A 130,326-nucleotide genomic window follows, 5' to 3' on the forward strand; every position below is an offset into this window, starting at 1 on the left:
CTTTCACATACATGATCTAATTTGGTTACTGAAATTAGAAAGGTAGACTTTCAAGGAAAAAACATCGATTTCCACCAGTAGTGAAAGCTGCTGCATCAGACCTGTCACTCAACAACGCTCCTTGAGGCCTAGCCCCTGAGATCCCTCTGGCAAGCCCTCGCAGCTCCACATCCTTGGGACGGCACGCTCCCACGGGACTGGAGCAAAGGTTTCAGAGACTCGGGATACAGCCAGATCTCTTTGGTGAGGAGACTCGGTCTTACTCGAGTGTACGTGATTTTTAAAAAAGACATTGAAGCAACTACGGAAGCAGAGGCACAGGCAGCAAGGCTTTGGGTTTGCGACTGGGAATCCGTGCGGCCTCCCTGCGGTGAAGACCTGACCCCGTGGTGGGGGTGAACAGGGTCTCCTTGACCCCTTCCCAGGGTTCCCTTCAGGACAGATGGATTTCACTAGCGGAAGCGCGATGCCGGTAGCCTCCACTCTCAGGCTGGGCAGGGTAGGCTCCCAGGGAGGCAGCTCCCAGCGCAGCCTCTTCCATCACTCTGGCTGGAGCTAGAAGGAGAGAAGCGAGGTGAGGCTCTAGAAGGTGCTGCACTCCGGCCTTTCTTTTTCCCAAGGGTGCTCTTGACATCCGGAGTGCAGTCAGCAGGCCTTTCTGAGTGGGCTGGCTGCCTCGGATGCCTCAGCCCGTTGCTGGGGATGCTTCGGTGGGGCCTCCTCACTGTGGGCCTTCTCTTGGGTCAGTGTGATCCTCGTGTCCCTTTCCCGTGCCAGCGACACTCATGGGCTTCACGTGGCCAGCCCCTGCTCCCAGGGCTCTTGAGATGCTGCCTCTGACTGCAGCTCCTGCCACACTGGCACCCACGTGGCCGCTGCTCCCCTCTGCACCTGGGAATAGCTGCCCAGAGACTTCCTATTTTGAACCTTTTGCCTTGCTCAGGCAGCCAGCAAGGGCCCTGGCACTCACAACAACAGAAGGGCCCTGCAGTGCTGCGGCTCTGCTGGCGGGCCAGGACAAGCTGTGGGGCGCAGACACACTGGGCACACTCCAGACAGGCACAGGGCCTCTGGGTAGTGACAGTTGGCAAGTGTTTCGTGGTCCTGGGTCATGCACAGGCTTCTTGGCAGCCGGGAGAGGCTGCCTCTGCGTTTAGTGTACACACCTGAAAGAGCAGCCCCTCTCCCACTAGGCAGTGTCCTCCCACATCCCCAGGAGAGTCTTCCTGTGCCATCTGAGGTCCACTTAGTGGAAAGCCTTTGCCACACCAGGACACTTTCAGGACCACTCCCCCACGTGGCTGTGCTCACGGGTGGCCAGGGCCGTATGGCTCTTGAAGCTCTCCACACACTTAGCACAGATGGATGGCTTTTCCAGTGGAATCGAAAGGACTCAGGCATTCTCAGAGGCCAGTCTGGCCTTGGGGTTTTTCAGCTTCCCAGAAGCCTGCAGAATCGTTCTGGGGGGGTTCCCAGTTGCCTCCAGAATCATCTTCAGTCTCATTTCTGACTTTGTTACCAAATTCTGTGGAAGAGAACTCAGATGTTAGCCTAGTGATGGGGACACATTGCTTTTGTTCAGTGTGACCTGCTCAGCCTCCAGCCCCCAGCCCCAGCGAGACGACGGATAAGGCAGTGTCCAGTGGATGCCAGAGCTGGGGCCAAGTGTGGGTCAGCATCCCAGCTCAGAGGAGCGGCCCAGTTGGTCTGAGAACACTGAAGTCCCAGAGCCCTGGGGAGGGGCTTCTGACCAGCACTCTTCCTGCTCTCATTCCAACACACACAAAGGGAATGTCCTGGTCCAAGGAGCCAGGGCTCTCTTGCTGCCATGTGAATAATTCCCTGCAGCAGCCACTGCTAGACAGCAAGCTTGGGAAGCCTTCTTATGCAGAAATCAAAGTCATTTTTATAAAAAGTGTCACAGGGTCCCTTATGAAGACAGCTGGACAGAGCAGGAGCCAACCCTTCCCTGACTGCCCGGTTGAGTGGGCCTCTGGTTAAATATCTGCCGTCAGCAGCCTGCCATGAGGTGCAGTGAGGACCTTCTACTTAATCCCTCCAAGCTGAGTTGTATCATAAAATGCATACTTTATTTTCCTTCTGCCTGTAGAGAATCAGAAAGCACATGATGGAGGTTTCAGAAAAGGGCTTGTGAGATCGAGCATGTCAGAGCTGAAGATCTGTCTGTGAGACACGTCCTCCTGAAAGAGCACACATGAGCTGACATAGCCACGGTGCCGGATTGCCCTCACCCTGATTGTCCCCTCAGTGTAGCTTGTCTCAAGAGGTTTACACTGTGGCTGTGTTTCTCACAGGTTACCCAAACTCCTATCCTAAAGGCAGGAAACAGAAGTACAAAACCTGGATCCAAACCACAGAAGTGCTGTGGAGATACTGATTCGTGGGTTGATCAGAGCCCAGGAGGCACTAAAGGCTCAATGAACATGGTGATCTTTGTGGAAGAGATGTTCCATCAAGGCTTACCTGGCTGAGTGGTAGCTTTTTGGCCTCTGTTGGGGCCTGGGAATCCTTCACCCAAAGCTCATGTTCCCTTTCAAGTCTACAAGTGATCTCTGGTTTGGCAGCAGCATGCACCGCAGGGAGAAAGACAGCCGAGTGCCCCTTAACCCACACTGAGTGCACATAGACCCGTGTCAGTCCTGAAGCCTGACTTGCATCACCCATTTAATGCACTAGGCTCATCCTATCAATTTGGGACAGTGGGGTAGGTTGTAAACCTAAGAGAGCTCCACAAACAGGCAGGGCCTGGCATACAGGTAGGGATGTTTATTTCAGGGCAACTTCAGGAGTGCCAACGGCTGATAAAACAGTGCAATTGTCATATGTTTTCCCGCTGCCAGAGGCCCTTGAAGGAAAAACAGGCTCAACCAGTCACAGAGACACCCATGCTCTGGGTCTAGTTCTCCCTGACCCCACAGGCCAGGAGTGCCCCTATTAGATGGCAAGCAAGCAAGGGGCCAAGGTCCTCACCCAGCAAGACTCCCAGCTCCTTATTCCTTCTTATCACATCCTGGTACAATTCCTTCTACTCATGGCCACCAGAACAATGGGTAGAAGGTAGGTGGTCACATCATTAAATGTCACAGGCCTTATTTGCAAAGACAGAGACATCTGGAGCTGTTGTCCTCACCTCCGACACATGCCCTGTCTGCAGAGAGCATTAGGATGCGTCTGTGGCTCTGAGGTGTGATTTCCCAGGGCCTTCAAGCGTCCTGGGGCTCCTGTTCGTTCGCACTGGGGGAGATTCAGGGAAGTTTTAAAGAGCCTCTTTCAGTGGCTTCTTCTGCTTCTACCCTTTCTAGGAATTCATCAGCCCCAAATTTATGAAAAGATGAATAATATAGATGTCACCAACATCAGGACCCCACTCCCTGGGAGATGTCATGGAAACTTGTCAGTCATACCCGAAGCACTCACTGAGGAGCCGTGGCAGAGCAGTCAGTGGTGCCAATGCCAACCAGAAGCTACCAGGGCAGAGGGGAACCGTGAAGCCGGCGGAATGCACAGCTCCACCTCAGGGGACTGGGGTAGGCGGGGCTGTGTCTGGTAACATGCCCTTTGCCTCACATTAGTGCCTCTGAAAATAGTGTCCTCAGCCTGGGCACAAACCCTAGGGGTGAGCTGGGAGTGTGGAGGAGACACTGGATTAGGAAGGAGAAGCCTCGGCCATGTGTTCTGGCTCTTTTACTGATGAGCTGTGTGGGCCTAGGCAAGTTACTTCACTTCTCTGGGCCTCAGTTTTATCACCTGTAAAGTGATAGGATTGCCTTAGCCTCTAAGATCCCTTTCAGCTAAAAACAAAGTTCTAGAAAATAAATATGTGGTACTGTGGAACTCTGGGGAGCTGTTTGATCACGTGAACAGTTTACCCATGGAAATGGGGCTCCAGCACAAAGCTGCTCACATCTTCCAGTCACGCTCCAGGGAACAGCCAGGGCTTGTGGGCCCAGATGAGGCTTTAGTGGTTGGAAAAGGAGCCAGTTCCTGGTTTTAATCCCTTCTTGGACCTCAGACTATCACAAAGCTGCCAAACAAATGACACAGGCAATCACATGCAAATTAGGACAGAAATGAAACATCAAAGACATTAAAGGAAAAGAGTAAGAGCCGCAGGCTGCTAATATGAGTGGCTGCTCAGACTCAGCAATGTTTTTGGTTCTGGCCAAAGCCAAGACAAAGGAGCAGAGGCAAAGAAGGAAATACATTTCACTTTACAGCTGTCATTTTCTACAGAGGATTTGTTTTTCCAGAACAAAATTCAAAAAGTCCATCTTTTTTGAGCTACAGAACTTTTGTGGTGATTTTTTTTTTTTTTTTTTTGTTTTGAGACGGAGTCTCACTCTGTCCCCCAGGCTGGAGTGCAGTGGCACGATCTTGGCTCACTGCAAGTGCAAGCTCCGCCTCCCGGGTTCACGCCATTCTCCTTTCAGCCTCCAGAGTAGCTGGGACTACAGGTGCCGGCCACCATGCCCAGCTAATTTTTTTGTATTTTTAGTAGAGACGGGGTTTCACCGTGTTAGCCAGGATGGTCTCCATCTCCTGACCTCGTGATCCGCCCACCTCGGCCTCCCAAAGTGCTGGGATTACAGGCGTGAGCCACCGCGCTCGGCCCTCGTGGTGATTTTTTGAAGGCCTGTATGGACATCCTCTTAACTCTATCTCCTGGATGCCAAGTGCACCCTTATCCTAGGCCAGTGTTCTCAACAATGTACACACTCTGGATGAGAAAAATAACCATTGTTTACAATCCAGCTAAAATCTCACCTCCTCCAGGGAGTCTTCCTGGATTTCTCCACCCTCTGAATTCTCATAATGGGCATTTGGCTACTTTGATCACAGGGCTCTTAGAACTGTGCTGTCCAGCATTATGATTTTACCAGAATATATCACTCCTCAACTTACTGTAGAAACCCCTCGAAGGCTAGAGTGGTATTTTATACCTAACAGTTTGGTGTCATCCCACGCCCACCTCCAACTTACATGAATGTTGAAAGGATGGATAGGGAGGTTTCAACTAGGGAACGGAGAAGGGCGGATGTAACTGGTTCTTGATTTCGGAAAACAGCCAGGAGCACACATGGCTGACGGGGTCAGTGCAAGCACAGGCACATTTCCCTTCCGCATCACGTGGGGACTGCCCCTCCCTATGTCGTGAAGCCAGGGAATATGTGTGGCCGGCTGCTTGGGGTAGCACTTGTTGCTAGAGATACCGCCTGGAGGCCACTGATCTGTAAAAGGGATCTCTACAGAAGATGGGGATTTTTGATCGCCAGAGAAGAAGGGATATGTGAGCTCCAAACGCCCAAGGAGGAAAGCAGGCTCCGTGGTCTCTTCCAGCCCTGATGGAAGAAACTACCGAGCCTTATTATGCTAGGTGCTTTCCACATGCCTATTCATTTAATCCTCCAGCAACCTTGTAAGAAGGGCCATCCCATTTTATATTTAAACAAACCTTAGCTACTGACGCAAGGAGTCAGGGATCTAATCCCGAAGCCTCTGCCTGGTTCGCTGCAGATGGATGTCCGCGAGGACGCCAGCCCTCCGCCTCCCGCCGGGCCCCTGAACGCCGGCCCGGCCGGTCCAACCTCATTCCGCTTCCCGCCACCGAGACGCGAAGCCCCCGCGTTCCCCCAAACGTCTCAGCGCCGCTAGCGCCTTTCTGGCTGCGCCGCCTCCGACCCCAAGCCCCGGTCCGCGCCCGCCGCTCGGCTCGTCCTGGGAGTGAGAAGAACGCGTGCTGAGCACCCGGCCAGAGGGACGGCGGGGACCGGCCTCTCACTGCGTCTCTGAAAGCGAGGCCGTTCCTCCCGCGTCTGACCCCCGCGGGGCCGTCAGGTTCTGGGCGGCCCAGGCTGCGGGTCCGCAGGGCGCTTCGGGCCGAGCCGGCGCGGCGCGTGACGGGCACAGGACGCCCCGAAAGATCGCTGGGGTGGGACCCCAAGCTCCAGAGGTCTTTGGAAATAAGAATGCGGCGTGACGTTGGCTGTACGGACGCGGGGCGGACGCGGACCCTATAACCCATCGCCGAACCCGGGCAGCCGCGCCCCTCAACCTCGGCATTTCTCTCTGTTCGCGGCCCGCTCAGCCAATCAGCGAGTGGGCTCCTAGGCAGGACCTGAGTGACAGCGCGGCGGGCTGGGTCAGGAGGTGCGCGTGCGCGGCCCGGCCCCGCTGATCGCTTCGGGCGCTCGACTCCTGTTGCGCATGCTCAGCGCGCTGCCCGGCCGGGGACCCGCGCATCTGCAGCGCCCGCTGCTCGGCCCTGCATCCCGCCTGGGCATCCTGCACCCGGCCATGACGGCGCACTCATTCGCCCTCCCGGTCATCATCTTCACCACGTTCTGGGGCCTCATCGGCATCGCCGGGCCCTGGTTCGTGCCGAAGGGACCCAACCGCGGGTAAGGAAGGCGCGCAGGCCCAGCAGACCTCTCCACCCCGGCCCCCTGGCCCGGCTCGCCCCTCCGCCCCGGGGCGGCGGCTTCCTGCTCTGCAGCGAGCGTCCGCAGGAGGGACGCCAGGACCCCGGACGCCACCTCTGAGGTCTCTCTGCCCTGGGTCTCTGACAGCCGGGAACAGGCAGGAGGCGGGGCGAGAGGGCATATCCAGAAGGTTAAGAGGAGAGTGACATTGGAGATGTCTGTCACCCCTCCTGCAGCCAGTAAAGGGCACAGGTGGGCACTGACGCAGTTTCTCCACTCCTTGCTAGCTGCGTGACCTAGAGCCAATATCAAGTCTCAGTTTCTTCGTGGGTAAAATGGAGATAATGTCGACTCCTGCCTTAAAAGGCTGCTGTGAGGATGACCTGCGATAAAGCATTTAAAATACCTACCAGTGCGTGGCACTTTGTAGGTATGGGATAAGTTTAGCTGGCGTTATTTTTCGAAGGTCCTCTAGCAGATTGCTGCGCCATTCATCAGTTTCTGCTTCATATTATCTTCAGTTACAAAGCACCCTTCCCTTGACTGCATGTTCCCAGAGGCTGGAGTTTGTCCAGTTCACCGTTGTCTACTCAGTGCCCAGCCAGGACTGGCACAACCTGCTTAGCAATGTTGAAAAAGGGATCGAGTGCTCCTGTCTCCAGCACCAGCTTGCACTGCTTTAGATCAAAGATCAAGGGCCTCGTTTGGATTAGAGTTAGCTTTGCCCAAAGGCCTTTTGGACATGTGAGTGCTGCCTTTGTTCTTAAAGACAGGCAGGGTTTAGGATCCCACAGCTTCACTTCGTAAACCATTTTCGTGTCTTGCGTCTCCTGCTAATCTTGGTGACTTCTTGCTTCAGTTTGACTGAAATTTCTCTTGCTGCACTTGAAGCTTCTGTCTCTGGTCTTCTTTGAGTACACACACAGAGTCCCTGTTCTCTTTGTAACAACTCACTGGGCCTCAGAACTGGCTCACAGTCTGCCTGCTTCTTGCCCTGTCTTCTAGCCTATTGTTTTCCTTCCCCTTGCTCCATGAATTTTGAATTCCACAGACCACTGCCTGGTGGGTTGCCACAAACGCAGCTCTGTGCAGTGTCTTTCCGCAACATCTCTGCATTAAGATGGAGAAATATTGGGTGGTAGAGAAGGGAGATGAAGGGAAGGATTCTTAAGGCAACTTGGATGTGGTCAAGGTTGGCCTCTCTGTGAGGTGACACTTTCAGTTTTTATTTTCTGCCTTGCTATTCTTACCCTGAGTAGAACTCAGCCTCCTGTGTCCAGGAGGCATCAGGAAGGCCAATGGAAAAGAGCTTACACCAGGAGCTCTTCTTGCTCTGGTCCTGGCCAGGCTTTGTGAGGTGCTGGCTGCATTTGTCCTGACTCGTGTCCTCTTCTGCTGCAGAGTGATCATCACCATGCTGGTCGCCACTGCCGTCTGCTGTTACCTCTTGTAAGTACTACTCTCCCCAGCTCAAAATCAGCCAGTTCCTTTGTCCTCCCTCCTTTCCTCGTCATCCTAGTCTGCTCTTCCTTCTGTCCTGGTAGTAAATGCCTCTTGAAAGGCTGAACCTATAAAACAACAGGAGTGGAGGTGGTGTGGAATGGGAAAGAGAGCAGTGGGCCAGAAGTCATGAACCCTGGGCTCTGGATCTGGCTCTGCCCCCAGTGTTCTGGCCCACATGGGCTGTAGTTTTCTGACCTGGGCAAGGAAGGAGGCAGGCCACCTCAGTGCTGTCTGTGCCTGACTGGGTCACCTGGAGTGATTGTTCAAACACAGTTTTCAGGCTGCACCCTACACCCATGAAATTACAACTCTTGAGATCTGCACTTGGGAATTCCTGTTGTTCATGAATGCCCCCAGGTGACTGGAATGCAGCCATCTTAGAACCACTAGGTGAGAGGCCAGACGTGGCGGCTCACGCCTGTAATCCCAGCACTTTGGGAGGCTGAGGCGGGCGGATCACGAGGTCAGGAGTTCGAGACCAGCCTGGCCAACATAGTGAAACTCCGTCTCTACTAAAAATACAAAAATTAGCCAGGCCTAGTGGCACGTGCCTGTAGTCCCAGCTACTCAGGAGGCTGAGGCAGGAGAATCGCTTGAACCCGGAAGACGGAGGTTGCAGTGAGCCAAGATCACACCACTGCACTCCAGCCTGGGCGACAGAGTGAGACTCCAACTCTAAAAAAACAACCACTAGGTGAGAGTACGTCATCAAACTTGGGATAGGTACCCTGGGGACATAGAAGAACATTCCAAGGGACTCGAGTACCTGGACAGTGTGAGGAAATCAGTTTCCAGATCCTCAGTGTCTATTGTTTAGTCTCTTGCTAAAACTGTCATTCACAATAGCCAATCCCTCTTTATTAAAAAATTTTTTTAAAAGGAAAAAGAAAAAGACCCTGCCCCCACATCCATCCCAATCCTGCTGTTACATTGCTCCATGTTTAGATGATCCTGGCTGCCAACGAAGAGATTAAGTTCAAGTTCTAGTTTGCGGGGAGGCCTGTCTCATGGTTAATCAAGCTGCATTAAGGCTGTTGGGTTTCCCATCTTCCTATGTCTTGTACATTATTTTTATGGGTTAAGCTTGGCATCATTGGGTGTTCTTAATTCAGAATAATCAAAACAGGACAGGTAAAGTGATGAGATGCTCATTCTTTAAGAGGTAACAGATTCTTTTGAAAGCAACTGGAATATTTTCCAGGGTTGCCAAATTTTTCAAAATACATAGGACAAAACCCACTTTCAAAAAATTTACTTCATTGATTTCAGATTTGATGTTATCATAGTTAAAATTGTTTTATCTGATTAGGTCATGGATTCTTTATTCCTATTAACCAATTCTCTTAATTCACCTTATGTTTTATTGATTGATTGATTGATTGAAATGGGGTCTTGAGACCAGGCCAGTATGGTCTCAAACTCCTAGGCTCAAATGATCCTTCTGCCTCAGCCTCCCCAAGGAGCTGACATGACAGGTGCACACCACTGCACCCGGCTGTTAACTAATTAGTTAATTGACAGGGTCTTACTCTGTTGCCCAGGCTAGAGTGCAGTGGTGGGATCATAGCTCACTGCAGCCTCAACCTTCTGGGCTCAAGCCATCCTCCCACCTCAGCCTAGCTTTGACCACAGGCGTGTGCCACCACGCCTGGCTGATTTTTAAATTTTCTGTAGGGACAGGGTCTTGCCATGTTGCTAAGGCTGTGCTTGAACTCCTTGGCTTAAGTGATCCTTCCACCTCAGCCTCCTGAGTAGCTAGGATTACAGGTACACACCACTGCACCCAGAAATGTATAAGCCCTCCTACTGTCAAAAACTAAACTTGTTAGAAATAATGATGACTATTAACACATGGTTTAACTTAAACCCACTTTTTTTTTTCCAAAATTCTTCCTGGACAGAGCATCTCTGAGGCCCTTTCTCTAATGCTATTTCTAGGTCCTTCAGGGCTTGACAAAAGATCCTCATCTGCCCATGGCAGGGCCTCAGAGGGGCTTGGGTTTGGTGGCTGGGAGGGTGGGGGAGACGGGGTCTACACAAGATGTGGGGTAATCCCAAATACCAACCGAATCAACATACGGGAAACAGAAAACACACTGCAAATTGGATGCATACAGGTAGAAAGGTGGGGCCATTCTAAGAAAATGTTATGCCTAGAAATTATATTTACAAAACATAAACTCAGAGAGAACGCTGATGTAAAGGAGGTAACAATTTCTGATGGCTTCCTGGGCATTAGGTCCTCCTACCTACTATGAGGGATTCAAAGAGGGAAAATACTGATCCTTCCTGCAGAAACAGACAAAGCAGTGTGGATGTGGTCGTGGGGGGCCCTTCCAGGTCAGGCACTGGCAGAGCGTGGGGACCTACTAACTACTGTGGCAAATGAAGTTGGGAGCTTTGTCATGAATGATGGGGCCAGACAGCCACCCAGACGCCCAGCAGTGATAACAGGTGGGGCCAGGTCCCTGAGGGTTTTCTGCCTGAAGAACAGAGGTGGCCTGGCAGCAGCCTGAGCAGGAGGCCCCTGACCCGTCAGCTCCTCACGTCTTGGGGTAGTTCCTTCTCTCTCCTAAGAGGAGGTGATTCTGACGTGCTGCCCGCCAGGCCCGCCCTGTTCGCTCCCTGGTGCATGGAGCCTGGGGGAGCCTGGACAGAGGTGTCTGAGGGCACAGCTGGGAATCACTCCCAAAGCACCCCTGAGGCTGCCTCCCCTCTTCCCTAACCCCAGGGTCAGCCCCAACTCGGGGATCCTACAGATCTACCGAACATCAAATGAAACCAAAACCAAACCCAGAAGTGCCATACCAACCCCATGCACCTGCCGAAGTGTGGATGGCTCCCTGGGCCCTTCTTCACCCTGGGAACACAGGCCCTGCCATCTGCTGGGTTGGCCGCATCCAAAATAATTGACTGAGGCCTCCCCTGGGTGTGGGAGGACCCTTCTGTGCCAGGCTCACCATGCTTTGCTGTCCCTGGCAGCTGGCTCATCGCCATCCTGGCGCAGCTGAACCCCCTCTTCGGGCCCCAGCTGAAGAATGAGACCATCTGGTACGTGCGCTTCCTGTGGGAGTGACCCGCCGCCCCCGACCCAGGTACTGTGTGGACGAGGGGTGGGGCAGGTACCTTGTGGGCGAGGGGTATGGGTGGGGAAGAGGGGAAAGACAAGGCTGTGGTTAGAGTTCTTGTTGGGATTCAGGAATCTATTTACTTCATGGAAAAAAAGGTGGGGAGGGGACTGAACATCGACTCCCTTCTTGCCTGGCCTGTGTTGGCCGCCAGGGATGAAATGGGAACCACGCTCCCAGCACCCCCCTCCCCCATCCTCACAGCGCTTCACCCCAAGGCAAGACCCTAACCTGGGCCCTAACCTGGACGGAGGGAGGGAGAAGGTAAGCTGAGGACCATCTGGGCAGGGCTGAGGGGGATTTCCAAGGAGAGTTGGGGGCAGCGGAGTCTCCACTGCAAGGCCGGGACCCTTCCACGTGATGTGCTTTTCAGGTGCCCAGCTCTCGGAATGACGTGGCTCCACTGTCCCTGACAACCCCTTTGTCCGGACCCTCCCCCACACAACTGTGTCTGGTCACCAGCTCCCTCCTGCTGATACCCAGAGACCCGGACCCGCAGGACCTGCCTGGTTCCTGGAAGTCTTCCCAGTCTTCTTAGCCAGCCCGGGCCCTGGGGAGCCCTGGGCACAGCAGGGCCGAGGGGATGTCCTGCTGCAATACCCGCACTACTCTGGAGTTTGTCCTCTTTCCCAAGGAGATGCTGCTGGGGAGCTGGTATGGGTGGGGTCTTTCCCTTTACAGACGAGGCAGATGCCAGGACTCAGCCCATCCTGAGGAGGACACGTGTCCTCATGGAGAGGGTACTCCGGCCCAGGCTGGAGAGTCGGTGCCCAGTCAGCAGCTCTGCCACCACCCTGCTGGGAACTGGGGGGCCTCTATTGGGTTGTAGGCAAGGCCTTTTCTCTGGCATGGAATTGTTAATTTTCTGATACATCTAGATGTGAAATTTCTGAAAATGTTGAAGTAGAGAAACATTCACACACAAAAAGCAACATAGTCATGTGGGTCCAGATGGCCTCAGTCCTAGATGTTGGCGCCCTTTGCTGTGTCTCCTCCGAATATCCTATTCCACCTCCTCCCACTTGGACCTCCCTCAGTAGATGTCTTCCCTGCCCCGACCGCAGCCTGTCGGTCTGAGCACAGTGCAGGTTTGGCTCTGACTTGGGGCTTGGGCTGCAGTGGGGGTGGATTTCACAGCCTCTCATGGCAGCATCTAAGTGACCAGAGTTAGGATGAGAGAGGGGAAGGGGCAGTGTGAGTGGCGCTATGGGACGGGCCAGCCCTGCTTCTGAGCCAGCCCTGCCCTCTGCCCCCGGCCCTGGGCCCTGTGCTAGGGATGGTGAAGAATGGGGGCGTGCCAGCCTGGCAGGAGTGGGAAGCAACACGCAGGGGTCCCGGGCCTCTCCAGCCTTGCCCTCACGCTTACCCTAACTCCCGGTGTGGTTAGCACAGAGCTCACCAACCTTGCCTGGCTCCCAACTGGGGCCTGTCCTCACTGGTGCTCCAGGGGAAGAAACGCCAGCCTCACTTCTGTATGGACTGCTGATGTGGCCTGCCGTCCTGTTCAGCGGGCATTGTCTTTGGAGCAGCAGGAGAATAGGATGCCTCTCACTCACATGCCAGTTCCTGGCTAGCCAGCTGCTCAGGGCTCAGGCTGGGGCCTCCCTTTGACATCCTCCTCCTACACTCCCTCTCTGAGCCTCCGTCGCCCCTCCTGTTGGGCAAGGGTGTTGAGTGTGACTTGTGCTGAAAACCCGGTTCATGTATAATAAATAATGGTGATGAAAAGATTACTGTTTGGTGACAAAGCCCTGGCCTCTGCCTGTGTGCAGGTCCCCTGCCCCGCCCATCTGATTCTTGTTTCTCCAGTGGGTGGGTCTGGGGAGGGGAGCAGGGAAGGACTCTGGGAGCTGCAGTTATGAACACAGACATCCAGGACTACTCTCCTGAGATCTGGAGGAAAATCCGGCCCCCTGCTGACTGCCCGGATTCGGCGGAGAACCAGGCCTGGCAGGAAGACTGAGGACTTGTTCAAGTGCAGCGTTGAGCACCACTCGTCTGGGCCCCAGAGGACAGAGTGCAGGACTCCTGGGGCTGTGCAGTGAAGCAGGTCGCCAGCGGCTCCAAGGCCTGCCTCATGAAACAGCCTAGGGCTGGGATCTGCGTCTCCCTGCAGGGCCAGTGGGGAAGTGGGCAGAGGGAGCCCAGCCCTCCAGCCCAGCCTGTAGTTCAGGGCAGAGCTGAAAGAACTTCCCTGGAGGGTCGGGAGGGTGGGGCGGGACTGGAAGACGCACAGTGGAGGCACCAGAGCACTGAGGGTGGAAAGCCAGCTGAGAAGCTTGGATGGATCCCAAGGGCCATGGGAACCGTGAAAGGGATTTAAAGCAGGGCCATGACGTGGCCAAGTGGATTTCTAGCATTATCTCTACAAGCTGCACAGTGGATGGCAGGCTGGTTCGACATCTTTATTAGGGCCCCTGGTGGAAGTGGTGAGGACAGAGAAGTGAGGGGGGAGCTGCATGGCTGTGACCCATAGAGACTGAGGCTGCCTGTGGTGGGGAGTGCAGTAGGGGCAGGTCTGAGAGTGGCTGTGGGAGCTGAGGTGTTCCTTTGCTTCCTGCTGAGTCGTGCGTGTCCAGGGCACCCCGTGGAAGTGCTGGTAGTGGCTGGATGGGTGGGGTGGATGGTCAGGAGGAAGATGAGGCTGCAGGATGCAGAGTTGGAGCCATCAGCATCAATAACCGGTGATCCCTGAGGGGTGCAGGTTGCTCAGGGGGTTCAGAGTGAGAAAAACCCAGAAGAGAACCCCAAGGAGTGTGAGGTCATGGGGTGGGTGGGGGAACGTGGCCTGTGGAGAATGCCGGGAGGTTGCAGGCAGCCGGAAGACAACCAGATGAGTGTCACTCAGGAGGCTGTGAGGCTCAACAGGAGAGAGTGGTTGAGGTAACACAGACCCCCATTGTCCTCTATCCCCAAGAAGTCAAGGTCAGCTGGCATCTTTGGTGGTGGGCAGTAAAGTCAGACTGCAGTGGCCTGGGAGTGAGTGAGCAGGTGGGGGGTGAGAAACACAGTGACCTCAGGACGGGGACCCCGTGGACCCAGTGAAGCTGGACCTGGAAAGACGAAAGGAGCTAAACAAGGAGGGACCTACTGGGCCCATTTTCCCATGTTGCTGTGGGTCAGCCCTGGGCCTGGGGGAACCACTCCGCCAGTTCCTGCTGCTACATCTCTGAAGCCACACCCAGCCCGCCACAGGCCCACCATGGGGGCTTCAGGTTCAGGATGCTGAAGATCTGCTTTGGCCCAGGATTGGGATGGGGGACATGTATCCGAAATGGCTGCTTCCCCGTCTCGGCTTCTGCTCTTTGGGTTCTTGCCTTCCGTGATGTTGGATTGGTGGCATCTTTAGACACTCTCCCGGGATGTGTGTGGCTGTGGCTGAATTCTCACTGAGCCCCCTGGGTGGCATCCTCTGGGCCTGGGAGGTGGAGTCCTGGAGAGCTGCTCCCTGCTCTCTGGGCAGCCTCTGGACTGCTGAGGGCTGGCAGCTCCTTCCCAGGCAGGGTGGCCTTTCTCACGTCTTCCATTCTTCCTTCCTGTGCAGCCATTCCGGGAGAGAGGAGAGGGGCCCAGAGCTCATGTCCACTCCACTCCCTGGCACAATCTGGTCTCCCACCCTTTGGTGAGGACCGTGTTCCTCCCAGAGGCTTTCCCTCCAGGCCCGAGGCGGGAACCTGCAGGGTAAGTGGGTCTGTCAAAGATGAACTAAGCTGGACCTTAGTTAAAGCTATGAAAACAGATCTTATTCATTAACCACTGACAGGGGAGAAGCTGAGCTCCATTCAGATCTGTGCAGGGGGACTGGACGGTTTAATGGGAGAATGTAGGAGTCAAGAAAGGGCATTCTGGGGCTCAGGAATCATGGGAGTGAAAAATTACAAAGGGCTGTCTGTGTTATTGTGGCCGGGCCAGCTGTGTGTGCCAGCTGGCAGTGATGGAAGTTAGGTTCTGTCCTCCCCCAGAGCCTGGGAGACAGGCCCCATCCTTCCTGATGATGCTATTTCAAAGGACTGGCTCTCAGCCTCTTGAGAAAGACACTTCTGGACAGACATGCATGTACATCTCAAAGGGACAAGGGAAGGAGGTACGACTCTAAGTGTTTTTAACGTAAATGCTCTAAGAAAGTGAAGGGGTGGTCAGAGGCCTGTTGTCAGGTGTTGGTAGGAACAAACACTAAATGATTTTGACAGCATTGAGCTTTTTCAGACAGGAACTCAAAGGGTGGCCAGGTGGTCCCAGGGATGCCGCTTTGGGCTGCCAGAAGCCATGCTAGGGTTGGTCCAGTCTCTTGGTGCAGGGGTTTGGACGCAGTCACTGCGTACCCAACTTCTGTTAGAGTTCTCAGTTTCAAACCCCACCCACGCCCCCAACACCATCTCCAATGTGGGAGGCACATCAGTAAATATCAGCCTCTGACACAGATGCTCACGAACCTACACGATGCAAAAGAGCTCTAAAAATGGGCTGTGACTGAGAGCAGGGCAGCCCTGAACCATACCAAATGGAAGAGCGGGAAGTGGCCTTGGAGGCCAGGCTGAGACGGAGGACAAAGCCACTGAGAAAAAAAAAGCAAAAGTAACCAAGAAAAGTTAAGCTGCACACAAAGAGTATGGCCAACAGAGGGCAGCACCTGCGTGCAGGATGAAGTCTCCAGCGAGACCTTGTCCAGTCTGCGCATCGATGGGGGTGGATGGTGCTGAGGTCAGAGATGGTGGCCCTAGAGTCATAGGCTTGAGCAGGGAGTCACGACAATTCTCCAGACAATACCACAGCCTGGAGGAAACGCCCTTCAGGAATATTTCATAGTGGCAATGAATGACGAGCATTGAGCCATTATGAGGTGCCAGGCACTGCTTGGGAAACCAAAGGACCATGCTGAAGAGCTCTGTCGTTCTCCACTCTGATCCCAGGCTTCCCGAACCATCTTCTGGTTCCATCTTCCCGAGCTGTTTCGTACCTCAACATCCCTGAGAGATCTAGCACATTCCATTCTGTAACACGGATGCCACAGATTCTTAGTGGAGGGAGGGAGGTGCTGCTCCTGCTGGCCATAGGGTCCACGTTCCCTGCCGAAGCCGTCAAAGAGCAGCCCTCAGTTAATTCTGGCAGCTTTGAACAGAAATAGGATAGTTGATAATTCTGGAAAAGTGAGGAGCTGGAGGTGAAGTGAGAGGCGTGGCTAATCTCCTTATCTGTGTGCTGGAAGTGACCTGCTGATAAAGCTTTGGGCTTCCGGGAATGAAATCAGCCGGCAGGCACCACAGTTTTGCTTGACTTGTAGCACTGGAAGATGAGCGCAGATGACCAGAGTCCTGTGTGGAATTAGGCCACATACTGGGTTAGCAAATCTAAATACGACTCTCTCATTGGGGAAATATTGGTCAAAAGATAGAGAATTTCAGTTAGACTAGAGGAATAAGTCCAAGAGACCTAGTGTGCAGCCCATGGTGACAAAGTGCTCAACAGTGTGGTGTATGCTGGAAATTGATGAGAGTAGATTTCACAAAATGAAAAGTGAGGTAATGCATTTGTTATTAGCTCAATTTAGCCATTTCACAATGTATACACATTTCCAAATATGGTATATACCTACATGTATGCAATTTTTGTCAACTTAAAAAAAAAAAAATCACTCAAGCCAAACAAAACAACCCGTGGAATTCTGGGATGGAAGCCATGTCTATTACAAGAGAACCTCCAGGGATGAAGGAGGCTGGGGCTTTAGCCAGCTCTCCAGCTGCCTCTGCCACAGGCAGACCCACACAGGGCCAGAGTTCGGGAATCATGCGCCGGGTGCAGCCTGCAGTGCTACTTGTCAATGTGGAGTATGGTCTACCTGTAATAGAATAATCTGGAATGCTTGAACGTACAGGTTCCTGGGTCCCACACTGCACCCTATGGGTTTAGAGGATTCTAGACTTCACATTTTAAACCAGCTCCCAAGGGTTTCGATGCTAACTGAAGCCCTTGATGACAGGATGTCCAAGGCCTGACACTGTTGACAATTTGGGCTAGATAATTCTTTGGGTTTTTTTGTGGGGAAGGGGGAGCAAGGGAGGGCACTGTTCTTTGCATCCCATGATGCTTAGCAGCACCCCCTCTCTTTACCCACCAGATGCTAGCAGAACCCCTCTCCCTGCTCCTGGCCATGACAACTAGAAGTGTCTCCAGCCATTTTGAAATGTTCCCTAGGGAAGCACCCCTACCATTGAAACCACTTCTCTAGAACCTCAACCCCTCAAGGGATTTCCAAACTTAGGAAATCCTTGGGAAAGGAGCCTGGGAGGCCCTGAGGGGAGCCGAGTGCCTTCAGCTGGCTTCCCCAGCAGGACTGGACCTTCTGACCAGGAGACCACACCCCAGCAAGAAGGAAGCCCCCAAGCTGCCAGGGACTACCAGGTATCAGAGCAGGCACTGATCCCAGCATGAGCTGGTCCCTCTGCGAGCTGGTGCTTCCCAGGAGGCCGGGGGCAGGGAGCTCCGGCACTGCCCCGAGCCCAGTGGAACTTTGTGTTCTCCCTGCAGGCGGTTCCCTGCGCAGGGTGGGCGGACATGGTAGGGATGGATATTCTCAGACCCCTACAGGACCCGCACCTTGGCTCCCTAACCTTAGGATTAAGGGCCATGATAGCAGCAAGGGTCTTCCTCCCTCCTGAAATGTCAGCATTTCGTCCTCTGACAAAGACCCTGGGAAACACTGGGGTGGTGACTTCATCTTCCCATTCTGTGTCCCACGCAGCAGGAGCCCCAGGCTCTGAATTCCTGCAGATTCTGCAGCTTCAGTCAGCTGTGATGCCAGGTGCAAAGGCCTGGCCCTTGGCCGGCAGCAATTGATTCAGCAAACATATTTCTCTTTTTTCTCTCTACCCAGACTCCCAGAAGCAGTTTAACTTCACTGAGCAGCTCAGCTCAGCTTGGAGGTTGAGAGTGCAGAGCCTACACAACTGGATCAAATTCCAGCTCTACTGATGATTAGTTGAGTGAAAGTGACTTAATCTTTCTGAGCTTTGTTTTTATTGATGAATCAGGATAATATTAGTAGCACCTGCCTCATAGAAGTTGTGAATATGAACTGAGATAATGGACTAAAGTGCTTATCTGGTCGATAAATGCTATTAATTTCATTATATTTACATATTACTATTTAATTCCATGCCATATTTTATTCTGCCAGGATCTCAGCTTCCTTCCCCTTTTCTTTTCCTGTCATGGTCACCACACTGGTACACTTTGTGGAAGAGAAGGTGGCAAGTGCCCTGCGTGCTTTTATATGTGAGACAGGACCTGACGAATAAGTACTATGAAAAATACCTGGGGCCTGCTTATGTATCTGTATTTTTGTGTTTCCTGTCAAATGTCTTTAATGTATAAATGTACATCTTCTCAGTAAAAACACAAATGCTTTTGGAGGATGGGGGGAGGAAGCAGATACTAGAATTGGCATGCTGTTTCTAAAGCCCTCTGGGAAAAACAAACACGTAAGAAATAACCAAGATATTCCTGGAAAAGCAGAGCATTGAGAGGGACACTGGCACTCCAGATACTAAAAAGTCTAAGATAAAGATACCATTTGCAAGGCTACAGAAATGCAAACAGTGGGGCTGGCACATGAACATACAGACCACTCAAGGGGAGAAAATAACAGTCCAGAAATAAATTTACAATCAGGAATTAAGAATATGATAAACAGCAGACACAGTGTCTCACACCTGTAATCCCAGCACTTTGGGAGGCCAAGGCGGGTGGATCCCTCGAGTCCAGGAGTTCGAGACCAGGCTGGGCGTCATAGTGAAACCCTGTCTCCACTAAAAATACAAAAATTAGCCGGGTGTGTGTAGAGGTGTGAGCCCATAGTCCCAGCTACTCAGGAAGGCGAGGTAAGGGAAATACTTGAGCCCAGGAGGTTGAGGCTACAGTGAGTAGAGATTGTGCTCCTGCATTCTGGCCTGGGCGACAGAGTGAGACTGACTCAAAAAAAAAAAAAAAAAAAAAAAGACTATGATAAACATAGCAAACCAAATACATAAGGAAGAGATGAGTAGGGCAATGAACAGTGTCCAGAGTCCCAGCAGCAAAACAAATACAAAATGGAAAGAAACTATAAATGTACTAGAAAAAAAACTGGAGAATTTTTAAAATTATCATGTAATAGGGAAGGTCTATCTCAGGGGAAGAAAGAAAGAAATCCAGAGGCTATGAAGATAAAACTTCATACATTTAACTAAGTTAAAATTTACATTTTCTTCAAGGCAAAAACCATACAAGTAGATAAATGAGCAAATGACACAAAAGAATTCACAGAAGAAGACATATAAAAGACTTTTGAGCATGAAGAGATGTTAAACATAATTTAGTCAAGGAAAGCAAATTAAAACAGCAATGTAACCGCCTTATTACCTTATTAACCTCCTTATTACAGAGAGCGAGACTGTGATAACAGACTGTAGGTCTGTGCTGGCTGCTGCAGTGCATCTCCCCATGCTCTTGGTGCTCCCATACACGCCAGGCGCCTTCCAGGTGCCAGCACTGGCTTCTTTCCTTGGCAGCAGGCTGGACGTACCATCAGGAGTTGGTATATAAACTGGCTCCCAGAGCTGCCTGTAGTGTCGCTGACTTGCACATGTCCTGGATGGCCTACTGGGCCCAGAAAAGGTGAAATGTGAGGAGCACACTAATCACAAAATGACCTGAGCCAAGTCGAGCCAATCCTGGGCTAGATTGGCCAAACCCCATGATATGGTTTGGCTGTGCCCCCACCCAAATCTCAACTTGAATTGTATCTCCCAGAATTCCCCTGTGTTGTGGGAGGGACCGGGGGAGGTAATTGAATCATGGGGGCCAGTCTTTCTCATGCTATTCTCATGATAGTGAATACGTCTCAAGAGATCTGATGGATTTATCAGGGGTTTCTGCTTTTGCTTCTTCATTTTTATCTTGCCGCTGCCATGTAAGAAGTGCCTTTTGCCTCCTGCCATGATTCTGAGGCCTCCTTAACCTTGTGGAACTGTAAGACCAATTAAATCTCTTTTTTCCCCAGTTTCAGGTGTGTCTTTATCACCAGTGTGAAAACAGACTAATACAGCCCAGCTGATGCAGACACTAACCAAAATTAAATGCCTGTTGTTATAAGTCAGTTTTAGGGTGTTTTGTCATGCAGCATTATTGCAGCACACCTGACTGATACAATACTGTTACATATAGATCTAGTTCATTAGTGATATACACTTTCTTTTTCCACCCGCCTATTGATGACCCCTGTGTTACTTCCAGATTAACAAATAGTAAGCATCTTTTATATGTCTTTGTGCACATTTGCTGTAACTTCTCTAGGATATATATCTAGGAGTCAAAGAGCTTTTAATATTACAAGAGATTGCCAAATTTCTCTCCAAAATGATTGTTTCAATTTACACTCAACCAACCTTGTGTGAGTTTCTGGACTTCATTTGCTATTCATCTTCTTAAATGTTTTCAGTCAGAAGTGTGTGAAATGATAGTTTATTTATTTTGAGCCAGAGTCTTGCTCTGTCACCAGGCTGGAGTGCAGTGGCACAATCTCAGCTCACTGCAACCTCTGCCTCCTGGGTTCAAGCGATTCTCCTGCCTCAGCCTCCCGAGTAGCTGGGACTACAGGTGCCCGCCACCACGCCCAGCTAATGTTTTTGTATTTTTAGTAGAGATGGGGTTTCACCGTGTTAGCCAGGATGGTCTTGATCTCCTGACCTCTTGATCCACCCGCCTCGGCCTCCCAAAGTGATGGGATTCCAGGCGTGAGCCACCACGCCTGGCTGGTAGTTTGTTTTAACTTGCATTTCCGTAATAGCCGCTAAGCTTCACTCTTCACCTGTTTATTGGACATTTCGGTTTCCATTTCTCTAACTTGCCTACTCAAATCATTGGCTTGCTTTTCTATTACTTTTTTTGGTCTTTTCCCTATTGATTTATAGAAGTTCTTTATATATTTTTGGCCACAAGTTCCCCTAATCCTAGTGAATCTAGTACCAGGAAAAGGGAAGGAAGAAGGAAGTGGGGAGAGAGGGCAAGATCAGACAGCCTCATTTCTCCTTCTGCTCTTCAAAACCATTGTTGCTGAGCGTGGTGGCTCACGCCTGTAATCCCAGCACTTTGGGAGGCCAAGGTGGGTGGATCACCTGAGGTCAGGAGTTCGAGACCAGCCTGGCCAACGTGGTGAAACCCCGTCTCTAATACAAAAAGTAGCCGGGCGTGGTGGCGGGCGCCTGTAATCCCAGCTACTCGGGAGGCTGAGACAAGATAATTGCTTGAACCTGGAAGGCGGAGGTTGCAGTGAGCTGAGATCACGCCACTGCACTCCAGCCTGGGCGACAAGAGCGAAACTCCATCTAAAAATAAAAATAAAAATAAATAAAAATAAATAAAAAACATTGTTAAAAAAATGAAAAGCAAACCACAAACTGGAAGAAACTATTTGTAATGCATATATCTGTCAAAAGACTTGTATCTTGAATATATAAAGAACTCATACTTAAACAACATGACAAACCTAAGTTTTAAAAGTGGGCAAATTTGAACCCTTTACTTCATGAAAGAAGAACTGCAGCCCTACCTTAGATCATGCACAGAAATAAATTTCAGGAAGGTCAAAGACCTAACCCCAAAGAGCAAAATGTCGAAGTGTTTAAAGTAAATCATAAGAAAGTGACTTCCTGACATCAGAAAAGGGAATAATTTTCTAAATAAGGCTGGGAAAAGATCGTTGTGGTACATATTTATGAAAGATTGGCATCCAGATTATATAAACAACACTGACAAATTAATCTGAAAAATACAATTGAAAAACTGGCATGTATATTCCCAGCAACTCACAAGGAGGGAAACTTGAGTGGCCAGTCAGTAGGTGAAAAATATACTTAGCCCCATTAGTAATCAGGGAAATGAACATTAAAGTCGCAATGAGACATTTCACACTCATCAGATGGGCAAGTTATGTCTGCCAGCACAAAAGGCTGGGGAGGATGGGGGAAATGTAAGTAGGGGTGCAAATGGAGGCAACCAGTTTGGAGAAACAATTTAGCAATACCTCGCCAAGGTGAACACCTCAGACCCAAAGACAAGCAGCTTCACTTCTAGGTGTCTATCCTAGAAAACTTCTTGTACATATGTGTGACGAGACATAGACAATGATATTTGTGTAGCAAAAAAAAAAAAATGAAAACAATTTAATGGGTCCTTCATAGGGAGATGGATAACAAACAGTGGTTTATTCGTACAAGGGAGTATTATACTATAAGATAATTAAAATGATGAACTGGAACTACATATGCCAACAGTGAAAACTAAAAAGTATAATGCTTAGCTTTTTTAAAAAGCAGTTATAAAATGATATATAGATTATGGTTTCATATATTTGTATTTCTAACCCTTATTACTGTCACTGGAGAGTCAAACTCTGTAAAACATTTGAAAAGATTTATTCTGAGCCAAGTATGAGTGACCATGGCCCATGACACAGTCATCAGGAGACCCTGAGATCATGTGGATGGGGCACAGCCTAGTTTTATACATTTTAGGGAGACACGAAATATCAATCAAATACACGTTAAGATGTACATTGATTTGGTTCATGTCAGGCCTCTGAGCCGAAGCTCACCCATTGTAAACTCTGTGACCTGCACACATACATCCAGATGGCCTGCAGGAGCCAAGAAGTCTGGTGCAGCCAAAAAACCACAAAAGAAGTAAAACAGCCAGTTCCTGCCTTAACTGATTAACCAACATTACATTCCACCATTGTGAGTTGTCCCTGCCCTACCTTAACTAATCAATCGACCTTGTGAAATTCTTCTGGACAATAAGACTTATGATCTCCCCACCATGTACCTTGTGAGCCCCTCCTCTGCTAACAATAAATAACCACCTTTTACTGTAATTTTCCATTACCTACTCAACTCCTATAAAGCAACCCCTTCCCCATCTCCCTTCGACTCCTTTTTTAGATTCAGTCCACCTGCACCCAGGTGATTAAAAAGCTTTATTGCTCACACAAAGCCTGTTAGGTGGTCTCTTCACACGGAGGTGCTTGACATTTGGTGCCATGACTCAGATCGGGGGACCTCCCTCCAGAGATCAATCGCCTGTCCTCCTGCTCTTTGCTCCATGAGAAAATCCACTTACAACCTCAGGTCCTCAGACCGGCCCAAACAAAACACCTCACCAATTTTAAATCGGGTAAGTGGCTTCTTTTTATTCTCTTCTCCAACCTCTCTCGCTATCCCTCAACCTCTTTCTCCTTTCAATTTCCACATCACCCTTCAATCTCTCCCTTCCCTTCATTTCCTTTCCCTTTCTGGTAGAGACAGAGAAGACACGTTTTATCTGTGGACTCCAAACTCCGGTGCTGGTCACGGACTCGGGAAGACAGTCTTCCCTTGGTGTCTAATCACTGCGGGGACGCCTGCCTGATTATTCACCTGCATTCCAGAGGTGTTTAATCACTGTGGGGACACCTGCTTTGATCCTCCACTTTGGTGGCAAGTACAACCTCCCCTGGGTGGCAAGTACCACACCCCTCTCTCCGTGTCTCTACCCCCTCTTTTCTCTGAACTTACCTTTTTCCTATGGGCAACCTTCCACCCTCCATTCCTCCTTCTTCCCCCTTAGTCTGTGTTCTTAAAAACTTAAAACCTCTTAAACTCTCACCTTACCTAAAACCTAAGAACCTTATTTTCTTCTGCAACTCCGCTTGGCCCCAATACAAACTCGACAATGGTTCCAAGTGGCCAGAAAACGGCACTTTCGATTTCTCCATCCTACAAGACCTAGATAAATTTTGTGGAAAAATGGGCAAATGGTCTGAGGTGCCTTACGTCCAGGCATTTTTTACACTTCATTCCCTCCCTAGCTGCTGCTCCCAATGCAACTCATCCCAAATCTTTCTTCTTTCTCTCCTGTCCGTTTCTTCAGTCTCTACCCCAACCTCAGAGTCTTCTGAATCCTCCTTTTCTGCAGACCCCTCTGACCTCTCTCCCCCTCCCCAGGCCACTCCTTGACAGGCTGAATCAAGTCCCAATTCTTCCTCAGCCTCCGCTCCCCCACCTTATAATTCTTCTATCACCTCCCCTCCTCACCCTCAGTCTGGCTGTTTCATTCCATGACTAGCTCTCCCCCACCTGCCCAACAGTTTCCTCTTAGAGAGGTGGCTGGAGCTGAGGGCATAGTAAGGGTTCATGTACCTTTTTCTCTCTCAGACCTTTCCCAAATCAGTCAGCATCTGGGCTCTCTCTCATCAGACCCCACTAAATATATACAGGAATTCCAATATTTGACTCAGTCCTACAATTTAACCTGGAGTGATTTAAATGCCATCCTGACCTCTCCCCTCTCCCCAGATGAGCGGGAACGAGTTTATACCCTAGCCCATGCTCACACGGACACCTGCCGGCATCATGGGCCAGACCTCCAAGAAGGCATCAGGGTAGTTCCCCGAGATGATCCCTGAAGGGAATACCAGACAGGCTTCCCAGGTATAGCTAGGTGAGATTACATGGTCTCTTGCCTAGTTGCAGGGCTAAAAAAGGCAGCATACAAAGCTGTTAGTTGTGACAAGCTTAAAGAAGCCATTCAAGGTAAAGATGAAAACCCAACCCAGTTCTTGGCCCACTTGGCGGCTACCCTTAGATGCTTTACAGCCCTAGACCCTCAAGGGCCAGAAGGCCATCTTATTCTCAATATGCGTTTTATCACCAGTCAGCTCCTGACATTAGAAAAAAGCTTCAAAAATTGGAATCTGGCCCTCAAACCCCACAACAGGAATTAATCAACCTCGCCTTCAAGGTGTTCAACAATAAAGAGGCAGCCAAGCGGCAACGCATTTCAGAGCTGCAACTGCTTGCCTCCGCTGTAAGACAAACCCCAGCCATGCCTTCAGCACACAAAAACTTCAGAACAACCAAACCACAGCCTCCAGCTACTCCTTTAAATCCTCCTCATGGACCTTGCTTCAAGTGCCGCAAAACTGGCCACTGGACCAAGAAATGCCCGCAGCCCAGGATTCTTCCTAAGCCGTGTCCCACCTGTGTGGGACCCCACTGGAAATCGGACTGTCCAACTAATATCACAGCCACTTCTAGGGCCCCTGGAGCTCTGGATCAAAGCTCTCTGGCTGACTGCTTCTCAGATCTTGGCTTAGCGGCTGAAGACTGATGCTGCCCGATCACCTGGGAAAGCCCCCTGGAGCATCATGGACACCGAGCTTCGGGTAACTTTTACAGTGGAGGGTAAGTCTGTCCCCTTTTAAATTGATATGGGGGCTACCCACTCCACATTACCTTCTTTTCAAGGGCCTGTTTCCCTTGCCCCCATAGCTGTTGTGGGTATTGACGGCCAAGCTTCTAAACCTCTTAAAACTCCCCCACTCTGGTGCCAACCCAGACAACATTCTTTTATGCACTATTTTAGTTATCCCCACCTGCCCAGTTTCCTTATTAGGCTGAGACATTTTAACCAAATTATCTGCTTCCCTGATTATTCCTAGGCTACTGCCACACCTCATTGCTATCCTTTTGCCCAATTCAAGGCCTCTTTCACATCCTCCCTTTGTGTCTCCCCACCTTAATCCACAAGTGTGGGATACCTCTACTCCTTCTCTGGGAACCGACCATGCACCCCTTACCATTCCATTAAAACCTAATCACCGTTACCCTGCTCAACGCCAGTATCCCATCCCACAGCAGGATTTAAAGGGATGAAGCCTATTATCACTTGCCTGTTAACAGCATGGCCTTTTAAAGCCTACAAATTCTCCTTACAACTCCCCTATCCTACCTGTCCAGAAGCCGGCTAGTTCAAGACCTTCGCCTTTTAAAGCCTACAAATTCTCCTTACAACTCCCCTATCCTACCCACCCAGAAACCGTGCAAGTCCTACAGGTTAGTTCAAGACCTTTGCCTCATAAATCAAATTGTCCTTCCCATCCATCCTGTTGTGCCAAACCCCTATACTCTCCTCTCCTCAGTACCCCCTTCCACAACTCATTATTCTGTTATCGACCTCAAAGATGCCTTCTTTACCATCCCCTTGCATCCCTCCTCCCAACCTCTTTTCACCTTTACCTGAACTGACCCCGACACCCACCAGTCCCAGCAACTCACCTGGACTGTCCTACCCCAAGGTTTCAGGGACAGCCCACACTACTTTGGTCAGGCCCTCTCTCATGACTGACTTTCTTTCTGCTCATCTGCCTCCCACCTTATTCAATATGTTGATGACCTTCTTCTTTGCAGCCCCTCTTACCAGTCTTCCCAGCAGAACACTATCCTACTTCTTCAACACCTCTACTCAAAAGGGTACTGAGTATCCCCTTCAAGGCTCAAATGTCTTCCCCTAGTGTTACATATCTCGGCATAGTTCTCCATCAACATACACACACTCTTCCTGCAGACCGTGTTCAGTTAATCTCCCAGACCCCTATCCCGACCACCAAACAACAACTCCTTTCCTTCTTAGGCATTGTTGGATACTTGCAACTCTGGGTACCAAGCTTTGCCATTCTAACCAAACCGCTTTACAAGCTCACTGAAGGTGATTTAACTGATCCCGTAGACCCTAAGTCCTTTCCCCATTCTTCCTTTCATTCTCTCAAAAAGGCCCTAGAAACAGCTCCCACACTGGCACTGCCTGACTCGTCTCAACCTTTTTCCTTTCACACAGCTGAAATACAACGCTGTGCTGCTGGAGTCCTCACACAGGAGCCAGGCCCACGATCTATAGCCTTTCTATCCAAACAACTTGACCTCACAGTTCTAAGCTGGCCCTCATGTCTACTTGCGGTGGCAGCTGCTGCTTTAATACGTCTAGAAGCCCTCACAATCACAAGCTATGTTCCACTTACCCTCTACAGTTCTCACAACCTTCAAGCATTAATATCCTCCTCACACTTTTCACACTTACTATCTGCCCCTCGACATCTCCAGTTCTATTCACTCTTTATTAAAACCCCAACAGTAACTATTGCCCATGGGCCCGATTTCAACCCAGCTTCTCACTTAGCACCCATCACAAGCCCTGAGCCACACGACTGTATCTCCCTAATACACATAGCATCTTCCCCCTTTCCTCATATTTCTATTTTTCCAATCCCAAACCCAGACCACACTTAGTTTATTGATGGCAGTTCCTCTAAACCCAGCCAAATCTCGCCAGCTAAATCTGGTTATGCTGTTGTGTCCCATAGCTCTATTGTCAAGGCTCCTGCTCTTCCTCCCTCCACTACTTCCCAACAAGCTGAACTGATTGCTTTAAACCATGCACTCTCTCTTGCCAAAGGAATGCACATTAACATTTACACTGACTCCAAATATGCTTTCCACGTCCTCCATGACCATGCTGCCACTTGGACTGAAAGAGGTTTTCTCACCACACAGGGCTCTTCCATCATCAATGCCTCTCTAATAAAGGCCCTCCTTAAGGCTGCTCTCTTGCGGGCCAAGGCTGGGGTCATTCACTGTAAAGACACCAGAAACCAACTGATCTTATTGCTAAAGGAAATGCCTATGCTGACAAAACAGCCAAGGAAATAACCAATGCCTCCACACCCGCTAGTATTCCAGCCCCCACTCCAGAAGGCCAGTATTTCTCTTTCTCCTCTATGACCCCCACGTACTCTTCTTCTAAAAACCCGCTTTCCCAGTCTTTTCCAACTCGGGGCAAGTGGTTCTTAGATCATGGAAAATTCATTCTTCCTTAGCTTAATCCAGGAGACAAAGATTATTTTACTTATTATGTCTCCTGCGTAGGCTCTACAATCAAAACTATTGAACTTCTCCATTCAGACAACCACTCACACCTATGGGAAAAGGGTAATATAATAGATCATTGGCTTAACAACAGGGAATCCCATTCATATGACAGAAAATGGGGACAAAAAGCTTTGGTATGTAAAACATTATTCCTTCCCCGGCCTAAAAACTCATCGCCATCTACATTAAAGCTAATATGCCTGATTACTGTTTTTAGAGAACTTACTAGGGCAATTCCAAGCTCAAAAATATGCTAACTGGCACCTTGTTAGCTATGTAGAAATGCACCCTAGACCCGAAACTTACTAGACTAACTCATTATAAAATTTTCTTTAAGGTGTCCATGCAGTCCCTGGTCATACTTGAAGCAGTCCTGAGAAACATCGCCCCTACCCCCATAATCCCCAGAAAAAACTGATATTTTCTTTATCTTTTCTTATAACTTTATATTTTATAAATAAAAAGACAGGAATGTCAAGCCTCTGAGCTGAAGCTCAGCCATTGTAACCCCTGTGACCTGCACATATATGTCCAGATGGCCTGCAGGAGCCAAGAAGTCTGGAGTAGCTGAAAAACGACAAAAGAAGTGAAACAGCTAGCTCCTGCCTTAACTGACTGACCAACCTTATGACATTCCACATTATGACTTGTTCTGGCCCTGCCCCAACTGATTAATTGACCTTGTGACATTCTTCTTTTGGATAATGAGTCTTATGGTCTCCCCACCATGCACCCTGTAACCCCCTCCTCTGCTAACAATAGATAACCTCCTTTAACTGTAACTTTCCACTGCCTACCCAAGTCCTATAAAGCTGCCTCTCTCCTGCCTCCCTTCGCTGACTCTTTTCAGACTCAGCCCACTTGCACCCAAGTGAATAAACAGCCTTATTGCTCACACAAAACCTGTTTAGGTGGTCTTCTCTACGGACACACGTGACAGTTCAGAAAGGTGGGACAACTTGAAATGGGGTGGGTGGAGGTGTTCCAGGTCATAGGTAGATTTTAAAGTTTCTCATTGGCAATCGGTTGAAAGAGTCAAGTTATTCTCCAAAGACCTGGAATCAATAGAAAGAAATGTCTGGGTTATGATGACAAGGGATTGTGGAGACCAAGGTTTTATCATGCAGATAAAGCCTCCAGGTACCAGGCTTCACAGAATAGATTGTAAATGTTTCTTATCAGACTTAAGGTCTGTGTTGATGTTAATTCTGGTTAGCTCTTCCTGAAATCAAAAAGGGAGGAGGGTACAGTGAGGCATATCCAACCCTCCCTTCCCATCATGGCCTGAACCAGTTTTTTTCACGTTAACTTTGGAATGCCCTGGCCAAGAGGAGGTGTGCATTCAGATGGTTGGAGGTTAGAATTTAATTTTGGTTTACATTAGCTAGAAAGAGAGAGAGAGAGTGTGTGTGTGTTATGGATACACACAGACTGGATTCTTTGACACTGAAAGGGCTCACTGAGCCTTCTTGGCAGCTCCCTGGGGACCTGCTTGGAGCCTGGAAAGCTAAAAACAACATTTCCCAGAAAGCTTTGGAGCCAGTTTTTGCAAGGGACTTGGGGACTGTGAAGAAGATGCACCTGGGTAAGTGTTAGTGGCAGAAATGAACAACTCGAGGCAGAGGCCATGCACAGGATGGAGCTCTTCTGGCAAACACGGTACTAGACCCATATGATCCCCCCAGGGCGAGTGAGGTTCTGCATCTAGTCTAGTCCACAGGTCACTCATGCTAAGCTGTGGTGGTAGGGGTGATGGCAGCTTGCTCATGTGGCACTGGGACTGTATGCGTGTCTCCTAGGGTCAGTGGCAGCAGTGTTAGCTCCATCACTGTGGCAGGAGCCAAAGGGATCTGGGGTCAGTGACTTTATGTGACCAGTTTTGTGGAACAATTGTCAGCCTTGTTACCTGGATTTAACCCAGAAGCTCTTCTTCTAGCCCTGCCAAGGATTCTTGAACTATTTAATACACCTTAGAAAATGCATTTTTCCTTAAACTATTAATAGGTAGAGTTTATGTCTATTGTTTGCACCAAAGAACCCTGGCTTATAGAAGACAGTGATCAGCCTCTACCTCAGGGTACTGATTGGCTCAGAAGAAGGAAATAGGGAGAGAAAATAGGGTGAGGGTGATGGAGCTTTGTGTATGTCACTATTTATTTCTTTGAAAAAGACAGGGAGATGTGTGAGGCAAATATGGCAAACATATAGTTACTCTTTGAGTGTTTTTTTGTGGGTATCTGAAGCAATATTTTTGTGCTTTTCTAGATGTTTAAAATATTTTATTATTCAAAAGTAACGTTTAAGGCTGAGCTTGGTGGCTCATGCCTGTAATCCCAGTACTTGGGAAGGCTGAGGTGGGTGGATCCCTTGAACCCAAGACCAGCCTGAGCAACATGGCAAAATCCCAAAACTTAGTCAGGCACAGTGGCACACACCTGTAGTCCCAGCTACTCGCAAGGCGGAGGCGAGCGGCTCCGTGTATACTGGGGCCAGGCAGGGGGGACACTCACCAGCAGAAGCATCCCAGAGGGGCAGTGGCAGCCAGGGTGGCAGGTCTGGTTAGTCCCTCTTGGGGCGCTGAGCTCTGCACAGGAGGCAGGGCCCTGGGCACAGTCCAGCCACTGCTTGCCCCTGGGACACATGCCAGGCACTGGCCCTGGGGACACAGAAATTGACAGCCCAGCCCCAGAGCACTCAGCTCTCCCCTGAGCTCCCAACCTGGGAGAGGCACCAGCTCTGGGTATGGGTGGGGTGCTCATGGGGACTGCACAAGGGCTGAGGGACAGGGCTGTGCTGGGGTGGCAGTCAGGGGGTTGACAGTGCCCTGGGTTGGTAAGAAGGAGAACTGGAGGGTCCCCAGGGCAGGCCTCACCTGCGCAGGGCTGCAGGCCACAGGTGGAGAACTCCATGAGGCTGCGCAGGCCGCTGCCTCGGGTGCGGTTCCTGTAACCACCACCACAGGGCACAGAGCACGGAGACCAAGGGCCCCACTCCCCACCAGGACCTGGGGGTGGTACCCAGGTCACCACAGGCCCTGCCTCCCATACCCACCCCACCTTCTCCTCCTCTCACCCAGACACCCCTGGGGACCCTCCACCACTTCACCTGCAGCGCCATAGCCCACTTAAGGTGCCTCACACCTGCTTGGGGGGGCTCCAGGATTCAGCCTAGAACTGGGCTGGTCTCTAGGGAGAAGCTGGGGCTATTCTGAGGAGGGGCCCTGTTAGGGAATGCACCCTCAAGGAGTCTCTGGGGACCACCTCTTAGCGGCATCTCTTAACGAAGTCTCTCGCACTTCTCTGGAGGTTCAGGGTGGGGGGTGATGGGCGTCTTCTTGGCTTCTCTCTGGAAGGTTCTTTAAGGAGGTCTCAGGACCTCAGTCCTAGCTCTCACCTCGACATGGCCGCAGGCTGCAGAATTCAGCCTCCATGGTGGGGCCTTGGCACTCAGCACCCCCAAAGGCAGCTGGGGGTGCAGTGCCTGCCCGGAAGCGGCGCCAAATGCCCACGTTGCAGCTGCGGCTACAGAGACTCCACGGGGTCCAGGGACTCCAGCCACAGGCCACTGCCAGGGCGTGTTGGGGGCGGGGGGCAGAGGGCAGTGTGTGTGAAACCAGGTCAGTCTTCTCATACCCTAACTTCCCTGGGCACCACCGAGCTCCCAGGAGTTTATCTCAGGTGGGGCCTAAGTCCCCTATGGTCCCTGAGGACCCACCACTGCCCAATTCCCGTGTGCCCCAAGCATGGGGGTACCTGGGCAGCGCTCCGAGGTGCATGCCATCTCACCGGAGACGCAGGTGCTGCAGAGAGAGGAGGCAGTGAGGCTCTACCTGGCCATCACGGCCACAGTCAGCCCTTACCCCCGGGGAAGCAGCTGAGACCACTGCAGAAGACAAACCCGAGGGTCTGGGGTGTGAAGCTTGCTGCCCATGTCCCCTGTGAAGTTCGCGAGTGCCCTCAGTGAGCCCCACAATGCCCAGGCGCTGCGCTGTCCTTTGTCCCAAGGTCTCATCCATTTGTATTTATTGGGAAACGACCTCGAGGGCCAGGGCCAGGTAGGAGGGGTTTAGAGAGAGCTGGAGTTCTCCTAGGAGGGAGAACTGGGTACTTCTCCACACTTGCTGTTCTCTCCAATACATGTTTTAAAGCCTATTTATTAAATACTGGAGGTCCCAGAAAAAGATCGGAGAGACGAACAGTGAGAAAGAAAGCGCAGGAGGGAGGAAGAATAAAGGAGGAGGAAATCGAAGGAGGGGAAGGGTATATAAAGCAAAAAGCAAGAGGGAAACGAAGAATGGCCCGGGCGCAGTGGCTCACGCCTGTAATCCCAGCAATTTGGGAGGCTGAGGCAGGTGGATCACTTGAAGTCAGGAGTTGGAGACCAGCCTGGCCAAATGGTGAAACCCCGTCTCTACTAAAAATACAAAAATTAGCCTGGCATGGTGGTAGGTGCCTGTTATCCCAGCTACTAGGGAGGCTGAGGCAGGAGAATTGCTTGAACCCGGGAAGTGGAGGTTGCAGTGAGCTGAGAGGCGGAGGTTGCAGTGAGCTGAGATCGCACCACTGCACTCCAGCCTGGGCGACAGAGCGAGACTCCATCTCAAAACAAACAAACAAACAAACAAAGAATGAAGGAAATGAAGAAAAAGAAAAAAGAGGGAAATCGCTTGGAGCACCCTCTGCTGGCAGGTCCTGATGTCAGCTTTGGGTACTGGGCACTTGAATGTTTCTGAACAGAAATCAAGTGGATCCCAGGTATGAAATTATATTCAGGAAAGAGAACCAGAGAAAGCTGTGATGAGAGGTTAGACCCTCTCCCATCTCTAGTTCTATCATAAATCACTCCATCGATCTGAGACCCAATCTTCCCATAAGTCAAATGCGGATGACCACTCACTCTAGTATTCCCAGGACCCTGCCTGGCACCCGTGGCTGCTGTGTTGTGTTTGGGGAACGGAGCACCCCACCACGGGGTGTGCTTGTGAGAGGGAGCCCACGCCTGCCCACCTGTAGATCCCTGGCCCCTCTCCCACATTGCCCCCACGCTGTGACCCACCAGTTGTTGCAGGAGTCCAGGCGAGCCATTGCTCCTGATGCATAGAGCTGCCCATGCAGCTGGCAGGGGCACTGGCTGCGGGGCAGGCAGCTAGCATTGTGCAGGAACAGACCAGGGGGGCAGGTGCAGCCGGGGGTGCAGAAGCCCGTACACTCTATCCCGGGGCCCTGTGTCAGGCACAGCCGAGGGCAAGGGCCCCCCTCCTGGTGACACTGCTCTGCTGAGCGGAACACCATGTCCTCTGGGCACTGGGCTGGATAGGAAGACAAAGCAGGTCTCAGCAGGGGCAGGAGGGACGGGAAGGGATGGGAAGGGAAGGGAGGCAGAGGGGCGGAAGGGAACCTGCAAGCAGGGCATGGGGCGGCAGCCTGCCGGGCAGGACTGTGCCAGAGAAGCCACCCCTCCTGCCCCTACCCTCACAGTTGTGCTCCAGTGTCTGGGATGGCACAAGGACACAGTCACGGCTTTGTTCTACTTTAATACAAATATTCTTGAGAACAGACCACGAGGACTCCAGTCATCTGGGATAGGAGGAACGCTCAGAGGACAAGGGAGAGTAAGGAAGGGGCCAGGGGCTTCAAAGTGCGAGCTCTGCTCCCCCACGATTCTGGCCCTGAGTGTGTTCTGCCCTAAGGAAGGCCAGTCTGACTCCCTCGGGGAGCCCGTTCTCTGGGGAAGGAGGCCTGCCTCCACCAAAGAAGAGCAAAGGGCTGAGGGGCCACAGCTGCTGGGACCTGGTCCCCAGTGGCAGGTGGGAGAGGCAGGGAGCTAGAGGAGACACAGGAAATCCCAGGCTCCCTTAGCTCCAGGCATTACCTGGCATGGAGTCAGAGGGCAGTGATGGGCGAAGGTGAGGGTGGGGGAAAGGTCAAAATCCCCAGGAGCTGGGCCAGGGAGCCCCGCTGGAAAATAGGCAGGGAGCCTGGTACCTGTGCAGGGCTGCGTGTTGCAGTCCCTTGTCTGACTGTGGGGTCCTGGGCACGTGGTGTCCCCTGGAGCCAAGCTGGAGCAGCTGCGCCCGCGTGTCTGGATGCCTCCATCACAGGGGGCTGAGCAAGTGGACCAGGGAGCCCACAGACCCCAGACGCTTGGCACTGCCAGGAAGAGCCCAATCCAGAGTCACAGACACCGGCACGGCAAAGACAGTCCAGGATAGGGCATCGTGGGGCTGGAGCTGCATAGCTTGCAGGGTCTTAACTGCAGCCCCCAGCCCCCACCTACATCTACCACTCAGGCTGGCTTCCTGCGAGATGGCTGGGGTGGGAGAGGCTTAAGGACAATAGCCAGGTTTGCTCCAACCCTTGGCCCCTCCCAGGTGTCTAGAACTGAATCAAGGGCATTCTTCTTTGCTCCTCATCCTACCCCAGTGTCCGAGCCACCCCTGGGCCCAAGGGGGATACCTGGGCATACAGGGGGGCTGCAGGGCTCCTCCTGGGTGGCCTCTCCTTGGCAGAATGAATCCCCAGGGCTGAGGCAGAGTCGGGAACGACTGCGCCAGCCGGGGCCCCCTCCAGGGGCAAGGCAGCTCTGGGAGCAGGAGGACCAGGAAGTCCAGGGCGTCCAGCCCAGCACCTCTGTGGAGGGGGGAACAGGACACGCCATTTGTGCAAAGGCCTTTTCTGGCAGGGCTGGGGAGGGTCGGGGAGCCTGGGTTACGTCTGAGAAACTAGGTGGGCAGAAGAGGGCTCACAAGGAGGAGGGAGGCTGCTCTGGGCTCAGGGTGCAGCCTCTGCCCCTTCTCAGCTCACTTGCTGGGACCCCCACTTTCCAGCCCCACCTTTTTTCTGCTTTTTTGGGGGGTTGAGGACAGGATCTGTCAGCTGGAGTGCAGTGGCATGCTTATAGCTTGCCGCAGTCTCTACCTCCTAAGCTCACGTGATCTCCCATCTCAGCCTCCCGAGGAGCTGGGACCACAGGCATGCGCCACCACGACCAGCTACATTTTTAATTTTTTTTTTTTTAAGAGATGGGGTCTCTCTATGTTGCCCAGGCTGGTCTTGAACTCCTGGCCTCAAGCAATCCTCCCACCTTGGCCTCCCAATGTGCTGGAATGATCGGCGTGGGCCACTGCACCCGGCCTCCAGCCCCACTTCTCCCCCTCAGGAGCCAGACACGGAGCCTCCTGTGAACCTGGGCTCAACTACATTCCCACATCTCTCTCCTGGACTCAGACAGCACCTCAGCAGGACCACCACCAATCCTCATGTTTCCCCCAGATCAACGCTTCCTGATCCTTCTATGCCAGAAACTGATTAAGAGTCCCTGTGGACACTGTCAATGTCCCACCAGCCACTCTCCACTGGCCCCTCTTTCCCTCCTACTGCAAGAGCCTGGCCCAGACCCCCTGGATGCACCCTGCCTCTCCCCCCTCCCCTCCCCCACTCCTCTTTCTTCCCCATTGCCCACCTCGTCCCATTGCCCACCTCGTCCCATTGCCCACCTCGTCCCATTGCCCTGCACACCAGTGAGGCTGCGCCTGCTCTGCAGAGACCTCCACTGGCACAGGCACTGTCTGAGAAGCACCCGGTGGGTGGAAAGAGGGAAACCGTCTGGCACCTTCATCTGGCCTCTAAATGTTGCTGCTGGCCTCCCTCAACCCACCAGCCTCACCTCTCCCGCCCGGCTCTGCAGTTGCCTGCTCCACGCAGGCCAGCCTGCTCCTGGCGCCCGGGCAGTCTGGGCGGGAGTCTCTGCCTCTCCCCATCAAAGCGCCTCCACCAAGGCCCGTTCAAGGGCTGCCTCTCAGACTGCAGAGGTGTTACCAATCCCCCACGTAGAGTGGTCAGTGGGTCCCATCCCGTGTGTTCTCAGGGTACAGAACTGGGAGGAGGAAGGGGGAGCTCCTGCACCCAGGCTCCCGGCGATACCTGTCCCACACTCTGCGTGGCAGCCCTGCAGTTCCTGCCGGTCACCTTCACACGGGGCACCCCCTCCCAGGCTGCCGCAGGGTTGGAGAGAGACCTGGGGAGAGAGGCAGCCCTGAGCACCCGCTCTGCTCTCTCCCTGCCTTCACTCCCACCTTCTTCATCCTTCATCCCCTGTCCGCCATCTTCCCACTATCGCCCCCTCAGGGCTGACCTGGCTCCTCGCCTCCCTGGGCCCCACCACTCCTTCTCACACCTCCGACCACCCCTGTCGCACACCTGAACCTAGCCCTCACTCCGGAGCCACAGGAGCGGTCGCAGGGAGCCCAGGAAGACCAGGCTGACCAGCCGCAGGGCAGGGGGCAGCCCCCTGGTTGGCACAGCAACTCCCCCTTCTCACACATGCTGCAGGGGAGGGAGAGGCTGAGGAACCGGTCAGGGCTGGGGAGACCCCGGGACAGTGCCCTCCCTGGTGCGGCCGCCCTCACCATTGGCTGCAGTTGCCCAGGAAGAAGGACACCCCTGGCCACTTCAGCTCTTCGCCCACCAGGCAGGGGCACTCAGAGAGAGGCAGGCAGCGAGTGTCATGCAGAAGGAGCCCCGGGGGACAGCGGCATCCTGGGAGTATGTGGAAGAGGGCACTCAGCCCCAAGGGGCACAGCAGGGAGGAGAGGCTGGAGACTGGGGGCTGGTGGGCCTGTGTGGGCACCCCACAGTCCCTCTGCAGGCCAGGTCTGCCTCACCTTCCACACAATGCCCACTGCAGCTTCTGTTGGCCTTGGGATCCAGGCAGGAGGGTGGGCACGGGGGCACCAGACCCTTCTGGCACAGATCGGCACTCACATACACACGGCCCAGCTCGCAGTCTGGTGGGAGATGGGCACCAGGTGAGCCTAGGTGTTGGGAGGCCCAACCGCCCCATGACCACAGTGCTCCCTCCCTGTCCCCAGCCCAGCTCCCCCTTACCTGTGCCACCTGAGCAGGGCTGCAAGCCACAGGGTGCCCTCTCTTGGGAGGCCCCGGGGCAGGGGGCACCGCCGTTCTTGGGTGGGGGTCCACACAGCTTCTCCGGCGACTCTGATGGCCACCCCCGCAGGAGACGCTGCAGGCTCCCCAGGCCTCCCACGGGACCCACGCCCCAGCCACTGTTGGGGAAGGCAGCATGTGGCTCCACCAGGAGGGTCCAGGAGACACAGGCTATGAGAGAGTGGCCACGGCCATGGCTCCCCTCCTCCCCCAGCCTGGGCAGCGGCCAGCGAGGCAGCCAAGGGCCCTGCCCTGGGCGTTCCACAGCTCCTCTTCTGTCCCAGGAAACCTCCCCTAGGTGGCAGGTGCCTGGAGAAAGGGCTCTAGGTGCCTCCCAGGACAAAAGCTCTGCTCCCTGGGAAGGGGCCGGGACTGCGGGGATGGATTGATGGACAGATTTGTGAGTAGGCAGATGGATGATGGGTGGCTGATGAATACATGGATAGAGGGGTGGGGGGTGGGGAGTGAGGGGGTGGGGGGGTGGGTGGATGGATGGGTGGGTGAGTGGGTGGGTTAGTGGATGTGAGGGTGAGTAGACAGATGGATGGGTGGCTGATGAATACATGGATAGAGGGGTGGGAGGTGGGTGGGTGTGTGGGTGGGTGGATGGATGGATGGATGGGTGGGTGAGTGGGTGGGTTAGTGGATGGGAGGGTGGGTAGATGGATGGATGGGTGGCTGATGGATGGATGGATGGATAGAGGGGTAGGTAGACTGTTGGATGGGTGAGTGAGTAGATGAGTCTCTTCAAAGGTCAAACAGGTTTTATAAAATAGGCTGAGACCCAAGGCCTATCCTATTCCCGGTCTTGACCACCCCCAAAGACACACACACTCCTGTTTTTACCCATTTTCTCCATTCCCTGCTGCCCAAGCCTCTCCCAGATCCTTTCCAATATGAGCTACAAATGAGGACACTTTCCTACACTGAAGGATAAGTGCCACCCCCTACCCATAGGACAGCAGGCCCTCCAGCAGCTCACCACAGTGCCTCTCGTCAGAGCCGTCGAGGCAATCCTCCCTGCCATCACACACCTGCACCTGTTCCACGCAGCCCAGCACCTCACAGGGCGTCTGGCCGGTGCCACACTGCACAGGTGGGAAGGGCCCTGGGGCGACGCTCTGGCCTGTGGGCACCACCACAGCCAGCTGACCGGTCACTTGGCCTGTCCTGTCCTTTCTCCTTTGTCACCTCCCTGAAGCCCCCAACCTCCCTCCTCTTGGCATCTGCTATGCCTCACTCTGCCTATCTTGGGATAATAGAAAAAGGGTAAAGTGGGCTAGGAAACTCGGGTCCTCCCCAAAATGACCTTGAGCTGTGTGACCTTGAACAAAGGGCCTCTGTCCCCCTCACAAGGAAGGTGGGCTTACAGAGCCTTTGCACACAGGTAGAAAGGCTTGGCGTCTTACCAGCAGGGGTCGCTGGAGTCACAGGGTGTGGGGGCAGCACCATCACAGCTGCCATACCTGGTGGCAGGGTCCTGGCCTCCATCTGGGATATGGGGGTGGTGGTCACCATCTGCAGATTCCCCATGGTGAGGCACCCCGGAGGCTGGGCCAGGACTCACGGGCCTTGTCTCTGTGGGTGTAGGTGGAGGGAGGTGAGGCTTGCCCAGCTGCCCTTCCCAGGAAAGGAAGGTGGGGGCCCTCAAGAGGGTATCCCAGGCTTCTTGGTGGTGCAGAGTAATCACAGGTGCCGCGGACCAGGCTTGGGGCAGCAGGGGCTGGAGAGGAAGGAGGGTGAGGGCGCCAGGGCTGCTCTTTGATTCTGGCTCATCCTCCCCTGGGCCTCACCGTGCCACCTGCCTGGGCCTCAGCTTTTCCCCATCTGTGACACTGGGAGGCCTTATAGACAACTGTGGCCCCTCCCTATGAGTTCTGATGGAAGTCATTCAGAAGCTGGCTGGGCTGTTTCTGTATCTTTTGTGAAAAGCAGACAAAGCATTTGATGCCTTCTGAGAGGCCTCGGATCAAAAACATCCAAGGAGCACAAGGACTTTGGCTGAAAGTAGAAGACTTGTTTTGATCTGAGATTTTTATTCTATTCCCAAGAAGAAACACATGGCAACTTCCAAGTTCAAACTCACCATAAAGTAAGATATTTAGGGAGACAAAGAACTGAGGTCATTTTAACACAGCAGCAGAGGGAGTAAACACTACCAGAGACCCAGAGTGAGTTCATTGTTTCTGTTGTAAACAAACAACAACAACAACAACAAACTGATTTTGGGCTTCCTGGCAGCTACAGTGAAAAGGGTTAAGAGTTTCATTTTCTGGCAAGAAATGCATTCAAAGACAGCCTTTTTTTTTTTTTTTTTTTTTTTAATAGAATCAGACTGAGAATGAAATTAGAATGTATCCCATGGGTCCGCATGTTATGGATCTGAGGGGTGGCATCAATTGCTTTGTCTGCTTTTCACAAAAGACACAGAAACAGTCTGGCCAGGTTCTGAATAACTTCCATCAGAACTCACAGGGAGGGGTCACAGTTGTCTATAAGGCCTCCTAGTGTCACAGATGGGGAAAAGCTGAGGCCCAGGGGAGGATGAGCCAGAATGAAAGAGCAGACCTGGCACCCTCGCCCTCCTTCCTCTCCAGCCCCTGCTGCCCCAAGCCTCACCCAGGTCCTGCCCATACGGGCTAGATATGAGGACAGGAACTCACCCACACCAAAAGCCCTCTTACCATCCCCCATCCCCGCAGGACAGCAGGCCCTCCAGGAGGCAGCTCTCTGCTGGCTAGCAGGCAGGTGAATAATCAGGTAGCTCCAGGGAGGCCAGTTCACAACCAGGCAGAGCCCCTTCCTTTCTTATATAGAAGCGTGCCAACTTGGTGACCACATCCAACCCCCGTGCCCACTTAAGAGACATTTGATGCCAGCAAACGCTTCAGAAAGGGGGGCCTGGCTCCATGGATGGTTAGCAGAGCGAGTGCAGGCTGGAGCCAAGTGGCCTCCCACCCCCATGGGGGAGACCTGTCCTGACCAGGCATCTGGGGAGGCAGCCACATTACAGGGCACAGGCTCAGTCCTGGGAGCTGGCCTGGAGCTACCCGCCCCGCCAACCTACAGCCACATACCTTGGAATCCCAGGGGGTGGGCAGAGGCAGGACCTGGCCATGTCCAAAGTGACCAGTGTCTCCTCCCTGAGCCAACCCCATGACTCTCTCGGTTGTGGGGAAGTCAGGGGTCAGGAGATTTGAACCCCTGAGATGTAACTGCCCCTGGCTCTGGAAGAACAGGTGGGACAAGGGTTTGGGGAGGAGGCCTGGAGTCTGTGCACACACCTGTCGGGGACGTGGGGGATTCCTGCCCGGGAGGCCAGTGCTCAGTCTCTGCCAGGCCCTGCAGAGGGAGAGGGCTCAGCACCCTGCACAGCCCCAGGCCCTGAGGGCAGCTCCCATCCCCTGAGGATACAGCCCGGGCGCTCACAGTCCCAGCACTGCTTCCTGTCCATCTTCCTCCCCCGCAGCCCGGGACAGAGCTGAGGATGCAACTGCGCTTCCAGACACCAGCCCACTGCCCTCAAGGAGCCGGGGGACCTCATTCTCAGCAGCCCACCAGGGTGATCCATTTCAGCTCTTGCCCCTCAAACTCCCCTTCCCCCACCCAATGCACGTGTCCCCCCCTACCCCCTACCCCACCCACACACTCTGGGTTGCTGACCAGGCTATTCCAGGTGGGAAGGTGCTCCGCGCCTTCTCCACACTATAGACACCCCTCTCCAGCCCTCAAGTCTTGTCCGGGAGGCCCCTGGGGACCGGGGCACAGGGCTCTTTTCGGCTCTGAGCACCAGATGCCCTGGTGCCTGCCCCGTGGGCATAAGCTCCCTATCAGGGGTGCAGGCTTCTCTTGTCCCCAAACCCCTCTGGGCCCTCGCTCTGCCTGCACGTCTCTGCATCTCTGTGTTGCCCCAGCCCCCAGCCCTCTGCCAGGCACCGGCAAGGCTCCTGAGAGCAGTACCAGGGAACACACAGGAGGAAATGCTGCGGAGAGGGGAGATGCCACCAGCTGGTGCAGGAGCAGGGCTGGTGAGGCCGTGAGGCGAGGTCCCTGTCCCCCCACTCCACCCTCTGGGCCCAAGGCTCCACACTCACCTCCCTGGGCCAGTGCGGCAGCTGCCCCGGCTGGGCGGAGGAGAGGGCCAGGGTCTTGGCTGTGGAATGGAATCTGGGGAGAAAAATAGCCAAAAGGGCTCCAGGGGCCCTCCCAGCACCAGTGCCCCCCTTCCAGGCAGGGGCGTCAGTGTGCTTTTGCCGGGCCTGGGGTCTTTGCTGGGGTGGGCTTTCAGGAAGGACTCTGCCCACTGAGGCTGGACAAAGGCGATGTTCCCAACTGTAGCTCCCAACTTGACCATGGGTTAGAATCACCTGAGGGGCTTGTAAGACACACATTGCTGCGCCCCACCCCTGCAGGTCTGGGCGGGCCCGAGAACCTGCCCTTCTAACAAGCTCCAGGTGCTGCCGATGCTGCTGGTTCAGGGCCCACACCTGGAGAACCCCTGAATCAACTATGAGAAAGGCAGGGAATCCTAGAATCCAGGTGGGAAAGGGCCTTGAAGGCACCCGGCTGCAGCTCCTCAGCATGCAGGGTCTGGGCACCTTGGGGGTGAAGGCAGGGCCGGGCCCTCCCACATGGCTGTCCCCTCGAAGGCCAGGCCAAGGGCGTGAGCTGCACAGCCGGCCACAGTATACCTGCCAGTGCCCTCAGGCAGCAACACACAGCCCCCCTCATCCGAGCCATCCTCGCAGTCCAGAACACCGTCGCACGGGCCCCCTCTCAGGACACACTCACCACTGGCACAGCGGAGTCCAACCCCTGGGCACAGAGGTGCCGGTGGGGACCCTGTGTGGAGGACGTATGGCTCAGGGCTCTTCCCACGGCCCCTCTCTCTCCTGCCCTGCCCACCCCTGTACAACCTGTACCTGGCTCGCAGCCCAGCAGCTCCACCTGCAGGGGGACATCGCTGTGGTGGACATCGGGGGGCCACACCCTGACAAACCTCGCCTGCACCATGCGGCCGAAAGTCCATACGGCAGAGTCCAGGTCGTCCCAGTCTCTGGGGAAAAGCTGCCGGGAGAGGATGCTGATGACAGCTTCACCTCTTTCTCAGGCTGACCTCATGACTTTGAGTGACCCCACTTTTTCCCCAGTTTTCACGGCCCCTCCCAGAGCCATGCCCCCCACCCTGGCAGTAGGCATTTGGGCTCTCAAGCCTGGAGGGGGCTGGTCCTGGACTGAGCTCCTCCCGCTAAGCTGGAGGTGCCCCTAGGGCAAAGGCCAGGTCCTGTTCACTGCTGCGTCCCCAGGGCCTGGCTCGGCACCTGGCACAGAGCAGGTGCTCCTGAAACAGTTGAGACTTAACACACAGCATGGACTGATTCCTACTGCTTCGTGCGGTTTGTCTCCTGAGTGGGAGGCTGTGCCCAGGCTGCTCTCCACGAAGACCTGCGTGGGTCTGGGTTCCCGGAGGCCCTCAGTGAACTCGGTGTCTCCCCACGCTCTCTCCCTTGCAGGCTTCACACACCTGCTGAGTCTGAGCCACTTGGATGGTTTCCAGCATCCATGTGACAGTGGCACCCAAGCCTCAGCTCCACAGAGCACAGTCCCTGCTACTCACCAGGTATTCAACAAGCATCGAATGCAGGCCATGCCCCTTGGGGAGACTGGAAGGCCCTTGGGGACAAAGACTATGGAACCCACAAAAGGGCATGGTGGGCCGCTGGCCCCATCGGCCTTGGGCGGGTGGTACCTTGGGCAGGGACAAGATGCCAGGCAGGATGTCATGATAGTCATGCCAGTGTAGACCATTGCTGCTGAACTGGAGTGAGAAGCTGGTGGCATATGCGTTGGAGGAGCCAGTCTCCGGCACTGTGATGCCTGGGGAGGGAGGGGCCAGGCCAAGAGCAGAGGTCAGAGCTGAAGGAGCTACACCTGCCGCCCACCCATCATCACTGCCTCCCCCTCAAGCACTGCCCTCCTCACTGACCAGTGAGGTTCCGGGGCTGAAGCAGGTCCAGCTGCAGGTAATGGGGCCGAGTGTGCCACCTGGCATAAGCATCCCCTCCAGCCTGCCATCCCTGAGGGCCGGGCCCCTGGGTGGGAGTCCCCAGAAAGGCAGCCCGGGTGGGGTGTTCCAGCTGCTGGGACGATGCATGCAGACTCCCCTCAGCCAGTCCGGCCAGCCCCAGGGGAGAATAGCAGGGGTCTGGGTGCAGAAGAGAGAGACAGGCTGGAGTGGGGGAGGACACAGGGCGGCAGGAGCCTGCAGGGACACGGTTAGGAAGTCGCACGGGGAGCTAGGGGATGTGAAAGGCCCACATGGGTGACTTTAGCCCAGGGAGGGAAGAGTCAAGAGGGGCAACTTAAGATAGGATGACTCCCAGATCCTTAGGATGACCATCCACAGTGTGCAGGGCAAGGAGGATGTCCCCGAGGGCCTGTTTCCCCTCCCAGGTTGTACAACCCCTGGGCAGCATGGCCCCTCTCAGCACTGCACTCCACAGCATATGGCCCTTACCTCCTGGCGGAGGCAGAATGTAAGTGGCTAAAGGGAATCTGATCTGGGGACTGGGAGCCGGAGCTGCGGCAGGAGTGGCCGTGGGCTGGACTGTCTGGTTCTCTCCTGTGGGAGGAGACTTCAGGGTCAGGAGACAGAGACTGAGAGGCTCACAGTTCCTGGCCGAGCATTCAGGCCTCTCCCCACTTCCTAGAGCACTTTCTCCCTGCTGACTTCCCAGGAACAACCCCCTAGCTGGGAAAAGTCCCTCCTCCTTCCCTTGGTGTGAATCGGGGGCTTTCACGTCCACTGAATATTTAGAGAACATAGAGTAAAACTGCCAGCCTGAAACTACTTTCAGCCCAGGACCCAGCGACTGCAGTTCCTAATCCAGGGGTGCTGACACCAAAAAGGCACCTTCATGGGCATTAGAAAGGGGCTGCCTCTGGATGAAAGCAGCTCTGTGGGCTGGAGTCTGGGTCCCAATCACCAGCTAACTTGTACAGTGAACAACCTGTGCAGCTGAGTATGCTGGCTCTGCTTTAACCTCAGCAACCCGTGGATGCACTTTTAGGATAAGAAAGCTGCAGCCTGACCAATGTGGCAAAACTCTGTCTCTACTAAAAATACAAAAATTAGCTGGGCATGGTGGTGCATGTCTAACCCCAGCTACTCGGGAGGCTGAAGCATGAGAATCACTTGAAGCCAGGAGGCAGAGGTTGCAGTGAGCCGAGATCACACCACTGCACTCCAGCCTGGGCGTCAGAGTGAGACCCTGTCAGAAAGAAGAGAAGGGGAGGGGAGGGGAGGGGAGGGGAGGGGAGGGAAGGGGAGGGAAGGGGAGGGGAGGGGAGGGGAGGGGAGGGGAGGGGAGGGGAGAGGACCTGGACCCATAAATGCATCCATTTCAAGCCTTTGTATTTTCCTGTTTCATTTATAACTCATTTCCAGGAAAAGATACTTTTGAAAAGTCCAACTTAACTCTGTCTTGCCTGTTCTAAGAAGAAAAGAAAAGCAACCAGAGGAAGCAGATCTGAGCAGAACGAGAGGAAAGAGAGCACCTCAAAGGTGGCACCATGGGGGAGGCAGAAAGCCCCCAAAGCACAGGAAGGCAGGGCGGACGGAGACGGAGGACAGAAAGAAGCCTTCCCACCCCGAGGTCCCCTCCTTCCCTTGACATGCAGAACTCAGGCTTCCCGCCACCCTGAGGCTGGGGTATCCAGCCACCCCCGCTCAGTGCCCCTGGTTCCCTCTCAAAGACCCCGCCGATTGTCCTCCCCCCGGGACTTCCCTGTCATTCCCCAGGCACACTCACCAGGTAGGGCACAGTGGCAGCATGATTCTCCCGTCCCCTCCACCAAGACCCAGCCCTGCAGAGGCACAGAGGTCAGGCCGCCTGCCTATCTCCAACCCATTCCACCAGCCTCCACACCCCCTCCAGCTCTGCCCACCACACACTCCAGTGCCCTCACCTGGGGGCAGCTGCCAAGCGGGCAGTAGGGTGAGCAGCGTGCGGTGAGGTTGTGCAGACACTGGCACACCCTGCAGGGGCCCCCACGCCAGCGTTCCCCGACACGGTGGACCTGGCCCTGATGCTCACACCCCTCACAGGGCTCCGTCTGGCACCTGAGAAGGGAGGATGTCCCTGGCCTGGTGACGGGGCTCGCTTGGGGTAAACAACTCTCCTGGTTCGCCTGGATTGAGGACATTCCCAGGACTCGGGACTTTCTGTGATAAAACTGAGGAAGTCCTGGGCAAACTGAGACATCTGGTCACCCTCTAAGCCCACTCTGCCCCTGCACCTGAGACATTGCAACTGGCCCAGAAGAAAGCCAGGGAAGCAATTTGTGCCAGCGCTGCAGCCAGCGCCGTGGGTCCCAGAGGGGGCTGGGGAGGCAGCTATGGCAAGAGCCCCCTGCAAGCCTTAGCCCAGGAATTCAAGCTGAGTTTGTGAAGCTGCATCTGCGGGCTCCGTCTACCTCTACCCACCTTCAAGACCTAGAGGGCATAAAACCAGAGAAGGGGAAGGCCAGGGGTCCCCAAAGAGGTTCTGGGACTCCTAGGGTTTAGACGGGTAGGGGCACAGGGCAGGGGTTCCGAATTGGGGATGTGTGGTGGATGGGGGAGGGGCACACAGAAAGCTTCCTAAGTGGGAGGTGGGGTGCGGGTCAAGGTCCCCGCAGGTCCCCTGGTGGGTGGGGAACAGAGCACCTGCGTGCCTTGCGGTGGATGCCACGGCACTGGCGACCTCGGCCGGAGGGGCGGGGGTTGTTGGGGCTCCGGAAGGACTACTGGATGCTCTGGCTTCCACAGGGGCCCAGGCACTCAGCCCAGGGTGACCAGGAGGACCAGCCACAGTCCACTAAGGGAGGGCCAACAGTCAGAGCCTGAAGGAGGTGGTGGATGCGCAGCTGGGCGGTCCAGGGAGAGGACTAGGGACCCTGAGGGAAGGGCCTCACCAGCACAGTCCGGGTTGAGTCGGCAGCGTCGGGGCCGTCCGTCTCGGCAGATGCAGAGCCGACAGTCGGCCTTGATGCGTTGCCCGGGCCAGTAGCGGGTGCCGTCCACCAGGCAGGGGCACTGCCAAGGCCACACACACCACCCCTCGCTGCCCAACACCTGCCCTTCTGGGCACCAGCAGCCTAGAGGGGGCCCAGGGTGAGGCTTCCATGCAGAGGGCTGTTGCCACAGACCCACACCCTCGAGCCAGCGCCTGAGCCCAGAGTCCCCTTACCAGGGCTGCTGCAGGGCCGATCAGGTGGGCACATGACCTGGCCAGAGATGTCATCACAGGTCAGCGGGCAGGGGGCACAGGGCTGGAACATCAGCTCCCCAGAGCAGGTGGCATTGGGGCAGCCGTCCTGAGGGCAAGGCTCTGAGAGAAGCCGGAAGCAGAGGTCAGAGGTCAGGGAAGGGAGCTCTGCAGAGAGGACGGCCTCCCACCAGCAGCACCATCCTCTCTTCAACTCACTGGTCTGGCGGGTGATGTGCGGGCCTCCGGGCAGTGCAGCGCAGGTGCGGCCCCCATTCTGGGGTGGGTGGCACTGCCGTTGCCGCGTCATGGTGCCCCTGCACGGCTCAGAGCACACAGACCAGGAGGACCAGGCGCTCCATTCACCGTCCACTGTGAGGCAGGGGGACAGGGCAGGCAGTGGGGACCATGCAGGAGGGCTGAAGGCCTAGTGGCCTTCTTCTCCCTTCCTCTATCCAGGCCCCACCACCCCAGCCCCTCATCTGGGCAGGCTGCCGTGAAGCAGGCCTGAGACTGGTGCTCAGGCCCTGGGCAGTTCTGTAGCACCAGGAGGCCGAGTGGGGAGCAGCGGCGGCTCCGGCCCTGCCCCCCGGGCCCACATGTCGGGCTGCAGGGCCCCCATGGGCTCCAGGGGCCCCAGGCCCCACAACCCTGCTCTTCTGGGGAGGCGCCCACCTGTCCTGGCCCTCCACAGTCAGGCTGCCCGTCACACACCTGGGGAGGGAGTGGGGTCAGGGCTCCTGTGCTGGGAGGCAACATGGCACTGCCACCTCTACCACCCACTCCCACCCTCACCAGCTGGAAGCCTATGCAGGTGCCATTGGGGCAGGTGTATTCTGGGCAGGGAAGACCTGTCCCGTTGGGGCCTCCAAGGGCTGGCAGCCCCCCTGGGAAAGAAGAGGAGAGAAAACACAGTGAGCAGGGGGGTGCGAGCTGTGTCCCGGGCCCAGCCAGCGGGGCCTCCCTCAGGGAACAAAGCGTCCTCACCGCAGTCCAGCTCGTCCTCGCCCTGGGGACAGTCTGGGATCCCATCACAGAGCTGCTCAGGGGTCAGGCACACCCCCGGAGCCACACCACAGGGAAAGAGGCCAGGGCACGGAGGCAGCTGGGTGGAGCCTGCGGGCACCGTGAGATGTGTCCTGCTCCGCTCCTGTCCCCTCCTGCCCTCTCCCTGCAGAGGCGCAGGAAGGCGGGTGGGAGGCGGCCAGACAGGCCAGCCTGGGAGGAGCTGGGGCCTGTGGACAGCTCCCTATAGCGGGAGGTAGACAGGACCCGAAGGGCTGGCTTGCAGTGACACAAAGAGTCTGCTCAGGTCTGGTGGGGAAACGCTGATGGCGGGACCCCTCCAAACAGACACACTCCCCATCCCCGCAGAGCCTCTGCCCACCCTCTTATCCCTTCTCGGCCAAGTGTGGGGAAAGACAAAGCCCCTTTCTTCTCTCCCCTGGGCCTAGGTGGGAGGGTAAAAAATTTTCAAATAAAGTTTCCCGAAAAAGATCAAAGGAACGCAAACGTGGCCCAGCCTCGGATGCCCCCAAACCTAAATCGCTCTAGCTTCCGCGCCCACCTGTGCCTCAGGAGGCGAAGGTGGGGATGGTGCTCGGGAAGAGGTGGGCCTGCCAGCTTGGCCAGCGGGGGGCCGCGCACGGCCGGGGGCGCGGGAGCCTCACCGCAGGCGTGGGGGCCCTCGTCCGAGCCGTCGGGACACTGCCGCACGCCGTCGCACAGCTGCTCGGGGGACACGCAGTGACGGCCGCGGGCGCAGGGCGCGTGGTGCGGCGCGCAGGGCCCTCCGCAGCCGCGCTCGTCGCTGCCGTCGGCGCAGTCTTCCTCCTGGTCGCAGCGCCAGCCCCGCGGGGTGCACTCGCCGCTGCCGCACCGAAACTCGAAGGGGCCGCAGGGCGGCGCTGCGGGGAGCGTCCGCGCTGGATCCTCTGCCGGCGAGCGCCCTCCCACCCCCAACCGCGCCCAGGTCCGTCCTTCCACCTCCGCCGCCGCTCCCCTCCCTGCTCCAAGTCCCTTGGCCATTTCCTGGGCCTGGCCCTAACCCACCTGCAGCCCCTTCCCGAGAACAATCCCTCCTGCATTTTGCTGCCCTGTTGGTTTTTCCAAAGCTCTCCCCTGGGTCAAGAATTTCCATGAGACTCCCTGCAGCTGGGAGGGAGGCCTTGAATGCCGGGAAAGAGTGTAGACTCTTTCAAACGCCCTTCACTTCATTCATTCCAGCGTCTTCGGGTGTCTCCCACTGCGCCCTGCTCCTTCCCATCCCAGAGCAGCGCCACAAATGCCTCTCTCTGAGGCTTCCATGCCCCTCTCTCCGAGGCTTCCATGCCCCTCTCGCCCAGGCTTCTGGCCACCAGCTTTCCCACCTCTTCCCTCCAGGAGACTCACCAGGGCTGGCGCTGGCCAGGGGACTTGACTCCGTGTCCAAGGAGCCAGGGGAGGGGCCAGGCAAGGTGCCGGCAGGAGGCGTGGGCAGAGAAGGTAGGGGGCAGTGTCCGGGCCCCTCATCAGCTCCATCTGGGCAGTCCCAGACTCCGTCACACAGCTGGATGGGCCCCAGGCAGGTGCCATCGACACAGAACACCTCCCCGGGGACGCAGGTCACCTGCCCTGCAGCCAGAAAAGAAGAGCTGGCCCTGGGGCACTGCCCTGTACTCTTACTGTTTGGGGTGCCCCAACTCCCACACCCTCAGGACCAACTTCATAGCAGGAACCTGGCAAAGGAGGGGGGAGGTGAAGTCGGGGCTCTTGAGGAGATGGGCCTTGCGGGAGGGAGTGCTGGGTGGGCTGGCGTCCAGGGCGGGGACAACTCACCCAGACAGGACTCCTCGTCGGCGGCATCCAGGCAGTCAGGATGCCCATCGCAGAGCAGGGCCGGGGGCAGGCAGCATCCATCGGCACAGGCCAGCAAGCCCTGGGGGCACGGGCAGCCCTGCTCATCCGTGCCATCTCCACAGTCATCCTGGCCGTCACAGAGCAGGGCCAGGGGCAGGCATTGGCCGGAGCTGCAGGTCATCTGCCCCTCCCCACAGCCTGGGGCGGCACAACCTAGCACGAGGCAAGCACGCAGGCTCAGGACGCTGCTGTAGGGGCCCAGAGAAGCCCTGAACCCCAGAGGGACCAGAACACCCTCCCTTCCCGTCATCCCTCCAAGCCACAGGTAGCCCCTGGCAATGGGAGCAGCAGCTAAAGAAGCCACTCCAGGACAGCTGCCTTGGCCCCAGGAAACTCAGTTACATGTGCAAGGACTGACCAACCCTGTCGCTTCCACACACGGGCAAAGACACTCACCCTCCTCATCAGAGCCATTGCCACAGTCGTCCTGGTTGTCACAAAGCCACCCATGGGGCACACAGTGCCCATTCTCTTGGCACAGGGCCTCTCCCTCTGCACAAGCAGGCACAAGCTCCTCACAGTGGCCACCGTCACCCCCACAATGCCATTGACCTTCCTGGCACGTGCTGAGCACACAGTGTCCTGGAATCAGCCACAGGCTGGGCTTGGCCCAGTGCTCCCTCAATAGGTCCCCCCCAAGGTGACCTCCCCACTCACCAGTTCCCGCAGTCCTTCTGCAGCACAGACCCCGGCGGGAAGGAGTTGCGGCCCCACTCACAGGGGCAGGAAGCTGGCTCCAAGCGGGCTCCTCCTGAGGTCACAGAGTGCAGGGCTCAGAGCAAAAGGGCACAGTGGCCCCTTCCCAGTCTCAGTGCCCCTCCCCTCTGCCCTTTGTCACTCTACACACCGTGCAGCAGAGTCCCCTCGGGGCAGAAGCAGCCCTCCACGCAGGCCACCACCTGGCAGTGCCACCCGGGCTCAGGATGCTGCTCATGGCAGGTGGGGGGACACGTGGGGCCACAGGCCTCATATATCTGTCCCCCTTCACACTGCAGGGCTGGGTGGAGAGGAGAGCCTTGGATCACTGAGGCACAAGGGCAAAAGGATGCAGCCATACCAGGCTGACTGGCCAAGGTGACCACCATGGAGGGCAGGGGGTGTCTGGTGTAGGCCTTGAGCAAGACCCCCCCGGGCCGATGTGTACAATGTCAGCTCTACTCGGCAGCCGTTCTTGCATATATGGCTCATCTAGAAAAGTGTCTGGCACAGAGTAAGCACTCAATGCACAGCTTGCCCTTGAATGAATGAACGGCCATCTTGTGGGACAGCAGAAGCTCTTTCAAGAAGCTGAGCCTGTGGCAGTGGCAGGATTTAGCATTGGGAACTGAGGGCGGGGCACACTCACGGCAGAGCTCCTGGCTACGCCAGCGCACGTGGTGCCCATGCCGGGCACACTCATCTGCGTAGGTGGCAATGGCCGAGCAGAGGCACTCACAGTCACCCCCTGAGTCGCAGCTGTGGGAGGAAGCATTCAGTCCCGGCACCCCCACCTCTACCCCACTCCAGGTTGGCCCCTCCTTACCCGCAGGCGTCATACAGGCACCACTCATAGTGCTGCTGCGGGGGGACCTCCGCGTGGCATGATGCGAAGAGCGGCTGCAGGAGCGCCCCGCAACGGGACCGAGCCCAGCCAGCCCGGTGTGTGTTCACCTGAAGGCAGAGGGTGGCGTCTCCAGCACAGTGGACCAGCGGACACCCTCCCCAGCCCTGCCTCTGGGAACCTCCCTTCCTGCTTTCCCGCCCGCACTCACTGTGCAGGGGTGTGGCAGGTCTCCTGGCTCAGGGCAGAGGGGGCTGAGGCGCCAGGAGTGGGCGGCCAGTTCAGCTGTGGGCTCCGGGACACCCTGGCGGCTCCGCAGATCATTTCTGGCATCTCCATCAAAGTCACCACACAGCCCAGCCACGCGACCATGGAACTGAGGGGACAGTTGCACCAGGACCCGAGTCCCTGGTGGCAGCATGGTTAAAAGTGACCCCACCAGCCCTTATCTGGGCCAGAAGACTCAGGGTCTGTTTTACCACCACCAGGTGCCACCCCCACCAGGGGGTATGGTTACCTCTTTTGTGGGGGGATGATTGGCGATGATAAATGAAGAGACTTACATTTGGGGGGCTCAAGGTGGGAAGTGGGAGCCTATTTTCCTAACTAACACCAAGCCAAAGGCTGAGGGGGAGGGAAATTCTCCATCAGGTCAGATTCCGGGAAACCAGACTCCGGGATGGACTGTGAGGCCCAGCAGCACCAGCCTCGGTGGTGGCAGGCTGGGAGGGTGGCCCAGCGGCTCAGAGCCAAGTCCATATAGGGGTTATCTGGGTTTCCCTCAGTTCCGCAGAAGCGGTTAGATATAACATATAAGCCAACTGCTTATATGGGTGATGGCAAGTTAGGAGATTTATTTTCATTTCGCCTTTCTAAAACTTGATATTTTCTCAATGTTTCCCTTGGTGTGGAAGGACTGCTTTCATAATGATGAACAGCTCATTATGAAAACCTAATTTAAAAATGTTTTTTTCTTGCTCTATTGCCCAGGCAGAGTGCAGTGGGGTGATCACAGCTCACTGCAGCCTTGACCTCCCAGGCTCAAGCAATCCTCCCATCTTAGCTCCCAGGTAGCTGAGATTTCAGATGCGCACCACCGCGCCCAGCTAATTTTTGTATTTTTTGTAGACAGGGAGTCTTGCCATGTTCAACCCAGGCTGGTCTCAAAGCCCTGGGCTCAAGGGATCTGCTCGCCTCAGCCTCCCAAAGTGCTGGGATTACAGTTGTGAGCCACTGCACCTGGCCAAAAACCTAATTTGGAAACTCGGACCTCCTGCATGGACTGGGAGGTAGGGGTGGCACTGGGCTGGGCACAGGGCAGGGCGAGTGCCAGCCAGGCAGGGAGGTAAGGTGAGAGCTCAGGGTCCTAGCCTGGCTGTCAGCCTAGCTCTCAGCCTGGAAATCTGCCCTGTGGAGGTGTCAGGGGCTCAGTGGAGGGAGACCAGGAGGAGGGAGGGTCAGGCGTTGGGAGAAAGAAGTTGGGGTGAGTCCAACCCGATGGTGCTAAGGCGGGGCACGGGTCCAATGGTTGAGGGAGGGCAGGGGCCTGACCTCCATCCCAGAGCAGGGTGAGGCCCAGGCGGGTCGAGAGCAGCAGGAAGAGGCCAGCACGATGCAGGCTCAGCCCGGGGCCTGTGTAGACCTTGGGGGGCATCATGCTCACCCCATTCACCGTCACTGCCCGGCCTGTAGAGGAAGAGAGGCATTCAGGCCCAGCCTGGAGGAAAGGGTCCTCCAGATCCTCATGAGGCTCTCTAGCTCCCCCGTCCAGCCCTTCTTTTGCTTCTCTACCTATGTGACCTTGGGCACGTCATTAGACTTCTCTGGGACTTAATTTCTGGGAGCCTTCTGGTATTATGAGTCCCAACCAAGAGGAGAGGCACCAACCCCATGGCATGGAGGGCAGCCAAGTCCAGTAAGGAGCCGGCCAGCAGTGAGCAGACACAGGGAACCCTGTCCCCGCCCACCTTGCACAGCTGGGAAGCCATACAGGTGTGCCCCTCCCTGGCCATGTCACCCTTCAATGTTGCAGCCACCTCTGAGCAGGTGCACAACAGTGCCCTCCAGATGCACGGCCAGCGCTTTGGTGCAGGTGAGACCGCTGGCCCCACAGGGCAGGTTCTGGGCAGAGACTGTGAATAGGCCACTGGCCTCTCACACCAGCAGATACTCGCAGGCCCCAGGAAAGGTGAAGGCCAGTCCGTCGAATGTCACATAGTGGGGGGCGCCTGACGCCTGGCACCGCCCACTGCACCGCTGGCCCGTGCAGTGCCACTGCCGGCCCCGGCACACGCTATGGGCAAGGTGGGGGAAACAGAGTCACTGAGGACGGGGCCCTGGGGGCTGGATCCAGGGGAGGCAGCTGGTCTGGGTTCCAGGCAATTTCAGCAGCCCTCAGCATGGAGGGGTCCTGCAGGGTTCCCCTGGCCCAGGCCAATCTGGATACCCCAGCCCCCTCCACCCCGACCCCTTCTGGTGGAGGAAAGGATGATGTGTGGGGAGCCATGGGCCACAAGGTCAAAGGGTTGGAGGTCACGGCAGCTGGGCATACCAAACGTTGCAGTCTTCCTGGATGGTGGCGTTGGGCAGGTACCACTGCCCACTGTGACGGCAGGGACAGAGGTCAGGAGGCACACAGCGCTCGTCCTGGGCAGAGGGCAGGGATAAAGGGCACCATGCAGGGTTGCGAGGGGACCAGGGCAGTGCCCTGGCTTAAGGAAGGCCATCCTGTTCCCCGACGCAGCTCCTTCTTAGACTCACCAGCAGCACCGTGCCTGGTGGACAGACACAGCCATCAGCACTGCCTGCAGGGCAGGAGTGATTGGCACTGGGACTGTCACAGGTGAGGAGACAGGCACCAGGGGCATAGACAAGCTCCCTGGGGCAGAATGCTTGCTGTGGAGGGCAGCGGCGAGCCGTGCAATTCCAGAGGCCCCTTTCCTGGCAGATGCTGCAGGAGGTTGAGAAGGAGTAAGAGGCAAGTCCGAGCTTCCAGGAACCTGGTCTGATCTGGTGAGAATCTCAGGAACCCAGACACTGGGTTCCCAGGTGTCCAGATCCCATCATGTTGAGTGAAAACCCAGCCCTGATGCTGGAGACCTGAGCATCTCAGCTCCCAACACCCAGTCACCAGCACAGGGAGTTGGGCTGTTTCCAGCACACTAACATGCCTGGAATAGACATTGTCACCCTTTCTGTCCCAGCTCCAATAGGGCCATCCTCCAGGCTCTGGAGCAGGACAGAGATATTGAACCACCCTACTCCCAGCCCTGGTAGGAGAGGGATTGCACTGAAGCCTGCATCCTCGGCCCCCACCTTCACCAAGCCCTGGATCCTGGCGCTGCCTGCACAGATCCATAACCCGCCTTCACTTCACTTCTCGTGAACAAGCTGTGTGACTCTGCAAGCTGTTTAGCCTATCTGAGCCTCAGCTTCCTCATCTGCAAAATGGGAACAATTTTTCCGCTTCTTACTTTATGAGGTTATGGTAGGAAAGTAAAACGAGATAAAATGATACACACGAAAGTGCTTTATGGACCCTAAAGTGCCCTACGACCGAGGGGAAGTGATCAGCACTCTGTCCCCCTCAGCGTGCATGCTGCCACCAACAAGGCTGCACACCCCGCCCGTTGTCTCCCAAGCTACCTCTTCACCCCCACATTCTTCCTCTTGCCCCAAAGGCCACTGCCCTCACCAGCGGTTGCACTCCTTCATGGTGGCACTGCCAGGGGCATAGCGACGGGCTCCGAGCTGGCAGGGGCACAAGCTGGGGGGCACACACTGGCCCTCAGGGTCCCACAGCAGCCCCAGAGGACAGTTACAACCAGCCACACAGCTGCCCAGCTCTCCACAGTCCTCTGGTTCCCCGCAGTGTTGACCGCATGCTGGGGCACACTCTCGGTACTCCTGGCCACCAGGACACATAACAGCTGGGCACAGGGACACACACAGGTCAGGGGCATAGCCACTGCTGGCTCTCTCCACCCCCTCTGAACCCCATACCCCACACCCCCTGTGCCTTTGCAGGAAGAAAAGCCCAGCAGTCTGCCAAGGGTAGAGATGCACCCTGGGCCCCTAGCCATTCCTGGAAGGGGGATGGGCTAGGAAGGAGGAGAGGAGCCTGGGTGGGGTTGGCTGGGCTGAGGGAACTTACGGCAGAGGGTCTGGTTCCTCCAGGGAGATGAGGCACCTTCCCGGGCACAGCGACGCGCATAGGCAGACAGCACCGGGCACAGGCAGTCCCTGCCGGGGTCACAGCCACACACGGCTGCCAGGCAGCGCAGACAGAATGGCTCCTTGTCCACCAGCCTGTGGCATTCCTTGGGAGGAGATGGGGAAATGGGTCAACTTCTCCTCCACGGAGTCTACATCCCCTTGGTCCCCAATACCACCTCTGGGCTTGTCTGGTCTCCCTTGATCCTCCCAAGAGCCCAGGTGGAGGGCAGGGCAGGTGTTGGCCCATCTTACGGATGTGGGAGGAGCCCAACCCAGCTACCTGGAAGACAGAGCTGTGCAGGATGGCACAGGCCGCCTCTGCGAAGGCGTGGCGCTGGGAGTGGGTGGTGCAGGGAAAGAGCAGGGCACTGTCTCCAGAGGGGCATCTTCCCTTGCCGGCCACCTGGAACTTGCTAGCAAAGGCAGCAATGCTAGTTTCCACATCTCCGGCTGGTGTCAGGAAGTCGTCCTGCTGGTTCTGGGTGAAGGTGCCACACAGACCCTGCACCTGGGCCCCAGGCACGCACGTAAGACAGCTGAATGCAGTCCCACTGCACCCTTGCTCCCCCACACACCCGCCTCACTGGCACACCTGGTGGGCATGGCGGGGGTCCAGGGTGATGTAGGCTGCAGGGTCAGAGAGTCCCCAGAGCACCTGGGCCCCAGGCCAGCGCAGCAGCAGAAAGGCGGAGGAAGCTCGGCACACACTGAGGCCCTCAGCGCCAATCCAGGGCAAGCCCACATCCTGCCCATTGACCAGCACAGCTCCTGGAACAGGGGGCCTGATGGTGGGGGTGGGGCACATGGAAGGATAGGGCTGCCAGAAGGGAAGGAGCTTGGGTGAGAAGTAGGAGGTCCCATGTCAGGGTGGGCTGCTGGGGACAACTAGAGTGTCCACCTGAGCTCCCTACCCCTGCATCCCAAGGACTACCCTTGGCACACAGATTTTCCAGTCCCGCACCCTCGTGATCAGTGTGTGGGAGGAGCTAGATGGCGAGCCAGGAGCTGGCTGGGGAGGGTTGGAGGGACCCTGCTGAGAGTGGCCTGCCCGGTCTGGTCATGCCTCGAGGCCTTTCAAGCTCTCATAGCTGCATGCCTTGTATCTGACCCCAGGACGGGGCAGAAGATGCCTTGGAACATCTCCTCAGGACTCTGTATGTCTGCTTCAGAGATGAGAGGGCTGGGGAAGCTGAGGCAGTGTGCTCAGGTGCAGGAGTCTGGGGAAGAGTGTTTGGACTCCAAAGCCGCAGGGTAGTGTGGAGGGGGATCAGTGACAGGAGGCGTGGGACTGCCTCAAGAGTGCAGAGCAGAGGCTACCTGAGTCCCTGAGCTGGATGTGGGTGTCCTCCAGGGAGACGGAGATGGCGTGGAGGCAGCTCCCAGCGTCGCAGGCCCCATGCTCCAGTAGGATCAGTAGCTGTCCCTTCACGTAGTCCTGGGGCGGGCAGGGGGAATTCAGTGGGGCCAGGCAGGCCGACCCCCTCCGGGGAGGCTTCTGGAGACCTTCCCTACGGAACACCTTCAAGCACACACCCGGAGGCAGCTGCCCACCTTCCGGCCAGCCAGACTCTCTGCCAGGTAAGGGGCTTCGTCCTCACCATGGGCCGGCATGCATGGATGTCTGTGTGTATGTGTGCGCAGGGCCATGGGTGTGCACATAGGTGTCATGTGGACGTGTGTGTGCATGTTTGTGTGTTCACGAGTGTATGCAGATAAGTGCGTGTCTGCATGTTGGGGTGAGATGACTCCTCTCTTTTCTCCTCATGGATATGTATGTTCTTCCGTGTGTGCATGTATACACACATGCTAAATCTACATGCACATACATGAGTGTGTCATGTATATGTCTGTGTCTCTGTAAGTGTGTACATGGGTGCATGTATATGTGTGTGGATGCATACAAGTCTCTGTGTGTTGGTGTGTAGCCTGTGTGTGTGTGTACACATGCAGATCTCTGTGTTGGTTTGTAGCCTGTGTGTGTATGTGTACGTGTATGTGTGTGTGTGTGCACGCATGCGCGTGTGCACATGCAGATTTCTGTGTGTTGGTGTGCAGCCTGTGCGTGTGTGTGTGTGCGCGCGCGCATGCGTGCACTCACATGCAGATTTCTGTGTTTTGGTGTGCAGCCTGTGTGTGTGTGTGTGTGTGTGTACACACATGCATCTTTGACTGTGTTTGCTGGGGGAGACGACTGTCCTCTTCCCTCCCCATGGACAGGCACAGCCTCTCTGAGGACTGTGCTCCCAGGACCTCCTCACCCCATCACTACTTATGAGAGGAGTGAGAATGGTCCAATAGTTCAATGGAGAGATCACTCAGGGGACCCCAGATGATTGGGAAAATCGTGGCCTGCACCTGAACTTGAGAAGTGAGCTCACTTCATTGAGGGAGGTTTAGGGTGGGTGCAGGGCCTCTTATTTCCCCTGAGGTTGTTTTGCATGAAGTGGTCTATAACAAGCCCAGCCCGTCCCATCTGTGGAGACAGGACTGAAGATGGGTTTTGGTTAGCGGCCCTGGGCTGGGTGGTGATGACAGAGGGACTTTCACAGGGAAGCTGGGGAGGAGGTGAGAACCCAGTGGGAGGCCTCGAGGCCTGTGACAGCCATGCCCCCAGTGTTGGTCCTCCCTTGGCCTTTCCTGGGAAGACTCTGGGTTTCGCTTATTTATTTAGGGGTTTCCTTACAGTCAGCCCCACTGTGCCCTCTAGGAGTGCCCCTACTCTGGCAGAGTGCCACCCCTGCAGGCCGTCCTCTGCCCACCTGCACCAGGCTGTAGCGGCAACCTTGACCACCCCGGAAGGAGTAGCTCCGCCCATCGAAGGTGAGGTAGTGCCCGTCCCCGCCCACGGCACATTCGGCGGGGCATAGGGCCTGGGCACAGTGCCAGCGGCCATCCCTGCACACGCTGCGGATACATGGGTGAGACAGTGAGCTCTGGCATCAGCTCCACCCTGAGGGGGTGGAGATGACCCCTGAGCTGGAGGTGACCCCCCAAAAACCCTTGTTCCTCCCCTCCCGTGGAAGCCCCTCCTGCTGAAGGGGTAGAGGTCAGCCAGCAAGGCCATCAGCCATGCCAGCAGCAGTCCCAGTCCCCGAGAGGAAGACCCGGAATGGGCTGGAGGCTTAGGGGAAGCAGGTTGAAAAGAGGGGAGGGATCCGAGGGCACCACGTGGCCACCAACCCCCAGCATGGCTCAAAGACCCACCAGGGGTTACACAGCTGGCGCACGGTGTCACCGGGTGCATAGCGCTGGTGGCGGTAGTAGCAGGGGCAGCGGGCAGCAGGCACACAGAGGGTGCCGTTCCAGAAGAGGCCTCGCGGGCACTCACAGCCACTCACACACTCTTCCCTGCAGGACTCCTCCTCTTCCTGACCCACCGCCTCGCAGCTGGGTGGGCAGAGGGAGATGCAGTCGGAGTAGAGCTGGCCCCCAGGGCACAGGCGCTCTGTGGGCACAGGAGTGAGCTGTAGTCCCCCGCCAGACCCCAGTCAATCCCGCAGGGTGGGGAGGCCCTCAATCAATCCCGCGGCGGGGGGAGGCCCGAGCAGTACCGCAGAAGCCAGGCTTCCTCCAGCGAATGTGGATGTGCCGCCTGGCACAGGCCTGGGCATAGCTGGCAAAGGTGGCACAAACAGCCTGCTGCCGCCCCTCTTGCCCGCTGCCTGCCATGGCCCCTGCGCAGTAGGCAAAGAGACAGGCCTCGTGGTACTCAGCAGGGGAAACCTGCAGGAAAGGACGGCCCCTCAGCAAATAGCCAGCACCCCCTACCTCCTGCTTCCATCACTCCATAACTTATAACCAAACGGATCGGCCCCAGAAGGGACCTCAGAGATTACATATATGAGCGGGCCATTTCCCAGAGATAAAGCCAAGGATGGAGAGGTGGGGGTTTGACAGATGGCCCAAGGTAACCCACAGGCAGGGCCAGACCAGCTTGCTGACACTTCTCTATCACCTTCCCTTGGGTGCCAGACACCACCCCCACCCCACCCATACCTGGGCATGGCACTGCCCGAATGGACCTTCCAGCAGCTGATGGCACACGTCCTGGGCTTCAGCCCGCAGGTGGCCAGGTTCTACATCTGCCTCTGTGAGCCCCAGGGGGCCGTCACAGCCCTGGGCCACCTCCACCACATCCAGACACCCAGGCTGCAGACAAAGGACATCAGGTCAGGTGGCAGTGATGAGGGACGTTAACCAGGACCCCAGAAAAATGCCTCCTGCTCTCGCACAGCACCAGGGCCCCACCTTCAGGCCCACTGCCCACATCCTGGGGCTGGGGAGAGAGGTGAGGTGGCAGCCCCACGCTGGGCTGCAGTGGTGGGGATAAATGACTAACTGGTTCACCAATGCTGGCCTCAGATGGCTAGTTCGCAACAGGCAGCCGGGCTTTCCGTGGGACCCCAAGGCCTGCCCTCTGCCCCTGAGGATCTGGGAGAGGGCCGGTCCCTGTCCTAGGGAACAGGCCAGCGATGAAACTGGGACAAGGGCTTGGAGGTGCAGGAGTCAGGAGCCAGGCTGAAAAGCTGGGAATGCGCAGGCAGCTGGGAGGGAGGGGCCCCAGTGACAGCCTCACCTCCGAGTCAGGGAGCCTCCAGGAATTTCCAAAGGTGGCTGCTAACATGGCCAGCCCTCCGCCTGGCTCCATGAAGTCATCTGAGAAGGGGTGAGGCAGGGGTGCTGGGTCTAGGGCCTCCAGTCTTCCCTTCCCTGCTACACCAGCAACCAACCACACCCCACTTACCCTCTGGCCAGCCATTGTAGAGCCCACAGAGGCCTTGTGTCTGTCCCCAGAGCTCGTGGTCCACAGAGATGGAGATGGAGCCAGCCCTGTCCAGCTGCACCACGACCCCCAGGCCCCCTGACAGCACCAGCCAGTCCCCCAGCCATTGCAGGCTCAGCCCTGGGCACAGAAAGAGGTCACTTGCCCCCTGCAGCCACAATTCTCACCCTTCCCACTACCACAGCTGGGCTCAGCTACCCAGGGATGGAAAGGAGAAGGGAAATAACTCACAGAATTCTCACATTCTAGAGAGCTCTGCACTTTATACCAAAAGTATATGCTTTACAGCAGAGTGATTGATTTCCATCACAGCTCCCTTTGAGGAGCTCATGAAAGCTGCAGACGCTCTCTGGAGAGAGTAAACTTCAAGTGAACTATGAAACACACGTGCACGTGCGCACACATGCATACACACATACATGCACACACTGCACCCGTGCACACACAGGCATACACGCAGGAAGCTCACCCCCACCTCACCCTGCAGCCACGCCAGGACAAAGTTCCTGTTAGGAGAGCTTCCCATTGCTTAGCACCAAAGTGCTACCTCACAGCACTCCTCTGAGGCTGGCAGGGAAACTGAGGCTCGGGCAGTTAGGTAGAGGGACTTGTCTGAGCTGGTGCTGCGAGAGTTTGGTGGGGGTAGTTGCAGAGGGTTGGGACTAGGCCTGGTTCCTCCTGGCCCCTCACTAGCTCCGCGCTTCAGTGCCTCCCAACAGCAATGGCTGGGGGCCCACTGTGGGCTCATTCCCAAACTGCCCCCTGCTCCTTTTCTGACCCTGCCTGGAGGGTGGAGAGACCGTCCCAGAGGAGCACGTGGGGGCCCGGGCAGCCTCTTGCTCCCCCAGTGCTCTCACCGTGGAGCAGCCAAGACTGCCCTTCAGGTACCAGCTGGCCCTTCGCAGACACATTTCCATCCTGGATCAGCACCTCCTCGGGTCCCATAGTCACCTGGACCTTGAGGAGATGCACAGTGGAAAAGGGGGCCGGGGCTCTCTTCCTCCCCTGTCCAGCCTCCTCCCTGTGGCTGCCCCATCTCCCTCCCTCACCAGCTGACAGTGTCCAGGCTGGGGGCAGGGGTCCCCGGGTGTTAGGTGGACAGCCCAGGTGGAGTCCGCAGCACCCGCCAGCAGGTAGGTGCAGCGGCCCAGGAAGTGATAGTGGCGGCCGTCAAAGGTGCGGTAGCGGAAGCCCGACCAGGAGGCACAGGTGGCCGAGGGACGCTGGTGCTGACTCCAGAGCTGGCCCACAGCCCCTGCGAGGGGCTGCAGAAGGGCTGGAGAAGAGGCACTGCCTGGGAGAGACACACCAACTGTGAGCCTCTGAGTGTGAGGCAGAGGTGAAGGGTGAGGACACAGGGCTCCCGGCACAGCGGGAGGCAGGCAGACAGGACACGGGCAGACAGGCCCAGTATGGGCCCTGTAGAAGGACCCAGAGCACAAGAACTCCACGTGGGAGTGCCTGGGGAGGCGGAAGGGGTGATGGCCAGGACTGTGCCTATCTGGCAGGCTGGAGTCTGCGGACCCACCTGGCAGGTGTCGGCTAGAGCAGCTGAGGCAGGCCTGGGAGCTGCCATCCCGCCAGCTTTGTCCCCAGGGCCAGGCGCAGCACTCCTCCAGGCTTCCTGCTGAGGCATTAGCTGAGCCTGCCTGTAGCTGGCACTGCCACATGGCAAAGCAGTGGCCTTCAGGACTGGCTTTGCCAAGGGCTGCGGTAGGCGGGGAGAATGGGGCAGACCCAGGCAGTGAATATGGGGTAGCCTGGAGCTCTCAGCCCAGCCCTGGTTCTCTGCCTGAAACCACAAATCTGAGCTAACATCCCCTGCCCGGGACTCCCAGAAGGTACCGCTTCTCCAAACGCACTCAGGTGCTTACCCTCAGTGCAGTGGGCGCCCCCCCAGCCTGGGCAACAAGCCCTCACTGTCCGGTTCCACTTGGCAGGCCGGGTTTCTGGAGGTCTGCACCCACCGAGCAGGTGGAAACGGGGAGGAGATGTTAGCGTTCAGCCCAGTCCCACCCTGGGGAGGGCTGGGGACATTCAGTTTTGTCAGCTACTCTAATCACATCATTTCCCCGGCTTTAATTTCCCCACATGCAAAGTGAGATAATGTTGGGAGGGCAGACCACGGGGACTGGGGGCGGGGGGTGGGTAGAAGGAGCAGGCTTCGGGCCTCTCCCTGTCCTGCCCACTCTAGCACTCACTCACCCCCCACCCTAATCTCACACGCTCCACCCTTCTCCAGGCCCACGGCAAACCTACTTCCCAAATGCCTGCTTCCTCCAGAGCCTCCCCACTCTCAGGATGTCCGGCCTGTCACTCCTTCCCTGCCTGGCAGACAGCCCAGGCTCTCACCCTTACTCACTTGTAGATAGGACAGAGCCCAGGCGCTGGGGACCGGGTAAGCCCCGCGTGGCCACTCCAGGACAGGTCCAGCCGCCAGCCCAGGCGGCTGTAATGGTCAAGGCTGGCACAGGGTACCAGGTCCTCCTGACGGGGTGCTACTTCCTCCTCCACACGGATGGTCTCTGTCCACCCACACCACCGCCTGCCCATGATGGGGAACCACAGCTGCTGCCACCATTCCCTCTGTCACCAAAAGCCCTGTCCTATGACGCCACTCCCAGGGGTGGTTATTGAAGTAAGGAGGATGCTAAGGTAGGGAGAGACACTCATGGGAAGTGGCGGGGTGGAGGGAGGACCCCGGGGGTGGGGGGCGTGGAGTCTGATGCCCCAGAGGGTCCCTGGGCATGCAGCAGAAGGAGGACCCTTGTCAGAGGGGTCCAGGGTGGGCTGCTTACCCGTCAGCCAGGGCCCACGCCATCCCAAAGAGGAGGGCAGGGAGCAGCATGGTGCCCTCACCCCCGAGGCACCTTTGGGGGACGTGAGGCTTGGGCTCAAGAGAGGCGATGCTGCAGAGGGGGCACAGAGAGGCCAGCGGTGCTCTCTCCTGCCCCACGCAGCCTCCCCGCAGCCCAGTGGCCAGTTCTGGGGGCTGAGGAGTCTTTATTCCAGTCTCATGCCCCAGGGCACCAGCTGCTCACAACCGGATTGGACCTGCCACACCAGCCCCTCAGAGGCCAGCTCTCCCTGGAAACAGTCTCCTTCCTGTCCCCTTCCAGTGCATCTGTTTCCGTTTGTGTGTGTGTGTTTGTGTGTGTGTGTATTTTCACACTCTCAGGCACTACCACAAATTAACATGGGGCTCTGGGCAAGCCACCCTCCCTTTCTGGGCCTCAATTTCCTTCCCAGTAAAAATTTCAGGGACTTCCCAGGGATGCACAAATAGGTCTCAGACTCCAGTAATTCTTTGAAATTGTATGTGCACATTTTTCTGAAGACAGTTCTATAACTTTTATTAGATTCTCAAGAGGGCCATGACCCCATGAAAAGGTTAAGAGCTCCTGGGTAAATGACTGATGGGGTCTTCCAGCCTTGAACTTCTGCCTGGATGGTGCTCCCCTGCCTCCCGCCCCTCTCTTGCCCAAACTCAGGAGTGGGGGGGCAGTAAGCAGGAGCGCTTCTAGGGTAGCTGGGGTTCCTGAGTGTGTGGAGATGGGTGGGCAACATGTACCCTTTTCTCCAGGGTCCAGTTTCTTGCTGGGGATGATTATGTGTGGCTGGAGGGTGGAGAGACTGTCCCAGAGAAGCACGTGGGGGCCTGGGCAGCCTCTTGCTCCCCCAGTGCTCTCACCGTGGAGCAGGGCCCACCCTGTCTCCTTCTTCGAGGGTCTCCTAGAGTCTCTGGGGTCTAGAACTGGGGAGCCTATGCTGAGGAATGAGAGGACCCTCTGGAAGGAGTGGGCGGGGGAGCCAGCTCCCCCAGCCCTGGGGCAGAGCTAAGCCGGATGAAATAATCCCAGAGTCCGGCTGGGAGGGGCAGTGACAGGCTCCACAGGGGAATCCGGGGTCTATCCTGGTCCCAGCAGAGCTCTGAGCACACCCGGACACCCGGGCTGGAATGCAGCCTCGGTCTCCTAAACCTGATATCCCTCCGAGTATCCTGTAGAGTCATTCCACCTAGGGAAGGAAGGGGGCTGCTGTTAACCAGAGCTGGGCCGGGCTCTCCTTCTCCTGGGTTCACCTTTGGTCCCAGGGCCAAAAAAGGGCCCAGAGTGAGTCTCTCAGGGGGTCACGGATGGCGGGGATCAACTCCTGCTCTGGGGTCCTCAGAAAGAGCCACATGCACACCCAGACACCCCCCTTTCCTGTTTTACACACATGCACACTCTCACTGTAAGTCTCACAACACTGGCACAGGTGCTCGGCCACACCCCAGCACGCACAATGACACATGCTACTCCAGGGGCTCCCTTCATCCTGGAGGCAGAGGAGCCTTCACAGCTGAGCCCGAGGGATGGGCGCTCTTCCAGGCACTCATCCTTGTGGTGGGCTGTGGTAGCAGGAGCTCAAGGGCCATTCACACCCTCCCCTTCCCAGCCTCACTCTCAGCTCTGGATTCAAACCGGGGCTGATCAGGCAGCACCGGGATTGGGAAGAGACCCGAGTTGCAGTCACCGTTTCCCATAAAGGGGCAGAAGGGAGGAAGCTGGAACCCAGGGGTTTGGAGAAAGTTCATGGAGAGGAGACCGGGAACTAACAGTCCAGACTTCAGCATCTCCGGAGCTTTCAGGAGTGGGCGCAGCGGGAACGAGGCCGAGGAGAAACCTCGTAACCTGGGCAGGGAGGGCGAGTGGAGTCCCCTGAGGAGCTGGGGCTGAGGGCTGAGGGCTGCCCTCCACATCTAACTCCAGGTGGTGTCCGGGCCAGCAGGCCCCCCCAGCAATCGTCTCCCGCCCATAGAGCCCTCCCCCTCCCAGACCCTCCCCCGGACCCCGCCCTCAGAATCTCCGCCCAGCCAGGTCCCAGCCTTGCCCCCTGGAGCTCCCGACCCGGCCCGGCCTTCTCCCAGGGGACCTGGCTCAAAGTCCTCTCCCCAGTTTCTACTTCGAAGGACCCGTTCTCGCAGGCACAGGAGCCCAGCCCTCTCTCCCGCCTGCCCCCACAGCTCCCGCGGCTGCTTTCGAATCGGGTCCTCGGGACTCCGGGCGAGGGGCTGCGGGTCTGGGTGGATCCGGGTGGAATCCGGGTGGAGAACGGGGGCGCGGCCAGAGTTTCCCAGACCGACCTCCCGGGCCGTCCTCCCGCGGGAGCGCGGCGCTGCACATCCGGCTGGCACCGGCGACTTAGAGACGGCAGTGCACGACTCGCTGGCTCCCCCCACGACACGCCCCCTCCTCGTTCCCCCAACTCCTCCTCGCCACCCCCCCCCCGCCACCCGTTCGCGCTCCACCTTTCCCCGGCTCCTCCCTCCGCGGCCGCGAGCACCCTCCCTTGGCACCCTTCCCCGCAGCCCGAGTGCCCTTCCTCCCCAGCCTCCTCGCCCTCCTCCACTCCCTCTCCCATCACCCTCACCACCCCTCCCCTCCCCCGTCCTGAGCTCCCACTTCCAGCACCTACTCCGGGCTCGGAGCCTTAGGACCATCACCTGCCCACCTAAGCCCGCGGTGCTCCCTCCCGGGACCCCACTCCTGAAACCCCCTGCCCCTGCCTCCCCCAGCCCGGTGCGCCGGGGCTCTCCGCCCGCTCCCTCGGTCCCTCCTCCCTTGCAGGCGCCGTTTCCCGGCTTCGGCTCCCCGCACGTCTATCCCTCTCCTCCCCGCGAAGTTTCGGGGCTGTCAGTCTGTCAGTCTTTCGGGCCGTCAGCACCCGAGCTGCAGGCGGCGAGCGCCATTGTGAGCAGAGCCGGCGGGGCAGGAGGCCCGGGCGCCTGGGTCCCCGCGGCGCGGGCGGAGCGGCCGGCCAGCCAGGTAAGGGCCGGGGAGGCTCCGCTGCAGGCGGCCCCGCCCGCGTCTCCCTCAGCGCCGCGGTTGGGTCACGGCCGGCTCCGCGCAGGTGACAGCCCCGGGGGTGGGGGCGCGGACGGCGGGCGTGGGGGAGGGGCGCGGGTCGGGGGAGGGCGGGGGCTGGGGGGAAGGGAGGGCAAGGGCGGCGCGGGCAGGGTGAGGGCTGTGGGGGTAGAGGAGACCGGCGGGTGGGGGCTGGAGGGAAGGGCGGGGGCTGGGAGGGGGTCGGGCGGGAGGCAGGTGGGAAGGGGGCCGGCGGGCCCCGAGGGGAGGAGAGAGGGAGTGTGGGAGGGGGCCGAGGGGGAAGGGGAGGAAGAAGCGGGCGCTGGGGACCGGGCCGCTCGGGAGGGGCGGGAGAAGAGGGCGCTGACAGGTGAGCCCCGGAGCTGGGGAGGGGGCCGGGACCTGGAGTGAAGTCTGCGATCGGAGCTGCTTGGGAGGGCGGCGGGGTAGGGAGGTGGAGCTGAGGGTCCCGTCGGGAGGAAAACTTGGGAGGGGTGAGAAGTCCGAGGGGAGCAGAAATAGGGAGGGGGCGCCGCGGCGGCGGAGAGAGGCGCGGAGGGGTGTTCGGAGGGGAGACAGGATGGGGAGGGCAGGGCCCGCGGGAAGGTCCCGAGCGAGCGGGTCAGCCCTAGACCCCCAGGCTTGGGGGCCGGAGGACCCGGGAGCTGGGAAGCGGCCTGGGGGGGGGGAGGGGAAGAGCGGTTCTGGGGACTGGGGACGGGGAGGGAAGCGAAGCTGGAGCCTGCTGGGGAGACAGAGGGGGAAGGGAGGCGGGGGCCTCGGAGGGGAAGGAGAGCTGCAGAAGGGAGGGAGGGAGGGGGAGGGCGGTGGGGAGACGTGGGGGAGGGCTGGAAAGGGGGAGGGGAAGGGAACCGAGGTGAGGCGAGGAAAGGAGAAGGAAGGGAAACCGGGGTGGGGGAGGAGAGGAGGGAGGGGAGAGGAGAACTGGGTTGGGGAAAAGAGCTGAGAGGAGGAGGGCGGGTGTTGGGGAGGAAGGAAAAGAGGAGGGGGAAAGGAAGGGAGAGGGTGTGCAGCCGGGGAGGGAGATGGAGCGGGGGAGAACCGGGAGGGCAGGGAAAGGCAGCCTGGAGTCTGAGAGGGGGAGGGGAGGCTGCCGCCGAGGCGGCCCGGAGCGTAGGGTCAGGGGAGGCGGTGGCAGGGGAGGGCCGACCCGGAGGGGGCCTGGAGGGGTTGGCCCTGCCGGGCGCCGGCGGGCGGAGCCTGAGGGGCGGGGCCGGGGGCGGAGCCCAGGCGCCGGCCCGATTCGCAGGGGAGAGAGGGCGGAAGGCAGAGGGAGCGGGAGGGGCGGGGCAGGGGGAAGGCTGCCGGGGAGATGGGGGAGGGGAGTCTGCAGGGGGAGGGGCGGGGGAGCCGCGGAAGGCGAAGTAGGGAAGGGGCAGCAGGGCCGGTGTCCGGGCCTTGGGCAGCCCCGCACGGGTGAGAGGTGGTTTTGTGGTAGGGGTTTAGGGAGAGGCGGTCATTTTCTGCCCACAAGAGGATCCTCTCGAGGACCTCCCCAAGCAGTACCCCTAAAGTGACACTCACTCCCGCCCCTGGGCTGGCTCCTATTTCACCAGCTCGGGCAGTGACAGCTGGAGGGCCTAGGAGATGAAGTTTCCCACTCCCCACCCTGGGCTCCCACCCTCAAGCCTCTCCCCAGAGAATCGAATCTTTCCTGCGCTTTCCCAGGCAAGGACACCGGGGCGTGGAGTTGCGGTGCTGATGGGCCGGGGCTGGCGGTGAGAGACCTGCCAGGTGAGAGGGTGGCGCGGCTGGTTTCCAGAGCTGACAGAAATCGTTTCAAGGCCTTCTTGGGCCACCTTCAAAGATCTCTTGGCTTTCTGAAACCCAGTTTCCCTAATTTCCCCAGCTGTACCTGGGGATGTCACCTTTGGAGCTCCTGGAAGAGCCCATATGGAGAGGTTGGGCAGAGCCAGAGCCCAGGTGGAAGCTGGCGTGGGAAAAATCTGAACAAGGCTGTCTTTTCTCCGTAGGGTCTGTGGCCTGATCCCCAGGAGGAGCTACTCTGGGTTACCATGAGAGAGACCTTGGAGGCCCTCAGCTCCCTGGGTGAGCTGCAGAAATGAAGGGACTTGGGGAAAAGCTTAGGAGGATTCAGGGGCATCTACAACTCAGACAGCAGAGCCACCCTCAGGAGGCTGCAACCCTGAGGCCCCAGGGGCCTGTAGGTCAGCCTCCTTTTCTGTAGCATGGGGTGTCTGAATGCCTGGAACATGGTGGAGGCTGCCCTCTAGACCATATGCGCACTTGAGCACTCACAGAGTACAGTCATATTTACATCTATGCTATCTCTTCCTTCTGTCCTTTTTGACTCAACTCAGTAGGGACTGAAGTTGATACCTGTCCATGTCCATGCTGGTGACAGACCCTGTCCTTCCTGAGCAGGTTGGGAAAAGTCTCTTGGGCAGGCTGGGAAGGGGAACAGCCCCCGCCTCTGATTACTTGTTCCGTACTGGATGCTTTACTTGGACCCATCCTTCTGCCTGTAACAGGATTCTCTGTGGGACAGCCAGAGATGGCCCCCCAAAGTGAGCCCAGGGAAGGATCCCATAATGCCCAGGAGCAGATGTCCTCTTCTAGGGAAGAGAGAGCACTGGGGGTGTGCTCAGGTAGGTAACAGGAACCATGGAGAGGCTCAGGGAGGAGTCCCCCTGCTTTCCTCCTGCCCTCCCTACCTCCCTCCCTTCTTCCCTCCCCCCTTCCTTCCTTCCTTCCTTCTTTCCTTCCTTCCTTCTTTCCTTCCATTCATCAAATATTTATTGAGCACCTATTATGTGTGGGATGCTACTCTAAACATTTGGAATACCTCAGTGACCAAATAGTCAAAGATCCCTACCTTCAAGAGCTTAATCCTAATGATTGCAGAGAGTCAACAAACAATAAATAAGGAAAGTTGTAAACTGTTCAAACAGAGGGGAAGGAGTGGTGTCTTTATATTGAGACATCTTGAGATTCCTGGTTTCTCCACTCACTTCAACTGCCCATATAGGTTCTGCAAGTTCCACGAAGTTCTAGAACTTGTACAGGATCGAGCCCACAGCTTCTCATGGTATAAACACAGAATCAAGAAAATCTGGTGAAGTCGCCTGGTTTAACTCCTTTGAGGTCTAGAGCAGAAATTAAATAGTGCTTAATCTGTTACTTTAAAGAAGCCTAGTTCTAACTTTTCCTCAGCTCGCTCCCTCTTTTGCCTAGGATAGGAAGGGTGGGTGCAAATGGCCAGCTCCCTGTAGGTCTGCCTCTTGGAGCCCTAAGTTTCCCGCCACTTCTCTGCACTACAGGCTTTGCCCACGGTGGGATCCTCAGCCCAGGGACCTTGTTTGTCCTCCTCTTGATGCTGGTGCCTGCTGCCCAGCCACACACCCTCAGATTCATTTTTAAAGAAACATTAACAGCTCTTAAATGGCAAATGAGCCCCTTTCAAAGAGCTGAGATGACTTTGAAAAAGGGCCTGAGACAGCAGTCGACCTCTGACCGTCTCCCCTCAGATGCCCTCTCCATCCCACCTTCTCTCCCTGTCCCTGTCCTCTGCTCTCCCAGCGAGCCTGTCTGCTCTTCACCCCTCCTCCCTGCCCGATTGTGCTGTCTCCGCAACACGTCCCATGTTGCTTGATTCCTAAAATAACATAGGGGAAAACATTTTTTTCTTTGTTCTTTTTTTTTTTTTTGAGACGGAGTCTCCCTCTGTCCCTCTGTCGCCAGGCTGGAGTGCAGTGGCGCAATCTTGGCTCACTGCAACCTCCGCCACCTGGGTTCAAGCGATTTCCGGCCTTGGCCTCCTGAGTAGGTGGAACTACAGGTGCGTGTCACCACGCCCGGCTAATTTTTTTATTTTTAGTAGAGACAGGGTTTCACCATGTTGGCCAGAATGGTCTCAATCTCTTGACCTTGTGATCCACCCGCCTCGGCGTCCCAAAGTGCTGGGATTACGGGCGTGAGCCACCGCAACCGGCCAAAAACATTTTTTTAAATAAAGAAAATGAATCCTCAAAAAAGAAAAAAAAAAAAAACCACAAATCTCCCAAAGCAGTTACTGAAGGATGACCTTTTTATGAAAGAGTATTCATTTTTGTATTCTCTATTTAAATACTAGACAAGAGAGTGTAGATTAGCTACTACTGAAGCTCATAAAATCTAAAAGTAAGTGCCTTTTAGCAATATTACTAAGGTAATATATGAGTTTTTATTAAGACATAATACATTTCAGATGACATATCAAGTTGTTTTCAAACTAGGGAATTTTAGAGTAAATTTCTGTTTCTTCAAACTGTCTAGGTGAATGTGGTATTTTGGTTAAACAAATTTTTGCTTACAGCATTTCCATCATATATAAAATCAATACATATGAGATAAATCTACAATAAATACGGGATGATGTCATCATTATTTAATTATTCAAGACACTGAAGATACCCTTAGCTGCTCCATGGAAATCCTTTACCAATGTAGTGTTCTTGGATATACACGGTATGGCAATACTCTGTATTGTCAGTTCTCCCTCTTCCCATCATCTATTCTATCTCAAACTTCCTATATCTGCCATCATTCATCTTCACCACTTTACTAAAACTCCCTTCTGGGAGACAAACGTAAAGGTGTATTGTTGGCTGGGTGTGGTGGCTCATGCCTGTAATCACAGAACTTTGGAGGCCGAGGTAGGTGGATTGCCTGAGCTCAAGGAGTTTGAGACCAGGCTGGCCAGCATGGTGGAACCCCATCTCTACTAAAAATACAAAAATCAGCCGGGCGTGGTGGCAGACACCTGTAATCTCAGCTACTTGGGAGGCTGAGGCAGGAGAATTGCTTGAACCCAGGAGGTGGAGGTTGCAGTGAGCCAAGATTGTGCATTGCACTCCATCCTGGGTACAAGAGTGAGACTCCGTCTCAAAAAAAAAGCATATTGTTGTACTGTTTTTATCATTCCTTACATCCAGAAAACCTTTACTGTTACTTCACAATCCAGCTCCTTGAATCTCCCCCTTTGTGAATAAAATGTGATATTCAATTACTCTGATTCATATCATACTGACATTTCCATGCAGTTCTCTGATAGTTCACTCCCCTTAGTCCTAAGTCTGAGTTTTCCAAAAATCTCATCTCCCAGACTTCGTCCCTTGATAAATTCGTGTTCTCTTATAGCCGCAACAGTTACTTCTAAAGCTCTACCACTCCACTTCGGGCAATTCAGACAGCTCCCTACTCCTGGCATATCTGGTGATTGACACTGAACAGTTCATGCTAATTTGTCAATCTCTCGTCAAAGAGTTCAACTGCTTTGGAAACCTTTGTCCCAGCCTTGACATCAAAGCATTCCAACCATGAACATTTTCTTCTTGGTTGTCATTCATTTTTGCTACAAGTATATGTCACAGGTGACATCATACCTCTTCAACTATAAGTTCCCCTTTACAAGGAACACACCAGTACCTTTTGTGTCCCAATGCAGACAGCAGAAAATAGGAATTTTAACAAAATTGGTAACTCAAGATTGAAGCTGAGATATGATAAACACTTTTTGGAATAAATTATTGTTACCAGTTTCTCTAAGTGGAGAATAATAAGAATAAACACCTATGCCAATATAAAAAAAGTTTATGTAATTTTTTTCTTTCTTTTTTTTTTGATACAGTCTTGCTCTGTCGCCCAGGCTGGATGGAGTGTGGTGGTACGATCTCAGCTCACTACAACCTCTGACTTTCAGGCTCAAACCGTCCTCCTGCCTCAGCCTCCTGAGTAGCTGGGGGAACTACAGGCACGCAATACCACGCCCAACTATTTTTTGTATTGTTAGTAGAGACGCGGTTTCACCATGTTGCTCAGGCCAGTCTTAAACTCCTGAGCTCAAGCGATTCTCCCACCTTGGCCTCCCAAAGTGCTGGGAGTACAGGTGTGTGCCACCGCGCCCGGCCTAATTTTAATTAGTATATATTACATATCATCACTACATCACTGAAAAATCATTGAAGGTTCTAAGGAAGAATACTTACGTGAAATGGTTGCATGAATGTGTAAAATAAATGTAAGGTGAATTTACTAATTGTTAAGCTATTTTTGTTAGTGTCATCTAATGTTTTAGATAATGGATGATTTTCCTTTCACTAAAATCACTTTCACTTCTATATGACTACATAATTCTGATTTTTTCAGGTTATATAATTCCATTTAATTAAATATGCTTTAACCTTTTATGATTCAACCCACTCCTCCATTCTCAAAATAATTTGGTAATTAGCAATACAGTTTCCCCACAGTTTCAGGAATTTGTCTCTTCCATTTCCCATTGCTGATACCATAACTCTTTCTGTTCTCCTTTTGTTTTCTTTCTGTATTTCATTTCTGAAACACCCATCTCCACACCCTGAAAATATTTGTATAGTTTTCCTCCTTTCCATTGCCTTCTTTGGTTTGCCTGGAGTAAGTCAGTTCTCTTAATTAGCAAACGCTTCTTTGAACTTGACTCTTTCTTAGAAGCAATCACTATTCCTTTGACCTGAAGATTTCAATTACTTGGGATTTACAGACATCTGCAATACTGGTATTATATTTCCTTCCTTCAGGTATTTACTAAATATCCACTAGACACCTTTGTCTTAAAGACATGAGCTAAATTAAATATACACCTTTTTAATAATGTATAACTTTAGAATTTTTAGGCATAAAAGGCTTGCTGCTCTGCTGTATTAAATCTTCCTGCAGGCATGGTCAATTTGCTCTGTAATGCTTATACTAGGGAGGACCCTCACTAGCTGCCAGGCTGTGAACTTTCAAATATTCAAAGTAGCCTCTGGGCTGGGTGGGCATGGTGGCTCACACCTGTAATCCCAGCACTGTAGGAGGCCAAGGCTGGTGGCTCACTTGAGGTCAGGAGTTTGAGACCAGCCTGGCCAACATGCTGAAACCCCATCTCTCTAAAAATACAAAAATTAGCCAGGTGTGGTGGCACATGCCTGTAATCCCAGCTATTCGGGAGGCTGAGGCAGGAGAATTGCTTGAAGCCGGGAAGCGGAGATTGCAGTTAGCCAAGATCGTGCCACTGCACTCCAGCCTGGGCAACAGAGCGAGACTCCATCTCAACAAAGTAGCCTCTGGCTTAGTAACTAGCTTTCCCCTCTACAGTGTTTTAGGTATGTAGGAAATTATTGATTGTATACTTTTAAAACACATAAGAAAAAGTTATAGAATGCCACCATGTCAAGCACTGGGCAAGTACCATAGAAGATTTAAAAATAAGAGGAATGCAATGGTAATTAGTATTTATTAAACATTCTCTACTTATATACTGTCATAGCAGATTATATTATTAATAGGTATCCTTTTGAAGTCACACCTTAAGAATGGAAGAGGAAGGGAATAGTTCATAACAGAGCCTGAAGTGCTGTATTCTCAAAACCCAGAGGATGACCTTCTCGTGCATTTGCTCTTCTCCCCTAATTGAGGCCTGGCAACCGCAACTGCTCAATCAACCCTGTCATGTAGTTCCTACCAAAAACACCTGCTCCTTTGAAAATAAAGATCAATTACATGTCAATTTCTTTCATTTCAAAATTCACTCTCATCTCTATTGTATTTCTTGAGGTAGCAGTTTGACTCTCTTAAATTTCCCCCCTCACTTCTCACTTGTGAGAATGACCTTCTTGTTATTCCATGATTTCCAATTATTATCCATATTTATGTTACTACCTTTCTTTACATAGCTAAAGAGATTCTTGCGTTTTGGGAAAGTGGGTAAGAGGTACAAAAATGAATAGATATCAACTTAAGACAGATCTAAAACTGGAGGTTAAAGAGAGTATGTGGTAAAAGCGTAGAGAAGCAAGAGAGAGAAGTGGGAAATGGGGAATGAGGTAGGGAGAGGAAGGAATGTGTCTCAATATGAAAACACTGAGGATCATTTTGATGCCTTTTCTGTTCCTTACCTACTAACATCTCTAGTCCTATTACACTTTTTCTTCATGATTTCCTCTCTGCTGCTGCTTTTCTAATTCATTAGTAAGAGCTCCTCTTTACTAGTCCTGGTCCTCTAATCAGGATGGCCTCAATGTCCTGCTCCCATAGGCTTTCCTTCTCTTTCAGCAGGTGTGCAAGACACAATGTAGGGATTTTTTTTCTCACCTGATAGGAAGATTGGCTTTGTTTGCTATGTTCCAGTACATAAAATATGCCCTACTCACCAGCCACCAGGTTGTGCACCTTTTAACATTCAAATTCTAGCTTTTGACTCAAAAACTAGCCTTCCCTTATATAGTTTTCACAAGTTTTTCACATTAAGATAGAAGAGCCTCTTCTATTTCACTTTCCATAGTTATTTCAGTATTAAACCTCAACACAAAGTATAACGATAAAGTAAAGAGACTAATTTTCATATGTATCCCTAGACACACAAATTATTTTGTAACTTTTGCTGATGACTTCAAAACCTTGGAGAAAGAATCGTCTACCTGTAGTGCTTACTTCATTACTAGACTGAAGATATAAATTTAAATTAGCTACATTTATAGAAGGCAAAAAGTAAATCTATCCAACTCTTATTTAGGGAAAGAAAATCTTATTCTATTTCAATCATTGCTTGCACTTACCTTATCAACATATTTTTTAGAACTGTAAAATCACAATGTTCACCATTTTCAACTGTAAGAAAAAAATAGACCACAAATATTATATTTTCACTAAGCCTAGTCTTTTCAAAAAATATTTCACAGGAACTTGGGGGGTAAAAACAAGGGAGGGGAAATGCAAAACAGCTTAGATCAATTTTTTTGAGATTTAACACTAACATAGTACTCAATGTAAGGGCATGACAGAGAAGTGTACTATATTATTACCTTACTGTAGTTTAATCCTCAGAAACAGATATGTCAACCTAACTAAAATGAGCTCTCCGGAAACAACTTTGAAATTTTGAAAGGGGAAATCACGTATTTTCTCATTATTGGTAAAAAATATATTTATTATATAATACATTTAAAAAATTCAGTGGTGTAAGTGAAGGGAGAATCACTTTAGAAAAAAATCTTAAGGTAACCAAAATGAAAAAGGGAGCCAAGAACTTTAAGATTCTTTACTTTTATTTTTAAAGAATGTATCACAAACAGGAATATTACTTGGGAGTAGAGGGGTAAACTACAAAAGAGAGATGCAAATCAATTTCTCTGGTGCCTATTTTTAAGGGGTATGTAAGTTCTAAAGCCTCAACTCAGCAACTGAAAGTTGCCTGGGCATGGCAGAGGGAGCTGGGAACAAGGTACAGGGGTCACTGGTGGGAAAATTGTCAATAAGGACAGTAACTTGAAACAATATCCTAAAAATTAAAGAGCTGTTCAAAATAAACCAGGGGCAGTGGTGTGTGCCTATAGTGATGTGATGTGGGAGGAGCATGACGTGGGAGGATCACTTTGAGCTCAGGAGTTTGAGGCCAGTTGGGCAACATAGCAAGACCTTGTCTCTTAAAAAAAAAAAAAAAAAAAAATTCAATAATAATAGCAACAAACATAAAACAATCATGTCTCAATTTTGGTTTCAGCTTACTATAATACAGAAGATTAAATATCAGATTAAACCAATACAATAAACCTATTGCCAAGAGGAAGGACTTCTGAGGTTTGGTGTTATAAATAAGATTTTATTGGTATTTAAAACTCCTTACTTAACCCTTAATAATTTAAGATAGCAGGTTAAAAAACAAAAAACTCCTTACAAAACTAGTAAAGAGTATCTCTTACTAATGAAATTGTTTTACTCTATGCGATGTCAAAAAAGGCAACTTTTGCACTGAGGAAAGGAGACTGTGAATGTTTTAACTGGGCTTATACATTTTAAAAATAATTCTTGAGGGTCCATGACCCATCTGACATTCTGATAAAAGTGACTAGCCTTCTCTCCAAAATGTTTAATTCCAGGAGGTTCATTAGATTCCCTGGGAGCAAACTTAGGGCCCCAGGTAAAGAACCCCTCAATTTTAGTTATGTTTTCAAATAAGAAAACAGAAATAGACTTAATAATGAGGCAGGGATGCCAGCCAGGGTGGGGCAAGTTGAGTATCCCTTATTTGAAATGCTTGGGACCAGAAGTGTTTTGAATTTTTTTGGAATTCTGGAATATCTGTGTTATACTTACTGGCTGGGCATCCTTAATCCAAAAATCCAAAATTCAAAATGCTCCACTGAGCGTTTCCTTTGAGTGGCATGTCAGTGCTCAAAACGTTTTAGATTTTGGAGCAATTCATATTTTGAATTTTCTCTTTAAGAATGTTCAACCTAGGCTGGGCACAGTGGCTCACGCCCGTAATCCCAGTACTTTGGGAGGCTGAGGCGGGTGGATCACAAGGTCAGGAGTTCAAGACCAGCCTGGCCAATATGGTGAAACCCTGTCTCTACTAAAAATACAAAAATTAGCCAGGCGTGGTGGCATGCACCTGTAGTCCCAGCTACTTGGGAGGCTGAGGCAGAAGAATCGCTTGAACTCGGGAGGCGGAGGTTGCAGTGAGCCGAGATCATGCCACTGCATTCCAGCCTGGGTGACAGGGCGAGACTCCATCTCAAAAAAAAAAAAAAAAAAAATTGAATGTTCAACCTATACTACAACTTTAGGACTTAACACATACTTTCCTGACTTAGTAGGATACGGGTTTGAAAAAGATGAATGTATTTAAGAGGAAAATGAGACTACAAGAACCTGAAATCAGTACTATCCTTGAAATCTAGATTATATCAATACAGTATGCATATTATACTCCTTACTATAAATACAAATTTTTAATCACAGTTTTGAGATCTTATAGAAACTCATTCACTGAAGAAAACCTTACCTTCAGCAACACTCCAAGGATACTGCCTTCCTATGACCCTTTTGCCATTAACTTCAATGATAGTATTACTACCCACCATAGCAAGAGGTAAATGGTCCTATAAAACAAAGTATTCTTGTTCAAATACATCTCTATAGTATTCACAAATTTCAAGAATCAAAAAAGTTACATGACTCAACAGATTAGCCAAAAAAAAATTACTTTTGATAGTTTCTGCATTAGTTTTTATAGGCCATTTAACCAATATTTAGTAAATTGACATCACATGATATTACCACCAAGGTAAATAATAAATAAAATTAAATGTTCTCTTTAAAGTTAAGAATATTCAAGCATATACTGGTCAAATTATTTACTAAAAATCACCACAGAAAGTTGTCACATACTTGGGGGGAAAAAGGTAAAAAATATATTAGCATCTGGGAAAAAAAAAGGAGGCTAATGACTAGCCTGACTACTTGATCACAAACCAACTGTAACAGTACCTAAAGCAGGGAATAGTATATTTGCTAAGCTCTAACTTTGGAACTTGGATTTGTATTCATCCATGTATAGCCCTTCACGATTCTGTGGCTCCCGGAAATATCTAACCAGCTATTTTACACAACTGCAGAAATTCTTCACTGGCGAGGTAGAAGCATTTCATTATTCCAAGGTATTTGCCTACATAATGCCATTATTCAGTATACCATTTTTAGGGACAAAGTACTTAGAAAACCACGATAAATTAAAATACAGAAAATTGTGTCGATGTGAATTTTTGGTTGGTTTTTATTATTTTTAATTGAAACATAATTGTACATATTTGTGGGGTAGAGTATGGTATTCTGATACCTGTATACAAATATGTAATGATCACATTAGGGTAATTAGCACATTTATCAACTCACACTTATTTTTCTGTATTGGGAACATTCGTAATCCTCTCTTCTAGCTATTTGAAAATATAGACTAAATTACTGTTAACTACAGCCACCCTACAATGCTACAGAACACTAGAACTTATTCCTATCTAGCTGTAATTTTGGTTGGCTTTTATAAAGATAAAAGAAATACAATTTTTGTCTGGCAATTAAAACATAACAGAAGGAATTCTCTCTTTTCTCATCACTTGTTTCTTAAGAGGGACAAAATTACATAATATGAAAGCCAGTTAATTAAAAACAATTTGAAATAAGGATTGTGTTATTCACCTCAGTAGTTTACACAATTGCTTATTATATATACTAGCTAATCTTCAAAGTTAACTATAAAGTTGAATTCAACATTAAATCTCCCTAGGCATTTTGTAAGCCAACTACTTAAAACACTGATACTTTTGATTTTTCCTATGGATGCTGTAGTATGTTTTTAAGGCCTCAGATTACTTTAGTGTATGTACAGGGATGAACCTACCTTTATCTTTTTAACAAGTTTTTTTTCTTCTTCATCATCTGTTTCTGGAAATTCATATATTTTAACTTTATGTTCTTGGATTTATCTAAAATGGAAGTAGTCAGTGAAAGAGCACCATACATAATCAGTACATTAGTCTTATGTTTATTACATGCTTCTTAGATTCCTATATGGCTCCTTGTTTCCACATCCTTTACTGTTTTTTTAATGATGCAAAGTTGTAATCTAAAATCAAAGTACTATGCTGGTCTTTTTTTTTTAAACTGTAAAGTTGATATATAAACACCAAATCCAATTACTTCAGAAGTGTTGAAGTCATACAGCTATCATATCAAAAGAGTTCCAAAAAAGATGTAAAACTCCAGAAAGGAATTTCTCTGGTTGATTTCCAGAATAATGACTTTAGGTCATTTATTTACAATGACTGAGATTCTTCCTTTAGATATAAATCTCCAAGTATCTTATTTAGTTGAATAAACAGGGCTAAACTCACCTAAAAGTTTTAGTAGAATCTGGCAAAAGTAAAGTAAAACTAAGTACAACACTGCCTCCTGCACATTCATCAGAAAAATCCTTGCATGTACAGGTGCATACACACAAACTGAGGAGCAGCAGGTATAAGATTAGGGGAGGACACAGGGAGAAAACACACCCTAGAAATCAAGAATTAATAAGAATGCAGAAAACTAAAGAAGACAACTTATTAATAACATCAGGAATGACCTAGTTCAAATTAAATTATCATGTCCAAAACCACTCCAAATTCTAAACAGAATACAGACGTCCAAATAATTTTCAACTACCTATCCTTCTTTGAGCCCATAACAAACCAATGGCTGATATACCTAAAACTAGCTTCCCTGCCTATACTTATATTTTGGTGCAATTTTCATGGCAAAGCTTCCCAGCAGCTATAAAAGGACCATGAATAAATTGTGTTATATGGTTACTATACTAGATAGAAGTAAACAGAAGTAAAATTGTCACTGAAGAAAAATAGCACCACATATCTTTTATAATTAGGGTATGTATGTACCTACATATATATTTAAAAAAAAAACAGAATAAATGAGGCAACATATACATGATGAAGAGAAAAACGAATAATGCTAGCTAGGTCTAAAAGCAGTGGTTTTAGTCAGAGGTTATATATTAAAATGACCTGAGTACAACCACCAGAATGTGACCAATTTGAAAGAAGAGGTCACTTCATATTCATCTTTTTTTACCTTAAAGTTATCAGTAAAAATCCAAATTGAAATATATAATAAAAGAAGAGAAAGGTATTATGATAGTACTTGAAACTTAGAAATAGCACATTACAAAATAAAAATGGGAATGGATAAGTGTAAAACAGAAAAATACTAGATACAGTAAAAACAATGTACTAAAACATTCTGAAAATTTATATGAATTTAGCGTAACTTCAAAGCAAATTTTAACAGGCTTTTTATAACAGGTTTCAAGGTATTCCGAACTTCATATTGAAAAAGGTGAAAAACAAAATAGTTTGTTACAGCAGGAGTATATGGACAATAGAGATAATTACCGTCTATTTTTAAATATTCTACAAAGTTGCTGTGGTTTAAACAATATAATACTGGCTGAATATAAAGACTACTGGAATAGAGAAAGTTTCCAGAATTGACCCTACATTTCATAAATGTAATATATAATGAACCAAACAATTAAATTAGAAATATGTGTGACTGTATAACTCAGTATTATTGAGACAACTAGACATGAGTCTAGAAAAACAGTTTAGTGGTCTTCCAGCTAGCTCAGTCATACAGCATGAGACTCTTAATCTTAGGGTCACAGGTTTGAACAATAACTTAAACTATAAATATCCCATAAAGTGCACTGAAAACAAAATTAGGATATAAGCAGCAAAAGAGAAAATGTAAAAAATATTGTGAAAATGAGAGAGAACTAAATACCCAGAATAAAAAGAACCCATATCAATAAATACGGGCAATACCAAGTACTACTGGTCAAAAAGACAAAAGATTTGAACAGGTTTTTACAAAAAGTGAAAAAGAAAACTTTGTTTTTAAATGTTCAGCCTTTCTGGAAAATAAAAGGAAAAGATAAAGAAATGATTAGGTACCACTTTATTCCAAAAAGGTTTTCAAAATAAAAATAACAAACAATGCTGGCAAAGTCACAGTGAAACAGATGTATGCTTTATAAAATGAATTTGTTTTATTGGGAAAGCACCATGACAAAATGGGGAGTGGGGGAGATAAAGACCCATAAAAACAATCATAGCCTTTGAAAGAATAATCCTCTTGCTGGGAATTCATTCTAAGAAAATAATTCTAAAGAGTATGGGGAGAAATTATCTGTGTGGGGGTGTTATTAAAGAACACTTAAGGCTGGGTGCAGTGGCTCACACCTGTAATCCCAGCACTTTGGGAGGCCGAGGCAGGTGGATCATGAGGTCAGGAGACCGAGACCATCCTGGCTAACACGGTGAAACCCTGTCTCTACTAAAAATACAAAAAATTAGTCAGGCATGGTAGTGGGCGCCTGTAGTTCCAGCTACTCGGGAGGCTGAGGCAGGAGAATGGCGTGAACCCAGAAGGCAGAGCTTGCAGTGAGCAGACATCATGCCACTGCACTCCAACCTGGGCAACACAGCGAGACTCTGTCTCAAAAAAACAAAACAAAACAAAACAAAAAAACTTAAAACAGCCATATTTAAAAACTGACAAAGGATAAGGATACTATGACAATGGGTAAGAGCTTTGAGGGGAAAACTAAGGCAGAAGATTCAAGTTATTTTTAATACAGTATAAATGACAATACAGTAAAGCAGTAAGAGGAATGGATTGCAACACATTATACTAAAAATAGTAAAACCTGCGAATTATGAGAATGGTATAAGAAACCTGAGTTAACACATCCTGCTCACCTGTTTTTTAAACTGTTGGCATTCCTCTGGCGTGAGTGTGTCTGCTTTGGCAATAAGTGGGATGATATTCACTTTTTCATGCAAATGCTTTGTAAACTCAATATCCAATGGTGTAAGTCTGAAATAGACGTATTTTATATGACTGAATTAATCAGTTTGAGAGAACAAGATTCTTCACATCCCCAGTTAGATTTCAATTATCTTCAGTTGGTCAACTGACTCTCAAATATTCATACGCAGGCCATATCTTACTGTTAAGTTCCACATTTATGTTTACCCAGTGGCTATGCTACCCAGGTGTTCCATGGGCTCCTTAAAATCAAAAGCTCGTCTGAACCCCATTTTCCCTCTTCTATGCTTCCTATCTCAGTGAATGGCACTACAGTCTACCCAGTTACTCAAGTGTGAAACCTAGCATTCCTCCCCTCCTCTAATCCTCTTCCCATATATATAGTATGTGTATAGATGTATATATGTATGTATGCATATCTCCAATTCCATTACTTCAGTCTAGGCCACCAAGACCTTTGGAATGAATAACTATAATACAGACCATCCATACTAAAGTCAGAGTGGTCTTTCTAAATCCAAATCTTACTGAGTTATGCCCTGACCAAAAATCTTATTAAGACCAGATGCCTTAACTAGCATGGCCTATGAGGCTTGTGAAGACATAGATTCTCCAGCGGACCTCATCTCTTAGCATTCCTGGCCTTTCCTTTGCCTCCTACTTCCAATGTGCCAGCCTTTTACTTCTTACAATTCCTTGAAAGCACCGTACTTTGGCATCTGGCCACAGGCTACTGCCTTGGCTGGAACACCCTCCATTCTCATCCTCCTTCTCGTTGGCCTGGCTAATTCCTATTCATCCTTTAGGACACTGGCTTACGATCCAATTTCCACTGGGAGTCCTTCTCTAACCTAAGACTAGGCATAGTTCTATGTGGTCACACTTAATGTGCTGTACAGTAACTGCCTGCCTGCATACAGATGGTTCCTCACCAACTCTGGTTCCACTTAACAATTTTTCAACTTTTTGATAGTGTGCAAGCAATACGCATTGAACAGAAACCATACAACCATTCTGTTTTTTACTTTCAGTACAGTATTCAATAAATTACATGAGATATTCAAAACATTATTACAAAATAGGCTTTATGTTAGATGATTTTGCCAAACTGTAGGCTACGCTATAATGTTTAGTGGGCAAGGTGTATCAAACGTATCTTCAACTTACGATGGGTTTATGTAACCCTGTCCCAAGTCGAGGAGCATCTGTATTTGTTTCTCCCATCTTCTCACTGAAATACCCTTTACAGTGAGGGCCTTATCTCATTCATCTGTATCCTCAGCACTTAGCATGGTATCTAACACTCGAGAAGGTGCCCAAATATTTGTTGACAAAAAAAGTAAGCTGCTGTAATTTTCCTTTAGTAATTCTAAATGAGAACCAAAGTCCTCAAATCTAGAATATACTGTGGACTAAAATTTAATGTTTCACAAGAATAAATGAAGATACTAGAAATATTTTGCAAAGGACTATCATTCTAAAGTGGTATTCCTTGACTGTTTTTTTTTTTTTTTTTTTTTTTTTGAGACAGAGTCTCACACTGTTGCCCGGGCTGGAGTGCAATGGCGCGATCTCAACTCACTGCAACCTCCACCTCCCGGGTTCAAGTAAGTCTCCTGCCTCAGCCTCCTGAGTAGCTGGGATTACAGGCACCCGCCACCATGCCCGGCTGATTTTTTTGTATTTTTAGTAGAGACAGGGTTTCACTATGTTGGTCAGGCTGGTCTCGAACTCCTGACCTCGTGATCCACCTGCCTCAGCCTCCCAAAGTGCTGGGATTACAGGCGTGAGCCACCGTGCCCGGCGGTATTCATTAGCTTTTATAAAAACATGAGAAAAATGAAACAAAAGTCTCATTCTGTTATTAATTTTATTGACTAATACTAATAATTGAATTGACTGACATTTTAAAATGAAGAAAGAGAAACATATATATTAAAATTGGGGGGATTAGAGCCCTAAAACTAATAAGATAGTCCAGTCCTTTTTACTAACAAAGATTAACTTATATACTTCACTGTGGTGGTAAGGCTGACAGGCAGAAAGACAGAGACAGTGAGGCGGAGAAAGCAAATATGGAGAATTAAGATAGTTGCCTCCTATTTTAATTCTCCTTGTCTTAAATCCCTTGAAATTTGACACTGGCATTCAGAGAATAGGGAGCACAATGAAAAAGAGTGTGTGGATGGAATAACACTGTTTAGATTATCTGTAAACTGTGTTCTTGCCTCACTAGTGTTAACTAAAAGAACCTACCCATTTCTATTTATTTATTTTTTTGACAGGGTCTTGCTCTGTCACCCAGGCTGGAGTACAGTGGTATAGTCATAGCTCACCATAGCCTCCAATTCTTCCACTTCGACTCCTGAGTAGCTAGGACTACAGGAGTGCACCTCCATGCCCAACTAATGTTTTTTTTTTTTTTTTGGGTTTCACTCTTATTGCCCAGTCTGGAGTTCAGTGGTGCAATCTTGGCTCACTGCAACTTCTGCCTCCCGGGTTCAAGTGATTCTCCTGTCTCAGCCTCCCAAGTAGCTGGGATTACAGGCATCCACCACCATGCCCAGCTAATTTTTGTATTTTTAGTAGAGACGAGGTTTCACCATGTTGGCCAGGCTGGTCTTGAACTCCTGACTTCAGGTGATCCACCTGCCTCAGCCTCCCAAAGCGTTAGGATTACAGGCGTGAGCCACTGCGCCCAGCCCCAACTAATTTTTTAATTTTTTGTAGAGACAGGATCTCACTATGTTGCCTAGTCTATTGCCTCAAGCAGTCCTCCTGCCTTGGTCCCCAAAGTGCTGGGATTACAGGAGTAAGCCACTGCATCTGGCCTGAACCTATCCATCTTTGAAAAACAATTTAAATTTTGCTTCTTTTCATTAATCATTATATAAAACACTAAATATAAATGCCATGAAATATTCAATCTCCGATTTCTAAATTGTTATGATTTTTCAATTTATACTCATGACAAATTTAAATTGTCACTGCCTTATTAAGCTATTATGTCAGATACAAGCCTGCTTATTAATCCAGTGACAAAAAAGCAGAGTGCAGTTAATCTAAAATTTTAATAAATCTTAAAGGCATTTAATATAAAGTATTAAAATCCAATCACAAGATTTTATATTTAAATGCAAAATACTTGCTGAATATTTATTATAGTATCCCAACTTTTAAAGAGAAAGATATTTAAAAATAAACATGACAAGGAAATTAGAGAAGTCAACTTCTTAAATATAACCAAAGGGTCAAAAAACATTTAAGTCAGTTTAAAAGTTAAACTTTAGGAAAAAAGGTAAACCTTGTAAAAGTCTCATTAAATTTCAGAAGCCTACAAAACGTCAGCAACAGAAAACATTTAGTTCCCATGTGTATTACATTCCGGTTGAATTTTTTCCCTCTGTCCATTTAGATTTATATTGGCTAGTCTTTTCATCAACAAATTTAGTTTTTAAATCTTGTTTTTAAGCAATAGAAAATCCTTTATCATTTCTAGAAGATAAACCCACAGTAGAGAGAAAAGACTATTTAGCCTCAAATTCTACAGCATAATAAACAACTACAGGGAAAATGACAAATTTTTTTTGTATGTATGTATGTATTTCTAAGGGAAAAAATCCTTCTGTATAAAACTCACTGGATGACACCAATTTTTCTAAAAGTGGGAATCAATACTAGAAGGATAAAACACCATTTTAAAATTCATGTTCCAAGTCAGTATTTTACTTTAATAACAGTTACAATATAGTGAACAACGCACATGAAGCGATAATAGCCGAAATCATAAATCAGCCATGCATGCAGTTCATACTTGGTAGAGGGAGGTAGGAGGCACTGAAAGTGCACTGTTGGACGAATTTATAATCATTCTAAAAACAAAACCCTCTAAAAAGGGAACCTAGGGACTACCCAGACAAGATGGAAAGGCTCTGACTCATTTATTAGACCGCATAGAATTTCAGTCTGTAGTGAGCAGGGTCCCTGGAACTCTATACATAAAATTCTGTGTCATATTCTTTTTTTTTTTGAGATGGAGTTTCACTCTTGTTGCCCAGGCTGGAGTGCAATGGTGTGATCTTGGCTCGCTGCAACCTCCACCTCCCAGGTTCAAGCAACTGTCCTGACTCAGCCTCCCTAGTAGCTGGGATTACAGGCATGCGCCACCATGGCCAGCTAATTTTGTATTTTTAGTAGACACGGGGTTGCTCCATGTTGGTTAGGCTGGTCTCGAACTCTCGACCTCAGGTGATCCGCCTGCCTCAGCCTCTCAAAGTGCTGGGATTACAAGCATGAGCCACCGCGCCCAGCCTCATATTCTTTCACTTAATCCACAATATCATGTACCAATGGGCAAAACTTTGCTCCATTTCTAAAAATAGTTAAACTGAGAAATTATTCAAAGGTACATTTTTATATATAAGATACAGCAATTTTAAACATCTTACCCCTTGTGACGAATAAGAAATGGCACAAAGCCACTACATATCATTTGAATATAAAAAATTTTTTCTTTTAAAAAAGCTCTCATTTCCAATGCAATTTTAAGAAATAAAATTTTCCCCAAGGGGATGGCAGGAATGTGATTTCATGAGAATTACTATAGTTGGAGAGAGTCCAGAAAATCTAAAATAATAAAGTTGGTTATAAGCTGACAAATTGTATTGACTCAACTGCAGGTTAAGATTTCACTCTGCTGGCTTTCAGGAAAAGGCCCTGACAAGTTAAATGACAATTATTTAAAAATAGAAATTCAAGAAGCTACACAAATACTTATAAAAGGTTATACGGTGTGTTGTATTTTTGAGATGACTTTTTTTGAGCCTTTTAAGTCAAAGAGTCAGTTTAGTTATTTAAATATGTAAACTGAGAACACCATAAAATGATAGACTGGATTAAGAAAATGTGGCACATTTACACCATGGAATACTATGCAGCCATAAAAAAGGATGAGTTCATGTCCTTTGCAGGGACATGGATGAAGCTGGAAACCATCATTTTGAGCAAACTATCGCAAGGACAGAAACCCAAACACCGCATAGGTGTTTGTCACTCATAGGTGGGAACTGAACAATGAGAACACTTGGACACAGGGCGGGGAATATCATACACTAGGACCAGTCGTGGGGTGGAGGATGGGGGAGGGATAGTATTAGGAGAAATACCTAATGTAAATGCCAGTTAATGGGTGCAGCAAACAAACATGGCACATGTATACATATGTAACAAACCTGCATATTGTGAACATGTACCCTAGAACTTAAAGTATACTACTACTACTACTACTACTACTACTAAAAACTGAAATTACCTCAACAAAAGGCAATGCCAGGTAGTTACAAACATGTACTACCCAATCCTGCCTGAAGGTGGGAGTCTTCAGTTATGTAATGGTCTAGGGCACAGCAAAAAAAACAAAAAAAAACCAAAAAAACAAACAAACAAGAGTATTAGACATAAAAGAAGAAACATTTTTACCCCACTCCAGTCTGACAGTGCAAAAATATAAGCATATAATTAAGGCTCCCTTATCCATCTAGAGTGATAATGGGCATTGACCCATCTATAAAAACAAACAAAAAAAAGAGAGCGAGAAGCCAAAAATGGAAGAGAAAGGTATACCTGAAGGAACTGGTTTACTCTACTGTAATGTGAGTGTTAGATAACTTAATGCTATTTAGCCTGATGCTACTACAGTTCTTTTGGTGGCGTTACAATCACCAGGTGGCTGAATTATGTATGCTGAGTTACTTACCCAAAGGAAAAGACTGAGGAAGAATAATTGGAAAAATCTGCAGTTACAAATGACACATATATGTACTCAAAATGAAAGGGGAAGTACAAAGAACAAAAAAAGGGAGTACAGGCTAACTATAACAAACAGAACAATCACAACAGATTAATGTCTAGATTCTTAGGTCTTATGTCCTAATAAGCAAAAGTTAGTACTGACAATATGATACTTAAACGACATGTCCATGACAGCTAAGGTGAAGCAGAAGCCAAACATTTCTTGCAGAAAGAAATGGCACAAGAAAACACTGGCATGCAAGTGCTTTTGATAACCATCTCTTATGAGACTTATAATAAATAGCATCTTTGGATTTATTGTGAATATGTCTAACTGGTTTGGCTGCTTCTCTTTATTTGGTAGTTCAACATGAAAGCTAAATTTGCCACGTTGAGACCTCAAACCATGGTGGCAACACTGTTTATTTCCATGAAGCAGGGAAAATCCTTATGAATGAAGAACTAAGGAGTAAAATCACTGTTAGCTTACACAGGACTTAAAAAGCTTTTCAACTAAGACATTTCTACATGAAATTTGGTACTTAATAATGGGTATAGATGTATGTACTTCACAAACTTAAAGATTACTCAAATATGCACATAAAGGTAACAGTAAGCAACAACAACAAAAAGGAATCAGAAGTATCAGGTTACTGACCCATGATCTGAAAGAGCAAGGAAGTATAAACAACACTGCATCCTGTTACCAGGCATCTGACATCTGTTCACTCGCGATTCTGCATTTAGGTAGTCCTCAAATTTACTATCAATGTAATTGATAACAGGCTGCCAGCTATAGAATGCAAATAAACAAAACAATTAAGTTGCAATTCTACATATGAATTAACTGATGACTGTTAAAGGACAATAATCAATATTTTCAAATAGGCAAAATGAACTTACCAATGGAAGATATGTCAAGTTATTCTATATAAAGATTCAAAAATATAAATTATGTTGAATAAATCTTTATTCATTATTTCAAAACTTTCCAAATGAAAGAAAATATTTATTGTTGAAACACAGCTAAATTATTAGCATATTATTGGCACTAGTAAGTGTATTAATAACACACTTCATAATATGAAAACAATTATATTCAGTTTCAACCTTCAAATGAGAGATTACTTTAAATAATATAAAAACTTCACAATGAACTTAGGAGTTTTAAGAGTTGACAGAAAAATACCTCGAAAACAGTGTGAATTCAAACAAAAATAAAAGTTATTTATAAAACACTAAGATAATTACTTCAGACTAAAATTTCATAGTTGTTTTCTTCACTTAGGACTTATGGAAAAACTGAAGGTCTAAATATCAGGTTTAAATTAGGATTGAGATAGAATTTATACAAATGGATAAAATTAAAGCAAACAGTTTTAAATTTCTTACAATAATGAGAATTCTTCTATCTAGCTACGTTATTTTGGAATATGTCTTAAAAACAATTCTATGATAGGTATTATCTCCATTTTATAGAAAAGTAAATGGGTTCAAAGAAGTTAAACTTCTTTGTTTAACTCTGAAGTTAAACTTTGTCAAATAAGTGGCAAAGTTGTTATACAAACCTGTCATGTTACTTGAAGTTTGGTGACCTTTGCTAAGAAGAGTTTTAAAATGTTAAGAAGAGAAAGTTTAACCACCCCAGTACCCCAAATACACTGGAAAGCTGTAAGGACAAATCCTTCTTACCAATTACTATTATCCACTGCATCTCCAAATCCTGGGGTATCAACTATTGTAAGCAGCAACTGAACACCACCTTCTTTGATTAAAACTTTGGATTGTTCCACCTATAAGAGTAATTGGTGCAGATGTTAATATCATATATTACACCAGTGATTTCCTACCAGGGGTGATGGTAGGGATGTTTGAGTTTATCTACCTACTCCCACATTTTCTTTAGGATCAATGATTGTGGGCATTGGGAATCCAGATTATTTGAAAGAAAAGCATATATACAAATAGTATGCCAATCTCTTGGCAAATTAATACTGGGTTTATGAGTCATACTTGGTATAAAGAAAGACAGAGGAACTGATAAAATAGTGATCACCACTAAAGACATGTAATACATAACTTAAATGTGCATCTAATAATACGAATAAGCAGTTGGAGTGATTCAGTCATTCACAGAGTTCAAATGTAATTAATCAGGCAAGAACATTTAATCTACCGTTTATAGTAAATGTCTTCCTGGACTATTCTCTATCAAGTTTGGCCCAAACCACTCACTCAAATGAACTTCCTATCATTCCTAAATCTTTCTCAGCATGGATGTAATTACCCTTATATTTATGTTATGGCTAGGATCCAATCCTCTTCTCAAATGCGATACTCCACATTCTGGACAATGTAATCAGCAAAAGTCCAGACAGTTAATAAAAAAAAGTGTATTCTGGTAGGGTGAAACCTTAATGATTATTGGACTTAAATGATAACAACAGTTCCTGGAACAATTTAAGATATTCTGTAACCTCAAGCTCTGTATCAGAAGATGTATTATCATTCATCCTGGGCATATGCTGCTGTTAAATGCAAAGTATCAGTTTTCAGGAGCCCAAGATAAAGCAAACACGGATTCAAATAAAAAGGGAATAATTCCTTCATATGACAGGCTTTCTCCTGATACACATTTATATCAAGTCCTTATTAAGGCAAGAGGCTCCAAGTATGCTGATAAGCTAATTTACAAGACAAAAAGTTTGGTACACTTTTAGAGATAGCCTATTTCCTTTTGGCATGTTTTATAGATGCTACCTAATGCATGAAGAGACTAACATGCGGAGACTAAGATTGCTGAGCAAGAAAAGTCTGTAGCCACACTATCCAATAACACTTTCTGAGATGATGGAATTGTTGTGTATCCACACTGTCCAATATGGTAGCCACTTGCCCATGTGGCTACTTACTCCTTAAAATCTGACTAGTGCAAATAAGGAACTGATATTTAATTTTATTTAATTTGAATTAACTTAAATAGCCACATGTGGCTAGTGACTACTGAATACATAGCAGAGGTCTATAGCAATCAAGAGTTTTCTGTTAAAAGAATTTTATTATCAAGAATAAAACTTATAAAACTGAAAAAAATTGCCTGAGATGTGGACATGCATGACTTATCTTTTACAGAAATGAGATGCCAAAGTCTTATCTTTTAGATTAATGTTCTTCAAACTGCTTTGATCCTGATACAAACTATCAGTGAAAATTTTGCAGATCCAAAAGATATTTACCCACCAAATATATACTATTGGCAATCTGAATATTAAGTATTAATATGTATTATCACTTATCTGTAGATTAAAAATAAACATCAATAAATAAGAGTTGTAATAGTTTCTGATCATCCTCCGTATCAGTGATGGATGCACATCATTTAGAAGATCACTGTTACATACCACAGAACTAAGATAACATGTCTATTATCAGGTTACCCTAATAACATGAGAGAGGCAAAATGACTCAGAGAAAACAATCAGATTCATCAGTGTGAAATCATGAGAACCAAAGGAAAAAAATTTTTTTTTTTAGTCAGGGTCTCACTCTGTTGCCCAGGCTGGAGTGCATGGTAGATCATAGCTTACTGCAGCTTCAAACTCCTGGGTTCAAGCAATCTTCCCATTTCAGCCTCCCAAAGTGCTGGGCCAAAAGAAATTTTTAACGATATCATCTTATCTGGTTTAGGAAGTTTACATTTTCTTTATCTGGTAATCTTCTAGTCAAAGGACAACCCAGTCAAATCTAACATCTCAGTATCTTGAATTCACCTCCATCTCCTTTATAAAGACAGATCATTTATTCATGGTAACTGTGGCTGAAGCAGAAATATCCAAAGTAATTATACCACTCCTTTACCTACTTACTCTTTTAAACAACATAATACTGTATTCTAGAAAGTGATACAACAATATAGTTAATCTACATGAATCATCTCCCAATTTTACTTAAAAATACTTCTGGTTCCTTTATTACCAAATGAAGCCCATTCTACCTTCAGTAATATGCTGTATACCAAATACACATTTTAACCTAACAGCTTAAATTTTAAGATATTTCCCTGTTAAAAAAAAAAATCAGTTCAACAACTTAATTACTTATTGACTTGCTAAGACAAATGAAGATTTGTATTTTACACACATAAGGAATGTTTATAAAGCTTCTTTTCTTCTCTGGCCTATGAAATTCTGTATGTCCATACGTGGTCAAATACAAAGAAGTCAGCGACATATGGAAGAGATCCAGAAAACATAACTGTAAACTAGTGTCGTTCACAGGATCCAACTGGACCCTATCATCTGCTTTGACAAGTATCCTCATGGGATCCATGGAAAACAAATTAGTTCAAGTCCAAGAATTTCAAACTTTTCTTAACAAATCTATTCCAAATGGCCAGTTTCCCATGCACTTTCCTTAAGCAGGTCACATCAGCATCTTTCACAGCATCACTCAGGGTTCTCTAAGATTAGCTGCATAATTTAATACCAAAAAAATGAATCAAGAACATTTTCAAATGTTTTTCCCTGAAAAATAACTAAAACTAAAACTATCGTCTATGAATCATCTATGTATAATTCATCTATTGAGACCTCTTTTGGCATCCGAGATTCCAGAAATCAAAGGTACTCATTTTCTAATACTGAGTGTATACCGTATACAAGAGTATTAGTATACTGAGTTTTCAGTTTTACAATCTGAGGAAAAAAAGTCAAAACAATGTTGATTATACAGCTTCATATACACTAACCTTTTCTAACTTAATGTTTACATGCCATTTATTAAGGTAAATTAAGAAGTTATTTAATTAAGCGTATAATATTCTGAAGAGAGGGTTAAAATTTTCTGTCAAGAGCTTATCTCTACCTACACTTGCTCAAGAGGTAGCATTACAGCCAAAACTCTGAAGACATTGGAATGGCCTGAGATACTCCACTTAGCTCAAACACAAAAACGATTTCCCTTATTTATTGGCTCAAAAGACAAAATCATCTTAAATGTTTCATCGTGTTCCACAAGAAAATGAAAGAGGAAGTAACCAATAGTAGAACAGTTATGCCTCAAGAATACTTCCTTCTCATGAAGACCCAGTACTTTACTAAGAAGAAAGTTGATTCCAAAACTCTAATTTGGCTTTCTATTCTGAACCTCTCCACTCCTCATATCCCTGTCTCCTTACACTGAGACCTCAAATCCCTTGCCCCTCTCATTTTCTATTAGCAACCTCCTTCCCAAAACCTTTCTTTCCTTCTCTTTCCAACTCAAATCCCATTCTGGATTAACCCATCTTTCTATTCCTATACCATAAAATTCATGACCTTCAACCTCAACAAGAATTTCTCTGCTAATATTCCTCTTATGTGCTCCTTAGTCTCATGCCTCTCCCATTTCCTAACAGGCTCTTCCCAAGCCCGTGCCTGTCATAATGCTCAGTGAAGTACCTCACATCACCACTTAAAAATGAGACCATTCCCAGTCTGTCTGAATCAGCACTGTACCTTCCACGGTACAGTGTGTGTGAAATTTATCTTTTTCCTAAAGCTGATTTCTCAATCTATTCTAGGGAACTGATTAATTTCCATTTTAGATTCATCTTGACAACCGTTTACACTATTTCCCCTATATCTTCAAGACTGCTGGGCTTGGTAAGGAGCCAGCCAACTATTAAAAAGATTACATTCTCATTTTCTAACTATATTCAGGCTTCTTGAATGACTCTGACCCTGTCCGTAATATGGCATGTTCTTTCCTAACTGGGCAAAAGAGTTTACATTATCTTCAGCTAGTTTTCAGTATATAAAGGAATACACCTCCATGGTTCAATCAGGAAAGAGGACTTCTACAGGATTTTACTAAGGATCAATCTGGTTCTCAAATGTTACAGGTATTCTTTTTGGTAAAGAAAAGATATTTAACAGTGGTGCACAGGCCTGTCTTAAAAATCCAACTAGAGATATTCTCACCTCCATTACCCCTTTGTTTTCCAGATAAAGAGAGTTTCTGGGAAGATATTCAGAACAGAAGAGGATATTTTTGAAGTGTTACTTTAAAGGAAGGTAAAATGGGTTTAGGCAATTTATTTTGAAGCTAAGCCAATGTAAGAATTCTAATAAATTGAGGGCCTGTCACATCTTTAACAGATGCTCACCTGGGGAGAAAATGTCTGCAATATCTAAAATGTAGGGGATTATTAGATTTTTCAAACTCCTATAAATCAGCAAGAAAATGACAGAAAATATTAAGATTACCAAAACACTTTAATGAAATCTGAACAGTTATTGAGTACAAAAGACATGTTCAACCTCACCAGAAATCAAATAAAATAAACTCAAATACCTTTATATCTTTATGCACACACAACAGCAATGAGTGCCTAAGTCTACTAAGACATGCACAAGAATGTTCCCGTTAGTAAAAAACTGAAAACCCAAAGGCTTATCTACAATAAATAATAAAGGATATACTGATACAGTCACACAATGGAGTATTATACGACGATGAAAAAAACAACTACACCCAACATGACTAAATAATACAGACATAATCTTCACTGAAAGAAAACAGATACAAAAAAGTATATGTATATAACATTCAAGAACAGGCAAATTTATGGAGAAGGCAGTCAGTAAGGTGTTTATCTTTGGGGGTTGTAATACTGAATGAGAGTGAGCACATGGAAGAAACTAGGGTTCTGGAAATGAACTGTATATTAATTTGGATAGTGGTTAGTTTTACCTTTCATATCTAAATTCATAAATACTTAAGTGAAGGTATTCATAATAGATACCCAAATTAAGAAAGTTCAAAGTTCATTTTCTTGCTTAGGTTTAAAATTTCCAATATTTATCACAAAATAAATAAGCATGTAGGATCAAGTTTTTAGAGTAGAATTTTGCAGGTAATTTTAAATCTCAAGCCCTATGAAGGTTACTAAAAAAAAAAAAAAAAAAAAAAAAAAATTCCTAAAACAGAAACATTAAAAAGGAGAAATAAGATATTTACCTCACAAAATTACTCCTGTGGGGTCTTGCAGTATGATATATATGAGTTACTGCTCAGAATATATAGACTGTCCTCCTATCCTGTGCACTGGGATGATCACTACCACTTCTTCAAATCCAGCTAAAAGCATCACGGCCTCAATGAAGCCTACTCCAGCCAGAACTGTTCACGTGCCTCCTCTCTGCTCATGTCCTATATATTACCTAAGCAGAGCTCACCAACAATATTTTTCATCAACAGCTTAGAGCAGCGCTGCCAAATAAAAATACCATGTCAATTATGTAAGTAATTTAAAATTTTCTTAGTAGCCACTTTTAAAATAGGAAAAAGGTGAAATCAGTCAATTTTATTTAACCCGATACATCCAAAATATTATCACTGCAGTATACAATCAATATAAAAAATTATGGAGATTTTCTTTTCCATGCTCAGTCTTAGAAATCTATGGTATATTTTATATTTGCAGAACATCACAATTCAGACTACCCACATTTCAAAGATTAATAGCCACATGTGGCTACAGGCTGCTGTACTATTTAATAAAAAGTGCATATCTAGAGTCTAGCCCCTTGCTTTATAAAATGTGATCTACCATCCAGCAGCATCAGCATCACCTGGGATCTTGTTAGAAATGTAGAAAGGCAGCCCATCTCAGAAATACTAGAAGAACTAGATTTAGCAGGATACCCAGGATTGGAATGCATAGCAAAGACTGAGAAGCAGTAAATTAGATCACATATACCTTGGGAGTCTTAAAGAATTGCTATTGCCATTCAACTATGATATGGTATTATCCCACTGACTAATGTAGAACACTGTATTTAAATAACAATAGCTTTTCTATGAATCATGTTTTCTCTACACTGTCCAATGCAATTTTCTACAATGATGAAAATCTTCATATATGTGCTGCACAAAATGGCAGCCACTTGCCACATGTGGCTGTTGAGCACTTGAAATGTATCTGGAGCAAATGAGAAATTGCATTTTAATTTAATTAATTTTAATTGATTTAAACATGTGGCAAATGACTATCATACTACATAGCAAAACTCTAGGGGAATTGGTTACTATGTCACAGTGTCATCTCTAGGAGAATCCTTAGGACAAATTTGGAAAGTTCTAGTCAAGATAATTCTTTCGATTAACTGTACTTCTTCTGTTTTTTTAATTTTATGAAGTCATATTTACCATCTTACACTGGCTAAGGGCAAATTTGCATCTTACCTCTAAGGAAGCATAATAAAAGTTACAACATGTGCTTTGTGTGTATTAATATTATTCCAGCTTATCATCAATTAAAAATACTAATATCTAGACCTGTACAGTCTTTTTAATTCTCTGAGAAGGACCTGGATACTCTGGAGAATACAAATCTGTGAGGAATAATGAGTTGATTAATGTCAACTTTCCCAATCCAGATTCGCCTAAAAGAAGTAAGGGAAAATATCTGTTAAACTCACCCACTTTACCCAACCTTAAATATTTAACAGATGCTATAATTGAATTTGCTTTATGCAAGTATTTCTTGGTGAGACAATGAAATGACATTAGAAAATATGCTACAAAGAATAAGTATCTTGTCCTCAGTTTCTTAGCTATCAAATTAAACTCACGTTTCCAAGGATTCTTTTCAGCCTTCTAATTATACCACTTACATTCATTAAAAGTAATGTATCTAATAATCTACATTTTTAACAGTAATGTATTCCCAAAGAAAAAAGTTAGTCATTATTTAAAAATCCAAGTTGGATTATATATCACTGCTTCAGTGAAATAAAGTTTTTCTTTATTAATAGACAATAATGAATGACTAATAAACAAGAAATCATGCAGCTATAAAAAGCAAAAATCTGCTAATACAAAGAATAATTAATCACAATGAACATCTCCGTATAAAATTCTAAATCACAAAAAATATTTTCTAATTTCGCCGCCCATCAGCCTAAATATAAGGGTGCCTCTCCACAAACCAGAATCCAAAAAGTCTTAGGTAATTACTTTTTCTACCGCTTCTACTCAAGGTAGGAGGTAGACACGAAGGAAGCTAGGGCATGATTTCTACTCTGACCACATACTCTTTTTTGACTCTCCATGTTTAGTCCAATATACATAGTCCAGTGTATAGTAACTATTACAAGTCTACCAAAATATAAATGGCTTCAAGGTATGTATAACCTAAGGTTAAAACAAATTATAAATCAGATTATGATAATTAACATGGCACAGCTAAAGTATTTATTGTTAATAACTCACTTAGCATAATAGGCATGTTTAGCCTAAGTAACTGATTTTTATGCCTAGGAGGAATTCTTTTTATATTAGCTCACAATATTTTTATGCCTAGGAGGAATTCTTTTTATATTAGCTCTCAAAAGAGATAAGATTCTCTCCACGTGGTTTGGGCTTACCCCTTTGACTGAGAGCATGCCACTTTTTACTAGAGGTTGATGTATGACTCAACTTAGAGTTGAGGATGAAAAGTAGGGATCATAGCACTTGCCTATACCCTGGTACAGATCATATGATGTTGATTTATTTATTCGTGGAGTCAGGGTCTCGCTGTGTTGCCCAGGTTGGAGTGCAGTGGCACAATCATGGCTCACTGCAGCCTTGGACTCCTGGGTGTGGTGGTGCGCACCTGTAGTCCCAGCAACTCTGGCAGGCTGAGGCAGAAGAATCGCTTGAACTCAGGAGGCGAAGGTTGCAGTGAGCCGAGATTACACCACCACTGCACTCCAGCCTGGAGACAAAGTAAGACTCCATCTCAGGAAAAAAAAAAAAATTAAATTAAAAAGTTCTAGTACCTAAAATGAGCAAAATAGCCAGGCGCGGTGGGTCACACTTGTAATCCCAGCACTTTGGGATGCAGAAGTGGGTGGACCATCCAAAGTCAGAGGTTGAGACCAGCCTGCAGTGAGCCGAGATTGCACCACTGCACTCCAGCCTGGGAGACAGAGTGAGACTCCATTTCAAAAAAAGAATTAGCCAAGCGTGGTAGCATGCACCTGTAGTCCTAGCTACCAGGGAGGCTGACGGGGAAGGATTCCTTGAGCCCGAAGGTCAAGGCTTCAGTGAGCCTTGTTTGCACCACCTCACTCCAACCTGGGCAAGACCCCATCTCAAAAAAGAAAAAAAAAACACAAAAACAAAAAACAAAACAGAACAGAACAGCATCACTTCCTTACTAGTTTGAAGGAAGTGAATTGCCTGTAAAAGTTTCCATTTTCAAAAAAAGTATTAAAATATAGTGTAAAGCCAGGCATGATGGCTCATTCCTGTAATCTCAGCACTTTGGGAGGTTTAAATGGATTGCCCCAGGAGGTCGAGGCTGCAGCTAAGCGATCCTCCCGCCTCAGCCCCGCAAGCAGCGGAGACTACAAGTGAGTGCCACCATGCCCAGCTAATTTTTTGTATTTTTGTAGAGACAGGGTTTCACCATGTTGCCCAAACTAGTCTGGAACTCCTGAGCTCAAGCGATCCACCCGCTTCCGCCTCCGCGTCCACCTCCGCTTCCCAAAATGCTGGGATTAGGGGCGTGAGCCACCGGGCCTGGCCCAATTACTTTCTTCAGTCTGAGCATGAGCGCTGGAAGAAAAGCTCTCACTTGCATATAATGTTTTAGAGACAGAGTCTCCCTCTGTTACAGGGGCTGGAGTGCAATGGCGCAATCTCAGCTCACTGTAACCTCAACCTCCCGTGCTTGATCGCTTATATAATCTCAGCTCACTGTAATCTCAACCTCCCGGGCTCGATCGCATATATATACACACATATATTTGTTTGTTTAGACGGAGTCTTGGTCTGTTGCCCAGGCTGGAGTGCAGTGGCGCGATCTCCGCTCACTGCAACCTCCGCATCCCGGGTTCAAACAATTCTCTGCCTCAGCCTCCCGAGTAGCTGGGATTACAGGCACCCGCCACCACGCCCGACTAATTTTTGTGTTTTTAGTAGAGACGGGGTTTCAGTGAAACCATGCTGGCCAGGCTGGTCTTGAACTCCTGACCTCGTGATCCACCCGCCTCGACCTCCCAAAGTGCTGGGATTACAGGCGTGGGCCACCTAGCCCAGCCGATCGCTTATATTTTTAAAAAGATGTTTTCTTCGTTTCCCAGCCTCTTCTACCCCGCTACAAAGTTTCAAAGACTTAATGCTATTACAAAGGGCCGTCAGAGGTCAAGCTCGGGGGTGCAGCTCCCTCATGCCGGGCAGCCTCAGAGGGGGCCGACCCTGCCCAGGATGAGCGGCGCCAGGTAGCCGGGGACGCTCCCAGGCGGTCCCCGGGCCCTGGCTGGGGGAGGTGTTGTGGGGCGCACGAACCCAGGCTCAGGTGAGGCGAGTGGGCGGCCAGGGCTGCAGCTGGCGCTGGCCATTGAGGAGCTTCTGCGCGACAGTGCGATGGGTTGCACCTTCTGCGACAGATGCTGGCCGGCTGGCGCGCAGCGCCTGCTAGCGCAGAGTCTGGCCCTTGCTGCGCCCGGCCCGAAGACCGGGAAGTCGTAAAGCTCCTCCTAGCAGCTTACCTGCGGCGGCCGCCGGGCGAAGCCTCGGGACACAGAACTGCCAGCTCAGCAGCCGGTTACATCCCGCCCGGCCACCCATAGCCAGTGTCCGCTCATGCGCGCTCCTGGAAGACCCAGCAGCCCCGCCGCGAGTTCCGATTGGCTCCGTGTGAGTGGCGTTCCCCTGCGACGTCACAAGGGCGCGCCTTCTGTGACATCACAAGGGCCCGTCTTCGCGGACACCATAGAGGTGGGCCTTCGGCGACGTGAGAGGCGCGGGTGTTCGGCTACGTCACTGGGGTGCTACAGTTCCTGGAGCTGGGCAGTCTTCTCATCAGAGTGGGGACTGGTAACAGCGACCTCCCCGCCAGGTCCTGTGTGTTGCCGGCTGAAGAAGGGTAGCTGAAAAATTCAGACCCAGCACAGTGTTTATGTTGGTCAAAAATAGAAAACTATGTCTGGCGCCGCCGAGGCGGGAGGAACCTTCAGGCCAAGAGCACCCTAGCAACATGGCGCAACCCCATCTCTGTAGTCCTACCTCAGCCCCCCAGCTACTTGAACCCAAAGGTTCAAGGCTCCAGTGAGCTATGATCCCACCACAGCATTCCAGCCTGCGAGATTGAGGTAAACCCTGTCTAAAAAAATTAAGAAACTATCCAAGTGTGCAACAGGGAGGGACTGCTAAATAAAACATGAGGCTGGCTGGGCCCTACTGTAATCCCAGCACTTTGGGAGGCCGAGGCGGGAGGATGGATGGCTTGGGCTCAGGAGTTCGAGACCAGCCTGGGCAACATGACGAAACCCAGTCTCTACAAAAGATACAAAAATTAGCCGGGCGCGGTGCGCACCTGGCCTAATTTTTGTATTTTTTTCTAGAGATGGGGGGGGCCTCGCTATGTTGCCCCGGGCCAGTTTCGAACTCCTGAGTTGAAGCTATCTTCTCACCTTGGCCATCAGAGTTGTCGGGATTACAGGCGTGAGGGACCGCGCCCCACCTGGGTTAGGCTACTTAATAACATAAGAAAGTGCTCCGCCAGGCTCAGTGGCTGACGCCTGTACTCCCAACACTTTGGGAGGCCGAGGCGGGTGGATCACCTGAGGTCAGGAGTTGGAGACCAGCCTGGCCATGGTGAAACCCAGTCTCTACAAAAAATACAAAAATTAGCTGGGCGTGGTGGCGCATGCCTGTAGTCCCAGCTACTTGGGAGGCTGATAAAGGAGAATTACTTGAACCCGGGAGGCGGAGGTTGCATTGGGCCGAGATCACACCACTGCACCCCAGCCTGGGCGACACAGCGAGACTCCAAAGTTTGACACCAGCCTGGCCAATGTAGTGAAACCCTGTCTCTACAAAACAAACAAACAAAAACCCAGGCGTAACTGTGTCCACCTGTGGCCCTAGCTAGTTAGGAGGCTGAGGCAGGAGGATCACTTGAGGCCAGGAGCTCAAGGCTGCAGTGAGCTATGATAATCCCACTGCTTCCCATCCTGAGCAATAGAATGAAAGCATGTCTCTAGCTAGCTGGCTAGCTAGCTAGATAATTGATACGTAGTTTTGTATCAAATTTTTTCCCTGGATTTGAACATATTTTTCTAAAGTAGCATTCAACACATCAGCATTTTACAGTGTTATTAGTTGTTAATATGATTATGTTTTTCTGAAATACAGTATTGTTTACAAAAGCAGTTTTGTCTTTCAAAGCACATAGATAAGGCCCTCAAGTGAATTTGTCTGATGTTGGCGACCTTGGTACCATTTTGTCCACTTGATTGGAAAAGTCAGTCAATAATTTCAGGTTACTGTTGGCCTTAGAAGAAGAGCCCAAAGGCAACAAGCAAAGGCGCTGGTGCCCAGTCGCCTTCTAGAAGCATTTTCACTTTCCCTTAAGGTTTCCCTTGATGAACATAGAAGTACTGTATGTAGAATTGACCCAGTGCTGCCCTGGCCAAATTTACATTTCTTACCTTTATGAGAGGCACCCTGGTAGGCTAGTGGAGTTACACACAAAGTCTGATCTCAGCTGCACTGTCCAGAGATGCAACACGGTCCAATCAAATAACATTCGCTGAGCCTGTTTCTTTAGCTATAAAAGAAGAATAACATACCCATCTAAAAAGGCAGCTTATTGTATTTGATTGGTCTTTTATTTTCTATGAAACTGTGTTTAACACAGTAATTATTTTCATTTGTATACTACATTTGTGTTGTGTTTTTGGTTTTAGTTTTGTTTTTAGAGTCTTTTTTTTCGTGGTTTTTTGTTTTGTTTTGTTTTGTTTTTGAGATGGAGTCTTTCTATTGTCACCCAGGCTGGAGTGCAGTGGCATGATCTCCGCTCACTGCAACCTCCACCTCCCAGGTTCAAGTGATTCTCCTACCTCAGCCTCCTGAGAAGCTGGGATTACAGGTGCCCACCATCACACCCAGCTAATTTTTAAAATACATTTTTAGTAGAGATGGGGTTACAACATGTTGCCCAGGCTGGTCTCAAACTACTGACGTCAGGTGATCCACCCACCTTGGCTTCCCAAAGTGCTGGGATTATAGGCATGAGCCACCGCGCCTGGCTTGTTTTCAAATAAGGGTTTCTTGGCTAAGCATGGTGGCTCACACCTGTAATCCCAGCACTTTGGGAGGCCAAGGTCAGTGGATCACCTGAGGTCAGGAGTTCGAGACCAGCCTGACCAATATGGAGAAACCCTGTCTCTACTGAAAATACAAAATTAGCCAGGCGTGGTGGTGCATGCCTGTAATCCCAGCTACTCAGGAGGCTGAGGAAGGAGAATTGCTTGAACCCAGGGGGCAGAGGTTGCAGTGAGCTGAGATCGCACCATTGCACTCCAGCCTGGGCAACAAGAGCAAAACTCTGTCTCAAAATAAAAGAAAGATTTCTTAAAATGATATTTTCATTATTTTATAGATGATGTGTAAGCAGCAATCTTAATAGGATGTTACCCGACACTTTGCGAGACTGGCAGCTGATTTGATCCAAATGTCTCTAATTCTTTTTTCCTTTTCTTTTTCTGTTTTTTTTTTTTTTTTTTTTTTTTTGACAGAGCCTTGCTCTGTCACCCATGCCGGAGTGCAGTGGCACGATCTTGGCTCACTGCAACCTCCACCTCCCGGGTTCAAGTGATTCTCCTGCCTCAGGCTCCCGAGTAGCTGGGATTACAGGCACGCGCCACCATGCCCAGCTAATTTTTTGTATCTTTGGTAGAGACAGCGTTTCACCATGTTGGCCAGGCTGGTCTCGAACTCCTGACCTTAGGTGATCTGCCTGCCTCGGCTTCCCAAAGTGTTAGGATTGCAGGCGTCAGCCACTGTGCCTGGCCCAGATGTCTCTAATTCTAACATGAGATGTATTGCAGGATCATAGCAGAGTGAGTTGCTGATGTATCCAGAAGGAAACGAGCATGGAACTCTCACGACAGCTGTCCTGAGAAGTGTGTGTCTGCTGTGCTTGAATATCTCACTGCTCATTTATACACAGGCTTTCTGGTGACTGAGTTAACAGTATCTGTTTCATAAATAATGTAGCCCTCTTTCTTTCTTTCTCTCTCTCTCTCTTTTTTTTTTTTTTTTTTGAGACAGGGTCTTGCTCTGTTACCCAGGCTGGAGTGCAATGGTGCAGTCTCGGCTCAACCGCAACTTCAGCCTCCTGGGTTCAAGCGATTCTCCTGCCTCAGCCTCCCAAGTAGCTGGGATTACAGGCATGCGCCACCACGCCTGGCTAATTTTTTCTTTTTCTTTTTTTGAGACGGAGTTTCGCTGTTGTTGTCCAGGCTGGAGTGCAATGGCACAATCTCGGCTCACCACAATCTTTACCTTTCGGGTTCAAGGGATTCTCCTGCCTCAGCCTCCCGAGTAGCTGGGATTACAGGCATATGCCACCACACCCGGCTAATGTTGTATTTTTAGTAGAGACGGGGTTTCTCTGTGTTGGTTAGGCTGGTCTCGAACTCCTGACCTCAGGTGATCTACCTGCCTCGGCCTCTCAAAATGCTGGGATCACAGGCATGAGCCATCGCTCCTGGCCTAATTTTTGTATTTTTAGTAGAGAGGGGGTTTCACTATGTTGGCCAGGCTGGTCTCGAATTCCTGACCTCAAGTTATCTGCCTGCCTCAGCCTCCCAAAGTGTTGGAATTACAGGCGTGAACCACCATGCCTGGCCAGCTCTATTACTTTAAGCCTACATGTTTTGTACTTGTTAAAAGTATTTGAACATACAATTACTCAGCTTCCCTTGTTTATGCTTGAATTTTGTATAATCTTAAATATTTTTTCCAATCTAAGCTTTATTTTATCCCGTTTCTTCTATATTTGTATAACTTTAGGTGGCTATCTTCATTGAAAGTTTTTTCTCAAAAGCCTTAAAATAGAACATAGTTCTTGGCAGCAATTTGAAAGTTATTTGAGGAGAAGGGGAGACTTACAATGATGATTCAAATGAAGCAAACTAAAAAGTAATGAAGCAAGACAGAGGAAAAAGCAGTATTCACTTGAGCATACCCCAAAAGAATAACATTTCAAATGTAACTAGAAAAAAGTATGCTGAAGTTCGCAATACAGAAATAATTATTAATAAGATAGCTTTAAAGCCCTGCTCAGCTTTTGAATGTTGGGAATTGACCCAGAGGTGGCTGTAACCTAAGATGGTTCCTTCAGTAATGACCATTTTTTCTTTTTCAAGATGATGATTATTCCCCACCTTCTAAGAGACAAAGACCAACGCGCCACCACAGCCACTGGTCCCAGAACCCGCCAATGCTGGGGAACGGAAAATCAGGGAGTTCAACTCTGGTAAGTTCTCAGTGAAATCCACGACCTTTTCCTTTATCTTCTGGACTCTCAATGTGACTGATGAAAGTTACCACATGCTCTGCAGGGGGAAATGGTTTAGCATGTATTACTACATCTTAATCACATCTTTGTAAAGCCAGGAGCATTTTGAAAGTCACGTTACAGACATTGTTTAAACATAGTCTGTATTTACCAAAGTATAGGACATTGTATCATCTCATATTAATTAGTTAGTTGGCTCAAAATTAGTGCTAATGACTTAGTAATTCAGTGATTTCTGTTAGCTTTAAAACCTTTATTTCAGAACTGTTTCACCTCTTGGTTTTCATTTTTGCTGTGTGTCACTGCCTGCTGGCTGCTAATTTATTAACTCCCAGTGAATCATGTGTCCTGTGAAGGGACTGAATATTAGTGGCAAATTATGTTGATGATTTGTATTTTGAATAAATAGTTTGAATACATAGAACATTAAGCTTGTATACATTTTGAAAATAGTATTTTAATATTCTTCTGTGTCATAGTCACAATGATTGGATATATATTGAATTTATATGTACTTTAAGTTGTTATATGTTTATGGTCTTTAGCATTCTAACGTGCAATTGTATATCTGTTAAGTCTTTTTTTTTTTTTCAAGATTAGACTCTGATTTATTGAGGCATCTGTTTGATGCCACATTAAGTGGCCCAGGCTTTGTGTAGGGGTTGAGGTTAAAGCAGGAAGAAGTGTGGTGAGAGGCAGGGGTACCAGGATGAGGTTGGAATACCTGGGGGTGCTCTGAGGCTCCCCAAGTTTCCCTGGTCTTGGCCGGCTGTGCTGCTGGCCTGGGCATCTGATGGGCCTGCAAGGGTGGTCCAGAGGCTAGGGCAGGGACTTTGGAGTCACGCTGTTGGCTTTGAATCCAGACTCCTACACTTGGGAGCTGTGAACTCTCCATGCCTCAGGGACCTGCAGAACTGAGCTCTGTCTGAGCCAGGTTCCATCCAGGCACTGCGGATCCATCCAGAGGGGCACTGCCTCAGGTTGCTCACTATTCACTGCCTTCTCAAGCAGACCCTTGTCTCCTTCTAGGCCCTCACAATCCAGTGGAGGAGACGAAACCCATCTGCCTCTGTCCCTCTGGGCATGCCTCATGCCAGGTACATCTGTGGACAGGGACCATGCTCCTGGGCTTCCAAAGTTGGAGAAAACTGCCAGGCTGAGGCGGGTACATCACAGCAGCTGCTGCCCTCTGGACACAGTGACAAAAGAACACTCTGGGCCTGGAGTCCTGGTCTGGGGCATTGGGCAAGGCTGTTGCACTTTTCTGAGCCCATTTCCCCATCTGGAAAGTGTGCTGATTGTATCTCCCTGTGGGCACTGAGGGCTCGGTGTTAGTTTGAGAGCCAGCATCTGGGGTTTGGGCTGTAATTCCCCATCAGCCCCATAGCTGCGGGGAACCAGGGACTTTGTTGGGATTACCCTAGGCATCAGTCTAGCTTCCTGCCCCTGGCTTGGGCTCAGCACCTGAAGTAGTCTAGGGGGTAGGTGGTCCTGGTGGGGGCTGGGGCTTTTCCCCAGACTGAGGTCACACCCAGAGCCAGAAATCTTGGTGCCTGCTCTGGGCAAAGGTGCCAGCCTGTGCAACAAGAGCGAAACTCCGTCTCCAAAGCGAAAACAAAAAACCTTGCATCATTTCAAGGGGCTCACACCTCCCTAATGGCCTGGTAATTGGCTGGCTCTGGCCTGCATCTGGCCCTGAGGGTGTAGGTAACACCCCACCTTACCTGGTTTCTTCCTGCCAGGGCCAATCTTCAGACCTCAGGACTTTGCAACCTATCCCACCTCCCCTCTGGCCAGCCTTGAGCCCTTGTGGGTCCAGCACTTTTTCCAGGCCGTCTCCTGGTTGTCCTTCTGCCTCGAGGCCTGGCTCATGCTGCTCCCCCTCCCACTCACCAAGACCCACAAGGACCACTCCACACCCAGCTCAGCCCCATCCCCTGAAATAGTCCCTTCTCTTTCCTCAGGTGGCCAGGTGCATATCTTGGTGTGAGGACCTTCACTGTATCTGGGAATGCCTACTGGTCACCTCGGTGACAGAGACCAAAGCATTTACCTGATTTGAGTGTCTTGGTTCACTGTCTACATGGCTAGGGAGGGAGTCAATAATAGGCTTTTCACTTGCTGCAAGGGCCAGTTCTCCTGGCCCCATGGCTCTAGGGATGGAGGACGCTGCAGGAGATGCACCGCTCACTTCCCAGCTGAGGACTGTGGGTCATCTCAGGGCGATTTCACAGTCCCCACATGCCCCACCCCCTCAGCTCTGCAAATACCAAGCAGTGTAGCCTGCCTAGGGGATGATGGGCTCGAGAGTGCCCAGGTAGTGCCCACAGTGCCCTTGGCAGGCTCCTCACCTAGCTGTTTCCACAGCTCTGTAGCAAGAGTTCTAACCTTTTTTGACCGTGAAGCCTGCTGAGAATAAGAGCTGTGGACTGTTTTCCCAGAAAGGCATGTACATGCTCTCCACACAAAACCTTTCATCGTGGCCAAGCACAGTGGCTGATGTAATCCCAGAACTTTGGGAGGCGGAGCCAGTCGGATCACCTGAGGTCAGGAGTTCAAGACCAGCCTGCCCAACATGGCGAAACCCTGTCTCTACTAAAAATACAAAAAATTGGGCAGGCGTGGTGGCAGCCACCTGTAATCCCAGCTACTCTGGAGGCTGAGGCAGGAGGATCACCTGAACCCGGGAGACGCAGGTTGTGTGGTGAGATCACGCCACTGCACTCCAGCCTGGGTGACAGGAGTGAAACTGTCTCAAAAAACAAAACAAAACCTTGCATCCTTTCAGGGGGCTAACACCTCCCTAAGGGCCCGGTAATTAAACCCCTTGGGCCTGAGAGTGAGAAACTTTGTCTCAGTTCTTCCCCGAGTGATCAGCCCAGGGGTAAGGAAGGAGAAGCCAGAAAGCAGGACCCATGAGAAGGGCCGCCTCCTGGAGTTTGAGGCCCACTGCCTCCTGCCTCTGCCTCTCCTCTGTCCAGGACTCCTCCCTGCTCTGCCCCACTCCTGGGGCTGTAACCATGGGGAGCTGTGGTTTTCTACAGGCCCCTGGGCACAAAGTGGGCAGGCTCACCTGGAGGCCATCAGAGTAACACGGCAGGAAGTGAGGGGGAAAGCCGCGATGGAACTGCGCCTCTCTGCCCCCTGACGTCACTGGCGTGCACTCCTCCCTCCCCTCACTCAGGCGGTGGCATGAGTTCCATGTGAGCGCTGTCCTGCTCCCTCTGCTGCCTCTTTATTTTCTTGGGGCTACCATAACACTTTCCCTTCCCCAGCCCTGCCAACCTGGTGGGACATTGGGCTTCCCTCTCACAGGGTCCTGGGGACAAGCCCATCCTTTATCATACCCACAGAGAGACCCTTTTTTTCTTCAGGACCTGGGGAGCAGCCAGGTTCCATGAGTTAAATGCAGATCTGAACCAAGCTGGGATTAGGGTACACACTCTCCTCTACTGAAAAGTAGCTAGGGATTCCAACTAGGTGAGAAGGAGAGTGGGGCAGAGCCAGACCAGACAAGGACTGATCACCTGGAAAAAGCCTGCCATCAAAGATCTTGGCAAATGCTGGGTGCAGTGGTTCACTCCTGTAATCCCAGCACTTTGGGGGGCTGAGACAGGTGGACTACTTGAGGCAAGGAGTTTGAGTCCAGCCTGGGCAACATGGCAAAACCCCATCTCTACTAGAAATACAAAAATTAGCTAGGCATGCTACATTCCTGTAATTCCAGCTACTCAGGAGGCTGAGGCAGGAGAATCACTTGAACTGGGGTGGCAGAGGTCGAAGTGAGCCGAGATTGTGCCCCTGCACTCCAGTCTGGGAGACAGAGTGAAACTGGGCCTCAAAAAAAAAAAAGAATATGGCCTTGGCAGAGAGGGGCCAGCCCGGCAGTGCCTTCCCTTGGGTTTCTCCTGGGTAGGCCTCTGCCATGAGGAGGCGCTTCGTTCTGCATGTCCATGGCCCACAGCAATGGAATGTCTGCTTCTGGGGGTTGGGTGGGAGACTGCTGGCAGAACTGGAAACCTTCAGGTGGGGTTTTTTTGTTTTGTTTTGTTTTCGAGATGGAGCGTCGCTCTGTCACCCAGGCTGGAGTGCAGTGGTGGAATCTCAGTTCACTGCAACCTCCGCCCCCCCGGGTTCAAACAGTTCTCCTGTCTCAGCCTCCTGAGTAGCTGAGATTACAGCATGTGCCACCATGCCCGGCTAATTTTTGTATTTTTTGTATAGATGGCATTTCGCCATGTTGGCCAGGCTGGTCTTGAACTCCTGACCTCAAGTGATCCACCCACCTCAGCCTCCCAAAGTGCTGGGATTACAGGCATGAGCCACTGAGCCCAGCCCCTTCAGGGGGGTTTTGAGGCTTCACTACAATACTCGTTTCCTGTGGCTGCTGCAACAAATGACCACACACTTAGTGACTTAAACAACCAAAATGCATCCCCTTCCAGGTCTGAAGGCCACAATTCTACAGCAAGTCCTGTGAGTCAAGCTGGGAGCAGGCTCGGTGGCTTCCGAGGCTCTGCGGGAGAATCCGTTTCCTGGCCGTGGAGGTGGCCTGCACTCCTCAGCTTGTGCTGCCCGTCTCGAATGACTGGAGTTTCCTGCTTCTGTCACTACACCTCCCACCCTCTCCATCACCTGCTCTGCTCTTATAAGGATCCGGGTGAGTACATCAACCCCAAAAGCCAAAGACCCTTAACTTCATTATATCTGCAAAGCCCCTTTTGCCATATAAGGTCATGTTCACCAGTTCCCGGAATTAGGATATGGGCATCTTGGGGGCATCAGCCTGCTACAGCTAGGCTGCAAAACTATTACACCCTCCTGGTGTTTCAATGATTGGGAGAAAAAGGGTTGGCATTTTTTGCTTAGGGGTCCCGCTTAAACTTGTATCTGTAAGGTCTGGAGTCCCTCTTAACCTTGTGTTTTTGTTTTTGTTTTTTTGAGGTGGAGTCTTGCTCTGTCATCCAGGCTGGCAGTGGCGTGGTCTTGGCTCACTGCAACGTCTGCCTTCTGGGTTCAAGTGATTTTCCTGCCTCAGCCTCGTGAGTAGCTGGGACTACAGGCGCCCGCCACCATGCCCTGCTGTTTTGTATTTTTGGTAGGGACGGGGTGGGGGTGGGGCTAGGGAGGGGGGTTTTGGCTGTGTTGCCCTGAGCTCAAAGCGATCCGCCTGCCTCTGCTGCCAAAGTGCTGGGATTACAGGCCTGCACCACTGCACCCAGCTGCTGTAAAGTCTTATTCACACAGCTGAGACATGTTTTAGGAAGTTTGCTAAAAGACCCCTGGAGACCTCCTCATTGTGATCTCCCAGTTGTTGTGTTTAATTTGATTGAACTTTTCTGCCCTCCTGCTTTTCAGCTTCTCTGATAGTCTCCCATTAAACCAATTCTAAGAACTACCAAAAAAGGGAAATTTTTTTTGAAAGCAGTAAAATGATATGGACTGTTAGAATGTAAAATATATGAAATAAGTCATTATATGTTAGTGCTGCTCTGACATAGGGACGTATTATTGAGAATCAACTTTTGCTTGATTTTCAGAGAAATGGAATAATCGTATCGCTGATCTATGTAAACAAATTGAAGAATTGTCTGAAAGAAAATATGGTATGTCTAAACTGGAAAAGTCCTGTAATCTTATGTTCATGGGCATTTACACAATGGAGTTACTGTTCATCATGGGGGTACCATGGACAAGCCCAGGGCTGCCGGCGAGTCATGCCATCCTTACACGTTTCTCCTTGTAAGGTGCTTTGTAGTGTCTACACACTTTGTTTCTAGATTGCTGCAAAGCTGAGGAAAAGTTGTATTTCTTTAATTATTAGTTAGCATTTCTTTTAAACTTTCAGTATGGAGATTGGAAATTTATTTACATATTTATTGCAAAGCCCTGGATCTTAGGGATTTCATTGAATTATTTATTTATTTTTTTTGGGATGGAGCCTCACTCTGTCACCCAGTGCAGTGGATCTTGGCTCACTGCAACCTCCGCCTCTAGGGTTCAAGCAGTTCTCTGCCTCAGCCTCCCGAGCAGCTGGGATTACAGGCGCCAGCCACCACACCTGGCTGATTTTTGTATTTTTAGTAGAGACGGGGTTTCATGATCTTGGCTAGGCTGGTCTTGAACTGCTGACCTCCTGATCCACTCACCTCAGCCTCCCAAAGTGCTAGGATTACAGGTGTGAGCTGCCATGCCTGGCCAAATATTATTTTTTTTAAATGAATTGTTTCTCTTAGTCTGCTTTGTTAAATTTGGAATTCATCTGGGCACGGTGGCTCACACCTGTAATCCCAGCACTTTGGGAGGCCAAGGCAGGCAGATATCTAGGTCGGGAGTTCGAGACCAGCCTGACCAACATGGAGAAACCCCGTCTCTACTAAAAATACAAAATTAGACGGGCATGGTGGCGCATGTCTGTAATCCCAGCTATTCAGGACGCCAAGGCAGGAGAATCGCTTGAACCCAGGAGGCAGAGGTTGCGGTGAGCCGAGGTTGCACCATTGCACTCTAGCCTGGGCAAAAAGAGCAAAACTCCATCTCAAAATAAATAAATACATAAAATGTTCAGTACTCACCAAGGTGCTCCTGTTGTCTCTACTTTTATCTTGATGCATCACTGAATTGATGTTAGATTTCAAATTCATCATTGCCCTTATGCTATTCTATCCTGAAGCCACCTTTATATAGTGATGAAAGAAATTAGTGATTTGTTATTATCCTCTCTCTGTTGGTATACATCAAATGCTCACCTAAAAAGAGCAACAACCAGTGGAAAACACATGATGTTTTTATTTGGATGACTATTTACTTGTAACCTACTAGCGAACTATAAAATTGTATGATATGCAGAATTTTAACTGAATTGCTTTAAGTGAACATTTAAACATGATAAACCATATTGATGGTATTTATGTTAATATACTCAAAATGAACATTTTTCTTCATCATGAGTAATATAACCTACTTCTCAATGAAAACCTAGCATTAAATTTGCTAATGAATTCAATAACATTTCCATAATATTTTTAGTTACATACTTAAGGTTCTCTTAGTGTTTCTCCCACTTTTTAATAGCTTATGCCTTTTTTGCCTTTGGTTTTTTTTGGTTCATTTTAAAGCAAAAATCTCACAACATGTGATACCTGGAAACACTGTAACCTAGTGGTAAGACCATAGGTCCTGGGGACACAGGCTGGCCATGTCTCTTCTCCTGTCTGAGCTTTAGTCTCCTCTTTTGTGGTCATGAGACTGAAGATCTGTCCCGAAGATTTGATAAGATAGTAAAGTGCTTCACATAATACCAGACATATAAATACACAGTAAATGCTTCCTCCTTATATTTTTATTGATTGATTGATTGAGACAGAATCTTGCTCTTTTGCCCAGGCTGGAATGCAGTGGCGTGGTCATGGTTTCTGCAACCTCCACCTCCTGGGTTCAGGCAATTCTCCTGCCTCAGCCTCCCGAGTAGCTGGGATTACAGGTGCCTGCCACCATGCCCAGCTAATTATTGTATTTTTAGTACAGACGGGGTTTTACCATGTTGGCCAGGCTGGTCTCGAACTCCCGACCTCATGATCTGCCTGCCTCGGCCTCCCGAACTGCTGGGATTAAAGGTGTGAGCCACTGTGCCCAGCCTGTCTTTTCTCTTCACACCCACAGTTCATGATGAAATATTAAATATGTACTAGTGGATATTACTTTGCTGAATATAGCCTAGTGAATATTAAGTATTTACTCTCACCTTTCAGACATGAACTTAGGAATTCAACAGGTGAAGATTTACAACTTGATAAATCAGCTTCGTGAGGTACGTCTTCAGTCTTAAGTCAGATTAGAAGATTATGTGAAGTAATTAACACTTAACATTGATTTAATGGTAGCTTCCACATGAAATAGTATGCCTCTAAGTATTAATTAAGTCCTAGGACAGGAGAATTCATGTTATCAAAATTCTCATACTCTCTAGAACAATAAACTCATTTTCTTTTTATTAGTAAATATTGCATTTATGGGTAGACAAAACTGAAAGAACAATATTTGTTCCACTTTTGAGATGCAAGATTCATCTGGCATAATGCATTGAACAGGTTATTATTGAAGTCTACACCAGTCAACTGAATAAGCATTCATCAAATGTCCATGATATGCAGGGCATAAGTTTTCTTTTAGAGTGTGGAACCATGCATATCATCTTTTAATTAGATGATTTAGTTAGATATGTTTTTGAAGAAATAGAAATAGAATTGATTGTCTTGTTTTGGCTCTGGAGTGGAGTGGGGACGAAACAGAATGGATTCGCACTGTTTAGATTTACTAAAATGGAAGGATTGCAGCAAGATCATATCCCTAGTCTCCCCGTAGCAAATGTCACCTGCTAGCTGTTTTTTTTTTGTAAGTTGAAGTTTTGTTCTGTCGCCCACGCTGGAGTGCAGTGGTATGATCTCAGCTCATGGCAAGCTCACCTCCTGGGTTCAAGCACTTCTCCCTGCCTCGGCCTCCTAAGTAGCTGGCATTACAGGCCTCTGCCACCACGCCTGCCTAATTTTTGTATTTGTAGTAGAGTTGGGGTTTCACCATGTTGGCCAGGCTGGCCTCGAACTCCTGACTTCAGGAGATTCACCCGCCTCAGCCTCCCAAAGTGCTGGGATTATGGGTGTGAGTCACTGCACTTGGATTTAATGGGATATTTCACTACAGACTTTGGTAAACAGAATATTAGCATTTTTGGTGTTCTTTTTATTTTACTCATACTATTTTTCTTTGGACTCAATCACAATAACAGAATTAGAGATCAAAGTGTAAAAGTTAAAGACCAGTACAGATTCAATAATTATTCTTTTCTACATACTGTGTTTAAATGACATCCCATTTTCTTTTTGTTCTTATACCTCAAGCTGTAAAAGCCAAAGGTCTGGTGATGATCCCATACCCTTTTTTCCAGTCTCATATTGAAGATTTTTATGTAGAAGGCCTTCCCAAAGGAATTTTTTTTTTTTTTTTTTTTTTTGAGATGGACTTTTCACTCTTATCGCCGCCCAGGCTGGGGTGCAATGGCGCAACCTTGCTGGTCACTGCAACCTCTGCCTCCTGGGTTCAAGAAATTCTCCTGCCTTAGCCTCCCAGGTCGCTGGGATTACAGGTGCCCCCCACCACACCAGGCTAATTTTTGTATTTTTAGTGGAGATGGGGTTTCACCATGTTGGCCATCCCAGAGTGCTGAGATTACAGACGTGAACCCATGCCTGGCCAGGAATTTTGTTTTTTAGGAAAGCTTTCTACTAATGGAATTCCTGGCCTTCAGAGGATATTACTTTTGAAGGAAAGGATTTTTTTGTTATTAAAAGGTAAGATTCTTGGATTCTTATTGGACTGTTATCTCTGAGTAATCCATCTTTAGTCATTCACCGCTAGGGTTGTATTTAATTAAGTCTGAGTTATTTTATGGTGGTTTTGTTTTGTTTTGTTTTTACTGAATTTTGTTCTCATTGCCCTGGCTTGAGGGCAATGGCGTGATCTCAGGTCACCACATTCTCTGCCTTCTGGGTTCAAGCAATTCTCCTGCCTCAGCCTCCTGAGTAGCTGGATTTACAGGCATGCGCCACCATGCCTGGCTAATTTTTTGTATTTTTAGTAGAGATGGTGTTTCACCATGTTGACCAGGCTGGTCTAGAACTCCTGACCTTGGGTGATCCACCCGCCTCGGCCTCCCAAAGTGCTGGGATTACAGGCATGAGCCACCGCGCCGGGCCTGGGCCTGCTTCTTTCTCTTTTCCTTTTTTTTTCGTTAGCAGCTTAAAATTGGTGCCTTATTCAGACACGAGCAAAAGGACATTAGCCCAGCCTTGGAAATAGGTCTGAGCCCATATATGATTTTCCTAGTTTCTCCTCCCCCTTTGCTTTTTGTTCTCTTGTTAGTATGTTAATTGTTTTCACTCTCTGAATCTTTTTTCCCCATTTCTTTGGCAGACATTTTTACCTGTCTTGGAAGAGTAGGTGAAGAGCTGTTTTTAGGACTCTTTGAAAGGGTACAGTATGGGTGACAGTCTTGGCTAATGGTAACATCCAGGGAGCTGGGGTCAGCGTGAGGTGGAATCAGTTCAAATTAGCAAAGCACTGGCACTCAGTGGCAGGAATACAAGTGACTACAAAGTGTTAAATACATCTGGAAAGGGATACTGACATCATCCTCAGAATCTGTGGGGAGTTCACATAGCCAGTTAAGACCCATTCCTCTTTGACCCTATAAAGATTCTTTAAAGAATAATACCGTTAGTGGTTTTCTAGCCAGCTTGCCTGCTCATTTATCTTTGAGGACAACATGCCTTGTGGAGCTCCACAGGCCCCAGAGGGGTATGGATTCTGCATTTGAAAGTGCTGAAGCTGAGAGACTGGGTCTTGATGGACCCCAAGAGGTCTGTTTCTCCTCTACTCATTGTTCCTTTTTTTCCCAGCAGCTGGCATTGCTGTTTAAATGGGTTGTTCTTTGCTGTTTTAAGTTGTTTCATAGTGGTGTGTGAGGATTTGGGTTTTCTGAATACTTTCCAACCTGGTGACTTGAGTGGTGGTTAGGGAGGAGCTGTTTTAGGGCTGTTCTGGAGCTATTGAGGTCAGGTGTCTAGATACTCCCAGCTTGTCTGTTGAGGAGAATGCTGTTCTCATTGTGCTGCCTTTGGTGGTGCTGTGTGTGGCTCTTTAGATGTGGGTGGAGGTGAGCTGGGGGAGTTAATGAGATCTTTTTTAGGTGCTTTTGATAAAGTAGCCTGCACTACAGGATTCATTGTGACTATTTTCCTTAACCTGTGCATTTCTCTGTGCCAGCTTTTGCTGTCTTTGTCATGCCTTTGATTTTCCCAGCTCCTCTTGGTTGAATTAACATAAGTGCTCTGCTGTGGTTTAAATGTGTCCCCCAAAGTTTATGTGCTGGAAACTCAATCCTCAATGCAACAGTTGGGATGTGGGGCCTAATAAAATAGCCTTCATGAATGAGTTAATGTTGTTATTGTGGTAATAGATTAGTAATCACAGAGTGGGCTTATTATAAAACAGAGTTCAGCCCCTTTTGCCCTCTTGCTTTCTTGCACTCTCTTTTCCTTCTGCCTTCTGTAGTGGGATGATGCAGCAAGAAGACCCTTACCAGATGCAGGCCCCTCAGCCTTGGACTTCCTAACATCCAGAACTGTTAAGAAATAAAATTTATTCCTTTCCTTTCCTTTCCTTTCCTTTTCTTCCTCCTGTCCCTTCTCCTCCCTTTTCTTCCCTTCCCCTCCCTCCCTCTCTCTCTCCCTCCCTCCTTCCCTCCCTTCCTCCTTCCCTCTTTCCCTCTTTCCCTTCCTTCCTTCCCTTCCTTCCTTTCCTTCCCTTCCCCTCCCTCCCTCTCTCTCTCCCTCCCTCCTTCCCTCCCTTCCTCCTTCCCTCTTTCCCTCTTTCCCTTCCTTCCTTCCCTTCCTTCCTTTCCTTCCCTCCTTCCCTTTTTCCCTCCTTCCTTCCTTTTTTCCTTTTTATAAATTATGCAGTCTGTGGTATTCTTTTATAGAAGCATGAAATGGACAAAGACAGACTCCATTTTCAAGAGCAAGCACTTTTGTAGTTTCTGAGCGAATTATGACTGCAAAGGAAGTTCTATAGGTAGCCTCAGATCCACTACCTAGGAAGCATGCTACCAAGCAGACCTAGGATCTAGGATTTGATCAAGTGCTGGGCAACATGATACCTCTGCAATTTAGCACCTCCCTCTATACCTCCAGTTGGCTCAGCCCATCAGGGCTAAAACTACCCCTCATATTCTAGTGTCTGTTGTAGGCAGAAGCCTTACCTAAACCCTAAGCTGCTTGGCTCACATTCTGTCTTGTGCTTTTTTTATAGGGGGTTCAAATATACACAAAAGAAATATGTTCAACCTCCATGCACCCAACCCGCAGATTAAGCAGTTACCTCCATTTTTCCAGATTTGTTTCATCTGCTTCAATCTCCCTAAAAATTTATGTTTGTACAGGAAAAACTGAATAAATAGCGAATTCTCCACCCTACCACCCTACCTCTCATCTTAAGTCACTTTTCAGAGTAGGAAGTTAGTGACCTAGTAACCTTCCCTCTAATGACCAGTAGTTTTTTTTCTGAATACCATTATGAACTCATAGATTATTGTTCGCATTTGATGTATTTCAGGCCATTGCAGTCTTTATTGTTTTGGATGCTTACATTGTCTCATCTAGGTTAATAATTATCTCTTCAAGTTGACTTTCATGTCTTTTTGACGTGATCCTGTTGGACTTTGATGGCTTCCTTGCTTTCTGGCAAAAGAGATGTTCCAGGATCAATATACTGCACCATACATGGAGTCAGCCATTTCTCTAGGGAACCTTGATTCCTTTTAGTAGAGAACACAGTTTGAGGTCTTGGACTGAATGACTTTTGTGAACCTCCTCTCCTGAGACTACAGCCTGCATCCCTGCATATAGCCCATTTGGAGCTCTTGCTAGGCACCAACAGATCTCCTAAAACTGCTATATAGTTCTGCCTCACTCTTACAAAGATTCATCTCTTGAGAGTTTTGTGCTCTACCCCCAGATGTGGTCTTTCTGGTTCTGAAGCTTTTGCTTCAGTCACCCTGAATTTTGCCAACCCTATGCATGCTATGCCTTGGATTGCCAACTTGCCCTCACTGAAGCCAGTTTCTCTGGTTAGAATAGTTGCCCCAACCCATGCCTAATACTCTAGTAAACAAGGTTCTACCTGGGCTTAGGTTGGCTTTTGCTCCTTCGGGCCCTGTGTTCTACCAGCATTCCATTTATCTGAAACTCTCCCTCACCTTAAGAACTTATCTGTTCTTTAATGATTTACTGCTGCTTCCTGGGTTCGAAAGAACCCAGTTCAGGAGTTTCTGTTTTAGTTTGAGATCTTATAGGCCTGTCTCATCAGGTTGGTGTCAGCCCAGCTAGGATTAGGCAGAATTGGGTGGGGGCTGTAGTGCATTTTTGGCACAGCATGTACCTGTCTGATTAATTCTCTGTCTTTTCTTTCCTGTTGCAATTCATGGGTCTTAGCATCTTCTGAATGGTGTTTAGTAGGTCATCCTGTTGATTTCCTGCTAGGGAGTAGCATACTCTGGCTCTGTACCATTGGCCAAGGGACTTAAGGATAGATGAAGGGCTGCAGTTTTGTTAAATGGAACAATATGAAGAGATGGCATTGTAAAAAAAAAAAAAAAAGTCTTGGCAGCAGGGCCCATTTGAATGGTTGGTCCTTGGCTCCTGTGTTGATATAGGCAGATCCTTGACGGGAATTTGGAATGATCCCAAATATTGTAGATCACTGGTACATCAAGTCATCCTCAAGGTTGTCTGTGTAACAGTCTTGAATGATATTTTGTCAGTCTTTGGAGATTCTCTGTATAGGGTTTAATCATTTAGTTATTTCAGTTGAGCCTGTTTAGTTTCTTTGCAAGGAGATAAGAAATGTGAAAGAGATGCAGACATTAGGGAAAAAAGTCAGGAGCCTTGTTTCCCCACCCTCTACTTGGGTTCTGGAACTGGACTCATAGGTGAGTAGTGAGGAGCTGGGCCCAAGCACATGAATCCTAGATCTAGCTCTGCTTTGCGCTCGCTCCAGTTCTTGTATCAAATTCACTTCAAGCCACCCAGAGTAGTATGTAGAGGAGTCATTCAGGACCACGCTTATACTTCATTATATCAAATGGGAGATCCAGTAATTTATAGCCTATTATTTCTGGAGTCTGGAGATGGCTCTGCATAAGATTTGCTGAAGCAAATTTTATTACATTAGAAGAGAACCTAGCTGGCTGCATCCTACACTGGAAGCTTTTAGATGCTAATGAGGAGGTCATGTAAAGGTCACAGAGTGACTCTGGAATCCATTCCCCGCCAAGAAAGAATAATGACATTCTATGTTGGCCTCTTTTCATTTCCCTTTGATTTTGAGTAATAAATTCTCTCCTCACTTCCCAGGTGAACAGTTTGGGAGTCTCTATTCCCTAGAAAGACTCTGGTCACATACCCATCAGATTAAATTAGGTGAAAACTCTTTGGCCTTCATGAATGTTGAAGGATTTCAAAGGGCTAATGGAAATTCTTCTAGAAGTAACTGCAACCTCCGCCTTCCGGGTTCAAGCGATTTTCCTGCCTCAGCCCCCTGAGTAGCTGGGATTACAGGCATCCACCACCATGCCCAACTAATTTTTGTATTTTTAGTAGAGACGGGGTTTCACCATGTTGGCCAGGCTGGTCTAGAACTTGTGACCTCAGGTGATCCGCCCACCTCAGCCTCCCAAAGTGCTGGGATTACAGGCGTGAGCCACCGCGCCCAGTTAAACTTCAGTTTTTTGTGTTCCGTGCATAGGTCAGGCTCTTAGGGAGTGATTCATTCTATCAGAACTCCCTGGATTTTAAGGCAGGTGTTCCATTTATTAATTGACAAAGGAGGCATATTTCTCCCCTGGTAACCCAAAGATTTAGGTCATTTTCCCAGAGACTCCATTTCCCCTGTGAGGATTGTCTCACCTCAGCCTCTCAAGTAGCTGGGACTACAGGTGCATACCACCATGTCGGGCTAATATTTATTTTTATTTTTTTCTAGAGGTGGGGGTCTCACTATGTTGTTCATGCTAGTTTCAAACTTCGGGCCTCAAGTGTTCCTCCTGCCTTGACCTCCCAAAGTGTTGGGATTCTGGGTGGGAGCCACCATGCCCAGCAATCACAAGGGTCTTTATAAAAGAAAGAGAGTAGGAGATTCAGAATTGGAGCAGGAGATGTGGTGATGAAAGCAGAGGTAAGAGAGGGAGACTTGAAGATGCTTCACTTCTGGCTTTGAAGATGGAGTCAGGGGCCATGATCCAAGGAATGGGGGTGGCTTCTAGAAGCTGGAAAAGCCAAGGGAACACTTTAGAGTCTCCAGAAGGAATGCAGCCCTGCTGACACCTTGACTTTAGCCTGAATAGACCTAGTTTGGGTTTCTGGCCCCTAGAACCGTAAGATGGTAGATTTGTGATGTTTTAAGCCACTAAATGTGGGAAACTGCAAACTATGTTGCAGCAGCAAGAAGAAATGAACATGAAGCCAGGCATGATGGTTCATGCCGGTAATCCCAGCACTTTAGGATTTAGGCAGGAGGATCACTTGAGGCCAGGAGTTCAAGACCAGTCTGGGCAACATAGTAAGACCTTGTCTCTACAAAAAATGAAAAAATTGGCCAAGCGTGGTGGCTCACGCCTGTAATCCCAGCACTTTGGGGGGCTGAGGCAGGAGGATCACCTGAGGTCAGGAGTTCGAGACCAGCCTGGCCAACATGGTGAAACCCCATCTCTACTAAAAATGCAAAAATTAGCTGGACATTGTGGTGGGCATCTGTAATCCCAGCTACTCGGGAGGCTGAGGCAGGAGAATCACTTCAATCTGGGAGGCGGAGGTTGCAGTGAGTCGGGATTGCACCACTGTACTCTAGCCTGGGTGACAGAATGAGACTCCATCAGAGAAAAAAAAGAAAAAAAAAAGTGGCTGGGTGCGATGGCTCACGCCTGTAATCCCAGCACTTTGGGAGGCTGAGGTGAGTGGATCGCCAGAGGTCAGGAGTTCGAGACCACCCTGGCCAACACAGTGAAACCCCGTCTCTACTAAATGTACAAAAAATTAGCTGGGCATAGTGGCGGGCGCCTGTAATCCCAGCTACAAGGGAGGCTGAGGCAGGAGAACCGCTTGAACCTGGGAGGCGGAGGTTGCAATGAGCCGAGATTGTGGCATTATACTCCATCCTGGGCAACAAGAGCGAAACTCTATCTCAAAAAAAAAAAAAAAAAAAAAAAAAAAATTCCTGTGCCTATTTTCAAATCAGGTTATATGTCTCTTTATTTTTGAGTTGTAGAAGTTCTTTATATATTCTGGATACGAGTCCCTTATCAGATACATGATTTGCAAATACTTCTCCCATTCCATAGGTCCTCTTGCTCTTAAGTGTTACCTTAAGTATAAAATTCTAGTTTGCTAGTTATTTACTTTTTTGTGTGTGTGTGTGTGACAGGGTTTTCGCTCTGTTGCCCAGGCTGAATTGTAGTTATGTGATCTCAGCTCACTGCAACCTCTGCCTCCCAGGCTCAAGCAGTCCTCCCACCTCAGCCTCCCAGGTAGCTGGGACTACAGGCGTGCTCCACCATGCCTGCCTAATTTTTTTTTTTTTTTTTTTTTTTGGTAGACAAGGGGTTTCACCATGTTGCCTAGGCTGGTCTCAGACTCCTGGGCTCAAACAAGCTGCCTGCTTCAGCCTCCCAAAGTGCTGGGATTACAGGTGTGAGCTCCCATGCCTGACCTGTTATTTACTGTTACACGTTTAAAAATATTATTCCTTTGTCATCTAGCTTCCTTGATGATAGAAGGTGAGGGTTTCATGTCATTCATGCCTCCCTCTTCCAGTTTCAAAGAATGCTTGTAATTCCATGGGCTCTCCTAGATACTCCAGGATAATCGTGTTTTAAGGTCAGCTGATGAGCAACATTAATTTTATCTGCACTCTTAATTCCCCCTTCCTATGTAATTGTGCTGCGTAACATAGGACATGAGCAATTGGTGGGGGTGGGGGTTATTACTTTGGCCACCACAGTAACTATTTTATGGCAGGTGCTCAGCTAAGCACTGGTGAATTAAGCATGAATAACACACACTCCCTAATCTCCACCCATTCATGGGAGGAGCACCTCACCTGCCATGCTCCTGAGAATCTGGGGAGTCAAAGAAGTCTTCCATGAGGAGGTGATGCCAAAGCGGACAAGTGACAGAGGAGTCAAAGCTAGCTAGGAAGAGAGTAGAGGTTTAAGGGGAAGCGTATTATAAGCAGAGGATATCACCCACTTCAGAGACTCCCAGAGGAGAAAGAGTGTGCGTTCAAGGGGCGGATGAGGCTCAGTTGGACTCCACAGCAGATGAAATGGAGAGGAGCAAGCAGTGAGGCTGCCTTGCAAGGCAGGGCAGAGCAGGGGCTGTTAAGGAGTTTGGACTTAATCCCTGAAGCAAGGAGAAGTGATGTAAATGGGGGAGTAACATGATGAGATTCATGGATTAGAGACATGGCTCAGGCTGCTGTAGAGAAGGCACCAGGGAGAGCAGATGGCTCAATGGGTGTGCAGGAGACCTCTCACTGAGTTTAGGGAGAGGTTTTTAAAACAGAAGAAGTTTGAGTAATTTAAATGATGATGGGAAGGAGCTAAAAGTGGGGGATAGGTTAAAGATACAGGAAAGTGGGAGGAAGAACTGAGGAAGAAGTGAGGTTCCGAGAGGGCAGGAGAAGAGGAGATTCCCATAGGGGGATTAACACTTTCTTTTCTTTTTTCTTTCTAAGACAGGGTCTCACTCTGTCGCCCAGGCTGGAGTGCAGTGGCACAATCTTGGCTCACTGTAGTGTAGACTTCCCAGGCTCAAGGGATTCTCCCACCCCAGACTCCCAAGTAGCTGGAACTACGGGTATGCACCACCACCACACCTGGCTAATGTTTCTTTTTTTGGTAGACACAGAGTCTCACTATTTTGCGCTGATTGGTCTCCAACTCCTGGCCTCAAGCGATCCTCCTGCCTAGGCTTCCCAAATTGCTGGGATTACAGGCATGAGCCACAATGCCTGGCCTCTGCTAGTTCTGTATTCTCTAGAGTTGTCTTTACTTTGTGCTAGTGTGTCCCTCATTGTGCTGATCCTCTGTAAAAATTAATACCTTTTTTTTTTTTTTCGAGATGGAGTTTCACTCTTGCTGCCCAGGCTGGAGTGCAATGGCGCTATCTCGGCTCAGCGCAACCTCCACCTGCCGGGTTCAAGCAATTCTCCTGCCTCAGCCTCCCGAGTAGTTGGGATTACAGGCATGTGCCATCATGCCCAGCTAATTTTGTATTTTTAGTAGAGATGGGGTTTCTCCATGCTGGTCAGGCTGGTCTCGAACTCCTGACCTCAGGTGATCTGTCTGCCTTGGCCTCCCAAAGTGCTGGGATTACAGGCATGAGCCATTGTGCCTGGCCAAAATTAATACTTTTTATATTAAATTTACATATATATACATTTTTTCTTTTTGATGCCGGGTCTCACACTGTCACCCAGGCTGGAGTACAGTGGCAGAACCTCTGCTCACTGCAGCCTCCACCTACCAGGCTCAAGCAATTCTCCTGCCTCAGCCTCCCGAGTAGCTGGGATTACAGGTAAGTGCCACTACACCCAGCTGATTTTTGTGTTTTTTGTAGAGACGAGGTTTCGCCATGTTTCCCAGACTGTTCTCCAACTCCTGAGCTCAGAGCAGTCCACCCACCTTGGCCTCCTAAAGTGCTGGGATTACAGGTATGAGCCACCTTGCTCATTCTAGTTTAAACTTTTGAGTGGTTTGTGTCTCCTGATTGGACTCCTACAAATACAGAATTGATGCTAGGAAGGGTACCAGGAGATAGACGCACACAGATGGGATTTGGGAATAGGTTTGGTTATCCAAGGAGCAGTGCTGAGCTCCTTGCTAATGGGATATGGGACGCTGGTGATTTCCAGGAAGTGACCTCACAATGACTCAAGCTACCACATACTGTTGATTGTGACATGCCAGTTGAAGCATATGTCCTGCGAGCTTAGGGGTGCTACAAGTTGACCACTGCAGCAGTAAAGATGACTCTGAAGAATGGCATGGGATGGATCCTTTCGAATGCGCTTGAGCAGCGGTCTCCAACCACAGGGCCACAGAGCTGGAGGTGAGCAGCAGGCGAGTGAAGGGAAACTTCATCTGTATTTCTAGCCCCTCCCGTCGCTTGCATGACAACCTGAGCTCCATGTCCTGTCAGATCAGCAGCAGCATTAGATTCTCACAGGAGCACAAACTCTGTTGTGAAGCGTGCATGTGAGGGATCTAGGTTGTGTACTCCTTATGAGAATCTAATGCCTGATATTCCGTTACTGTCTCCCATCACCCCAGATGGACAGTCTAGTTGCAGGAAAACAAGCTCAGAGATCCCACCGAGTCTACGTTATAGTGAGTTGTAGAATCATTTCATTATATATTACTATGTAGTCATAATAGAAATAAAGTGCACAATATATGTAATGCACTTGAATCATCCTGAAATTATTCCCTCACTCCCAGTCTGTGGAAAAATTGTCTTCCACACATTCACTCTGTTTTTTTGGTAGAGGCAGGGTCTTAATATATTGCCCAGGCTGATCTCAAACTCCTGGCTTCAAGTAATATACCTCTCTCAGCCTCCCAAAGTGCTGAGATTACAGGCATAAGCCACCAGCCTCAACCAAGACTTTCTTAAAGCAAATAAAAATTAAGTGAGATTACTTGAGCCCAGGTGGTCAAGGCTGCAGTGAGCCTGATTGCACCACTGCACTCCAGCCTAGGTGACAGAATGAGACTGTCTCAAAAAATGAAATAAAATAAAATACAAATTAACCCTTTATGACATTCCCAGTAACTTTCCCTCCTAAGTGTTCCCCACAAGTCTTTGAATTCTGTTTAATTTTCACATAACATTTAAGACGTTTAAGGACTTATGTCTGTCTGTGTCATCCCTTTATGTCAAAAGATGTCTTTTTGTCACTTCCAGCTGGATCTACCATGAAAGACTTCTGAATCCAGGAAGAGAGACTGACTGGGCAACATGTTATTCAGGTACAAAAAGATTTGGACTGTAACTCAAAAATGATCAAATAATGGTGCATGCATCAAGTGCAATGGGAAGCTCTTCTGGAGAGTGAGAGAAGCTTCCGGTTAAGGTGACACTGAAGCCAAGTCCCGAAAGATGAGGAAGAGTTGTATGAGAGTGGGGAGGGAAGGGAGGTGCAGGGATGGGGAATGGGCTGGGATGGGATGGAGCAAACTGCCCGGGAAGGGAAACCAGCACTGTACAGACCTGAACAACGAAGATGGCGTATTGTGTTCAGGGAATGGTGAATTCAGTGTGGCAGGAATGCTTTGGAGAGACGGTAATTTGCTTGTATGGAATTTTGCCTGAGAGACCTCATTGCAGTTTCTGATTTTTTGATATCATCATCCATCACTGTCCTTGTCAAATAGTTTGGAATAGGTATAATGATCACAATAACCCCAAGCATAATATTTCGTTAATTCTCACAGAATCGCAGGTAGCTGCCACAGTTATCCCCATTTTATGAATGGAGTGATGAAGCCTTAGGAATAATGAATGATTTGCCCAAGCTCACCTGGATATTAAGACTGAGTCAAATGTTGGGTCTGGTCTGACTTTAATGTTTGCTTTGTTCATGAGCACCACGTATTGCCTCTCCTATGCAGTTAAGCAGGTAGACAGGTGACAGAAAAGCCCATGTTTGTCTCTACTCACACACTTCCGACTGAATGTATGTATGGAGTTTCTACACCAAATTCTTCAGTGCTCTGGATGTTAACTGGGTGTCCCATGACTTTATTCTGACACTACCTGGAGTTAGCACAGACCCCACAAGTTAGGGGCTCAGTCCCACGAGACCATCCTGACTTCAGATGCCAATGGCAAGTCCTAAGTTGTCACCTGTACTTTTGACCAACCTGTTACAAATCGGGGGTTCCCATAACTGTCTTCTTGGGTTTAATAGTTTGCTAGAACAGTTTACGGAACTCAGAAAAACAGTTTATTTTCTTTTTTTCTGAGAGAGAGGGTCTTATTTTGTTGCCTGGGCTGATGTGCCATGGTGCAGTCATAGCTCATTGCAGCCTTGATTGTCTGGGCTCCAGTGGTTCTCCAACCTCAGCCTCCCTAGTAGCTGAGGCTACATGCCTGCACCACCACATCTGGCTAGTTTCTTTTATTTTTTTGTATAGATGGGGTCTTGTTGTGTTAGCCAGGCTGGCCACAAATTCCTGGTCTCAAGTGATCCTCCCACCTCAGCCTCTGAAAGTGCTGGGATTACAGATGTGAGCCACCACATCTGGCCAGTTCATTTCTTATTACTGGTTCATTGTGAAGGATACATCTCAGAAACAGTCAATGAAAGAGACGTGCATGCTGGATGCAGTGGCTCATGCCTGTAATCTCAGTACTTTGGGAGGCCAAGGTGGGAGGATCGCTTAAACTCAGGAGTTTGAGACCAGCCTGGGCAACATGGTGAAAACCTGTCTCTATAAAAACTAAAAAAATAATAATAATAACCGGTGTGGTGTTGTGCACCTAGAGTTCCAACTACTGGGGAAGCTGAGATGAGAGGATGCCTTGAGCTAGGGACTGGGGAGGCTTAGGTTACAGTAAGCTGAGATTGTGCCACTGCACTCTAGCTTGGACAAAAGAGCCTGATCCTGTCTCAAAAAAAAGAAAGATACCGAGGGCAAGTTAAGTTCGGAGGGGCACAGAGCTCCTATGCCCTCTGTTGAACATGCGACCCTCCCAGCATCTCCTGTGTCCAGCAACCCTGAAAGCTCTGCAAACCCCGTTCAGGGTGTTTATGGAGGCTTTATTATGCAAGGATGATTGATAAAATATTTGGCTGTTGGTGATTAAGTCAGTCTCCAGCCCCTCTTCCTCCTGGAGTTCAGTGCATGAGGCTGAAAGTTCCAAGCCTCTTACCATGTGGTTGCATGGTAATCAGCCCTCCTCTTGAAGAAATTTAGGAGCTTGCAGTCACCCAGTCATCTCAACAACATCCCCAAACGCATTCTTACCATGCTGGAGATCCCAAAGTTCTTAGAGGCTCTTGTGTTAGAAACCTGGGACCAAGACCAAATATTAAAACAAAAGATGTTCCTGTCACATCTATCACTGAGGTCTTTGTAAGAGCTTTAGAAGCTCTGTGCCAGGAACCAGGGACAGAGATTAAATATATATTTCTTTTCTTTTTTTTGAGACAGAATCTCCCTGTGTCATCCAGGCTGGAGTGCAGTGATGTGATCATAGCTCACTATAGCTTTGGCCTTCTGAGATCAAGCGATCCTCCCATCTCAACCTCCCAAGTAGCTAGGACTACACATGCATGTCACCCATGCCCAGCTCATTTTCGTAGAGTCGGAGTTTCACCATGGTGGCCAGGTTGGCCGTGTTGGCCAGATGGGGTCTTCTTTTGTTGCCCAGGCTGGCCGCAAATTCCTGGGCTCAAGTGATCCTCCCACCTCGTCCTTGTAGAGATGGGATTTAGTTATGTCGTCCAGGCTGATCTCAAACTCCTGGGCTAAATCGATTGTCTCACCTCAGCCTCTCAAGTAGCTGGGACTACAGGCGCATACCACCATGTCGGGCTAATATTTATTTTTATTTTTTTCTAGAGGTGGGGGTCTCACTATGTTGTTCATGCTAGTTTCAAACTTCGGGCCTCAAGTGTTCCTCCTGCCTTGACCTCCCAAAGTGTTGGGATTCTGAGTGGGAGCCACCATGCCCAGCAATCACAAGGGTCTTTATAAAAGAAAGAGAGTAGGAGATTCAGAATTGGAGCAGGAGATGTGGTGATGAAAGCAGAGGTAAGAGAGGGAGACTTGAAGATGCTTCACTTCTGGCTTTGAAGATGGAGTCAGGGGCCATGATCCAAGGAATGGGGGTGGCTTCTAGAAGCTGGAAAAGCCAAGGGAACACTTTAGAGTCTCCAGAAGGAATGCAGCCCTGCTGATACCTTGACTTTAGCCTGAATAGACCTAGTTTGGGTTTCTGGCCCCTAGAACCGTAAGATGGTAGATTTGTGGTGTTTTAAGCCACTAAATGTGGGAAACTGCAAACTATGTTGCAGCAGCAAGAAGAAATGAACATGAAGCCAGGCATGATGGTTCATGCCGGTAATCCCAGCACTTTAGGAATTTAGGCAGGAGGATCACTTGAGGCCAGGAGTTCAAGACCAGTGTGGGCAACATAGTAAGACCTTGTCTCTACAAAAAATGAAAGAATTGGCCAGGCGTGGTGGCTCACGCCTGTAATCCCAGCAGTTTGGGAGGCCGAAGCGGGCAGATTACCTGAGGTCAGGAGTTCGAGACCAGCCTGGCCAACATTGTGAAACCCCGGCTCTACTAAAAATACAAAAATTAGCTGGGCGTGGTGGCACACACCTGTAATCCCAGCTACTTGGAAGGCTGAGGCAGGAGAATCACTTCAATCTGGGAGGTGGAGGTTGCAGTGAGCCGGGATCGCACCATTACACTACAGCCTGGGCAAGAAGAGTGAAACTCTGTCTCAAAATAAAATAAAATAAAATACTAAAAAATTTAGCCAGGCATGATGGCATGAACCTGGAGTCCCAGCTACTCGGGAGGCTGAGGTGGGACGATCGCTTGAGCCTGGAAATTTGAGGTTGCAGTGAGCTGTGATTGCGCCACTGCACTCCAGCCTTGGTGACAGTGAGATCTTGAAAAAAAGAAAGAAGAAAGTAAAGAAAGAAGAAATGAGCATGGTGGGCATGGGGACAGATGGCAATGTTAAATAGAATGGTCAGGGGTGGCCTCCTAAGTGAAAATTGAGTAAAGACTTGAAGGAGGGGAAGGAGCTGGCCAAGGTGCTGAGGGAAGAGGCCTGTAGGCAGAAACAATAGAATAAAGTGTCTGAGGTATGTCTGAGGCTCTGGAAGGAGGCCCATGGAGCAGACGGAGAGAGGGAGAGAATTAAGGGAGGGGGCCAGGGAGTTGCTGGGTGGGGATCAGTACAGATCACATAAGCCCCGGGAGCTTATTGCTGGGGTTTTGGCTTTTACTCTGACTCAGATGGGAACTGCAGGAGGGTTCTGAGCAGAGAGGCGACGTGATCTGTCTCCTGATTTAAAAGCATTCTCTGGCTGCTGAGTTGAGAAAGACTATGGGAAGATGTGGGTAGAAGCATGGGGGCCAAGCTTTGGCAACATCCAGGCGGGAGATGATGGTGGTCCTGACCAGGTCATGTGGTGTTGAGAGATGGTCAGAGGGGAGAGGTAGGGGAGGAGGCCAGGGAATTGCTGGGTGGGGATCTTTAGTACATGTCGAAGACAGTCAACAGGATTTCCTGACAGACTGGATATGGGGTGTGAGAGAAGGCAGGGGTCAAGGTTGAGTTTGATTGTTACTGAAGTTATGAAGTAATTTTAAAAAACACTACTGCCTTTCCCAATCCTACCAAGTATGGGATGCTAGATTAAAGAAATCTCTTCGGGCTCATTGCAGTGGCTCATGCCTGTAGTCCCAGCTGTTTGGTAAGCCGAGGTGGGAGTATCTTTTAAGGGCAGATGTTCAAGACCAGCCTGGACAACACAGCAAGATCTGCTCTTTACAAAAATATTTTTCAAAATTAAATACATGTAGCTAGGCATGGTGATGTGTACTTGTAGTTTCAGCTACTCAGGAGGCTGAAGTGGGCAGATCTCTTGAGGTCAGGAGTTTGAGGCCAGCTTGGGCAACACAGCAAGACCCCTCACTCTACAAAAAAATTAAAAAAATAACCAGGCATGGTGGCACTCAACTGTACTACCAGCTACTGGGGAGCTGAGGCAGGAAGATGGCTTGAGCCCAGGAGGTCGAGGCTGCAGTGAGCTGTAAGTGCACAGCTGCACTCCAGTCTGGGTGACAGAGCAGGACCTGTCTCACAATACAAATAAAAATACAAGTAAAATAATGAAAGCTCAAGTCAGAGCCTTTTGGCTCTGCAGCCCTTGCAACCCCTCAGCCGCGCAGTGGGGTTTGCGTCGCTGGGAATGAGGAGACCCCTGCCCGGTGTTGTTGCCTGACTAATCAGTGTTTTAAAACATATATTAATCGGGGTGGGCGCGGTGGCTCACACCTGTAATCCCAGCACTTAGGGAGACCCAGGCGGGTGGATCACCTGAGGTCAAGAGTTCAAGACCAGCCTTGCCAACATGGCGAAACTCCTTCTCTACTAAGAAAATACAATAATTAGCTGGACATGGTAGTGGGCCCCTGTAATCCCAGCTACTTGGGAGGCTGAGGTAGGAGAATCACTTGAACCTGCGGGGCGGAGGTTGTAATGAGCTGAGATTGCGCCACTTCACTCCAGCCTGGGCAAAAGAACAAGACTTTGTCTCAAAGAAAAAAAAAAGTATTATATCAACATGTAATGGTTTTATTATTAATATGTAATGAATATTAAATATTTTTAAAATCTTGTATTATATCAACATGTAATGGCTTTAATATGTGATGAATAATATTCAAAAACTTGTGTCTTATTTTCTAGTTTTAATATAATTATCTACAGAAAGAAATAGTCTTAAGAGATCTTCAGTAAAGTTAAAAAATGTAAAGGGATGTTAGACCCCAAAAGATTGAGAATTTCTAGTTTAGAAATATTCAGAGTAAGCCACATACTACTTGCTACTTGAACTATTTTTTTTCTTTGTTTTTTATTTTAGGAGATGGGGTCTCACCCTGTCACCCAGGCTTGAGTACAGTAGTGCTGTCACAGCTCGCTGCCGCCTTAAACTCCTGGGCTAAGGATCCTCCTACCTGAGCCTCCTGAGTAGCTGGGACTGTAGGTATACATGACGATACTTGGCTAATGTTTAACCATGTAGACATGGGGTCTCACTTTGTTGGCCAGGCTGGTGTCAGACTCATGGCCTCAAGTGACCCTTCCACCCCTGCCTCCCATCCTAGAGGTATGTGCCACCACAGGGAGCACTTGTTCAATTTTCTAAAAAAAAAATTTCTAAAGTAAGGCTGTGGGATGATGGCAGGAAGATCAAAGAAAAACAGAAGAATAAGTTAAAATGACTTATTCACACATATTCTTTTGACAGCAAGAAGAACTTTTAGTATATACATTCCTCACAATCAAACAAAAGGCAGATAAACAATGTTGTATAGGAACTTCAACACACACTGTACAATATTCCCACTTTGCTGACATAAGTTACGGAAATTTCGTGGTTTACTTAAGTGTCGCTACCAGTATTTTGCTTCTCTGATGATTTTTATCAACTTCCTCATCTGTTAACTTCTCTCCAAGGTATGTCATATCATGCCATACTGCTGCTGCACGAACATGGCCAGTGTCTTCCTGTTAAACATGTAGAATGCTTTCCTAATTTCTCTTTTTACCCTCTGTCTTTGTGTTTTGCATTTTTCTTACTTTTATTGTCAGAAACTCCAGAAAGTCAATCGTACTAATTTATCACCATTTGCTTTATTAATTTATACTTTGCTTATATGGAATTTTGCCCAACAGACCTCATTACAATTTCTAACCTGTTTTATTTTGTTTTTTTTTCTGAGACAGGGTCTCCCTCTGTTGTCCAAGGCTGGAGTGTAGTAGTGCTATTACAGCTGACTGCTGCCTCAACCTTCCAGGCTGAAGCGATCCTCCCATCTCAACCTCCCACGTGGCTGAGACTATAGGTGCTTGCCACTATGCCCAACTAATATTTGGAATTTTCCTATACGTGGATTCCAGAGAGGTGACAGCGAAACGTGAGTAAGCATGGATTTTGGTATATGCAGAGATGGGGGGCTGGAACTAATTCTGTATACTGAGGGACGACTGTATATGTTTTTACAATTATGCTGTAGGATACATACTATTGCATAGCCTTGAAAATAATAATTTTTAATTGAGTGGAATAATAATAATATTGATAAAACTAGCAGCTGGCCAGGTGTGGTGGCTCACACTGGTAATCGCAACACTTTGGGAGGCTGAGGCATGAGGATGGCTTGAGGCCAAGAGTTTGCAATAGGCCTTGGAAACAAAGGGAGTCACCATCCCTACAGAAAAATACATGAATTAGCCTAGTGTGGTGGCATGTTCCTGTAGTCCCAGCTACTTGGGAGGCTGAGGTGGGAGGATCACTTGAGCCCAGGGAGGCTGAGACTGCAGTGAGTCATGATCAGGCCTCTGCACTCCAGCCTGAGTGACAAGAGTGAGACCCTGTGTCAAAACAACAAAAAAGTAGCAGCTAACATCAACTGACCTTTTACCAGGTGCCTATTAATACCATAGTTTAATTTCTTATAACTGTTTCTTATTTCACTGACCAACTCTGTCTTCGGTTACTCCCAGATGTTTACTATGTTTGTACAGATGACCTTTTGTTTAGATTGAATTGTCTCCCCAGAAGTAAGATTACTGTGAGTCATGGTGAATGGACATTCTCATTACCCTTGATGTAAATTGACAAGGTTTTGGGTGCCTCCCAGCTATAATCTTAGCACTTTGGGAGGCTAAGACAGGAGGACTGCTTGAGGCCAAGAGTTGGAGGAGGCAGTATGGCAGTATGGTGAGACCCTGTCTCTATTATTTTAAAAAATTGACAAGCTTTACCCTGGAAGGCTTATACACAATTTAAACACCCCTCATAGTATAAGAAAGTGCCCATTTCACTGCACCTTTGCCAGCACAGGGTATTATAATTTAGTAAGTCATTTTTTGTTTGATTATTTTAAATAGATAAAAGACCTCATATTACTTTACTTGTCACATTTCAACACCTTTCCTTAGCTCATTAGCTCTATTTCTTTTCTGTCTGTAAATGGTTGTTGTTGTTTTGTTCTTTGAGACAGGGTCTTGCTCTGTCACCAGGCTGGACTGTAGTGGCATAATCATGCCTCACTGCAGCCTTGACCTCCCAGGCTCAAACTTCAGCATTCCGAGTAGCTGGGACTACAAGTGTGCACTACCACTCCCAGCTAATTTTTTTCTTTTCTTGGATAGAGACAGGGTCTCACTGTGTTGTCCAGACCAGTCTCTAGCTCCTGGCCTTAAGCAATCCTCCTGCATTAGCTTCTCAAATTGC

At 49.4% G+C, this 130,326-nt stretch overlaps 4 protein-coding genes across 7 annotated transcripts; 2 read left to right on the forward strand and 2 right to left on the reverse strand.

Moving 5' to 3' along the window:
* Positions 1-6,141: 6,141 nt before the first annotated feature.
* LOC129040110 (V-type proton ATPase subunit e 2) lies at positions 6,142-20,107 on the forward strand. 4 transcript variants are annotated; one of them, XR_010127016.1, is made up of 5 exons: positions 6,142-6,419; positions 7,842-7,889; positions 10,926-11,038; positions 11,226-11,335; positions 11,445-12,799. XR_010127016.1 is itself a non-coding variant. In XM_063667974.1 (4 exons), the coding sequence occupies exons 1-3, from the start codon at positions 6,226-6,228 to the stop codon at positions 11,017-11,019; spliced, it is 336 nt and encodes a 111-aa protein (XP_063524044.1). In that variant the 5' UTR covers positions 6,142-6,225; the 3' UTR covers positions 11,020-11,038; positions 17,943-20,107. The 4 variants fall into 4 exon arrangements, 2 of the variants coding, with proteins under 2 accessions (XP_063524044.1, XP_054350006.1); XR_010127015.1 differs by having other exon boundaries at positions 11,276-11,335; XM_063667974.1 differs by lacking the exons at positions 11,226-11,335; positions 11,445-12,799 and adding an exon at positions 17,943-20,107.
* LOC129040111 (SCO-spondin-like) lies at positions 15,157-64,371 on the reverse strand. The gene is given in 65 exon segments (XM_063667975.1): positions 15,157-16,383; positions 19,469-19,708; positions 30,357-30,502; positions 30,719-30,789; positions 31,240-31,410; positions 31,599-31,645; positions 32,902-33,154; positions 33,831-33,995; positions 34,302-34,475; positions 35,769-35,832; positions 35,835-35,862; positions 36,045-36,170; positions 36,254-36,383; positions 36,509-36,631; positions 36,732-36,821; positions 36,824-36,910; positions 37,774-37,917; positions 38,201-38,313; positions 38,315-38,369; positions 40,076-40,133; positions 40,886-40,958; positions 41,483-41,633; positions 41,714-41,858; positions 42,541-42,668; positions 42,778-42,996; positions 43,309-43,413; positions 44,603-44,657; positions 44,760-44,913; positions 45,499-45,649; positions 45,747-45,929; positions 46,022-46,162; positions 46,259-46,414; positions 46,525-46,753; positions 46,835-46,926; positions 47,027-47,155; positions 47,710-47,946; positions 48,431-48,652; positions 48,857-49,090; positions 49,334-49,503; positions 49,595-49,688; positions 49,785-49,934; positions 50,283-50,392; positions 50,460-50,587; positions 50,689-50,885; positions 52,029-52,163; positions 52,514-52,770; positions 53,029-53,123; positions 53,238-53,427; positions 54,172-54,406; positions 54,631-54,796; positions 54,973-55,200; positions 55,285-55,460; positions 56,010-56,127; positions 57,452-57,596; positions 57,897-58,137; positions 58,244-58,415; positions 58,689-58,841; positions 59,269-59,348; positions 59,437-59,595; positions 60,333-60,432; positions 60,525-60,769; positions 61,004-61,183; positions 61,350-61,432; positions 61,838-62,020; positions 62,274-64,371. Coding segments are annotated over 65 exon segments (9,453 nt in total). The 5' UTR covers positions 62,324-64,371; the 3' UTR covers positions 15,157-16,259.
* Positions 64,050-68,404, forward strand: LOC129041661 (uncharacterized). The gene is made up of 5 exons (XM_054497093.2): positions 64,050-64,143; positions 64,276-65,367; positions 67,011-67,076; positions 67,835-67,951; positions 68,332-68,404. The coding sequence occupies exons 1-5, from the start codon at positions 64,050-64,052 to the stop codon at positions 68,355-68,357; spliced, it is 1,395 nt and encodes a 464-aa protein (XP_054353068.1). The 3' UTR covers positions 68,358-68,404.
* Positions 68,246-97,974, reverse strand: LOC129040112 (septin-7-like). Its single transcript, XM_063667973.1, has 9 exons — positions 97,841-97,974; positions 94,638-96,060; positions 88,011-88,111; positions 86,977-87,111; positions 80,459-80,576; positions 77,542-77,626; positions 76,147-76,243; positions 73,919-73,970; positions 68,246-68,449 (listed from the first exon to the last, which is right to left on the reverse strand). The coding sequence occupies exons 2-6, from the start codon at positions 94,866-94,868 to the stop codon at positions 77,609-77,611; spliced, it is 603 nt and encodes a 200-aa protein (XP_063524043.1). The 5' UTR covers positions 94,869-96,060; positions 97,841-97,974; the 3' UTR covers positions 68,246-68,449; positions 73,919-73,970; positions 76,147-76,243; positions 77,542-77,608.
* Between the last annotated feature and the right edge of the window lie 32,352 nt (positions 97,975-130,326).

The sequence above is a fragment of the Pongo pygmaeus genome, chromosome 6 (genome assembly GCF_028885625.2).
Source record: "Pongo pygmaeus isolate AG05252 chromosome 6, NHGRI_mPonPyg2-v2.0_pri, whole genome shotgun sequence".
Lineage (NCBI taxonomy): Eukaryota > Metazoa > Chordata > Mammalia > Primates > Hominidae > Pongo > Pongo pygmaeus.

What these genes read in the sequence shown, in the direction of transcription:
- LOC129041661 (XM_054497093.2), top strand. Translation starts at nt 64,050, where the DNA reads ATGGAGAGGAGACCGGGAACTAACAGTCCAGACTTCAGCATCTCCGGA. An exon ending in CGAGGCCGAGGAGAAACCTC is followed by an intron (nt 64,144 to 64,275) that starts GTAACCTGGGCA and finishes TCCCGCCCATAG; the next exon opens with AGCCCTCCCCCTCCCAGACC. An exon ending in GGCGGTGAGAGACCTGCCAG is followed by an intron (nt 67,077 to 67,834) that starts GTGAGAGGGTGG and finishes TGCCTGTAACAG; the next exon opens with GATTCTCTGTGGGACAGCCA.
- LOC129040110 (XM_063667974.1), top strand. Translation starts at nt 6,226, where the DNA reads ATGCTCAGCGCGCTGCCCGGCCGGGGACCCGCGCATCTGCAGCGCCCG. An exon ending in CCGAAGGGACCCAACCGCGG is followed by an intron (nt 6,420 to 7,841) that starts GTAAGGAAGGCG and finishes CTTCTGCTGCAG; the next exon opens with AGTGATCATCACCATGCTGG. An exon ending in GCCGTCTGCTGTTACCTCTT is followed by an intron (nt 7,890 to 10,925) that starts GTAAGTACTACT and finishes TGTCCCTGGCAG; the next exon opens with CTGGCTCATCGCCATCCTGG.
- LOC129040112 (XM_063667973.1), bottom strand. Translation starts at nt 94,868, where the DNA reads ATGTCATTTCATTGTCTCACCAAGAAATACTTGCATAAAGCAAATTCA. An exon ending in GCAGTGGATAATAGTAATTG is followed by an intron (nt 87,112 to 88,010) that starts GTAAGAAGGATT and finishes TGCATTCTATAG; the next exon opens with CTGGCAGCCTGTTATCAATT. An exon ending in CTTGCTCTTTCAGATCATGG is followed by an intron (nt 80,577 to 86,976) that starts GTCAGTAACCTG and finishes CGTCTATTTCAG; the next exon opens with ACTTACACCATTGGATATTG.